We start from the raw sequence: 144,179 nt of genomic DNA, 5'->3' as shown, positions 1-144,179 counted from the left end.
TATCCTGAGTAATAAAATCATAATGCTTTCTGATTGAGATCTATAGGGAAGAGCAATAAAAGGAAATTCCTTGAACAAGTGGCTAATTAATTTGTCAAGCTGAAATCACAAGAGAGATATTGCAGAGCTTTCTTTGAAGGGGTCTATTGAATTAACTACTGTGCAAGCATCCAAGCCAAGGCAGAGATTTTAGTTTCAAAGTCAAGTGATTTGCTTGACAGACCAGGTATAAATGTGACTTTATAAGGACATTTATTTAAAAAAAAATCTACAGCGGCACACTTCAGTTAGTACATAAAAAAGATATCCAGATTTATCATCCCTGGTGTCCTGCATCTTTATGCCACGTTGCCATTTTAATTAATGTTGAGGTATTTGTACAATTGGAAGATGACAACAACAGTCGAATGTTTTTAATCATATTTCACCAAGTCAAGTTTTTAGCATGGTGCTTCTTGCTGATGTCTGGAGGGATGTGCACTGTGCTGCCCAGCACTATCATGTCATCAACTGACTGATGATGTTTCAAATTTAAGTTCAGTTGAACAAGGCAAATGAGAAAAGGAAATGTAACAACAGCTTAGAACAATCCCAACAGGCAATTCATAGCAAGTATGTCACAGGTTTATATGTTTATTAGGTCATTATTGTTAGGTGTATGGAGCACATACTAATTATCACGAAATATCTCACCCCCTTCTGGTGCTAATATTAATGAATATACTGTAACTATCTTTTCTCAAAACTTGTGCGTTTCTTACCTAAAAAATGTTTAATTACCAGTGCAAGTTAAAGGCAATAAGACATCGATATTAAATAGATAGACAGATAGATAGATAGATAGATAGATAGATAGATAGATAGATAGATAGATAGATAGATAGATAGATAGATAGATAGATAGATAGATACTTTATTAATCCCAAGGGGAAATTCACATAATCCAGCAGCAGTATACTGATACAAAGAAACAATATTAAATTAAATAGTAATAAAATGAAAAAAATTAAAATAAAATTAATGTTAGCATTTACTCCCCCGGGTGGAATTGAAGAGTCGCATAGTGTGGGGGAGGAATGATCTCTTTAGTCTGTCAGTGGAGCAGGACAGTGACAAAAGTCTGTCACTGAAGCTACTCCTCTGTCTGGAGATGACACTGTTAAGTGGATGCAGTGGATTATTCATGATTGACAGGAGTTTGCTTAGTGCCTGTCGCTCTGCCACAGATGTTAAACTGTCCAACTTTAATCCTACAATAGAGCCTGCCTTCTTGCTGCAGATGTTAAAGGATGCCAACCTTCTCAGAAAGTATAGTCTGCTCTGACCTTTCTTACATAGAGCATCAGTATTGGCAGTCCAGTCCAATTTGTCATCCAGCTGCACTCCCAGATATTTAAAGGTCTGCACCCTCTGCACACAGTCACCTCTGATGATCACAGGGTCCATGAGGGGCCTAGGCCTCCTAAAATCCACCACCAGCTCCTTGGTCTTGTTGGTGTTAAGGTGTAGAACTGTCACAAGATATATTGGACCCTTATGAGTCTGTAGTAAGTAAGGCAATAAAGAGTGGCCAAAAGAAAAAGAGATTTTCTCAGGGTAACACAGTAAATCTATACTAATAAAAGGCAAAGCCCTCACTCACTCACTCACTCACTCACTCACTCACTCACTCACTCACTCATTCACTCACTCACTCACTCACTCACTCACTCACTCACTCACTCACTCACTCACTCATCACTAATTCTCCAACTTCCCGTGTAGGTAGAAGGCTGAAATTTGGCAGGCTCATTCCTTACAGCTTACTTACAAAAGTTGGGCAGGTTTCATTTCGAAATTCTACCCCTAATGGTCATAACTGGAAGGTATATTTCTCCATTAACTGTAATGGAGATGAGCTGGAAAGACGTGGGAGGCGGAGTTTCGTGTGACATCGTCACGCCTCCCACGTAATCACGTGAACTGACTGTCAACGCAGTACGTAGAAAACCAGGAAGACCTCCAAAAAGCGCTTAAGAAAACATGCATTATATAATTGAGAAGGCAGCGAAACAATAAGAAGCGAGCGAGTGACATATACTACCATATTCATGAGTGCTGCTACCTCGAAAGAAAGCAAGGTGTAAACCTAAACTTTAAATTAAGTTCATAGACAGGCTACCGCTGGCGTTTCACATGCCCACAGGTAATGCGGGATACAAGTTTAATGAGAGGACGAGGATATAAATGAGAGTTTTGATCACTTTGTAACTAAGTTAAAATTGTAGGTGAAGGGGTGTGTTTATGCAAATTCCGAGAGACTGTGTTTGTGGGGGATTGACAGTTAAGGCGGGTGGGGGAGTCACGTCATCATCACCCTCCCATTTACATCATTTCGCTCTGAGCTGAGCTTCGCAGCTAACGCTGTCTTCCGAAGCAACTTCGTCACACTGCCACCAAATACTCACAGAAAAATCCACAAGTTAATACACACTCTGTCTCTAGAGTTTCTCCACACTGAATCCTCCAGGCACTACTTACAAAAGGTTACATTGACAATCGTGTTACGTTATTTTTAAAATCTTTCCTTTTCTTAGCACAAGCACAGCTGAGAAGCTTCGATGCATGTGCTCCATAACGCTTAAAAATAATGCATTTAATCACACTTTGCATTACAAGCAAAGGGAGCTTTGTCAATGCATGATTTCCTGGTACACCGATTACATTGATCAGCGCATCCCGATTCATTTTACCCTCGCACCACCTTAGTTTGAGAAGAAGTATGAAAAATATGAGGTTAACACAGAAAAACAGATCACCAATTCAAGCTTTATGAATAATCGATTCGCCATCAATAATTGTTTTGGTAAAGCCATCCTCCTTCCATTTTATAATTTTTCCGCCACTAGCCATGATTAAATGAACGGTAAAAAAGTAAGAGCAAAGCAAGGGTGACTTATTTAGGCAGGAATATATATGACAGCAACACTCATGACAATGTCAATCATGTTACGTTATTATTAAAATGTTTCCTTTTCTTTTTCATTACTTCTTTAACACACTACTTCTCCGCAGTAGCGGGTATTTTGCTATATATATAATATATGAATTACCTCCAAAGAGCGCTGAGACTTTTGATATCATGAACGTGTGTAAAAGGGGTCTCCTGCCCAGCAAAAGTCGAGCAGCCAGCGCGTGCATAGCTGTGCCGCCTTTGAGACGCTGACTGCGCTTCTGCCTTAAGTCAAAGTGAGCACTTTTAATTTTTTTCATCCTCCCCCTGCGCTATAGCCCAGACAAGTGCAAACACAGGACCCCTTTTCTACACCACGGCAAAATAATATTAAGGCGATTCACACTTTCTTTTGCACGTATACGATTATGAGGTCCTCAGCTCGGATTATGAAGACACGCACAGGAGTGGAGGACTGACAGTGCCATCACAGCCGATTAATGGCGGGACGTCTCACCAGTCTACACAAGACCCACGCGACTGTCCCCAAAAGGCGATCATAACGTCAGCAAACACATCTCTATACTATATAAAAGAAAAGGCAACTTTCCTTTCTTTACACCTTTTTCCTTTTATCCCAAACCAAAGCCTTTCTCTCTTAACACTGCAAAGGACACAAAAATAATTTTCTTTAATTGCCGGTAAGGCACATTACCAGAGGCACAAATTTGAACGTTCACATAGAAAATGTAATTTCTATACCACAGCCGTCGTGTAGCGCCTTTCAAAAGGGATCTACTACTGAGAGATGATCCATATACATTTTAGCTGCTGTTAGTTACTTACCTGTTGTGTTACACAGTCTTTAAAATGTAGTTTACCCGCAACCACTCCAGTAGTGCTCAATGTACCTGTACTTCTTAAAACGTTAATGTTTTACTGTTTAATAACTTATAGACTATATTTTATTATTTATCCCTTGCACTCAGTGACCAAAGCTATACACACACATATAGACACATACAAACATACACACAAGTATATGTATGTGTATATATATGTATGTATGTATGTGTATATATATATACACACACACACACATACATACATACATACACACATATATATAATTTGTGTGTGTGTATGTATGTATCTGTGTGTATATATGATGTAGATAGGTATGTATATATATATATATGTGTGTATGTATGTATGTATGTGTGTGTGTGTGTGTGTGTGTGTGTGTGTGTGTGTGTGTGTGTGTGTGTGTGTGTGTGTATATGACAGCAGCAATCCAAGCTGTGAGAAAACAGTAAAAAGGAGGCGTGTCAGACGTCATGGTACATTTTCTGATGCAGCTAGACGAAAATAACTTTGTGACGCTGCCACCAAATACACAAAACAATTACATTGACAATCATGTTACGTTATTTTCAAAATGTTTCCTTTTCTTTCTCTTTCCTTCTTTAACACACTACTTCTCCGCTGCCAAGCGCGGGTATATTGCTATACAGTATATATATATATATATATATATATATATATATATATATAGATAGATAGATAGAGATATATATATATATAGATAGATATGAGAACAACATATATATATATATATATATATATATATATATATATATATATATATAGATATATATATATATATATATATATAGATAGATATGAGAACAACACTCATATCAATGACAAAACAATTACATTAACAATCATGTTACGTTATTTTTAAAATTTTTCCTTTTCTTTTTCGTACCTTCTTTAACACACTACTTCTCCGCTGCGAAGCGCGGGTATTCTGCTAGTCACTCATAAAATTGTAAAATCACTCGTATATCATCTAAAAAAATTTCAGAACACATTTTTCATTTTCAATGCAAGTTAAACCAAATAAGACATCAAGCCATCAATATAAAATAGAGTTTTTAAAAGATACATTAGACCCTTATGAGTCTGTAGTAAGTAAGGCAATAAAGAGTGGCCAATAGAATGAGCGATTCTCTCAGGGTCACACAGTAAATCACTCATCAGACTGTGATTTTACATAGCATCTTTCAAACAACATCATTCCATGCCAGTTTACAAGGAAAATTCATATTATTTTATATTTTATTTTATATTTTATGTAACTTAAATAAATATTATTAAGCTATCTGAAAAACTTACTATGACTATACTGCTTGTGCAAGGAGTTGTGAGATAGTATAGAGAAGTCAGAATGCACATAGTAGTTGTAACTGGAAAGACACCAAATAAATAACAAAGCTCAGTATGTGTAGCAAAATCGTAGACAGAAAACAGTACAATAAATTATAAGCTAAAAAGGTTAATCAGGGCCAAGAAACACAAGTTGTAAACTGTAATCAGAGGACAGAAAAAAAAATTTAACCAATAGAACTAAAAATCAGCAATATGAAATGACAGAAAGTTTCTTCTTTCAGGAATCCAGTCTAGGATGAATTACGCATCTATAATGTTGTGCAAACTCCAAGATCTGTTTCTCAGCAACATGGCCTTGTTTCCTAGCAACTGGTCTCCAACATGACGGCATCAGTAGACAATACGAGATGGTATTGCGGAACAACATGTATCGTTTTTAATGATGTTAAAAACACAATCAGAAGAAGAATACAAGCAGTAGATTCCTTGAACTCAGAAGCCCCAAAAACCACATTATGACCATGACCATATAAGGGAACAATGGAAAAAGCTGGAGACCGTAAATGAGGCAAGGAAGTATATCAAAAGTATAAAGAAATTGTAGACTGCTGGACTATAAAGAAGAATTAAATGGCAAAAGAATTTTTCTAGTTAGTTGAAATAGTTGGGCACAGTTTTGCTTGTAATGCAATGAATTTAAATATACAGTATATATTTTTTTTACATTAAATCGCAACATACTGGTGGTTGGAATTGCAATGCTTAATATTTATTCCAGGACATACAATGCTTAACCAATCAGAAAGGCAGCACAACTCACCAATGATGCATCTGTTATTGTTGTGTCTAAGCAAAGACCTTCCACTTCCCCTATGTGAGACAACTTTGAAAAGCCAATAAACAAGACTGTCAAGCCATGTGCTGTGGGCTTTCCTCAGCTGCTAATAACTGTAAGGATCTGCCTACACAGTATCCATTGGTTTTGTATCTTTTCTGTGGAGAGCTGGAAAAGAAAGCCAAGGGAAAGAAGTTTCTATCACAAGGAGTGTAGAATGGGGGCGTGAGCAACTCTGGCATAGTAGACAATAGAACAGTCTACTGGGGGATCATAACATATGACAGAGAAAAATGGAGAGTTCAGAGAGTTCATATATCATCACATTATAGATAAATAAAATTTCACAAAAACTGGGAAAAGACTGAATTTTGTAAGTGCAGCCAAACATACCTGCAAGATAATAGTTTCCCAGGATAACCCATTCTTTATGAGAAAGCCCACTCCATTATCATACCATAATACTTTTCAGTGCCACTTACACCATAACACTCAGGAATAAGAAAATAACAGCAAGAACATGATAGTTCTGAGATTTACCCAGAAGAAACTTCACAATCTTCTGTCCATACCTGACATCACTAAAAAAATCATTCCTAAAGGTTCAACTAGATCATCACAAAAATAGACCAACCATTAGGGGGTTAAATAATTATTCAGTAAATCTTTGCCCTATGAATAAATAATAAATAAATACATTTCATGGAAAATATTGTATTTAAGTAATGATTGGGCAACAGAAATACCCAGAAGAACATCATTCACGTCATATTTGGAGAGCCAAACATATGCTTACAATGCCATATGAAATGATTAATTAGGCATAAAAAATTGTTGATGACTGGAAATTGGACCCCTTTGCTTTCCTAATTATTATACTGAAAAAACAGAAAACTGTTTTGGGACTAATAGATGCCACAATATATTCATGATGCTTTAAATGGAGGAGAATGCACATTCTAAGTTGTGTTGGTCAAAACAGAGGGCGACTTTGTTTTGGAAGATGTTGCTGTAGTGCTGAATCTTTGTGTTCCATTTGGTATGTGACTGTTGTAAACAGATGGCTGGCAGCTCAACATGGCTGGGACACCCCTGCGATGGAAAGATGGTGGAAGGCAGATTTTCAAGGATACTGCCTCCCCCAAAATGCTAGATGGCAGCTCCTCTGGAGTGTATTGATGCCCCAGATTCCTGCAGGGCATCCTGGGACTTTGAGTTTGGTTTTTCAGCCCTGTTAGATACCGTGGGTGCCGCCAGGAGGAGCTGTGAGATATCAGAGGACCCATGCCTCATCCATAGCCCAGAAATACTCCTAAGTCACGTGGACGGAAGCTCCAAAGTACTTCCGGGCTGATTAAAGACCTTTAATTCTCTGTCTGGCCCGAAAGTGCTGAGAAATCACATGGACGGAAGAGCAGAAGCAGGAGGTAGAAGACAGTGCTTGCTGGGAGGTGTGGAGGAGAGAATTGTGTTGATTTATTGTTTATTTATTTTTTATGGTGGCTCTGGTGCTTGAAAGGCACTATTTAAAGAAGAAAACTATTAAAAGTTTTCTAGGTGCTTTTAATTTGTGTCTTGAGCATCTGTCTTTTGGGGTTAAAGGGGCAACAGCAACCCCTAGCGTTTACACTGTTTATCTTGTAAAGCAGCTACAGCTACTCATATTTTTAGCCTTGTTAACCTGAATATTGTTAATGATTTGTTTGAGGATTCAGTTTCTTAAGCTTTATGCAGCTTCCACTTTAACTTTTTAGGATTTTAGGCCCTAAATTTCTTTTGATTAAAAGTGCTCTTTACACTGAGTTGTATAATAGATCAGATGTGAGGTTTATGAAAACAATCAGAACAGTAGTAATTTATATGTTAATGAATTACAATACGGAACCATCAAAACATCTATGTCATTATCACCTTCCAGAGCAATAACTGTGAATTGTAACAAATACAGTACATTACTGTGGGTAAATTTCTCTATCTACTTTATTCTGGAATTAAAAAAATACTGAATGTGGTTAAAGCTAATATGTATGCTGGATAAGGGCCAGAAACCACACTAACTGGGTCAAGGACTTCCTGACTTATATGACAAGCAAAACACCATCCTTATCTCCATGTTTGCTAACACAACAGAAGTAGAGAGGATGATTAACAGCAATGGTGGAAAGAAACACAGATCATCACAAATCCTGCTCAATGAGCTTCCTTCAACTGTTTTTCTATGAAAGTGTAAGCCATAGTTTAAAAAAGTAGTGCTTCATTTCAATAGCATTTTAGTTTCTCTTATTGCAATATCTGCCAAAGAGAACACATGATAATTTAGTACCTTTGGGGAAAAAAAGATGAAAAGTTACGCAGAGAATAGAAAGAAAATAGTCTGACAACGGTAAACGAAAATTCAAACATCAAGATCTAAACAACATTAGAATGAGATAAAAACCAATAATAAAAATTCACAAAGAAATTATGAGGTTTTATTTAATAGCAGAATCCAATAACTCTGATTTCAAATAATGCCCTTTATATAAGTAACAAAAATGACAGACACTGTCATGTCAAATTTGTGTCATGTGATGAAGCAACTTCTCTTAGAAACAGTAAATAAAGAACATCCATCCATCCATTTTCTAACCCGCTGAATCCTATCACAGGGTCACAGGAGTCTGCTGGAGCCAATCCCAGCCAACACAGGGCACGAACCAATCCTGGGCAGGGTGCCAACCCACCGCAGGACACACACAAACACACCCACACACCAAGCACACACTAGGGCCAATTTAGAATCACCAATCCACCTAACCTGCATGTCTTTGGATTGTGGGAGGAAACCGGAGCGCCCAGAGGAAACCCACGCAGACACGGGGAGAACATGCAAACTCCACTGCGAGGCAGCAGCGCTACCACTGCGCCACCGTGCCGCCCCTAATAAAGAACATTGTAACAAAAAATAAAAGTAATGCAAAATCAACAAAATATTCATAAGAAATACAATTAGGGTTATTTTAGTTTCAAAGTTAAAGTTTTCAAAGAACACACTCCTATATCTTAAAACTGAATCTGACACTTCTCTCCAATACTCACTTTTCATACATTTTCTGATACCTATTTATCCATCCCGCTATATCCTAACTACAGGGTCACAGGGGTCTGCTAGAGCCAATCCCAGCCAACAAAGAGCGCAAGGCAGAAATCAAACCCAGGGCAGGGCGCCAACCCAATGCAGGGCACATACACCAAGCACACACACTAGGAACAAATTAGAATCGCCAATGCACCTAACCTGCATGTCTTTGGACTGTGGGAGGAAACCAGAGTACCTGGAGGAAATCCATGCAGACACAGGGAGAACATGCAAACTCCACGCAGGGAGAACCCGGGAAGCAAACCCAGGTCTCCTAACTGCGAGGTACCAGCACTTTCACTGTGCCACCATGCCACCCGGTACCTATTTATTCTTTTTTAAATAATGCTGTACAAAGTAAACATAAAGATCACAAATCCATAACGGTAAGAAAACATAGAATGCTACGCAGATTGTCAGACGTAAACATAGTTGTCCTATTCTCCCTACATATTACTTTCTATGTGCAGACGGATATAAAGAGCAATTTAAATCTCATTCACAAGTCAGGATCTAAATGTCGTCATTCCTTTAATGACCTTTCCAAAAGACATAGGTGAAGAAGAGTGAAGTTGTTAGGAAAGAAAATACAGCAATTAAAATTAAATCATTACAAATGTTACCTAATCCAAACTCTGTCAACAGTTACACGGCAATACATGATATGAGTAGAAATATGATGAAATATATCTGCTACATTAGAACAGCCCTGATGTGTTGCACACTTTAAACTTACTTTACAACATCTAGCATTTGTCAATATACAATTCGCCATTAGTTTCTGGAGTTACAAAAGGAAAAATATTAAAAAGTGTGCCTCAACATACCGTGTGCTTTTACCCTTCTTCTTTTATAGGAACTGTTGTTAGGGTAAACTGTGAGAATTATTTGCATGGATTCCATTTTCTTCTATAAAGTGTTGAAGCACCATCAGGAAGAAGTCTGGTGTCACTACTGGTCCACCTCTAGCTTCGTCCTCCGACAGGACAGTGTCATTTGAACACTACAATAGACAGAGAAAGGATTGTATTCCATCAGCTCTCTAGTGTTTGCTGTTCTAATTTGGAGACAGCAAAGGGCTTTGTACTTCTACTCGCTTTGATAAAGATTACTCAATGAACATGAACATTAAACGTGGTCTGCCAGTTGGAGCCCCAACTCCTTTATAAAGGATGGCTGCACACAGTAGGATGCATCTGAACTTTAAGATAACTAAAAGAAAAGATAATTAAATTAAACAAAGGAAAAGCGTTTAAAGTTTTGATCTTTCCTTAATCTTCCTTTGGCTCCTGTTTGTCAATTTTTGGATTCTAGCTACAGTGCTTATAAAGATATTTGGACGTTTTCACATTTTATTGCTATGCAACATTGAATCAGAGTGTGTTTATTTTGTTTTTTTTAACACTGATCAACAGAAAAAGACTTTTTATTATCAAAGCATAAACAAAAAGGTGTAAATTATTTATAAACACAAACCAGAAAATAATTGATCATATAAGTACTTACCCCCTTTACAATGACTCACCTAAATCAACATTGTTGCAGCCAATTGGTTTTTGAAGTCATAATCATAAATTGATAATTTGTTAAATGGAGATTGTACTACAAATACACCTTATCTGAAAGACCCAACTTATGGTTAGTCAGCATCATTGCCTAACCTGCAAAATGAAAGCAAAACGACAATCCAAGCAAGTCTGTGAAAAGCTGATTGAAAATCACAATTCAGGAGTGCAGTTAAATCAATCATTAGGAAATGGAAAGAGTATGGCACGACTGTAAATCTGCCAAGAGGAGACCATTTAAAAAAAAAAAAGCTGAGGCTTTTCGGAATGACAGCCATTTTTCTGCTTAGCCTCCCATTTCCAGGAGCGCAAAAGTATTTGGACATTTGATTGACAAGCTGTTCCATGGTCAGGAGGGAGAGCCGTTTACTCATTATTTCATTAACTGTTCAGCAGGTGAAATGTCTGGAATTGATTCCAAGTGTAGAATTTGCATTTGAAGCTATCACTGTGAACTGTCAATATGAGGTCCAAAGAGCTGTCCATGCAAGTAAAAACAATCCATTATTAGGCTGAGAAAACAAAACAAGCCCTTTAGAGAGACAGCAAAAACATGAAGAGTGGTCAGATCAACCAAATGTTAATTTCTTAAAAAGAAGGAGCACACTGATGAACTCAGCAACACCGGAATACCTGGAAAACTACAGAAGACAACTCTGCTGCATGATTGCAGAATTCCGTCAGTGGTGAATAAGAACCCCTTCACAAGATTTAGCCAAACCAAGAACACTCTCCAGGAGGTAGACCTATCATTGCCAAAGTCTACAATCAAGAGAAAACTTCATGAAAGTAAAAACAGAGGGTTTACCATAAAGTGCAAACAACTGGTAAGCCTCAAGCATATGAAGGACAGATTAGACTTTGCCAAACATTTTTAAAAACCTGTCTAGTTTCAAGCAATTTCCTTGTACAAAGGAAAATAAGATCAATATATACAAGAATGTTGGAAAGAGAAGAGTATGGAGAAGAAAAGAAATTGTTCATGATCAGATGAATGCCACATCATCTGTGAAACATGGTGAAGTCAGTTTTATGACATGATCATGCTTGGCTGCAATTGGAAGTCAGTCAGTGTTTATTGATAATATGACTGCTGGCAGAAGTAGGATCAGGATGAATTCTTAATTCTACAGGACTATACTATCTGTTCAGACTCAGCCAAATGCTGCAAAACTTATTGGACAATATTTCACAGTACAGGTGGACGATGAGCCAAAACACAGTGCCAAAGCAAACCAAGTGCTTTTCAACACAAAGTATTGTGTAATATTCTTCAAAGGCCAAGTCAATCAACTGACATCAATCCAACTGGACATGCATTTCACTTGCTGAAGACAAAACTGATGGCAGAAAGTCCAATGAACAAACAGTAACTGAAGTCAACTGCAGTAAAGGCCTGGCAAGTATCACAAGGGTGGAAACTCAGCAGTTGGAGATGATACTGTGTAAATTTTGGTGTCTTTGCAACAGTTCAGTCTTGTGGTTTTAGATTGTGTGTGATTGGAATTTTGCCTCGTCTTTTACCTTTCTGTTATACCTGTTGTTACATCAGCTCTTTTTCTGTTGAACCCACTTTGAGGATCTCACTGTCTGCCACACTTTATGGGTCAACACTGCCATTTAGAGGGCGGGACTTACATATAGAGTCCTAGTGAGCTGAATGACTTCCGGCCTGTTGCTCTGATGTCACATCTGATGAAGACCATGGAGCGGCTGCTGCTTCACCACCTGAGGCCACAGGTCCGCCACGCCCTCGACCCTCTGCAGTTCGCATACCAGGAGAAGGTGGGAGCGGAGGATGCCATCATCTATATGCTACACCGATCCCTCTCCCACCTGGACAGAGGCAGTGGTGCTATAAGAATTATGTTTTTGGACTTCTCTAGCGCCTTCAACACCATCCAACCTCTGCTCCTTAGAGACAAGCTGACTGAGATGGGAGTAGACTCACACCTGGTGGCATGGATTGTGGACTATCTTACAGACAGACCTCAATATGTGCGTCTTGGGAACTGCAGGTCTGACATTGTGTTCAGCAATACAGGGGCGCCGCAGAGGACTGTACTTTCTCCGGTCCTGTTCAATCTATATAGATCAGACTTCCAATATGACTCGGAGTCCTGCCACGTGCAAAAGTTCGCTGATGACACTGCTATTGTGGGCTGCATCAGGTGTGGGCAGGAGGAGGAGTACAGAAAGTTAATCAAAGACTTTGTTAAATGGTGCGACTCAAACCACTTACACCTTAACACCAGCAAGACCAAGGAGCTGGTGGTGGATTTTAGGAGGCCTAGGCCCCTCATGGACCCTGTGATCATCAGAGGTGACTGTGTGCAGAGGGTGAAGACCTTTAAATATCTGGGAGTGCAGCTGGATGACAAATTGGACTGGACTGCCAATACTGATGCTCTATGTAAGAAAGGTCAGAGCAGACTATACTTTCTGAGAAGGTTGGCATCCTTCAACATCTGCAGTAAGATGCTGCAGATGTTCTACCAGATGTTTGTGGCGAGTGCCCTCTTCTATGCGGTGGTGTGCTGGGGAGGCAGCATAAAGATGAAAGACGCCTCACACCTGGACAAACTTGTTAAGAAGGCAGGCTCTATTGTAGGATTAAAGTTGGACAGTTTAACATCTGTGGCAGAGCGACGGTCATTAAGCAAACTCCTGTCAATCATGGAGAATCCACTGCATCCACTGAACAGTGTCATCTCCAGACAGAGGAGTAGCTTCAGTAACAGACTTTTGTCACTGTCCTGCTCCACTGACAGACTGAGGAGATCGTTCCTCCCCCACACTATGCGACTCTTCAATTCCACCCGGGGGAGTAAATGCTAACATTAATTTTATTTTTCTTTTTTCTTTTTTTTTTTTTTTCTTTTTTTCATTTTTATTACTATTTAATTTAATATTGTTTCTTTGTATCAGTATACTGCTGCTGGATTATGTGAATTTCCTCTTGGGATTAATAAAGTATCTATCTATCTATCTATCTATCTATCTATCTATCTATCTATCTATCTATCTATCTATCTAGATAAACTAGGTGGTTGCATAAGGCGGCAAAATGTTTAACTCTTACAGACCTTACCTTACAAACACTCTGACCCAAACAACAGCAAGGGGAGACAACCACAAACTCTTGCCATCATCCAACTACTCCTTATATTATATAGTAAGTGTTATTGTGTGCTGTAAACACCACAGGGGATGCATGGAATATACATATAACCACATGCTAAAAACACCAAGGAGACACCCACCTCCTTCACTCTACGATCCGGTATATGAACATCTCAGAATTCAAAACACCAAGGTGGAATCCTTAGCTATTTTATTTTATATGTACTTACTGTGTGGTTTACAGTCTTTTTCTTCATCCATCAAACTGCAATGGCAGTATCATAAATAAAGAAAAATAGTCAAAAATACAAACACAATGTTTATAATATATGCTTATGTCAAATGTTAAGTCACAGTCCTTTTGCCTCCAGGATAATTCGTTAGTGTAGTTGATCTAAGCAGGTAAACTACATTCATCACTTTAAGTGGTTCCAACAGTAGCATGAATAAACACCAGCATTTAGACCTCCAAGCTGGTGTAACTCTTGGCCAAATGTATTTCTCATATGCTTTAATATTATTAGTACACTAAGAATATTATTATACAGAATGTGTTTAAAGTTAGTGGAACCCCTAAACCCAGTACTACATATTGGAAAAAGCAAGTTTTGGAAAGTAATTCACAAATAAATGTATTCAGTAATATATTCTAACTGGTAAAGGTGTAATGAAATAAATGAATAAACTCTTACAGGAAATTCTGGTATGAACAACCTTTAAACAACTACATATTATTTTTTGATTTGTTAACCACTGAGGTGAAGAAACCACATTGAGTTGACACTTAACCCCTTAATTTCCTTATAGAAGAAAAGCAGGAAAGCAAGTAGTAACAATAATAACAATAGTAATAAATGATAACAATAATAACATACTCAAAGATTATTTGTGATGAGAATTTGTGAGGGAGTTTAACTGTGCCAAGCTGAGCAACCAACAATAACAACCATGTTGTACAATTTTTTTGAATAGCATTGTGTGGACAAGTTACTGTGTGAAACAGTGTCACGTTTCTCGCTTTACTGCATCTGTCAAAGGAGCGCAATGCAGGAGAAAATGAAGTTGGTATGTGTGTGTGTGTGTGTCAGTCCCCCATGGGCACTGCTGCCAGCTGAAGCAACTAAAGCAAATTTGCATGCCCATTTTGCTCATCAGCATATGAAGCATACCTCTGCATATTTTGAATGTATTATTTAGCAACATGGTCTTTGAAAACTAACGTAGGATGGGGTGGAATCAGAACAGCATAAACAGTATGCAAAGTATTTTATAGCTTATGTAACAATGCTACCCAACTGCCAAGACTGGCCTAGGAGGGTGTAGTCAAATATAAATATAGTATTGCATTTATTTAAATTTGCATAATGTGGCAGAAAAGAATATAAAAATGATCAGAACTATTTGAAAGCACACCATTCAAAGCCTCACATCAGCTTGTTGTGCTTAGAAGATTAATAATAATGAAATCAATAATAACAGCAAAAATATAGGAAGTGATTTTACAGCAAGCCAAAGATTAGGGAAGAAGGCAATTAGACATGTATTGTTTCTTCTTGATGTTGATTGAAATAAAAGACTGATGGTGCAACAAATAGACAACATTTGATCTGAACTGTTTTAACTCCACTTTGCTTACCTATTATAGAGTAATGTGAAAGAATAACAACTGATGACTGGAAAGATAGGTAGGCCTACCACAGGGTAGTAAAACATGCAAATTGAGGTTCTGGACTGCAGGGAAAATCAGTGTGTGTAAGCAAAGTTCTAGTTCTAGTTCAGAGATCATCCCTGGCCATAAAAATGGTTTTAGAGATGACCTGGCCAAGAATGAAAAACTCCTTTAGTTCAGCCTGGCACTAAGGTTGGAGGTGGGAGTGTAATGAGAGGCAAGGGACTGGTGGAAGACATTGCCACCATAGTCATGGAGGAGTAAAAGTTATGAGAGCTGAGGATGGTGTGCTTGACCTGAATACTACGGTCAGAAGTGGAGCAGTCACCCCGCATGACAAATGGGGAATCAGCTTTGCATAGAAGAAAACCCAGAAGGGCTCCAGGCTTTCTTATTTGGTCTTCCCCATCAATCCTTTATTTCAATCAACATCAAGAAAAAAAGATACATGTCTAATGGGCTTATTCCCTATTCTTAGGCTTGCTATAAAAATAGCTTTCTGTATTATTTTCTATTATTATTGATTTCATTATTAACCCTTTCTGCACAACAAGCTTTTTGCATTTTTTGTTTAATATTTTTGTTGTCTTTTAAATATTATTTTGTAAACATTATTGATGTTGTCTTTGTTTCCTTGTTTAATTTATGTTTTGTTTAATATCTTTTAATATTTTTGTTTTTATTAATATTTTTTGTTTTCTGGTGCCTTGTCCTTTAAATTAATTTCTTCTGTATTTTCTATTGAGTCCAGGGGGGCACTATCACCTAATATTGCTCCTGAGGAACTGCCCCCACTACTATTTAAGTAGAAGTAGATTCAATGGCTGCCTTGGCATTGAGGACTGTTCCTGACCATTAGAGTTGTGTTTTTAATCATTTTCTTTGAATTCTTTGGTTTTAAACCTTGACACTTAAATTAAGGTATACTTCCTGGTTTTGTCATGAGGTATGAGTCTTACAATAGTACCCACTAGAGGGAAATATACCACCAGGCCGACAAATAAAAGATTTATTTTCACCCAAAATGCTCTATAGCACAAGAACCTTCATGGAGCACAAAAAAGAATTGCCTGAGAAGACAAGGCAATCATAGTCCCAATACAGAAATTTCAATCAAAACATCAAAAAAAAGGGCACAGGTTCAAAAATCCAGTAATATTCAAAGCTCAGAAGGAACACAGAAGAAACATGGAACTCATCATAACTCTCAAGCAAATTTAAAATCAACTACCAGAAACTATGGGAAATCCTCCATATTTATAGGATGGAGAGCGGAACATAACACAGACATGGCAATAAAGCAGATAGTAAACAAAAGTAACATTAACGTACATAAATGGCACAGAAATGAACAAAAAAGACAAGAAGCACAACATTATACCCCATCCAAAGGAGAAACACTGGCTGAAACATGACAGATTTGTGATTTTTGGATTTGTATGTTTTAGTGTAAACTTTTTCAGCAAATATGTTTTTGTTCATGCTTTGTTTTTTCAATCCTTTAATAAATATTTAAATATTAAAGAAATTTGTTTTATTCTTTGACTAGAGTTTTTTTTTTACAGTTTTTCTTTCCTTATTTTTGTGAAAATTTAGCATTTTTGAATTTTACAAGCATCTGCCCAAGTTCTGGACCTCAGTAGGCTGCTATTCTGCCTCTTCAGTTTGATGATGTTGCCTAGGGTGAGGCCTATTCAGTGGGTCTAGACCTATGAAAAAAGAAGGTTAGAATTGTGCTTTTTTGGGGCCTATATCTCTTTTTTGAGCATATGTGTAACAGGATCAAAATACACTGAACACAATGTTGTGTCAATCTTTGAAGAAAACAAAAAATCACCCAAGTTGTAATTATTCATTTAGCTTTGTTGCCAAACTTACCTGCACCAGCACAAGTGAACAGTTGTCAACTGAGTGACCACTGTGAAAAACAATTGGTAGTAATCCAGTTAATCTGGGACTGGTGAGGAGAGCATAGTTGCTAATGACCATAACTCAGACTCAAAGGAAAAAGAAATACTAGACAAGTAGTTTTCTTTTTTTATTTCTAAATTACCAGGAGCTGGGCCAAGCCAGAGACGGCTTGGAAATTAAATCACTTATTTGCCTTTATTTGTCAACTAGACATTTCTGTTTTGTCAAGGTGACACAGGGAAACTATGATGGTGGTGCCCATGGCAGCAAAGAGAAGTGATGAACCAAGAATAAGGTATCCATATTTACCAACAATAAAATGGAATAGACTCCCAATACTCAGAAAACAGGACCCCAAAGTGTACTCACATGTACCCATGGAGGGAAAAAAACTAATCAGCATTTGGGCAGGTGCCAAACCAAAACTGCAATAGGTAAGAAAAGTGTAGGAAAAGTAAAGTACCACACTGTCTTATTTTTTTTTATAGGCTAACTAAAACACTACTGTTCAAGAAGAAAATGTCCATGACTAGGGTGAAAGTGAAGAAAATGGACTGAAAGCTTTTAATGTTAGGAAGGGTCATATCAACTCACAGTTATGAGGCTGAGCTGAAACTGCCATCTAGAGTCGAGATGAAGATGCCAAACTGTTACATCTGCTATTTTAGAGGTGCAACTTTTTGAACAGATGTTTTGGAGAGTATTACCACAAATCAAAAGAAACTCGAAACCAGAGGAACAATGCTGAGAAATTCAGGAGTGTCTTGCAGTAAACCAGGACGGTTGGGAGACAACATGTACACCACTAGGTGTAACTGAAAAAGAACCCACTTTCACACGAATATCGTAGTTCCCAGCATAATAAAGGAAGTTTCTTCTTCATGCAAAAAAGAAAAGTTAAAAGAAGTCACTGTCAGGGATAAATTAAGATGATGAAAATAGGAGAAACACGTGAATTAAAGGAATTCATTATTGTTTACTTGTTTACAATGGGACAAACAGCGTAAACAGGGAAAGAAAGAGACAGACAGAGGAAACAGTAGAAGGAACTGTATGGTGACTTTTTTAGTTTCCCGAAAGTAGGACCCATAATAATGATGTGGGTTGATGACCCCCATTAGTGGAAGCCTGTGCACCTCTTAAAGGTTTGCTAAATTGCAAGCAGACTTGTGGAAACGTAATGATATGATTACTTCATGGAAAGTTTGTGGACATTCTGGTAGAGCATCCCCAACCCAAGAATTAGATCTAGATATTGTGCTGGAAACACATCCCTGTCCAGAGAGCCTTTGACTTTGCAGTCAGCTGCACTAAAGTATAATACTTCAATGTCTGTAGTAGTGTTGGATCGGTACTAAAATTTTGACTTTGGTATAAATATTATCTTTCAGACATAAGTACCAGTATGAAAACAGTACCGAAGCAAATAAAGAATAACTCCACCCTCTCTCGAGATCCTCCTATAAACATGTACCTTCCTGCATTGATGCGCTCCATGGCTCCCCTTTGAATTCTCCAGCCCATTGAAAAGGGTGCTTCCCTGTGGAATCTTCAGTGTCAAAAAGTTGTTTGGGGCTGTGGTGCCAGAGAGTGTAAAAACAAAGACCTGAGCACAAGGTATTTTAAATCTACTGTTTTCTTCTGGTACTAAAAGTACTAAACTGCTGGTACTCTTTTAAAATTTGTGTTTTTCAGTATTGGTATACCGCACAACAGATGCCTTACAGGACCTCAGTTGGCCACATCTGTAAATAGTTACATACCAAATATTGGTATGTAACTAGTGTCTTCCACTTCCAGTGTCCTCATCAGTAGAGAAAAAAATAAAGAAAGAAAATGAAAAAAAAAAGGTTAAAATGGACAAAAGAACAAAGATATTGGATGGTCACTTTTTGATTTCAAAGTTTTGCCCATTTGACATTTTTTTTTTATTTCCTTAGTTCAAATATGGCTTTATCTTTGAAACTCTTCTTCTACGGCCAACACCATGGAGTTGTCTTTTCACTGTTGCACATTTTTATAAGATCCAGTAAGGACCAGTAAGGTCCACTACAGCCTCTGGTGTACTTATCTTTTATTGCAGTTGTGCATCCAGGCTTTCCATTTCTCTTTCTTGGTCTTGGTCTATCTTGGTTAGATCCATTTTTCAATCTTAATTGAGTACTGGACATCATTGTAATTTGTCAAATGGAAAAATCTTGACACTGTTCAATAACAGTAAAGTGATGTGTTTTTTGAGAAAGCTGTTTTACTTTGGCCATAATAACCAATTAGAGTTTAAAAATGTTTAATTAATGAGGACATAAGAGAGTTTACCATTAGGATAGTGGAATAATGGCCATTTAAAATTAGGTTTTGCAGTTATATGTGACCAATAAATTATAAATTAGTCATTTCACGCAATAATAGACGTTTGCAACATTAGTGATGTCTTTCCTACATTGTAAAATCAATTTAATGGTACCTTGCAAAAAAAAAGGTATCAATTTTTATCAGTTACATGACAATATCTGGGTGATTCCAAACTTTTAAAAACTACTGAATGTTACGAGAAAGTTTATTTTCTTTGTAACCAAACCAATCCATAGACAATAACAGTGCAACTTTCTCCAATGTATGCATTACAATATACCTTTAGTAAAATATATAAAATAGTGTAACAAGAAAAATTTGGTGGTCCAATTTGGAAGCCCTGTTTATTTACCACAAGGGAAAAGGTGGCACTCAAAGAATAGTTAGTTATTTAGCCAATTTTCCATCACCTCTGATGCTGCATCCCCACCTTTTATAAAGCATTATCCACTTCTTTCTATCCTGTGCCTCTTCCTCCAGGTTTCTCCCCCTTGCTCCTCTGTCTCTTTCTTCCTCGATAACCATATCTTTCCACCTGTTTCTTGGCCTTTCTGCTCCTCTCCTTCCTACTGGTAACCACTTTTCCACTCTTCTTGCTGTCCTTGAGTCGACCATGAACTATACATCTCCTGCCCATCTTATCATTCTCGATATGCTTGTTTCACTCAGCTCCATTTGAACCATATTTTTTCATTTCTAAAAGATATTAAGTTTTAGTGGCAGCACTTCATGATGTCTTCATTCTACTTATTATGTTTCCTCCTTGGATGTGATCTGAGAAATTATAACTTTCTTCCAGTCAGCATTGTATTGCCATTAGGTAACATTAGGCAAATAAACTTAGAATTCATACACATTTTATACATACAAATGAAAAGATGTTTGACATGAATATCAAAGATATATGTAAAAATAAAGAAAAAAGTGTGACAAAAGATTAAGATTGACTATATTGTAATTGATAAGTCCCAATGGCACAGCTACAGTGAGTGTTTTTACTTTCTAAAAATAAAACTCAACATACTTTTATGCTCCCATACCATAAACTGCTTTCATACCCAGCTGCCTTTATAGGGATATAAACTCAGCTGCATGAACTATTATGCCAAGCTCTCCACAGTTTCCATTCAGCCCCCCACTGCTGCGCTCGTGAAGTACAGAAGATTAGAGTCTTGAAAGTTACTGTGTCTGAAGAGCTTGCAGCCCATAGAAAAGGGATTGACAGTAAATGGCAGGAAATAATTTACAGCTAATTTACACAATTAATTAGTTCTCTGACACATGCTGAATCCAAAGCAAGAGATTCCCCTACCTTTGCCATCTGGGGATTGCACTAAATGTTGCCTTAGTTAATTCAAAGAGCTTTTTAAAAACACATTCTCTCTACAAATTGTCTTTTAAAATTGCTTTAGCAAGAGGAGTGGGAGAGTTCAGCATACAGGTAAAACACTGGACTCAGCAGTGACACCCTATAAAGATGTCCTCACTCACCCTAACTCACAAAAAGCCTTTAACACACATTTAGTCACCCCAACAGTACTTCGTCTATTCAAAATGGACATCTTCACAATAAGCAAAAGAATGAATGCAAATAACATGCAGGGCTTTTCAGTTTGTCTGTCACTGTTATGTACACATATGCAGTGAAAATGTTTCTTTTGCTGGCTTTAATTTGATTTGATAAAACATTAATAAAAAACATGTACAGTACTTAAGAGTCATGTGCATGTCTGTCTGTTAAGGTAAAACAAATCTAGACAAGTACAAAAACCAGTATGCAAATGATTGTGGAGTGCATCCTAACATATAAGATGTTAAACCTTTACAACCATTTCTTTCTTTAAAATTTCATGTAACAGATTATAGATACACTTCTAAATTTTAAAATATACAAATATATATATATATATATATATATATATATATATATATATATATATATATATATATATATATATATATATATATAAACAGAAATGTGTAATAAAGCAAGAAAAACTAAAATGACTAACAAATGAATATTTTTCATACAGTTGTTCTACCAAGACAGTCTGGTTGTATCAGTTAATGCACATTTTAATCACCATAGCAACATTAAGAAGTAAATATAGCACATACATGCAGAAAGAAGACTGAAGAAAAATTGTAAACATAACAGGTCTTGAGTGTGCTTCACAGTGTAAAACAAACAGTCATAGAGCCGATAGCAAGTGATGTGAATAAACACTAAACCAAGACATTTCTCATGTCTGCATCCCACAATGATCTAACTGAGACCCTCTATTTGTCCATTCTTTGTTAAAAAAAGATGCTTAAAAGGAACAGTGCCTTATAGTTGATCATGATAGGCAGTGACAATGTCATAGTTGGATCTGGAATGCTTTCAGCTACACTCTTAAAAATAATAATTCTTTAATGGCATTTTATGGTTCTACTGGGTTGTATAGATTGTTTGACAAGGCACCATTTCAGTCTTTGCATATGAAGTTGGTTCTTTGCACTTTGAAAACACTCCCTAATATGTAGGAAGAAAACCTGAGATTTTTAATGTATGATAAGCTACCTATAGGACAGCAACAGACTGAGAATACCTGGACTTTTGTGATCATACACAGCAAGAGTCCATTAAAAATCAGAAACCCACTGGTATTTCACAAATCTCTTACCATCTGTTCATGCTTATTTACTCCATGGAGCCTGTTAAGGAACTAAATAAATAAAAGATCTTAATGTCTTGTGGAGTCTTCAATTGGATGGGTCTTTCTGAAACCAAAATCAGTTTTCCTATGGCGTTGCTCTGAAGAACCACTCTGGCACCTTTATTTTTAAAAGCATACATACAGATAGTAAATCTACAATTAAACAAAGAGACTTATAACTCTGGTTTTCAAAATCAGGGTTGCCCAATTTGGAAACAATGTTTTATTCTTCATATTCTTAATGCATAATGCAGTTTTATAAAAGGAGAAATTCATTCAGGGACAGGAGGTTTTGAAAAAAAGAAGGTGTAGGAGGTACTTATGATAAGCAGGGTAAGCATTAGTTTTTGTTAAAGCAAATTTGCATTATAAAAACAAATGTTTATTTATTGTTGATATGTAATTTCATTTTCAACCAAACGGAGGTTTGCTCACACCTACACACACACACACACACACACACACACAAGCACACACACAACTAAGTAATTAACACTGCAGAAATGTTAAAAAAGTTTAAAGAATGAAGACCATTACCTCTGTCTACTTTGGCTCGTTAGTTAGCATCTACTCAGTAAGCAAGCATCTGTCAGTCCGCTGTCTGGTTTGGGGCGGCCCACCGCTAGTCAGCAGATAGTCAGCGGGGGTCAGCAGGAAGCCGACATTTTTCAACCGGTGGCCCACTGTTGGTTGCTGGCGGCTGGCCGCTCTTGTTAGAACGTTAGTGGTATCCATCCAGCGGCTTAACATCGGTCTTTTGCTGAGTAACCAACCACTATTATGGATGGTGGCCCTGCAGTGCTCGACTGTGAACATTTATTAATTGCAAAGTCAACAGACAAAATGTTCATTGATCATGAGCTGCTTTAACCCCATTGCTTATAAATAAAAGCCCAAACACACATTATATAGAAGAAAATACATAAGGCCAGTCGTTAGTACCACTGCCAACCACTTCAATGCAATTTCTACAGTATATATGACTAGTGTTAATAGTTGTATTCTCTTTCTAGCATAATTGCTTTCATTTCTAGCCAAGCAATAAGCTGTTTAAATTTGGTCGGTTAATTCTTAAATATGTAATCTGTATTTTATTGCATTTTCAATTTTCTTAAATTTGGAATAAAACAAAACTATTTAACTTAAATCTGTAATCTTCTTTTAAGTAACGATAAATAAATTGTATTTAAGCAATATGCATTTTTTTGTTCTTTTCAGATCTAAAACAAATTTGCATTTGGTTGTTTTACATTTTAGCAGAGCACGCAGACACAGAAATATCTGAATGCTGCTGTTCATTGCATTTCACATTTGGGGTTTGCTGTTTTGGCCATAACAAATGAGGGCTTCCTCATCTTCTGCTTCGGTCCTTTTTATTTCCAGCATACTGTAATAGTGCTGATACAAGCATCTGCTTTAGAGAAGTAAAAAAAAGGAAGTCTTGACTCTTTTGCCACCTTATTGGAGAAAGGCCCTATTATAATAATATATGCAATAATGTAATGCCCTGGTTGGTAGATTGCGGCGTCAATCTTTACATCTGTTTGGACCTTTCCTGCTCCCAACTGAATTGCATCGTGACAGTTAGAACTGGATAAAAGAATCGCCTTTTTTTCTTTCTTTCTCAAATGCGACAAAATCATATATAAACATACATACATTTCAAAGCATAGAGAATAAAAATGGATGCCGAGGGAGCCTCGTTTGGTATCGCACTTCGATCTCCACGGTACAGAAGGAAAGTGTTGCTCCTCTGGCTGCTAGCTTACTTTGGAGGATGGTAAGTTTAGCTCGTGAAATACAGAAATGTAATGGCATTTGACAAAGAGCGCTGTTCGTGGTACTGAATATGTACACAGTGTCATTGAGGTCGGGATCAGACGGGCGTTCTAAATATGTCACAGAATTGCTGCTTTCTTGCACATCCTGCCCGACGCAATCACCTAGAGACATTGGAGTGTTTAAATACTGTGTCTTCTCCTCACGGCTAGCAGTGGCCAAGTGAATATCCCTATTAATGCATTGAAAGTAAGACCCAAGTTTTCACTTGAACAATACCCCAGGAAAGATTACATTTCCCAGTTTGTATTTTTGAATATATATTTATTAATGTCTTCTATTTTACTGTAATTCTGCGTTGTTTTTTCTGTGGCTGCCAAACTAACCGCAGAAGAGCGACGATTTCCCAAATCACAACCCTGCAAACAAGCATTGCAACGTTTGTGCAGTGGCATAAATAATAAGTAGTGTAGGAGTATATGCACGGGCGCACACACGTGAACAGTGCATGTATATGCAGACGCACTGAACTATTATAAATCGACACACGTACGCGTTTACGCACATAAATGCACGGGAAAAGATTTAAAATAGAAAATGGAATAATGTACGGTGGCATTATAAGAAACAAAAATGCCTTGGGGAAAAGCTGAGTCATTCTGGCTTGCTTTGGATATGCAGCACAAGAAAACCTTCTCGCTTGACAGCATCTCCATGGAAACAGTCCTCCCAGAAAAGCCTCGCTTCAAGATTTAGGATGCGGCAGAATTCAAGAAATTAGACACAAAAGTTTCGTCACAAAAGCAGCTTAGGCACATGGCGTTAAACAATGTGGGCTGTATATACAGAGATCAGTGAAGGAAGCGTATAGTTCTTGTTTTACCACACTTACTTAACAAGCAGATGTTTAAATTTGCTCTTCCTGCTGATAGCTGGCATAGTTAATGGGTGGAACGCTTTATCCCGAACGGACTGACAGTTTTTTGGCTTTAATTGAAAGTTAAAGGAATTTTTACAAACTAGAAGCATGAAAATCATATCAAACTCTTATCAAACTAACTTATTAATCTGCCAAGATAGGCTCCTCATCTTGCAAACCATCATTTGGACTAAGTGACTAAGTATACTTATGTATTTATTTTGAAAGGCATCTATAAATACCTTTATGTATGACTTCATTCTCTTATCCTGTAAATGTGTTAAAGATGAAAACAACAAAAGATTATTTTTATTACTAACTTTACAGGTCTTGAATGATTTAAAATGACTGAATATTATATAATATTTATAATTATTATAATCCCTCCACTCATTTTCAAATCCATTTAATTCAAACTGAAATTTGCAAGTAACCGGAGTCTCAAAAGCAGTGGGTGCAAAGGAAACAACTTGGGAAGGGGAGCCCATTATTTAATGAGTGCTGAGACACAGTGGGTCAGTTTTATTTTGCCAGTTAACCTAATCTGTACAACTTTGGGAGGTGGGAGGAAAAATACACTATTCAGGGAGACCATCCAAACTCCATACAGATGGTTAAAAATAAAGGTGCCAAAGTAGTTCTTCAGAGTGGTGCCATAGGAAAAATCATCTTTAGTTTCCAGTAGAACCATCCAGAGGAAGGTTCTGAAAAGAACCTTTAATTTAGAGCTTTAACTGGTTCAATAAATGAATGTATGATAAGATATATGATTTTAAAATGACACTGGCTAAATTCTGGTTTCTGTTAGTGTCCTGCTAGGTAGTCTAATATAAGTTAAGGATTTCTATATTGTGCACATATTAAGCACATTTTCAAGCCCAAAGAACCAAATGAAATGGTTCTTTATTGAGCAATGGTTTAATGAAGAACCCCACAACCCAGCAAAGAACCATAAAATGGCATGAAGAAAGCATTATTTTTCAGAGTGGAGGCAGGGATTTGAACTTTATCCCTTCAGGCTTAGCACTGCAATTCCAAATACTGTGGTAAAGCGCCATCCTGATTTTATCAATTTAATTATATGTAATGTAATTTCTTGTTCTTTGAAACAGTTTATAAAGATCCTTAGTTAGCTCCATGTTCATAATGCTAAGTGGGATGGACAAATTTAAGCAGGTTTAAAAACGGATGACTGACAAAAAAAAACACTAATGCAGAGTCGAGTCAATAGTGGCATTAAATGCAAGTTGCAATTAGATAAAGTTAGATACTTCCAATAATTTTTGTTACAGTTGACTATCCTCTGCCTGCACACTAAAATCAAATTATTAATCTGCCAGGATGCGCTTGTCCAGCCTGCAAACTTTCATTTGGACTAAGCAAGCTCAGAAGATGGAAATCTATACTTATTTATACAGTACAGTATATACTGCATTTCAAAAGGTATTTAAAAGTAACATCATACACCATTTCACTTGCTTCACCTGCAAATATGTTAAATTGAAAAAAAAAAATGAAAACAACTTAACATTATTACTACCTTTACCGGTCATATGAATCTATCCACCCATTTTCCAAACTATTTTTTCATCAAACTCAAGTTTCAAAACCACCTCAAGCAGTTTTAGAATTAATACGTGCAAAGGAAATAATCTTGGATGCAAAGCCTATTCTTTATTCAGTTTTGACTACTTTCTGCCTACACACTATAATAATAATAATAATAATAATAATAATAATAATAATAATAATAAATCAGGAATTACTAATTTCCTTTAAGGGCACACTGTTATGTAAGTAATCACATTTTAAGAATAAATCACACTTTATTTTATTTTTTCCCAATCAAATGACTCCATGGACCCATACGTTTGACCTACTCAATCCACTTCATGGCTTCAGAGCCAGCTCTTGGTTGAAGAACAGGCCCTTGCAACCCATACTTACACACATGTGTACCTTAACTGATACTGGCCCAAAGTGAAGTTTCCAGACAGTCTATCATGAAGATCTTGGAGATATGGGGGGGAACACCTTGCCAATTATCTGAACTTTATAAACACTGGGAGAATGGATAATTCTTCACTGATAGCAACCAGGGTGGAATTTGAACCCAGATGTTAGGTAGCAGCTCTCTATAACCAGATCCCTTCAAAACAAATGGCAGATGAATAAAATAAGCACAGTTTAATTTACATCTAATTCTTTATGCAAAGAACATAGCTGTGACCATGGTCCTACATTTTATTGGAATAACAAAAACACTGTCCAATGAATTATTTCAAAGTGAGAGACACAGAAAATGAGAAACTAAAATGCTATTAAGGACATTTTACAGATTTATTGTAATCACACTAATTCGTTGTTCTGTTGCTGAGCTTGTTTGTCTTAATGGAGTTTGCAGGAGTAAATCTAATAACCAATAATTTACTGTTACTGTAAAATCTCTTTCAGTTTTGCTTGTATTTTGGCATTTGAGATATGTGCAAATAATAACAAAATGCTGAACACTCCAATGACCTGGTATATTTAAACATGTGCTTTATTCTGTACAGTTAAAATTATGTTTTTTTTTTTTTCAAATATAAAAATCTACAGTTGCACAAGTATTATTGTTTCCTTTAAATCAAAATTTTATTTTTTGCTTTGAGAAATAACTCTGCATTCCACAATTCACCCCTCCATATTCTGAAAAAGCTTTATAAAACATTAGAAAAGGTGTGCGTAAAATTCACTTGCCTGGAAATACTTAAAAGGGGAGTATCATGTAATATCATTACTGTTGAATTCTGTTCTGTACTTGTAATATCTCTGTTTCACTATTATACTGTATTGAAGATTACTTGGGTCCTGTTCTCTGTATTGTATTGTATTTACTCCTTTTTTTGACACTCTCTGCACGCCCAACCTTCCTGGAAAGGGGTCGCTTTTTGAACTGCCTTTCCCAAGGTTTCTTCCATTTTTTTTCCCCACAAGGGTTTTTTTGGGAGATTTTCCTTGTCTTCTTAGAGAGTCAAGGCTGGGGGGCTATCAAAAGGCAGGGCCTATTAAAGCCCATTGCGGCATTCCTTGTGTGACTTTGGACTATACATAAATAAATTGTATTGTATTGTATTGATTGTGAAAGGAGTGTTTAAACTTTTAGTTTGGCCGAAAACCTGTGTTTCCTTTGGGAGCTGGACTGACTTTACACTGATATGTCCAAGAAAGCAAAGGCAGCAGACAACGCAGATAAAATCCTTTTTTTCTTGCCGAAAAAATCTTACTACTTAACCCAATGCACTGTAAAACAGAACTATCAAACTACCCATTAGCTCTTCTTTTGAAATTTTTATCAGACTGTCAAGTGCACTCGTGGTTAGTGAAAATCTTGGCTCTTTGAATTTAACTTCTCCTTACATAATTCCAAAAAAAAAAATAGAATGCTTTTACACTAAAATATGCTTTTTTTCTGGATTTGTTCTAAAGATATTTTTGTCTTGTTATTCAGTTTAACTTCATGATGTAATTTTTTTGTCAGGGTACCATTTATTTACAGTTACAAAGCACTATTCTTTTGCTATCTGCCTAATGTGCTGTGGCAAACAACCGATTGTTACCCCTAAATTCTCAACTTTTCCATTTTTTAAGCATATTTCTTATGACAAGACAAAATGTTTTTCTTTTGGAAGAGCACATGAATATGCACATTTTAATGAAAAAATACACTCACCTAAAGGATTATTAGAAACACCATATTAATACGGTGTTTGACCACCTTTCGCCTTCAGAACTGCCTTAATTCTATGTGGCATTGATTCAACAAGGTGCTGAAAGCATTCTTTAGAAATGTTGGCCCATATTGATAGGATAGCATCTTGCAGTTGATAGAATGTGGGATGCACATCCAGGGCACGAAGCTCCCGTTCCACCACATTCCAAAGATGCTCTATTAGGTTGAGATCTAGTGACTGTGGGGGCCATTTTAGTACAGTGAACTCATTGTCATGTTCAAGAAACCAATTTGAAATGATTCGAGCTTTGTGACATGGTGCATTATCCTGCTGGAAGTAGCCATCAGAGGATGGGTACATGGTGGTCATGAAGGGATGGACATGGTCAGAAACAATGCTCAGGTAGCCCGTGCCATTTAAACGATGCCCAATTGGCACTAAGGGGCCTAAAGTGTGCCAAGAAAACATCCCCCACACCATTACACCACCACCACCAGCCTACACGGTGGTAACAAGGCATGATGGATCCATGTTCTCATTCTGTTTACGCCAAATTCTGACTCTACCATTTGAATGTCTCAACAGAAATCAAGACTCATCAGACCAGGCAACATTTTTCCAGTCTTCAACTGTCCAATTTTGGTGAGCTTGTGCAAATTGTAGCCACTTTTTCTATTTGTAGTGGAGATGAGTGGTACCCGGTGGGGTCTTCTGCTGTTGTAGCCCATCCGCCTCAAGGTTGTGCGTGTTGTGGCTTCATAAATGCTTTGCTGCATACCTCGGTTGTAACGAGTGGTTATTTCAGTCAAAGTTGCTCTTCTATCAGCTTGAAGCAGTCGGCCCATTCTCCTCTGACCTCTAGCATCAACAAGGCATTTTCGCCCACAGGACTGCCGCATACTGGATGTTTTTCCCTTTTCACACCATTCTTTGTAAACCCTAGAAATGGTTGTGCGTGAAAATCCCAGTAACTGGGCAGATTGTGAAATACTCAGACCGGCCCGTCTGGCACCAACAACCATGCCACGCTCAAAATTGCTTAAATCACCTTTCTTTCCAATTCTAACATTCAGTTTGGAGTTCAGGAGATTGTCTTGACCAGGACCACACCCCTAAATGCATTGAAGCAACTGCCATGTGATTGGTTGATTAGATAATTGCATTAATGAGAAATTGAACAGGTATTCCTAATAATCCTTTAGGTGAGTGTAAATTTATATTTTTATAGCATAATAACTGAGATTCCATGCATTTTCATTTCATATTTTGTACTAATGGTAAAAAAATTGACAAGAACAGACCATTCAGCATAACAAGCTTGTGCATCCATTTCATCTAATTTCTCTAAAATAAGGTGAGTTCTGAATTTCTCTCAAAATACTGTGATGTCCCGTTGAATAAACACACTCAGGAGCCACTTATCTAGAGGAGTCTTCCAAATGCCAACTGGCTTTTTATTGAATATGCCGCAATATAAACGGTGCCCTACCGCTGCCCGTTGTCTGGGTCACAGGGACACCTCCAAAATAACAGATAATTCACCTTCGTCCTATCTACCTCTTTAACTGTTTGCTCCCATCACCACTTGATGCTGTCTTCCTTACACTCCAGCCACAACTACCATTTCTGGCCACCACCTCCTCTTTTCTTCATGCACCGTTAATTAACCCGGATCTCTGTCACTCAACTCTCTCTCTCTAGGGAGCTGCCCCTATCCCTTACAAAAAGTGTTCCCCCAGGACTCCACCTCAACACTGCTTCCACTCCCTAAAGCCCAAGCAATGGCAAGACATGTCAAAATACTTAGTCACTTATTCCATGTTTCTAAAGTTGTCAATGTGGAAAAAGTGTTTAAAATATACAATTAGCCTGTTTTGATCTGTGGCCCTATGTTCTTACTGAAGAACTTGTTTTAAAATAACAGTTTGGATTTACTGTACTAATTCTTTTCATAATTCTGAGCACTTCTTTTTCCCTTATTTTTTAAAACAAAATAAACCCAGTTTCTTCAATCATTCCTCAAAGCTCATACCTCGAAGTGCTGGAATCTGCCCAGTCACTTCACTCTGAATTTTCTGTAGCGCTGCTATGTCTAATTTTATAAGATGGACAACAAAACTGTGTACAATGTTCCAGTTGAGCAGCCACTATTGCGTTATATGGCTTCATTGTAACCGCCATTGATTTGCTCTATTTTAACATCCTATTAGACGTCCTAATCATTTACAGTGTCCAGATGTAAAAACTGAAAGTCCACTACAGCACCTTGATCCTTCTTATATGCTCTACTCCCAAGTGTAAAACCTTCTGTTCTGTATTCTAACATTCTTACTTCCTTAGTTAATAGTTTACATTCAATTACAGCGTATTAAATTACTCCACATTTACTTACTGTATATTAAATTTGGCACAAATTTGTCCCATCTGTGAATTCTGTTAGGGCCATTTGTAGTTATCTGCCTGATTGTTGATTATGTGCCCTTCCATCTAGTTTGGTATCTTCTGCAAACTTAAAAACAATAATTTGTTATTTATATTCTTACGAAAGACCAATAACCCCATCACCGATTCCTAAGGAACACCATTTTCAACATCACCCAATTCTGAAAAACTTACTCTCACCAAAATCCTTTACTTCCTGTGTTTTTAGACAATTTTGTACCCATGTACACACTACTCCTTGAACTCCCACTTGTTTTAGCTTGATCACAAGCTTCTTATTTAAGAATTTATCAAATGTGTTCTGAAAAGTAAGTTGAATTTTATCATATGTACCCGTCTGGTCATATGTTATCATTGCATCCTAATGGAAATCCACCACATTCGTAATATATTAGCTCTCCTGCCTAAACCCAGGTTGACTGTTCCTTGACACATCTGCTGTTGACATGTGTTGATCAATCTTTTTTTAACTGCTAAACTACTTTACCCAAGATGCATGTTAAGCTTTCTGGCCTTTGATTTCTTAGAAGGGCTCAGTTACCTTTTTATGTAATGTGATAATATTTGGTACATTTCACTTTGTAGAAATCTCCCCCATGTGCTATGATTTATGAAAAATACACATCACAAGTTTATTGATGTACTCACTTACCTCTTTAAGCATACTGGATTAAAAGTTATCTGGTACTGGCGATTTGGCGCGGCCATTTTAGAATCACTGATCAACCTAATTTGCGCTTCAGTCAGAAAACCTATCTATACATGAGCAGAACACTCAGGAATATGCAGATTAGGATGATTATTGACTGTGAACTGGCCTGGTTTTAGTCACTGCGGGTGTGTAAGCGAGGTATATTACAACAAAGCACAATTCCATTGAGAATCTTCCATTGTTAACACTTAATGCTGAAAAGGGAATGCTTGATTGGACTAATTATGCCCCCCTAAAATGTGATTCAAAACCAGAAGAACCAGATGCCATTAACAGAAAAAACATTTGCAGTTTATTACAAGGTGTCTTGAGGTGGAAAAATTAGATCTCTATCCCACTGGGTAGACATAGCAAAAACTAGAGTTGGCATGTGCACTGAGCCTACAGACATTTGTTGTATAGTCTGTTGTCTTTTGTCCTTTTGTACCCTCATTTTTTATGTTTTACATTTTGTAAATAAATTATATGTTTTTTATTTGTTTTGCTTTCTTATTCCAGACTAGTGCAACTCTTTACATCTGATTCCATGTACAATATGTAATGCTGTTCCTTGTAAAAGTTTTGAAAAACCAGACAAGTTGTATATTTTTTTATGATTAAAAAGAATTAGTAAGTACAACTTTGACAGCAAACAAATGAAATCAATATCATTTTAATGAAAATGACAATGTACAGTTATGATTTATTTGATAAACTAAAAGAATGTAAAAAAGAGTAAAATGATTAAATGAGGCATTTTTTCAAAAATTTGGGCACCCTACTAAGTCAGTGCTTAGTAAAACTTTCTTTGCCAAAAATCATAGCTTGAAACATTTTTTAGTCAGCCTTGAGTTTAAAAATTCTTGTTTTGGAAAATTTTCTGTTTTATTCCTTGATAATATCACTTCCAGCTGTGAGATATTATTGGGTTGTTGTGCGCACAGAATGTTTAAGATCTAGCTACAGATTTTCAATGATATTGAAGTCTAGGAATTGCAATGGCCATTCCAAAACCTTCACCTTGTATTTCTTGAGGTATTTTTCAGTAGATTTCAACATGTGTTTGAAATCATTGTATTTTTGTAGAAGCCTTCCTATTTTCTGCCTCAATTTTCTGATTGACTGACCGGCCTTCTCCTTAAGAATTTGTTGATACATTGTGAAATCCATTCTTTCCTATAATTACACTGAATTTCCCGTGCCAATAGCTGCTATACAACTTCAAAAGCATACTAGATCCACCACTGTACTTAACATTTGACATGCCACTCTTTTCTTCAAATACTGTTTGTTTTTTCTCCAAGCAATCTTTTGTAGGTCTGGCCAAAGAGTTCAGTTTTATCTTCATCTGTCTTCAGCACTTCCAAAGTGCCATCTTTCTCATTCAAATGTTTTTTATGATGAGATTACAGGTAAAGTTTCCTTCTGATTGCTCTTCCATGAAGGACATGTCTATGTAGGTAATTCTGCATAGTTGGACAGTTTCTCAGCTAAACTTGCCTGTAGGTCCCTTGCAGTTATGTAGGGGTTTTGCTTTGCCTCACTGCACCGTATACAAACTGTACTATCTGCCATTTTTCTTGGTCTTTCAAACTGTTGTCTTGACCTCCATGGTTCCCTTTAACTAGCAATTAATTCTTAATAGTTTTTCAAACTGTAAAAATTACTAGCTGGAAGTGGTACAATATCTTTCTATAGTCTTCCCCTTTTTTGTAGGAAACTTCAGCTTAATTTTCTGATTCTGAGTTGCTCAGAATAGCCCATGGTTGCTGAGCATTACTCAATGTTTGAAGAGTCAAAATATTTATGAGAGACGTTCAAAAAGTTTCCGCACTTTTGTATTTTCATTGGAAACAGTGAAAGCAGGAGGAGTAGTAATTGGGCAATAAAAAGTTGGTATGACAAAGTTAGTACAACACTGGGAAAATTGCATTGCAAAGGAAGATGACTATGTAGAAAAGTGATATAATTTGCTTTTGAAATTCTTAAATAGATTTTTAAAAAAAGTGCAGAAACTTTTTGAACATCCCTCGTATTAGGCCCTGGAACTGTCATCCACTGACATTTCCTAATAACAATTCTTAACCAGACTAATGCCTAACAAACTAAATAAGACTAGTCAAAAACCTATAGGTTCTGAGAACTTATAACTGAAAAGGTGCCCAAACATTTTAAATTCCACATTGATTCTTTTATTATTTATATTTGTTTCAGTTTTTCAAAAAGGTTGCAACTGTACTTGAACATTTTCATAAAAGGACAATATGTTAATATTTTGGTTGTGAAAGCTTTATATTAAACATTTTTTGTTACCCCAGATTTCAACAAAATGTGGCCAGGGTGGTCTAAACTTTTGCTTAGAACTGATGTGCGTCTGTGTGTTGGCTGAATTGATTATCATGAATTATCCATACATGAAAAAGAACTGTTTATTTACCTCAAACAAAACTTTTAATAGATTTTTAGTTATATAAACACATTGAACTTAAAATGCTAGGTTCATATTAGATTTTGCACATTTCTGGCTTAAAACATATTTCCGTTTTTTACAAACATAACCTATTGTATATCTGTGAGTTAGTCCTGATAAACATTTATACAAAATTACATTAATTTCATCAGAGAGCTATTTCATTCTGGAGTTGGTTGTTTGTAAAGTCTGGACACACTATAGCACCTTTAAAATATAGCTCCTATAAACTTGTTGTGGTTGCCAATAAGGGTTGGAATTTGTAGATTTTAGCCTAGATTAGATTCGATTCAGCTTTATTGTTATTGTACAGGTACAATGAAATGCAATTTAGCATCTAACCAGAAAGTGTGAATAGTAGTGTAAGGTGCAATAGACTATGGGTGCAAATAATACATTAAAGTGTAATAGATAGTAAACGTGCAATAAGTCAGCATGCAAATGAGAATATATATCTATATGATATTTGAATTTATAGGTAGTATATACAAGGAAGAGTACATATTTATGAATACTGATCAGTAAGAAAAGATACATGATGCAAATAAATATAGATATATGAAATAGCTTTATGTGCAGAATAGATATATTCTATATAAACAGGTGAAATTTACATAGAGTGCAGTCAGAAGTTGCTGATATTTAGAAAGGTCAGCTATTGTGTGGTAAGGACTGAGAGTTCAGAGTGGTGATGGTGTTATAAAAGAAACTGTTCCTGAGCCTGATGGTGTGAGACTGAAGGTTCCTGTAGCGCTTCTGTAATGGGAGGAGAGTAAACAGTCCATGGTTGGGGTGAGAATCATCCTTGATGATACTGCAAGACTGTCACAGACATCGTGTATACTGAAAGTCAGCAATCGTTGGCAGCGGGATGATGATGATGTGCTTGGCAGTTTTCACTACTTGTTGCAAGGCCTTATTGTCAGATATGGAGCAGTTGCCGTACCACACCGTTATGCAGTTTGTCAATATGGATTTTACATTGGGAGCTTCTTTGGGAGTGTGTCTGAAGTTTTAAGTTTTCCGGTAATCTACAATGAGCTCCTAGGTCTTCTTAGTGTTAAGGTGTGGTTATTGTCAGCAAACCATGTTGCTAGGTGCTGAACCTCATCTCTGTAGGATAATTCGGCCTTGTCACTAATCAGTCCTATTACCATGGTGTTGTCTATGAACTTTGCGATGGAGCTGAAGCCATTATTAAGGGACTCAGTCATGGGTTAAAAAGGAGTAGAGGAGTGGGCTGAGTACAAGCCCTGTGTGGTTGTTTAACCTGACAGACTGGGTCTGTTGGTTAGAAAGTCCAATGTCCATTTACAAAGTGTTAATGCCGAGGTTGCTGAGTTTATTTACCAGATTGGTAAATACAATCAACAAATAACATCCTGACATAGAAGTTGTTATTTTCCAGGTGTGATAAGGGTAGAATGAAGAACCGAGGATATTGCATCCTTCATTGACCTATTGGGACAATAGACAAACTGGTAGGGATCTAGTGTGGGAGGTAGACTGGAATTGAGATGGGCAGAACCAATCTCTGAAAGCACTTGGTGATGATGGTGATGAGTGCAACAGGGCAGTAGTCATTCAGGCTCTCTGGAGAGGATAGTTTAGGCACCAGTTCAAGTGTTGTGGACTTAAGGCATGCAAGGAAAACATTTTTCTGAGGGAGAAGTACTGCTTATATTAAATAGGCAGAAATCAAACAAATTTTCAGTACCAAATGATATTTACCCTTGAGTTCTTAAGGAGGTTAGGTTGTGCTTTTATAAATCCTTGATGTATATTTTTAGGAAGTCACTGCGCAACGGGGAAATTCCAACAGACTGGAAAATAGCAAATATTATTCGGTTATATAAAAAGGGTGACCGGACAGATTCAAGAAACTATAGGCCAATAACATTAATGTCCATCACAAGGAATTATTAAGGATAAGATTAAGCAGCACATGGCAAGTACAGGAATTTTACTGAACATTCAGCATGGGTTCAAAAGAGGAAGGTCATGTTTTACTAGCATGCTGGAATTCTACAAGGAAGCAACAAACGGCTACAATCAAATTGGAGCACATTATATTATTTATCTGGACTTTCAGAAAGCATTTGATAAGGTGCTACATTTCAGGTTGGGCATCAAACTAAAAAAGTTGGAGTTCAGGGGGATGTTTGTAGATGGTTGCAAAATTGTCTCAGACACAGGAAATAGAGGGTTAATGGTGCAAAGGAACCTTATCAGAATGGACTGATATTAAGAGGTACAATACAATACAATACAGTTTATTTTTGTATAGCCCAAAATCACACAGGAAGTGCCGCAATGGGCTTTAACAGGCCCTGCCTTTTGACAGCCCCCCAGCCTTGACTCTCTGAGAAGACAAGGAAAAACTCCTAAAAAAACCTTTTAGGGAAAAATGGAAGAAACCTCGGGAAAGGCAGTTCAAAGAGAGACCCCTTTCCAGGCAGGTTGGGCATGCAGTGGGTGTCAAAAGTAGGGGGTCAATACAATACAATACACAGAACAGAACAATTCCTTAATACAGCATAATAATAAAAATTTTAGAAGTACGATTTAACAGTAGATGATATGACATAATTAGGTTTGGATATTTTTAGAGTCCTGGAGACCTCATCCATCTAGCTGCCTCCCCATTTGGCCATGCCACGGCTGAAACGTTGCTCGATGAAAGGACCCCTCTTTCCCATGATTCCTGTGATCCTCCATCAGGGATGACTTTACCATAGGCAGGCAAACAACTTGGCAAGTGGGCCGTGGCACCAATTGCCACATTTGGGTACCGAGACAAGAAACAGAATAGGTGAGGGTTAGTATTCAAATATAATTATCATGTTACTTATGTTATAGTGCTAATGACTAACAACAGAGATGCAGTCTGTACAGTTAATCAGCAGCTGTAGTCAGGATATGCTAAACTGAAGTAGTGAGTCTTCAGCCGGGATTTAAAGGCTGAGACTGAAGGGGCATCTCTTATGGAAGCAGGAAGACCATTCCACAGTTTAGGGGCCCTGTAACTAAAAGGTTGACATGAGGTGACATGACTGAAGTGTTTAAAATTATGAAGGAAATTATTACAGTGTATTGAGACTATTATTTTAAAATTAGTTCAGTTGGAAACTTGTTAATGATCCATTTCACATAAACATTAGGAAGTTTTTCTTTACACAGAGAACTATAGACAATTGGAATAAGCTACCAGGTTGTAGACTGTAGGAATTTAGGGACTTTTAAAACTAGGCTTGATGTTTTTTAGAAGAATTAAGTGGATTGAACTGGCAAGCTTTGTTGTGCTAAATGGCCTGTTTTTATCTAGGCTGTTCTAATATTGTAATGTTTAGTAAATGCTGATCAATTTATATTCTTACATTAAGCAGAGAATGATGCTTATGTAAGTTAACATAAGCATAGAACACATTTCTGTAGCTTCTTTATAACAAAACCTAGAAAATGCAATTACTTACCTTCTACTTGCTTCTGTTTAAAATTATATACAAGTATAAAGTACTGTATATATTGCTTATTATAAATAACATACAATAACATGAGATACCCAAAACCACTTAATCTAGTTACAGGTTGTGGAAAAGTACAGTACAGTCTATACATCATGAGGTCCAAGGTAGAATCTGACCTTGAACAAGTTGGTACCATTGGTAATCCCACTCACGCACACACGTGAATGATACTATTAAAGTGTCGGTGTTCAATAATGCAGAGGGTGCAAAGGAGATTCTTCTTTTTTATTAGAAAACTACACGGATCACATAACCAAGTTAACCAACATACACATACAGTATCTTTAGAAAGCATACTAATACAGTTCATTATGTCGCACATGTAGGTTATTTCAAAATATTTTTTGTATTCAAAAGACATTTTCAATGTGACTGTTGCCTTCTAAAATGACATAACAATACTCACACTCTCACAGGACCATCCATCCATCCATCCATCCATCATCCAACCCGCTATATCCTAACACAGGGTCACGGAGGTCTGCTTGGAGCCAATCCCAGCCAATACAGAGCGCAAGGCAGGAAACAAACCCCAGACAGGGCGCCAGCCCACCGCAGGGCCTCACAAGGCCAATTTAGAATAATTTGATTCATCTTCATGACTCAAGACATTTAAATAATTCTTTTAGACATCCTTTCAACACCTTTATATATGTCCAAAAAGTTTCTGTTTTCAATATAATACTGAATTAACAGTATATACTTAATTGTTTATCTATCTATCTATCTATCTATCTATCTATCTATCTATCTATCTATCTATCTATCTATCTATCTATCTATCTATCTATCTATCTATCTAAAATGGATTAAAAGAATGTTAGGGAATGAATAAGGGGATATACATGTCCAAAATTCTTACAATATAGTTCACTATAGTTGAATCTAAGTTAAGAACAATGCTAAATTTCTAACACAGTAACCAAGTGTATGCTGTCTTACTTTGTCTTTGTTTTTTTGGTGCACCTTTGTAGGTAGTAAGATGCCTCTCTTTTAGCCAAAAGGGAAATCAATTTTAACAGACTACTTTTCTTTTGCCAATTTCACTGCAAAGAATCTGCTGCAAAAAAAAAAAAATAAAGTTGGGGATTTCAGAAACTGATTTCCCTTGCGTTGAATAAATAAAAAAGCAGTTAGTCACAGGGCTGTGCTGAAGCCAACTAATCCAATCCAAATTGACGCGCTGGGTACTTAGTATTTTTCATGATTCTGTTGGTAAATGTAGCTTTAATTTCAAAGAAACAAGTAGTGAGTGAGAGTGGAACAGGTGTGGCATGGTTCTGATTAGTTACAGTATGCTATAACTGACAGTTTTGATCATTTTGAATATAAGAATAAAAATAAAACTGACAGGCATTCAGTACAAAAGAAACAACTTGATAATAATAAATTAATTAACTGATCCATTATGTTGCCAGTTAGTGAACACCTTTAATTATTCTTTATACATCCACAGAATATGTCATAACAAAAATTACCACTTAAAATGTCAGTCATGTTGTTAGAGTGTAAATGACCTTTTTTTATTACATTTATTACCTTCGAATAAAATCACACCACCTGTATTTTTCTGACACAGGGTACTATTAATCACTGTTCTACACTCTTCAGTTGTTTTGCCAGTAAAGTGCAACTTCTTGATAGCACTGGTGCATTATTTTTACACATTCTAACACAAATAATATGTTTTTCACGCTAAATCAAAAGATAAGCAGTGATAAGAAAATAATATATGCATTATATGGAAAAAGTTATGTATATGTTGATGATTAATTAAGGCAATGAAAACAACCATAAGTATGATTAATCCAAAACATAAATCATTTATTGAACATGCTAGGAAAGCTAAAAACAATTGCAAGCTTAATGACCTTAATAACTAAATGGCATTTAGTGTGTGGTATTTGTTTCTGTCATTTTTCTAATGGTGTATTAGTAAGCAGTAAGCTTAATGTAGGTTTGGAAAATGAACACCCCAATTAAGCTTTTAAATCCTATTCATTTTTCTCTTATTCATTTCACCAAATAAGTAAAAAAGACTTCTTACATTTATAAACACAATTTAATCTATAGTACACTTCATAGAGAATACTATACCGAAGTATTCCAGAGCCACCCAGCAGTGGTTTCAAGTTTGTCTCCTCAGATACTAGACATGTTTTTCAGATCATCCATTGTTCCTTCAATTTACTAGAACTTTAAATTATTAAATAATTTCAACAATTTATATGAAATGTTTTTCAGATTACGCTTGCCAAACAAAGACCACAGTGAAATTCTGCCTGTGTGACATCAATCCTTGTGTTTGAGGATTCGTGCGGAAAAAAATATAAAAAGAATCTGTACAGCATTGTAGAAGTTGACTTAGGTGAATCTAAGAGATTGGTCAGGGATGCAGATCATTAAATTAATTACCTGTTGTTGGGTTATTTCCAAATTCCATTAAATTCTAAAGACATACTGTATATGCTGTAGGAAAATAATAAGAGGCACAAAGCTGTGTTGTCTTGATGGGAAAGAATCCCATCTGACTTCTATTAGACAAACAAATGTATGTAAAAAATTCTGAAGATTTGAGAAAATACATGCTGTTGATGACACCAGTGTGTTTCCCACTGCGCTGGTCTCTTACCTAACATTAACTTTCTTTTACTGGTGTTACAGTATAGCCTGGTTCCAGAACAGGTAGAGTTGGAGGCAAGGTTGAAGTGACATCATTGGTCCACATTGGGAACTATCTCCTCTGTTCCAGGGACAAAAGCAGAAAACAGGTCATAAGGTGTTTAACATCCATTCTCTCCATATCTCTTGAATCAGTCCCCATAAAAAACTCAAATGACTCACTCATCTCACATGTTTAGGATAGATGGATAGATGTACAGTACAGAACATCAGAGAGAGGTCAGCAACAGTGGTGCAACAGGTTTACATTTTAAGACATATTTAACATTTAAATAAAGCAGCATAAGCTTGTTATGTCCACGTTTAAAACATGACGTGATTTTCATGGCAGAGATCCAGGACCTGGAATTCTGGTTGAAGCATCAGGAAGGAGAGGAAGTGAGAGAATATTATCTCTGCAATTCCATCATTGCATCTCCATAAGCCAACATCTTTTGGTCTGGGTGTGTGACTGCTGGTAGAGCTTCAGAAGGGATTAGCTTGGATTGTCTTAAAGAGCTGCGGAAAGTGTGGCAGATCTTGTTGCCACTGACCTCAGGTGAGCATGGTGAGGTAGACAAGATAGTGAGGGCAAAGTATGAGACAAATTGTAGTGGGATTTCAGAGCAGTTGAGGAGAGAGCCTTGAGGTTGAGAATGCCAGTGGCAGTGTCAGTAAGGAAGACAGTGAAGAGACCAGTATATCTGTAGCTTCACACAACAAGGTAAATTGACCACATATAATGGGCTGATAAATGCACAGAGGTGCAGTATTTGCTGCACCATGTAACAGTGTAAGACATGTTTGTTGTACGACCTGACAAGACAGCACTGAAGACCCCTACTGATGTATTCTTTTTACATTGGCTGTGCGAAGAGAAGGACATACTGCTGTTTCAAAGAGTTTGTGTGCCTTTGTGAGGAGATGGAAGTGGTCACTGGGCACAGCAATGTCAAAGAAATGGCTACTTAACAGCACTGGCAAGTAGCATCAGCCTTGTTATGAGTTACCGACAATACCAATTCCGTCATTCAAATGCCACAATTGCACAAATTTTGAACTTTCAAAATAATGTGGTAACACTAAGAAGTCGTCCTTCTAAGGACATTGATCTACCTAAAATGGTAATATTAAAGAATATGAATCCTGCAAAAAAAAAAAAGGCTAGCTTGTCAAACAATGACATAAATTTGAGGGAAAATGACTGTGTACTCGTAACATTTGCTGGTAGTGTTCATTATTAGGAAACAATTAAAGGATATTTTGGTATTTTTGAAGTCATAGTCATTTCTTCACAATTTTGGATTATACTGTATTAATTTTTCACATTTTATACATTTTGAAAAACTAACTCATCTGTCCTTTTATAATGGGTAATGTGGTCCCATTTTGAAAACAAAAGCAGCAAAGATTTTTATTTAATAAATGTGTTGTAGAGGCATGCTTATGACAACAAAAGTAAATTGCAAAAGATAAATTTTATCACAGATTCTTGGTACTATTTTCTCAAGGTATGGGTATGTTTCATGTTCACTTCTCTGCTTGTAAAGGGTGCTATGGAATGAGTTATGACAACCCCCCATCTTCACCAAGCTATTATGCAACTTTTGTTTCTGTGATGCTTTTACTTTAGTGGTTATTTTCTGCCATGGCATGTAACAACAGATAGATGTACATTAAATCATATGATTATTTTTTCCCTAAATGGCACCTACCTTTTGCATTTTACACTCTGTGTTGTTTTACATAGTCTAGAGAGTGTAATTCATGCTAAGCTGCAGCATAGCAAATATGAGATTCATTGTTGTTTGTACAAATAATAATACATATGAAATGAACTAATTACACTGGATTGTAATTTTAATGAAACATTAGATTTTTAAAAGATCCATGACACCTGCATGTTGCACTTTCCGTAGCATGTTGTGTGTACCCTTGATTAAAAAGAAACACTCAAAAAATAAAAAGGCAGAATGTGCAGTTGAGCAGATTGAAGTGCCACAAATTCAGTTTTCAAAACTTTTTAATGCATGATAAGTTGCTGTTACTGAGGATATGGTAATAAAAGAAATCACAACAGTATATTGAAGTGAGTAAACTCAGTGACACTCACTGATACCAGTCAATCAATAAAGACATGGAGAGAATATGCAAACTTCATGTAAAACCTGGGAGTGCGAGTCAGGAATGACAGCTCTGCACTACAACTCTGCCTATACTAAAACATCTGTATTAAACGTAATGAACTTCAACCTAATTAAACTTAGTTACAATTGGTATTGCAAGATTGCCCAGACTGTGTGGGGGTGCGAGCGTGTGTTCGCCCAGCAATGAACTGGCACCAAGTGATTTTTTCAGCCTTGTGTCCAGTGCTTGCTGGGATAGACCCTGTTCTGGATAAGTGGGTTAGAAAAATGGATATAACTGTTGCGGCCTAGGAGTCCCAGGTGCTAAAAAGTTCCTAAAGTGCTTCAAAAATGCCCACTTGAGGAGGGTATACTACCAAACCCTGGCTAAAATAAGGGGAGAACAAATTTCTTTATAATTAAAAAATACATATTTTAGAAAATGCTCTGTAACAAACAGCCAGCTCCCGAGAGCACAAAAGACAAAAAGGAGTTGCCTGACACACAAGTCAATAATACAGAAAAATACATAACAAAATCCCAATACAGAATCCAATGACATAATCAAAAACAACAGAGCAGGTGGTCAAATAATCTGTTAATCACAAAAATCACAGCAAAATACAAGTACTGTAAACTCATTATTCCTCATTATTTGAAATGAACCGTCAGCAACTGTGGAAGATCCTCCAGATGGCATTTCCTGGCAGAACACTTGGGTCATAACACAGGCAGCTTACATAAATAGACAAAATCAAAAACAAAGAATAATACATATAATGCACATAATCAACAATAGTAACAGTAACATGATCTTCATAAATCAAAAAAACAAAAATGAACAAAAGACACAAAAAACAGGGGAGGAACCCTGGTTGAGACATGACAATAATGACTGTTCAGTCATCATAACTTGATTGAATGCTATATGCATTCTCAGTATTCTCTCTCATTAAAGCACAAAGGTACAATCCAGCAGCAGCAGGCAGTATTTTTGCAGAAAAGCAAATAAACTTCTACAAAGTGACAGAATGTGAGTAATTGTAGATGTGACTTTCTTTCAGTTATTATTGTTTTGTTGTCTACAGAATAAAGACAGCAAGTCAAAGTTGGGCATCAACATTCAATGTCAATAAAATGCCTGATGATGACATTCTCAATCCATGCCTCTGGGTCTAAAAGGTGCTACAGAGTAACACAAGCAGAGAAGTAAAATGCACAATGACAATAGTTTGTTTTTTGCTCTCATCCTTCTTAAATTAACATAGTTGCACTATTTTGCAGTATGTGTGCAATATCAAGAGGAGTTTTATTACTCTGTAATATTTCTGGCTTAAAAAATTGATGTATTTAAGTTTTAAGGGCTGGGACCCTTGTCCCTATAAGCTAAACTATAAAACTCAAGAAAAAGAAAGCAACTTTTTTTTAATTTTTAAAAATATGATTCACTTTAGATTCTAATTCTATGAGGCAAATTAATACACACCATGATTCTGATGAAATAACTTTGACTAGAAAAATACCAAACTTATCCTTTAAGGGAGCAAAATCCACAGAAAAAGTGAGCCAACAGAAAAATAACAAGAAAGTTAAGAATTTAAAACTGTGGGAACAAAAAGTATATGTCTAAATTTATTATAAATGTAAATTGCAATGTACTGGTCTTTCCAAAATACAGAATAAGAGAAGAATAAGAGAAGATATAAAAGGTGAACTAATTAAGCAATTACATAATCTAGAGGGAAATGAGTCGCTGATAGGGAAACTGGTTGGAACAAAAACATGCAGCCACAGGGAGTCCTTCAGACTGGAGTCCGGAACTACTGGATTAGATGGTAGGATCTGAGAATTAAATGGGTGCAGTTTTGTAAATGTTGGGTTCAGTTTTGAATTCTAAATGACATCACTGAAAAAACAAAGATGATCTGATTCTATAGTTATGCTCTCTAAGTTTTTCACTGTTATATATGGAGCGTTTAGTTTTAAGGTGAAAGTTTAGGTTTATACAAAAATGTTATAGAAATGAGAGGGCTTTGATAAGGAAGAATAAAGACGTTCAGGCATTTGAAAAAGACAACATTAGTTTGGACAAACAATTTTAAATACAGATAAAAGGGCAAACTATTCAGGTAGCTTTATATGAAGCCCTGCCACTGACATCTTGTGCTCCAGGTAATAATAATGAGGCAAGGAGATAAATCACAAACCTCAACAGAAAACAGGGAAATCATTTACTTGAACATGTGGGCTCCTTTCGTACGTGGTACCTGTATACTATCTGGGAAGTTCCCATCCAAACTGTTCTTATACTGTTATACTGAGAAGCCCTGAAGGTGGTTATTTCAACATTTTTTTAACATGGGAGTGAAATGAAAGAAGGGATCTTACCACACATCAGTATTTTGAGTCCAAATAAAGCAATGACCACTATAGAAAATGAATGTGTGCAAATCAATTTTATAAAACTGACAACTAACAAACCTAGTGATAAAATTCTCTAATATGGAAAAAATGTACATAAGAAATAATAATAATAATAATTGATTTAAGTACAACATTAATTATCTAATCGTTGGTGATGGCAGTATTTAAGATCAGGAAGAATAAATATAAAGTTTTAGTTTTGCTTTTGTTTTTGCGTTCTTTCAAATTAATAAAAAGTAATAAATAAACTACTTAAAACACAATAACATATTACGCTTTACCACAAAGCATTAAAAAAATCATGTGTAAAAACATTTAAAACCTCAAAATTAAGATTTGTCAGATATTAGAATGTAATGTTAGACTACCATGAAAGGATAGACAAAATAGACTATAAAAGCAAATTCCTGAATTTCACTTTCTCTGTCCGTATATACAGTATATATATATATATATATATATATATATATATATATATATATATATATATATATATATATACTGTCACGCATTCACATCTGGAGACCAGCTTCGTGAAACTGATGGACTGAACTGAGGACAACTGACCCCACCCCACCACCCAGAAAAAGTCCTGCCCCTTCTGGTCTCAGCCCTATAAAGCCAGCCCATTCCCAGAAGGTGGCGTTAGTTAATAACTGATGCTAGTAAAGGACAGAGCTCCTGAATGGCTACTTTAGTGCTAAAATCTTAACATATTTCTTTTTTTGAGCCATTTGTCGGCTTGTCTGTTTTGTTACGATTAAAAATGGTTACCAGGGTGGTATCGCAACATCTTTTGACTCCTTGAGTTGTCTGCTTACCTGGCTACCCTTACATTACATATTTACTTATACATAAGTAGGAGTGTTGCTTCCTTGTTAACAATAAAATAGGGATGTGCTAAAATTATGTCAAACACGCGGTCTGGATGACAGATCCTAGTTAGTACTAAACTTGTACAAAATGATTACTATTGTTTGTGATTGAATCATTCTGCATCTTCTGCGTTACTTATTGATTTTTCTTACTTCCGCCTTCTGACAAAAGCACATTTTCCCATGGAATTACAGTACTGGAAACATCATCTGCTAGTATAGTTGCAGCTGCGGCATCAGCTCCTTGATACCCTAGGCATGACACTGAACCCCCAAACCCCACAAGCCTTGACCAAAATTAATGAGCTGCAACGTCGCAACTGAAGTGCTGGGTTGCAGCAGCCTGGCAGGCTACACTACTGGCTGGGCTGCTGAGACTGGCCACTGGGCAGAACTGACCATCATGAGTAGTAATAGCTTGCATATTTTCATGCTTTTTTGCTCTAGTTTTATGTAATTTTGTGCTAGTATTGTAATAAACAATTACTGCAGACTACAGCTGAAGATCTGAAGAGGACGCGAGAAGTTGGTGAGTTGTTTATTAATAACTTTTTGTGATTTTGAGTTTATAAAATTAGTGTAGGCCAGGGGGCTTTTTGCATATCAGCTTATTTTACAATATAAACTTTGAAGTAAACTTAGTAAAGTAAAATTAGATTTTTGTAGGATTTGTTTTCCAACTTTAATTACTGAGCAGTGAATTCAGTGAGCGTTTTCGTGATTTCAGTTCACATGAACAGGACTTTGTGCTGTTTATGTCACCATACTCTTACAAAGTTGAGAATGCGCCTGTGAATATCCAAATGGAATTGATTGAACTGCAGTCAGATTTTATTCTGAAGGCAAAATACAACGAAGTTGGTGTGCCAGGCTTGTATGCTTACCTGCCTCCATCGTATGTGCAGATCTGTAAGTTGGCATCGAGAGTACTGTTTATGTTCAGAAGCACTTACCTTTGTGAGCAATTGTTTTCGTTAATGAAAGCTACCAAAACCCCACATCGCTCAAGACTTACTGTCGAGCACCTTTCATCCATTATAAAAGTTGCAGCTGCACAAGATTTCAAACCTGATATTGACGAACTGGTTACTAACAAGAGATGCCAAGTGTCGGCACAAAAGAAATAGATCTCAGACTGTAAGACTCCTATATAAGGACCTAGCTAATTGGCTAAGACTCTAATTGTACACTATTGTATGGAGATTGTATGGAAATAAATTGTTTTTCTTTAAACTTTAAGTGTAACATTTTTTAAAGTTTTCAGTATTGGAAAGAAAGCTGCAGTAACTTTGTATAATAGTACAACAGTATCTGTTAAAGTGAGGCCTGCTGACGCATGTTGTGAACGATAGGGGGCGCTCTCGCTCCCTTGAACCCCTGTCCACGACTCCAGACACCAGGTAAAAGTCCTCAAGTTGACTTTATTTTGTCGCCACAGTGCACAAAGCACACTCTCCACCACAATTCTCATTAAACTCACAATAATACAATAATAAACAATCCTCCAGCTCCCAGACGCGTTGCCACTCTTCCACCCAGCTCAGCTCATTGTCTGTGAGTTCCCATAGTCCTTTTATAATCCCTGACCCGGAAGTGTTCTCAATACCCAGTCCATGTGATCCTCAATCACTTCCGGGTCAGGTAAAAGTTCTTTTCTTCAACCCGGAAGTCCGTCGCTCTTCCTGTGACGAACCTCCGGGTCACAGGGCACGAAGAAGCCCTCGGTCCTCCCTGCAGCTCCCTCCTGTGGTCCCCACGGCATCCAACAGGGCTTTGCATAAAAACTCCAATGTCCATGATGCCCTGCTGGTCTTCTGGGGACCTCCACGCTGCAAGGAGGGCTCCACCTGGCGGCTTGGGGGTATTGGCCAGGATAAATGGCCGGCCATCCATCACAATGTATGTCAGTCGAAGCGGCCCACCAATGATAGTGAGTTTGACGTGCCTGCTCTATAGCACTCAGTTTCTTCCTCCATATTCCTTAAACATCGGACCCTGGTAGAGACAGACTATGTTTTCACCTCTGACAATGTGTTGACATTTGGGTTATAACGATTATAGCAAAAATAAAACTAAAATAAAATGGTATAATATAACTGCAACACTAACCAATCTGAAACAGAAAATAATCGGTGACCCCTTGTCCCTTGACATTTTCAGAACCTTCAACAGCTGTTTTATGAACAACAGAATTTAAGCTAGTCTAAATCTATGTATCCAATGGTGGATGAACTGTGTATTATTGAGAATATCTGGGTTAATACAGAGAATAAAAATGATAAAGCCTAAATATGGAGGGGGTGTTTAAGGTCTAATGTAGAAACATAACAGTAAACTCCATTACTTAACAATAATTGTATCAAAAATACGGTGAGGGAAGACCTAGTCAAGGTTGGGGATAATTTTATGTGGTAAAGAACACGGATATAAAATGCGTCTGTAAAGAGTGCATTGGCACTGATTACTTATATTTTCCTCTAGTGTAACTGATACATCATCACACAAGGGCATCATAGTAATGTAGGGGTGAACAGCATCAGCCTTGGATGGCAACAGTGGCTGCAGGTTTTTGTTTCTACCCAATTCCTTAATTAGACGCCAATCTTTGCCAATAACAGATCTTCTTTAATTTCATAGTACTTTCATTCTGCCATGTCAGGTCATTCTTATACCATTTCCAGGGATATCACCCAAATAATTTGAAGCCTAAAGCGGATAATTCTTAATCCTTCACCTGTTTCTCTCCAGTTCCCTTCTAAAATATTTTATTAAACCAGATAGATCACAGTGTATACACAGAGGTGGAAATGGAAACAAGTTAGATGGAGAACTGCTGGTTACTTTGTCATTTGCATTGTATTGCTAATAAAGAGCCATTTAGAACAGTGTATGCAGGTAGTTAAGACTAAAATAAGCAATTAAGGCTGGGGGAATCTTAAAAAACTAAACTAAACCATAAATATGTCGCCTGAAAAATAAGCATTTTAACAGCAATAACTGAGTTCTAATTAAGGAACTGGGTTGGAAGAAAAATCTGCAGCCACTGCAGTCCTCCAGGACCAGCATTACTCACCACTGCAATGGAATAGGCATTGGAGAGAATAAGTGGCAGCAGAGGAGCCCACTGAGTTATAAATGTCACCCTTCTACTCAGTATAATGGGTGCATCATTTGCACAGTATTGTATTATAGGTATTGTATTAAAGTATCATATGAGAAAAGGAGGGTCAAATAATTAAGGATAATTCTTTTATACTTTGGTGGGAAGCACATAGAGCATTCTGCCACTTAGACAACTAGCCCCAGAGAAGAAGCCAGGTTTATATTTTTGCCTGTTTATTTGATACTTTGTACTTTAATGTGTTATCCCTGCACTTGAACCTTCTTGACTTTGTTTTTGGTTATTGGTTACTGCTCATAAGTGCCCCCTTTAGGCCACCATACTTTGCATGTTGATAGAACCTAATTTTAGTGTTATGGCAGGTTTTTTATTAACCTTGGCAGCACTGAGTGCCAGACTGGTCATCAGTGAAAAAGCAGCACTCTATCACAGAGTACACACACAACATTCATGCATATCAGGACTATTTAGAGTACCAAATGAACCTACAGTAGAATGTATGTCTTTGGGACGGTGGGGGATAGCAAAGCTGTGGAAAAACCCCCACAAATATAGAGAGATAATGTATAATAATGTAATTTTTCAAGGAAAAAATGAAAATAGAAGTATATTGTTTAAAGATCTAAAACATTAACATTTTGTATCTGTCTCTGGTTAGGGTACATCTAATCTTATTGCATTTGGTAATTAACTCTTTGATCTTATCTTAATTATCTGTGGCGGCTGAATATTGAAACATCTTATTTTCTTTTACACAAAGAAAAAATCAGACAGACCTTACACCTTTACCTTATAAATGTTTCTATGACTAAATAATGAGAATGTCAGTCTTACATAGTTAAATATGTACTGTAAATGCTGTACTATATTCAATAATTACAAATACTATTTAACGTTTTTTCTCTTATATTACTTCAAGTCTGTCTTTTGGGCCAAGCAAAATAGATGAAGAAGATTATGAAGATGTCCCTATTAATAAAACATGGGTTTTAGCTCCCAAAGTACATGAAAGTGAAGTCACCTTAATTCTGAATAAATTACTTCAAGGATATGACAACAAACTCAGACCAGATATAGGAGGTAAATACTTTGTGCATTTTTTTTTAATTACGATGTTTGCCACATTTAGACATTATTTTCGTGAACAAAATATACAGTATATTTCATTCTGGCCATTTAAAATTAGCATTTTTTATCAGTACATACAACATCCATTTAGCCTTTTATTTCATGCTGAAGTATAAAGATTCATAAAACATGTTACAGATAAATGCCTATAATATAATATAAATGCTATAGTGGTAAGAGCTTTAACAATCACTGATATAATGTTTAGTTCAGGATGTAAGATATGTACAGTATGTTCATCTGGGAAAGAATTAACATGTAAAGTATTTGGAAAGGAGGCTTCATTGCATTAAACAGTGGTTGGTTGGTTTTCAGGTGAAGTTGTATACATGCTGAAAAGACAATCAATATTATGGAATATGAGCAATCAGTTTGTCATACCATGTGCGGAAATGCCAAAAAGAGTGTGCCAAGAAAGATCTACATTATTGGTTGAAAAGTTACAATACTTTAAAACGCTGCTTAGCTCAGACTTCGTATAGTGAATGTGAACTGGACTGGATCTGCATACAAAGATATCATTATTACCATACTTAGCACAATAAACATAGTCAGAGATGTGGCAATGCATTTAAAATAAAAACAGAACATTTTATCTGCATTATTGAATAATTTATAATGTTGACATTCTTGAATAAGACTTTTCAATTATTGCAGATTACTAAGACTAGAGATTAAAAATACGTATACTAAATCATCACCAAATATATTTTACTTATAAGCTTCATACTGAAGATGTAAATAAAATGAAGCTATGAATTGTAAGCAAATATTCAACATGTAAATCATACTGGTCCTAATTTTATCATTTTAGACTGCAGTTTGAGGTAAACATTTTAGTTTATGTTTTGAAGACAGATTCCAAACTTAGAAGAACAAAACATTTCTAAAGCCTGCTTTTACTTTTTAAACCTTGCATCTTGAATAATATAATATAATATAATATAATATAATATAATATAATATAATATAATATAATATAATATTGGTGGCACGGTGGTGCAGTGGTAGCGCTGCTGCCTCGCAGTTAGGAGACCCGGGTTGGAAGTTTGCATGTTCTCCCTATGTCTGCATGGGTTTCCTCCGGGTACTATGATTTTCTTCCACAGTCCATTGGCGATTCTAAATTGTCCCTAGTGCGTGCTTGGAGTATGGGTGTGTGTGTGTGCGTGCGCCCTGCGGTGGGCTGGCGCTCTGCCCGGGGTTTGTTTCCTGCCTTGCACCTTGTGTTGGCTGGGATTGGCTCCAGCAGACCCCCGTGATCCTGTAGTTAGGATATAGCGGGTTGGATAATGGATGGATAATATAATATCTACTCTATATATAGAAATTCCTAAGCCTAAATGTGCAACGATTTTATGTCACGTTTTTATGTCATGTTTTTTGTCATGCTTTAAATTGGACTTATTTTAAAACCTACGTATATATTTTTGGTATCATTCTTTTCAGAATTTATCAAAGTTTAATGTGATATTGTTAGATTTTCAGATTCTTATTCCGTTTTTAAATTATAAACTAAAAAATATCAAGGACTCACATCCCGTGAGACAAGAGTTTGTGCTAAGAGATTTAACCACACCTTTTAAATGTTCAAAGCACTCTGCGAGATGCAGATCACGCGGCATGGCAGCAGCTGCAAGCCAGCAGCTGATCAAGCAAAGAGGAGGTTAAAAAAAAACTGTATTTGTTTCCCATTGTATCACTGGAAAGAGGGGATTTCTGAGAAGCAAAAGTGTCTCCTTAGGGTCCGTTCAGCCCCCCTCTTCACAACACAAGCGGCAGAGACGCGAAGTGACTGGCGCGTAGCGAAGGCCGGGGGGGTTGGCAAGCGAAGCGAGCAGGGAGCGAACTCCCTAGTAATATAATATAATATAATATAATATAATATAATATAATATAATATAATATAATATAATATAAGTAAAAAACTGAAGGCATTTGTGTCTTGCAAAGCTCTAATCAATTGTATTGTGCCAATCTCTCTGACAGTTTAACAGAAATGTACTTACTTGCTTTAATTTAGAAAATAATCTTGATAAGTTTGTCATGTTTCTGTTCTCAGTAAGGCCAACAATAATTGAAACTGGTGTTTATGTGAACAGTATTGGACCAGTGGATCCTATTAACATGGTAAGTAAGTTTAACTTTTTTATGCACTTAATAACTGTATGTAAGATTCATTTCTGGAAAAAAAAGATATACAAAACCTAGAATGTCAACATTTTTTCATTTTTAGTAAATGTTGGAATCTTTAAATGATTAAAACATAAATTACTTTGAATATAGCTGTAAAACATATCTCCTGTTCCATCTAGTGATGCTTTGTAGGTAAGAGGACGCAACGAGCAAATGTAGGGCTAATAATTTGTGTTTAAAGCACTACAGAGGTGAGGCATGATAAGTAGTAGGAGGTCTCTGTGATGACACTGGAGAAGGTGCATATGGGTGACAAGCAGAGACAGCAGCATTAACAGAAAAGTCAGGACAACAAAATGAAATTAAAAAAGCTCCACAAGTAGACCCTGCATTTATTATTTTGCAGGCAGATAAAGAAACAATTGCAGGCAACTCCAACTAGAAAGTAATAAAATGAGGAGGTTCATTCAACTGTTTCAAATTCTACTGTCAGACCCTTTTAATACAGCAGTCAAGAATTTAGTCTGTACAGTATAGTAAGCTTGGCTTTCACAGACTCTGGGAGCTGGGGACGTTAAGATGCCTGCTGTCTGCCATAAAATGCAGTCCTCTAGTTCATCATCTGAGAGATATGTGCATAAGCACTGAAGATGTTCCAATGCAATCCTGTCCAAACAAGAGGCTTTATTTACTTAGAAGCTATTTTAATAACATGCAATGATTTTCATTGGATACGTTTTTAATTTTATCTTTCTTTAGAATTATTGACATTGGGAGAGCAGAAAGGTGCAGCTGGCTTTTAGGGCTTCAGTCCAATTAGAATGCGAATGCATGTTATTAGATATTTAAGTTAGTAAACAGAATATATGGCTATTTTACTTTTTTTGTAGCTTCTGATAATGTTTGTAGTAGAGGTTTGAAAAAATTAGATTTTTAGAAGAATATTGCCCTTACTGGTATCTCAAATGCATGTGGAAATATATCTATGTAAAAATAAACTTCATTGAATAGATAGGTAGAAATCATTTTTAATTATACAGTATGACTAGTCAACTGGCATTTTTAAGAACACCTTCAATACTTCTCTGAATGAACTGATGTCGCCATCTGCTTTAAAAGGACAATAATCATTCCCATTCCAAAGTAAACAGAAATGGACTGTCTCAATGACTACAGACCACTGGTGCTTCCCTCCACTTTGATGAAATGTTTGTAAGACAGGTGCTGGGACTAATACATGTAATATTTCAGATAGACTGGACCACCTCCAGTTTGTATATCAGCACAGATGGTTCACAGATAATGTCATATCCCTTGTACTTCACACCATCCTGGCACAAATGGATAAAATGTGCTACAATGCCTGAATACTCCCAAAAGACTACAGTCCAGCATGTAACAACCGATGCTGACCTAAAAGCTCCCAGACATGAGCATTAGTGCCACCATCTGGAAATGGAATTTTGGGCAGCATTACGTCCTCTGTGCTAATCATCAACACAAGTACCTTCAGGATACCGTGGTGAGCACCCTGCTGTACTCCATGTTCTAATGGCTACATAATCAATCACAGCTCCATCCCCATTGTTAAATTTGCTGATGAAATTATCACCATAGGCCTGATTACTAACAATGATGAAACCTTCATACAGCAACAACAGGACAATATTTTTTTTCTCTTAACATCATCAAAATGAATCAGGTAGTCATAGGCATTAGGATGCAAAAGGCAGGCTACACTTCATTCTTCACTCACAGTAGAAAGGGTGACTATGATTCACATCATTAAGTGGGAACAACACATCAAGTCTAGACTCAGATGGCTTACCATTGCATTTACCTCCTTAGACATATGAGGAAGACTTGGATTTCTCCATACATGTTGAAAAACGTCTACAGTTGGACGGTGGCTGAATAACTTTCTGGTATGACACCTGCTCAGCTTAGGACAGCAAAGAGGAATGCAGTGAAGTCAACACAGAATAGTAATGTGACACACTGCCTTCTGTTGAGGACATATATAAAATATGCTGCCTTAGAAGGACAAACTGTATTACTAAAGATATGAGACTTTCTGAAGTCCATTTTCGCCATCTTCTATGCTGGCAAATGACACAGGAGGACTAGTACTTACAACAACAACAACAACATTTATTTATATAGCACATTTTCATACAAAAAAAATGTAGCTCAAAGTGCTTTACATAATGAAGAATAGAGAAATAAGAGACACAGTAAGAAAATAAAATAAGTCAACATTAATTAACATAGAATAAGAGTAAGGTCCAATGGCCAGGGGGGACAGAAAAAAAAACTCCAGACGGCCGGAGAAAAAAAAAAAAAATCTGCAGGGATTCCAGGCCATGAGACCGCCCAGTCCCCTCTGGGCAATCTACCTAACATAAATGAAACAGTCCTCTTTGTATTTATAGTTTTCACGGAAGGATTTGATGATGATGATGACTTGTCATGTCTCAGCCAGGGCTGAGGTTCAAATGAATGTTTCATCTCTCTTTCGTTCATTTTTGATTCTTATTACGTTGATTATGTGCATCTTTATGTTTTGTTTTTTCTATGTATTTAAGCTGCCTTTATGTTTCACATTTTTTGTGGGTGGTCTTTCAAGAGGTGGTGCCACTTGCCAGTCGCTGCCAGGAACTGCTCTCTGCCTATAAATCTGGATGGTCTTCTACAGTTCCTGGCAGTTCATTGTGAATGTGCTTATGAGTGGTGAGTTCTTGTGCTTGTTGTGATTTTTCTCGTACTTTGTGATGGATTTAAATCTGTGCTCTGCTTTTTTTTTTTTTAATTCAAATTGGATGTACTGTAATGCGATTTTGCTTGTTTTCAGAATTGACTTTACAGGCATTGCATGCTTTTTGTGCTCATCGAAGCTTTGCAGTATTGTGACAGCATTTTTGTTAATTTTTTTTTTTTAAATTTTAGAATGATTTTTCACGGACATTTTGTGCCTGTCTGGGGTTTGGTGCTATACCCTCCCTCTAGTGGGCATTTTTTGGAAGAGTTTTTGGAACATTTTGGAAGTCTTTATTGCTTGGGAATCCTAGTACATGACACCAGTATTTGCAGAGACAGTTTTTATCTAAGGTCGCTCAGCACCCACTCATGTTGACACTTACTTGTTTTAGTGTATGGACAGAATATTGCATTAAACATATAGTGTTCTATTAATTTTCTTACTGTTGCTAGTCTGAGAGAAATATGAAAGTAAGAATTTTATTGTTCAATATAAGAAGTTTTTAAAGATCATATTTATACATAATTTCCAGAACAGACTTTTCATATTTTTGGTTGTATACCTTTTATTCTTTGAATGAAACAAATAACCTTATGTTCAATGAGGAAGAGTTCAATTTTTTCTTTATAAATGTAGGGTGCTTTACAGATCTTCATTTTAAACTTGGAAACGATGACAAGTGTCTGGATGCCCAATATCTGAGCTTATCTGATTTATATTTCAAAATGTTGGGTTCCCTGTGACAGGAAAAAAAAACTCTGAGGCAGAGTTTCAAAGAAAAAGCTCTATCTGAAGCTTGCAAATAAAATGAAAAAATTAAAATGGCAGAAAGAACACAGACATTGGATGATTAGAAAAGCATATTATCGTCATATCTCATAGTTGTATTTTCACTGTTGTAGATCATACTGGTGTTTGGTATGTAATAAAGGAATCAGCCAACTGAGGACCTGTAAGGTGTTTGTTTCTCAAACTGCAGGCTCTGATGCACTTATCCTCTTGTGCAGTTGTGCATCAGGGCCTTTCCCTTCCTTTTCTTTCCTGGTGTGAACGTTACCCGGGCACAGACAGGCAGACATGTTGTTTTTCCACCACCACACGTTTATTTACAGTTACTATTTACAATATTTACAAGTGCACACAAACCCCCACAAAGTCCTGGCCACACAATGCCTTCTTTTTCGGGCCGCCTCTACACTCTCTTCTGCTTCGTCCTGCTTCCACCCGACTCCAGCCTCGAATGAAGAGAGGCGGCCCCTTTTATCCACACCCGGATGTGCTCCAGGTGCTCCCGAGCAATCACCCGCCGACACGCCCCAGTGTGGCGGAAGTGCCGGCTGTCCTCCCAGAAGCACTCCAGGTGACCCTGCTTCTCTTGGCGGAAGTGCTGAGGTCCAGGGCTCCCAAGGCATCGGGGCGCCCCCTGGCGGTGACCACAGACCCCTACAGGGTTGGGCTTCCAAGCCCTTAACCCGTGGCCCCCAAAGCAACCAGGGTGGTGGCCCCCACGTGATCCCAAGAGGGCGCACACGCTCTTACGGTCCCTCAAGGCGTCCCGGCCGAGTCGTTGCCCCTGGCATCCCTGACACTGGTTAGAGTCAGTTTGCCCTCTGTCTAGACCAAGAGTTCCCAAAGTGGTCGATTTGAACTTTCTAGGGGTCGATAGTTTGAATAAAAAAAGTTGGGGGGTTGACAACAGCAAAAATAGACCCCCTTACTACTGCTATTTGTTTGTTACTTCAAAATATCTATGATTCCAATAGGTATCTATTTAAGAAGTAAAATAATTAAAATAAACACTTTTTGATAAAAACACATTACATACCAAACTTGCGAACGAAAAGGTAAAATGTGTCATTAAAAGAGTCACACGTAAGAATGCATGCAAATACTGTATATGTAGCACAAACATGTCTGTGCATTGTCTTATCGAACGTATCAAAGCAAGTGCAGACATGAAAAACCACCAGTCTTGTACGGTCATGCTTTCATAAGACACTATAAATTGGTTTGTTTGATGTGACATGTACTTATTTGTGATTTGAACTTTGAATATAATTATTTATTGAGGAGCAGTACTACGAAAAAGAAAATCAGAGGACACAGTTTATTCGAGTTTGAACAAAAGTCTTCTGTTTCAAGTAAGTGCATACTTTATTGTTTTTTTTATCACAGGGGCTGTCAAAATTGTATATTAATAAAAGTTTTTATTTCTTCAGATAATAATATGACTGAGCCAAAAATGAAATGCAGACAGTACAGCTTGGACTATTTGTACTTATTTTGAATTTACATATTTATTTCATAAATGTCAAAAATCTAAAACAAACTCATTTTCATATTTTTTTGCTTTAATTTTCATTAGTGCAAGTTTCGATATTAAATGTTGCACAAGATAATGCCATATTCCGTAGTCCTTTTATCTTTTTCAATCATTAATTACAAGTGATTAAAATGAAAAGTTTGATGTCTAGTGAAATATTTAATATCGAGTACTGTACAAATTTATTAATTTGAGTAAGTAAAGTAAATGACTAGGGGGTCAAAGGTTTTAAAAGTTTATGGTAAAGGGGTCTGCAGCCGAAAAAAGTTTGGGAACTCTTGGTGTAGACAGTATTAGACACCTTTGTATGAAATCGTATATTTCTTGGCAATCTGTCACATGGAATAACCTTCATTTTGCAAAACAACAAAATTATTGTGTTTCTTGAGAAAGTTTCTTTATTTTGGTCATTTTGCAATGAAGAATTGAACTTTATGAATGTAAGTATCTTGCAAACTAATGTCATAATCAGGCTTATCATGTTTATTTATTTATTGTTACTGTTCCTTGACCTTCAAAATTATTTGCATACAGTTCCTTTGGTTTTGAAGATCAAGAAATCTATTGGTAAAATATATATTTGTTTCCTTTGTGTTTTTACCAGTGTTAGATATCATTTAAGTTCTCCTGTAGTTCTTTTTTTTCTTTATGTATGCTACTATTTGGAGATAGGTGGTGTTTGCACCGTTGTTTGCATACTTTATTACTGGGAGCGTGCAAAATGTGATGTCATTAACGCAATGCCATAAACTTTAGTGTCTTCCACTCCCTCATCATTCAAGATTAGATTTACAAATGAATAACGTTAGTGCCTTTCTTTTTGTCAATCCTTGTCTCCTTGTCAGTTTGGGTATCTGGGAATGCACTTGTCTTCAACTGCAGCCCAAACCACAATTCACCAGAACCTTATAACTCCTCCTGCAGGTGGTGGGCCCACTGGAGAATAGTCTTCATGGTACTCATTTGGGTTGTTTCTGGCCAGGTCACATGGGAAATGTCCGACCACCAGGTGCTTGTTGACGAAAAGGGGTCTGGCTACACACTTCATAATTTTCATGGACAGAGTGGAGTGGAGTGGAGAGTGTACAATTCAGTGACCTCAGGATTGTATCTCTACTTTTTGCTGATGATGTGGTCCAGCTGACTTCATTGGATTTTTACCTCAGACGCATACTTGGGCAATTTGCATCTTAATATGAAACTGATAGAAGGAGCATCGGCACCTCCAAGTCTGAGGTCATGATTCTCAGCTGGGAAAGGATGGAGTGCCCTCTCATGGTTGTGGAGAATGTGCTGGAGTTTAAGTATCTCAGCAACTTATTCATTAGTGAGGAAAGAAGAGAATTGGAGACAGACAGGTAGATCAGAGTGGAGTTTGTAGTAATGTGGACATTTGGCTGGTCAGTCGTGGTAAAGAGAGAACAGAGCCAAAAGGCAAAGGTATCTTTGGACACAAAGATTGGGTTATGACCAAAAGAACTAGATCATGGATACAAGTGGCACAAATAAGCTTCCTTCACGGGGTGCCTGGACTCAGCCTTAAAGATAGGGTGAGGAGTGAGGACATTCAAGAGGAGCTCAAAGTAGAGCTCCTGCTACTCTGCATTCAAAGGAGCCAGTTGAGGTGGTTTAGGCATCTGATTAGGATGCCTTCTAAAAGTCCCCCAGGAAAAACACAGACCTCAGGACTAACCTAGGAAATGCTGGAGAGATTAATGAAGAGCAAGGAAGGTTTACCAATAGGAGAATGGAGTAATTATTAAAATAGATTTAAAATAGTAACTTTAAAGAACATTTTCATTGTTAGTAAAGTACATTTACTTACCTCAGCTTACACTGTTATTTAGGTTGCTGGCTTGACAAATAATTCTTAAAACAAAAGGTGTAATGAAAAATAACAAAATATATAATCTGTATTATGTTTTGATTAATCTGTAAAGGGGTAAATGGGATACTATTTAGTTTAATACTTTATTTTATTCTTTGAAAACTTTCTCCCAGTGCCCCATAATACAAAACATCTAATCAGATCCACACACTCTATCAACCATCCACCTCCATTTTATTTTTTACTTTAACTATTGCCACCACTTCCTTTCTGTAAATTATTAAATAAAAAATTATAATGGTGAGGAAACACCTAAAGATCATTGCAATATAACAGTTAATACATTCGCTTACTTTGTTTCTGAGACATGAACAAAATCTCAATGCCTCAAATTATATAAAAGAAAGATGGGCAGCGACTTTACATCTTCTAGGCCCAAGGACCAAAAAGCCACATAGAAGCTTGAATGTCCTTAAGTTATTTAGCTCATCAGTAGTGATTTCGTCTGGGTTTCATAAATGTATTACAGGTATGTGAAGTGTCCTCGTGCCACTATTTTTGTGAATGGCTATATTATATTTGTTTGAAGGCTACGTCAGTACACTTTTCAGATGCACCACAAGCAAAAAATAAAAAGATATTAATAATGAAAAATATTAATCTATTTACAAATGAATTTGAATATTTGTACTCTAATTTATGTATGATTTGGCAGTCCTAGTCTCTGCCCAACTTCTTTTCGTCATGTTTTTTACTGACCTATTGTAATTTGTAACTGTTGCTGGTAGATGATACACAGATGTCAAAAGAGTCCTGTTTCAGCATATTTTTGCTTTATTAATTAATTTATTAATAATGTAATTCAGATTCTGACACTTTTCTGCATGTTTCAGAGAATGCGGTCTTCAGGTTACACCTCTTAATGGTTTATTATATAGATTAGTCTTCATGTTTCACTAAGATACTTATAAGCAATCAACATACACAGAATACATTAAACCTAATAGCAAAAAAATTCAAAGTTATGAAATAATGGAGAAAAGAAACATAAATTACATCAAAGGAATCTTACTACTACAGTTACTTGGAAAGCTAGATGAAAAATAGAAGGATTGCTGGTCAAAAGAGTCAATACAGCTGTACATGGGGGCAAAGAAAAGAATTGCTACTTGTTACATTCAACTGACAGCTGCTGCACTCACATGTGTCTTTCAAGCTAGAGTGCACAAACTATGAAGCCAGCAATATGTCTGGTCCCATAGGAAGTGTAAAGACAGCCTGGCAGCAGCAAAGCTCTGCATAATATGAAAAGGTTAAAAATAAATGAAAGATTTGTTTTGCTTTGGTGGTTAACCAGTACAGAACTTTTGTTCTGAAATTTTATTTGGAACCAAAATGTGTTCAGTTTATGTGAAAATGTAATAAATAAACGTTGGTTACCATTGGCTCTAAGGGTCAGATTTACAGAAATTGCATACACACAAAAAGAAGGCCAAAACAAACATCATAAGATTCATAAAAAACTTGACGGGAGAGCATGTGAATATACTAGGTGCACATTGGAACAGAGTTCAAATTCAAGACCACAAATCAAAATCACCATAACACATTTATTTCCCTGACGACACTGCTATCGTGGGCTGCATCAGGAGTGGGCAGGAGGAGGAGTATAGGAACCTAACCAAGAACTTTGTTAAATGGTGCGACTCAAACCACTTACACCTGAACACCAGCAAAACCAAGGAGCTGGTGGTGGATTTTAGGAGACCCCTCCCGGACCCTGTGATCATCAGAGGTGACTGTGTGCAGAGGGTGCAGACTTATAAATACCTGGGAGTGCAGCTGGATGATAAATTGGACTGGACCACCAATACTGTGCAAGAGAGAACAGAGCCAACTATACTTCCTTAGAATACTGGCGTCCTTCAACATCTGCAATAAGATGCTGCAGATATTCTATCAGACGGTTGTGGCGAGTGCCCTCTTCTACTTGGTGGTGTGCCTAGGAGGCAGCATAAAGAAGAAAGACGCCTCACGCCTGGACAAACTGGTGAAGAAGGCAGGCTCTATTGCAGGCCTGGAGCTGGACAGTTTGACATCCGTGGCAGAATGACGGGCACTGAGCAGGCTCCTGTCAATCATGGAGAATCCACTGCATCAACTGAACAGTATCATCTCCAGACAGAGGAGCAGCTTCAGCGACAGACTGCTGTCACTGTCCTGCTCCACTGACAGACTGAGGAGATCGTTCCTCCCCCCACACTATGCAACTCTTCAGTTCCACCCGGGGAGGTAAACGTTAACATTATACAAAGTCATTGTCTGTTTTACCTGCATTTTTATCAGTTTTTAATTTAATATTTTGTTTTATCTGTATGCTGCTGCTGGAGTATGTGAATTTCCCCTTGGGATTAATAAAGTATCTATCTATCTATCTATCTATCTATCTATCTATCTATCTATCTATCTATCTACTTTTATTATAAGAATGAACACAGACATAATAAACATAATATGAATTTTTGTTTTTTCATTAAATATTGGTAATTTGCTTAATGCATATAAATCAGGAACTCATATTATAAAAGTACTTAAACTGATCCTCTTAAAACAGTAATATTTACAAAAAAATAATATTCCTACATTTACATTTTCTGTTATATTCTGCCCTTCTGTTTTATCAAGAAAGATCTTGTCATATTAGCTTTATATTTAATTATGATTCAAATTTGAACTAAAGTAATGTTGACATTTTTACGCTTAATCCTATTTGCTTCCTCAGATGTAAGGCAAGAAAAATCCCTGGACAGGGTAACAGCTCATCACAGGGTGAACATACACACACACACACACACACACACATGCCCACGTACACACACACATATCAGAGGCCAATTAGGCTTTGTCAGTCTACTTAACCTGCATGTCTTTGGATTGTGGAAGGAAATAAGACCATACTACAATTTTAACAATACAAAATTAAGTAATAAACTGACCTTTTTACACTAGATGTTGTTATTAATGCAATTACAGTTAAGCCTAATAAAGTTGCAAAATAATTAATATTATTTTTATTTACATTTTCATCTTCAAATTAGGCATAGACAACAATGTATTTTGCAAAGTGTTACTATTTAACATGCCTATTTATGGACATTGGCTATAATGTTCACTGCATTTTACTTAGGAGAAAAAAGACAGAACATGTGACAAAAAGCTCTGACAGTTATTTTTTGTATTTGGTGCACTGTATTAATCCTCAAGGGGTAATTGTCTATTCTCTTGACCTTTTTTTGCTTTACACCATTATGCCCCCTGCATTATGCTAACAGTGGGTTTTACATTAATAGATATTAATGTGAAGTAAACAGCAAAATGTTAAACTCAACTAAAAAAATCTTCAATGAACCCCTATCTTCATAACCCTGTGTGTAGCTGAGCTACCTGGATAACATCTTGTTCCTTTTATAAAACTTACCTGCAACATCCCTCATCTGGCATTGGTTGCAGCTACATTGCTGTGCTTCACATTTGCATTTTTTTGATGTTTTCTATGTCTTTCTGCAGGATGTGTGTTTTTTAAATGTCTAAATAGAATGTTTGTTTTGCCAATGTGATCCTTCTTCACACAAACATTGCATCAGGCTGCATTTTCTTCAGTCTAAAGAGTAGCACCTTATATATATTTTTGGTTAGCCATTGTCGTTCACAATCTGTGTTTGTCTGAGGGGCATGGGTTTATAGCCATCTTGCATCTCAGTACGTCTACTCAGTTCAGTACGTGTGAGTGGAAAGTGTGTTCGTACATTATATGTCTTTGCAATAAACTTGCTGTTCTTTCTTAGAGGAAAAAGTAGTAATCAATGTTTTTAATGGTACTGCATACCATATGAGTACAGCTTGGGCATCGAAGTATCTATTACTGTATTATCGATCACCCCATCCCTAGTTATAGGAGTTAGGAGTAAATAACAGTGCTATTGCACCAAACAAGGAGTGCATGGTTGGTGATCAAGAAGAATACGATTTAGGTAGGAAGACAGCAGTGGTAGCAATAGAGCAAGCAGTTAAAGAGCAGGTAAGAGAATGACAGGCCAAAGGCATACCTGTTTTATTATTTTGGAGGTGTCTTCATGATATAGAAAACCAGCAGATGTAGTATACCATTTATATCACAGTACTCCAAAATAAAAGAAAGATGGCACTTGTGAACTCACCTGGAATCAATCAATCAATCGACATTTATTTATATAGCACATTTTCATACAAAAAAATGTAGCTCAAAGTACTTTACAAATTGAATAGAAAATTAGAAGGCACAATAAAAAATAAACATAAGTCCACATTAATTAACATAGAATAAGTAAGGTCCGATGGCCAGGGAGGACAGAAAAAACAAAACAAAAAAAAAACTCCAAAGGCTGGAGAAAAAAAAATCTGTGGGGGTTCCAGACCACGAGACCGCCCAGTCCCCTCTGGGCAATCTACCTAACATAAATCAAACAGTCCTCTTTGTATTTAGGGTTTTTATGGAAGGACCTGATGATGATGGTCACGTAGACTTCTGGCTTTCAGTCCATCAATGTTGGTGCATCATGATGGTTTCATCATCATGGTTTATTTAGCAGATCGTCACAATAATAATACCCAGTGTTTTCAATGAAGACATAACTAGTAGAAAGCCAAATGTGCAATCAGGAAAGCTGAAAGAATATGTGACTCAAAGTCCATGTTTGCTTTATAGACACTTTAAAGAGATAAAGATCCTCTGCAGAAGTGACATACTACACCAAACTAAAGTTAGCTTGACATTCGACATTCTTTTGACATTTGGACTTTGAGGCTTCATTTTTATTCAGTCAGAATAAGCCTCAAAGTCCGAATGGCAAGCGAAAGTCAAGTGTCAAGCTAACTTTACCTTGGTCAGTATCACTTACAAAAAATGTAAGGGCTGTCACAAAATTCACAAGTAGTATTCTATACATGTCAAGCTAACTTTACACTGGTACAGAACCACTTGGTGACATTTGTTTCTATATTTCGAAAAGTTCCAAAAGACATGTTATTTTTAAAAATAATGAGGACTTCTCCTATATATAATGCATGCAGCGGTCTGTATTTCTACTTCAGAAATCGTCAGTATGCTAAAAAATAGTATGTTTTTGTGTTCTTCCTTTTTTATTATGTAAGAGAATTATCAACCCTGTAAGTCCTTGAAAGGTAGTTGAATATATGTATATGTTTAGTCATGTATATATGACTGAATTGTTTGATTAGAAAAATTAATAAGGATCCAATGTGTATTAAGGCGCTTGTCATGTAGCTTATATCCCTGCCACTGGTCCTCTTCTTTTATAAAACAAAATCTTGTTACTCTGATTGATAGATACGCATATGTGTGGTTAAGACAAGCATTTACTGTAAACGCGCGCAACTCATGCACACACCTAAAAGAGGTGAGCTGACTGCAGCGCAGAAAGACGCGCTGCTAATCCTAAACCCACCGAAGAAAATTGATACAAATAAGAAGTGGGGAAACGGGGAAAAACAACACAGTGGTCCAGTTATCATATCATGCATATGCCGTACAAGCTACTGTGCATATGTACTACATGTTTGTTTTGCAATGACTCATTAGAAAACTCAGTTTTTATATTAGTAAAATAACTTTATATATAATTTAATGTCAATGTCAGCTTATTTATGGAGCACTTTTAATGCAACATCATTAATGCTGTAGCTAAAGTGCTTTACATAGAACATAAAATACATAAAATATAATACAACCAACAATAAAGTGAAAACCAATGAGAAAGAAGATAGGATTACCAGTATCACTGAAGATCACAAAAAGCTAAGTTTAGCTTAATGTAGTTAGGAAATGAATTCCACAAACATGGTACAGTGGCTGCAAAACTCCTGTCACATATAGTTTTACATAGTACAATGGGACCATAAGAGACAGCTGACTGGCAGAACCAAGCTGTCTGGATGGGTGATGTAAAACACACAATTCATATAAACAGGTGGGAGCATGCCCATGTAAAGATTTCAAAACCAGCAGCATAATTTTAAGATCAATTCTAAAACTAACTGGCAACCAGAGTATCAAAACCAAAATTGGGGATACAGAGACAAACTTTCATGCCCCAACAAAAAAACGAGCAGCAGCATTTTGGACCTACTGCAACCTGTATACCAGGGATTTACAACTAGTTGCAGTAATCAAGCTGAGAAAAAATAAAAGCATGAGTAACTCTCAAGTACCTTAGGTGGTATTAAAAGGCTTAACCTTGGTTAAAAGACAAAGGTGGAAAAAAACAACAAAACAAAATTAATCAGATTTATTTATCAAGAATTTTCTCTGAAGTTCATCAATGCCCTGAACTGCCCGCTTTGCACTGCACTTGCTCACTATATTTAAATTATAGTTCCTAAAGAAAAAAAGGGTCCATTTCCACACCTTCACCCTACAGCTGGAGCCCCCACAAAATTCAATTCATGTTCTATTGTTACATTACTTTTAAAAATGCTTTGTCGTAGCGGAAAAAATCTTTCATTTCGGCTGGAAGGATAAGAGCGGTCTGCTAGTCTTATGCATGCTAACCTGTCTGTTTAGTCTTTTGTATAACGGGGTGAGAAAAAACTAATTCTCACATACACTGTGATATCCTCACTTGAACAATTCTGCATCAATGTGCACAACTAAATAATCAGACTTTTATATGGACTTTTGAATAAACTAGGTCAATATGCACATAATGATGATGATGATTCAACTTTATTGTCATTGTACAGGTACAATGAAATATATTTATCACATATTTGTTTAGCTCAGAGCGCAGGGTCAGTTATTGTACATTACAAAACATTTTACATTAAAGGAGAGTACAATGTGACCACAATGATAAACAAATAAAGTGCATCTTCAGAGTAATAGACTTCAGAAACAATGGACACCAATTAAATGAAATTATTTTTTGGAAAACAATAGTGATAAAAATATAACAAAACACACAAAGTAGAAAGTTATATAATAAGTGACTAAAGCAATCCACACATACACACAAATGGAACTTATTTCACCTAACAAAGCTTGTATCATTCCCATCAATCAGATCATGCAAACACCTAACTAAAGCTCAGAGCCACTCTTTTTTTCTGCCACAATCTGATAGAAATTGACTGCATTTAAAGAAGAAAGGTACATTCACTTGTGATCAGGTCAACCAAATGGCATAGCAAGATGGTGAGAAACAAATAGCAACGCTTCATCATACACTGTATGGGTGGGGCAGTCAGTGAAAGTCCAATGCAATCTCTGATCTTTCATTATGTTGACCCTGGAGGTGCATTTGAATATGCAGATTATTACCAGATACAATTTAGATAGAAAATGTATGATTGTGATAGGTGTAAAGATGGAGTTGAAGTTTGAAAAGCAATCTCTTATCTGAATCTGTTTTATGGTGCAGTTTTGTTATGTTTGTTTTTGGTTTTTTGGATTAACCATGTTTGCCAAAGTGTTCAAAATCCATGAGAACAGTGCAGTAAAATGCATGAATAACTGGGGCAACTTTTTGAAAATCATGGTAATTTATTAAAAAAAATACTACAATATAGGCACATTTTTATTTTTCTTCTGGACTCTACACAATAATGTAAAATGTGATGACACATGCAGGAATTTACCACTTGGCGCCTCTATTTATTATTGTATTGTAATAATCCACCTTACCCATACCAAATAGCATATAACAGACATATGCACTGCATTATGGACCGAAAACTTTAACACTGAGGTCCACTTAGATTATTTAGATTGCAGTCTGTCTTAGACGGGTAGCACAGAAAAATAACAGAATTAAATTCAACATATTATTTTTCAAGATTAATTATAATTTTATATTAATAGCAGCAAGTAGTGACATTTAGTAAAAACTAATTTATGTAACCCAGAAATAGAGATCCATCAAGAATTCTTTTATAATGCATTGAATCATGCAGTGTCTTGTGATTGACATACTGCACACTGTGATGCCACCATATTTTGGCATAATTAGGTTGTGACGTTTTGTTAATGAGAACTTATTTAAAAAAAGATGACAAACAACACAAGGGGAAAATTGATGAAAATGTGGATAAGTCTGTCGTGAGGCTGTAAGGCACTTTCATCAGGACAACTCAGATAGACCCCAATAATACTGGAGAAAGTACAGATTCAGGCAAAGAGGCAGCCTACCAAAGTTCTTGTTTCTGCAAGGAGGCTTGCAAATCAGAGAGAAAGAAAGTGGTAAGCTTGATTGTATGAACACTATGCTTATGTAGCACAACCCCATTAAATATGCTAACCTGGCACCTATGATGGTTGCAACAGTACTTTAGTAACTTCATTGCTAGTGGACTGTACCTCATAGAGTAATTTAGGTTCTAATGTGAAATACTGGCTCAAGTTAATCCCATACTCCATACTAATACAAACCTTAAATGTTTAAAATACTGTAACTTCCTTCTCACTGGAATCTGTTGAAGAGGGTTTGAGTATCCCTGACATGTGAGAAGATGGTGAGAATACTAGGGGGTGTACCAGCACCTCAACCCATCCCCTCTCCACCAAGACTCAACTACCACAGACACAGTGCTCGCTTCAAATCCAGTTCTTTTATTTAACAACTACAGTGTACCTTGTACAAATTTATTCCCCATATTGCCAAAAAGTGTTCCAACACCAGACAATATAGTACAGCATGGAACTTTTTTTCAGCCTTTTGTTCTCTGCAATCTCCTTCACTCCACCCATGTGAGTGTTCTTTGTCTTCTCTTCCAATTCCAACTCCCAAGGCCCAGTGGAGGACTCCGTTGCACAACCTGTTGCCTCTGGGAAGCAGTTCCAGGTCAGGCCAGACCACATAAGTCATAGTGCATTGACAGCCCTTGGGAATTGACTATAAATCACATGTTACCCTGTGGGCATCCATACTGGGGCTTGGCAGACAGGATGCTGCCACCAAGTGTATGGAGGGACACTCTGCCCATGGCAGATGGTCACGCACTGTCTTGTCCTTCTAGCCTCCCAAGCCCAGCCACTGTGTTCCTCCGTGGCCGCATAGACTCTAGCCCTGGTGAAATAGATACAGCAGTGTCACTTCAGGTCCATGTCATGGCACAAATGGGGAATATCACAGCTCCGTCACTGTTCTTACACTAGGATGGCCGCCTGACCAGGCAAGGGAGTGGCGTCCATCTTGGATATGATGCTGGTTTGCCCCTCACAGTTGTGACATAAACAACAAGTATAGAAGCCACACTTGGAAAACCTCTGGTGTTATAAAGTGTCTATAAAAATATGCATCTATTGTCATATTTTATTGTGTAAAGGTGTGAATGAGTTTATATCCTACTGATATGAAGAGAGAGGGATGACAAAATACTAACTGCTTTAAATGAAATCCATGGAGAATGTAGAGAAAGCACTAGAAATGTTTTTTCTTCTTTTTAAAAAGAGAAGAGCATTGACACAGAACATACAGACACAGGATAATGGTAGGTGAGTGCATCAGGCAGAAAAAAAAGCAGTGAAGCAACAACAATATCTGAAAGAGTTTAATAAGGAAACCATTGATAACAAGGAAGATAGTTTGGAAAATAAATATAGAAAATGAAAGAAAAGCGATTAAACTAAGAATACATTAAGAAGTACTGCTAACATACTATTTTGAATAGAGCACAGAAAATTTTTGATAGCTTTTGGAAAACAGAATGTGCTAACCTTTGAGTAATTAGTGAAAAACGTAAAAGAGATGCATGATCATATAAAGGAACTCACATGAAACAACTAAATGGATGGCACAACTGCAAGCCTATTAAAAAGGAAAATTGAGTGTTGCTAAGGAACGTTGAAGAGATTAAAGGGAGGTGGAAGGAATGCATCAAAGGCTTATAGGAATAAGAATTGCAAAACTAGAATACAAGTTAGAATTGGAATAGATGAAAAAATCTGAATTAATAAGAAAGGAACAGGCATACTAGAAGTTTAGAGCAGAGAAGAATAAAAATACTATAAATTAGTGTAGTAGAAGTATCCAGTATTCCAGTATAAAGTATAAATGTGCTTTGATAGTACAAAAGAAAAATGTAGGTGAGCTGTATGTAGTCAGCAACAAATAGTAACCTAAAAGAGACTTTACAAATTCAACAATAGAGAAGCACGAATAAAAAGCAAAGGTCATTGAATGTTCACATTAAGATCAGTTTCAAATCATCAAAAATACTACTAATCATAGGTTTATAGAGGAAACAAGCCTTTTCATCAGTAAAGCACTATTTAAATAAAAAAAAAAGTTATGAACAAAGAGAAGAATTTCCTGTAATGAGAATTATGAAAGAACAGAGTAGAGATCAGTGAGAAGCTGTTCATACATTACACAAATAAAATTAATTATTTCAAACAGAAAAAAGAACATGAAACTGGTATAATCATGACTTTCAGAAAGCATTTGATATGGTGCCACCTGAGAGGTTGGGCATCATACTAAAAGAAATGGAAGTTCAGGGTGCTGTTTGTAAATTGGCTCAGACACAGGAAGCAGAGGGAATCTGAAAGAATTGGCTGATATTAAGAGTGGTGTTCCACAATGTTCAATGCTAGGGCCGCTGCTGTTTTTAATATATATAAATGATTTGAATAGAAAAATAAGTAATAAGCTGGTTAAGTTTGCAGATGATACCAAGATAGGTGGATTAGCAGATAATCTAGATTCTGCTGAATCAGCACACAGGCCTGAGCGAATTTGTGGCAGGTGAAATTTAATGTAAATAAATATATTAAATGTAGGAAATAAAAATGTTAGAGTTGAATACACAGTGGGGGTTTCTGAAACTTGAAAGTGCACATTATGAGAAGGACTTAGGAGTCATAGTGGACTCGACACTTTCAACTGCCAGACAGTGTTCAGAAGCCATTACAAAGCCTAAAAGAATGTTAAGTTATATAGCACTCTGATGTGTAGAGTACAAGTCCAAGGAGGTTATGTTCAAGCTTTATAATGCACTGGTGAGGCCTCATCTGGAGTACTATATACAATTTTGGTCTCCAGGCTACAAAATGGACATAGCAGTGCTGGAGAAAGTTCAGAGAAGAGTGACTAGGCTGATTCCAGGGCTACAGGACATGAATTATGTGAAAAGATTAAAAGAGCTGAGCCTTTTCAGTTTAAGGAAAACAAGAGTAAGAGGTGACATGACTGAAGTGTTAAAAATTATAAAGGGAATTAGTACAGTAGACATTTGGAAGTTTTTCTTTACACAGGGAATCACAAACACATGGAATAAGCTATCAGATATTGTGGTAGACAGTAGGACTTTAGGGAATTTCAGAACTAGACTTTTGAATAGGACTGGTGAACTTTATTTGGCTAAATGGCTTGTAGATTGTTCTAACATTCTAATGAAATCTGGTGTTTATATTTACCATTGCTGGTCTTCATGTACTTGGATATAATAATGAAGAAGATGATGTAGATAATGAAGTGAAACCATTGTACCAGCCATCAGACAAAGAATGTAAGACAAGTAAATCCAATAAATGTGCTGCAAAGAAGAATGGCTTGAAGGCAAAAGCTACTGGAAACTGTAGTAAAATGGATGCAGGAAATAATGTAACCTTTACAAATGTCCAAATAATCATCAACAGGGAAAATTTTATTAAATAGCTTTGCTGAAGTCAAACTAAGGGTGGTTGGAAAATCACATTCAGAGAAAAAAACAACAAAAGTAAAAAGTTACATCTGATGCGTAAAGAGTGGCTTTAATAGGACATATAAATTGATAGCTTGAAAAGAAGATCATTAACTCAGAACTTTAGAGTTTGGTACATGCATTTGCAATGTTTGCTACACATAAGGTAATATTCTGGAAGAAAGAAAGGAGCAGATGAGACGGATGTTAAATATGAATATAGTGGAAGATGGAAAAAACTCAAGTAATAAGACCTTGAGGGAACATAAAGAGATGAAATATAGAAATGTAATAATAAATAACCAGGCCACATTCTGAGACTAGAGTCTGGTTAGAGAATTACATAAACACAGATTAGAAAGCCGCTAGGAACTTGTGTAGCATAAAAGGAAAGAAGAAAAAAGTTTCCATAAACATACGAGGAGCCAAAGAATACTGACAGTCCAAGAAAGTAACTGCCTTATACCCAGCCATGTACAAAACACCCATAATAATAACCAACCACCATATACATATGCCTATCCAACTGATGCAGGATTTCTGAAGAGTCTAAGGATAATATTTGCATTTTTCACTTTGGAAAAATCTTTTGTTTCATCATGTTTAATGCAGAATTCACTTGAATCTGTATTTCTCATACCTGGTCTTGATTTCTTTTATCTACAAATGTACCTGATTGGGTCAAGGCATATGAAACTGAAAACTCAGAGGAGAAGTTTGCACTAATGTCATGTTTGATTTTGACCTTTTTTGGATTTGTCTTCTAAATTAATTGTCTGATTTTTTTATGTCATTTTGGATTTTGGGGTTTTGCCCATTATTAAAATTCTGCCTTTAACTTCATTATTCTGTACCTTTACTGTTTCTGTTTGACTTTCTATTAATCATGGTCCTGCCTGCTCCTTGTTTGGTTAATGTGGATGATTGATTTGTCTAATAAACATTTCAGCTACACTTTGGCATGCCTATTTTACTGATGTGCAACTTAATTCTGGCACATACAGTAGGTAGGTTACCTCCAGCTTGTTCTTGCCTCCTGACAACCTGGTGTATGGGATGCCACACTGCCTTTGTGAGTGCAATGAGCCATTATTTGCTTGACATAATGTTTGGGAGGTCACCTGAAAGAACAACCCTTGGGGTTACAAAGGGTTCAGGGTTGCAGGAATATTGGGGGCTGATAAAGGAAACGGGGAAAAGTGAATCTTGAGAGTGAGAAACAGACATGAAAGAGAAAGAAAGAACTTTAGTGTGGTCCTCTGGAAGTGTGACAGTGAGCCCATCTGACAGACAAAGGTAGCTTATAATTGAAGTAAATGGATAGCGGGGTTTTGATCCTTTTCTCTTTTCTTTTTCACTTAGTGTTTTTTTAGTGTTGCTTCTCTTAATATGCATTATATTTTCATAATAAACACCCATTTTTCAGAGATTTGACTTGGCTGGTGTTATGTTGGAAGGAAGAGGTGCCAAGGAGGGTGCACATCTGTTACAATGCACACTGCATGAAAAACTCAAACAGTAATTTACTTCACAAGATAATGTTAACTTTCTGTTTTTATTATTATAATCACATGCTTTATGACATTATCAGATCACTTAACATGAAAAATACCAACTAACCTCAGGTTTCTTTCTTAATAGCAGATAGGAAGAAATGTCAAAACCAGCTATACAACTGTTAGCTCTGACATCTTACCTGTTTTTTATCCATATTATACCAGTGTATTCAACTCTAGAGACCTATAATGGAAGGCTGCTTGCTGACTGAGAGTGTCTTTTATTTCCAAACCTTTACTTAATCTAATTTTTCCACCAACAGAGGGCTTCTCAAAGGTGTCCCCTTAAAACCTTAGGGAACCACAATTAGACAAGCAATAGACAGTGTATCCCATGATTATAATAATCAGACATTAGGGCGTGGACTTCTAATCTTTTACTTGTAAATTATATTTGTTTGCATTAAAACTGATAACAATGTATATTAGGGGATACACAGATTCATACACCCTGGTGTCTTTAACTTTTCATTCAGTTTAAGCAGAATTAGTAACACGATACTGACTATGCCAGTCCTAGGTGTCTTCTATTCTGGTTGGTTATGTGTTCTCAAGTAAGCAAGTAAGTGACAGAGGACTCTTTCAAAGTTCATAAAACAGCAGCTGAGAATGGGGTGAGGAATGTTGGGTCCCTTCGGTATCAGCTCTTCCGTTTACTCACCCATCCAGTACACTGGGAGCAGAGTGTGCTGACATTATGTTTTACAATTTCTCACAGCACATGAAAATTCTTTTGTCATTGGTACCATCAGAGGGTTCAAGTCCAGTTTTCAGAAGTTCCCAGCTAAGTAAGCAAAAGCATAAAATAACAATAAAAAGAAAACACTTAAGTCCTACTTAAGCATTCCAGCTTCTCCAGTATGCACTGCCTTTGTGTTCATTGGCAAGACTTCAGACTAAGAAGTCAAAAGGCCTCTTACCTGAACATTTTAAATTATCTCCTGTACACCACCTATTGTACATTTTTGATTTACCTTTCTTGTAAAATCTGTCTTCCTTTTCCAAATACTATAATAATAATAAATAATAATAATAGATTTTATTTATATCGCGCTTTATATTTAATAATCTCAAAGTGCTACAAAAAAGAATAAAATTAACAAACAAAAAAAATCTATAGAAATAATTTAACAAAAAGCCTTTCTTAAAAGATAAGTTTTTAGGTTTCGTTTGAAGGCATCAATCGACTGTGGGGCTCTCAAGTAGTCGGGGAGGGAATTCCACAGCCTTGGCGCCATCGAAGAAAAGGCTCTATAACCCATACTGCTAAGTTTAGCTCTGGGAACTTGAAGAGTGTTGATATGCACAGAGCGGAGGGTGCGTGAGGAGGTATGAGGGATAAGGAGTTCCTGTAAATACAGGGGAGCAGATCCATAAATGCACTGATGGGTAAGGAGGGAAACCTTGTACTCAATTCTAAGTGGTACAGGGAGCCAGTGAAGGGTTTTCAAGATAGGAGTGATGTGGTCATGCTTTCGCACCCTCATCAGGATCCTGGCAGCGCTGTGCTGAATGTACTGGAGTCTCTGGATACTCTTGCCAGGAATCCCAATGAGGAGCGCATTACAGTAATCCAGCCTGGACGAGACAAAGGCATGGACAAGCCTCTCTGCATCTGGCAGGGTAATTGTTGGACGGAGTTTAGCAATGTTCCTGAGATGGTGAAAAGATGACTTACAGAGATGTTTAATGTGGGTGTCAAAAGCTAGATGATCCTCTTTCAAAACAATTAAAATTACCCTTTCAGAACACAACTTGCATTTAGAAAGCACCTCCTCAGAACAAAATTCACAAAGCCAGTGCAAAGTTTTGGCAGTCTTTTGAGGAAATAAGTCCTTCTTCAACAAATAAAATCTTCTCTTCCATCTCATCATTCCTCGTATTGACCTAACATTTACCAGAAGTAACACCTTCCAAATGAAGGTAAAAGTGAAAACTAATACATATTAAACAGACACAACCCAGCCTTTGAAATGTACTTAACTGAAGATGGGTCTGCCAACTGGAAAGCAACACAAAGCCTTTAGGGCTAAAATAAATTAATCCCAGTGAAACATTAAGTTTTGTTTATTTCCTTAAGTATCTTTCTTAAGTATAAATCATGTTTGTTGTTGTTGTTCCAGGTATACCGTAGGAATGACTTTTTGCAAATTTCTGCTTTGAGAAAATGTTTTTGTACCAATGTGTTTTAAATGTTTATAAAAGACGAATTGCATGTATTTGAATTTGACTAAACATGAAGCATTGTTCAGTTTTACAGCATTTCAATATTCAGTGCAAGGCATCAATGTCCAGTTACAAGGAAACTTTAAATGAAAACAAATACTTAAAATGCACAGTATAAAGATGATAAACCTTGTTTTCCCGAAATTGCGTTGATGTTCAAAATAAACCAATTTAAATGTATAATGTAAAAATGTTTTAATATTTAAACTGTTCTGTTTCAACTTATAAAAATGCAGAGGTTGCCCAGCACACTTAGCTGTGTTTGGCCAGAAAGTATGGCCTAGTGTATAAGAAAGCGGACCACAAACCACATGACCCCTGGTACAATTCCCTAAGAATGGGCATAAGCAGCAAGTATTTAATTTGTAAAAAACAATGCTAATTATTTCAGTGTGCTTTGTTTAAATGTGTGAGCAGTAAATATAAAAAAATATATTAACAAATGCAAGTAGCAGGCACTGTAGAACAGTGACAAGTGCTGCTATCTCAGAGCCCCTCTGACATTATAATTCCCAGGCTGATAACTGCTTGTATGGATATTGCATTTTAACTCCAGATTTGCATGGGTTTCTTAACAAGTCTAAAAAGATGAAAATATTATGTAGTATTTGAGAGAAAAGTGTCCAGATATGGGGGAGTTTGTGTGTGTGTGTGTGTCTGTGCGTGTGCATAAGAGTGTGGTTTACGATGAACTGTTGTCCCAATTAGAGATGGTTGTGTCCTTGCTTCTGTTGCTGCCATCATAGTTTCCTTCTCTCTGTGAGGATGCATAGGGGATATGAGGTCAAAAATGCAATTAGGTATGGTGCCTTACAGCTGCAGATATCACAATACAATACTGTAACAAGGTTTACATGTTAAGCTTTCTCTGACTCCTACAGTAGTCTCCTAAATCCCAAAGTCATGCGTGACAAGTTAATTGGCAAATCTAAATTGCCGCATTATGATTACGTACATAAATTTGCGTTATAATACACTAGTGTCTCATTCAGGGTTGATACCAGCTTTGTACCCAGTGCTATCGAGATGAGCTCCAGGATTCTACAGGACTACAATAGAAACTACTGGTTCACAAAATAGATGGATTAATGGAATGTCACTGAAACATATGGAATGAAAAATTGCATTTTCTTTCATTTGATTGTGCATTATATACAGAAAAGAAAATTGGGTAAATATTTGCATACACTTAGATGGAAAAAAGATTTATTGTGAAATAATATAAATAAAAAAATAAACAGGTGAATGTTCAACTTTTTTTTTTTATTTTAGGAATACACAATCGACATATTCTTTGCCCAGACTTGGTATGATAGCAGATTGAAATACAACAGTACAATGAAGGTTCTTATGCTGAATAGCAACATGGTTGGAAAGATATGGATTCCAGACACTTTTTTTAGGAATTCAAGAAAGTCAGATGCTCATTGGATCACAACACCTAACCGTCTACTTAGGCTCTGGAATGATGGAAGAGTTCTGTACACATTAAGGTAATTATATTTTTTCTTCTTTGTTTAAAAATACATTAATGCTGATATTCATTTATTCATTTGTGAAAGTAAATGGATGTGGTTGTAATGTTTTGTCAACAAAAGTTTTTGTCCGCCATCTACCTATAAAGCTGTTGTTTTGTATATGTTACAGGTAAAGCCAGAAACTGGATAAACCTAGCTAATGCTAGGATTATGCAATTTTCAGGCTTTACCAATAACATATATACAGATTATCTCAATTCAACGTGGAAGTATTTTTATTGGCCTCTCTGACTGACGCCTTTCAAACCTTAAGTCTATAACTGCCTCCCCTTTTTCAGTTGCTTTTGCTATGCTTCAGAGGATGGTAAGAGTCTTAAAATATTTTCCTAGAGATCATAGTTGTCCTATGTTTGTCTCCTTTTTTCTGTAATATATTTTGCTTTGTGAGATGACCAAATTCTTAGGAAACATTCTTATACCCTTTCCTTGACTGGTTTATTTAAATGACATTTATTTTGAGTGCTCCTTTGGCTTAATAATGTAGTTTTTATTAGGAGTTGTATTAATCAACTTAAGGACTTTGTTAACAAAGATGTATTTAATCAGAACTGATGAAATGCTATAATTGCACCCAGATGAACCCTTTAAACTAGTTAATCAGACTTTTGAAAGTCAGTGGAGACTCCAGAGCCTTTTTAGATGTGTCATGGCGAACTACTTAGATAATTAGTTTTGTTCATTTTTTATCATAATTAAGAAGGAGTACAATTTTGCTTTCACTTTGACAATGTGGAGTTTTTTTCACAATCAATGGAAAAGATCTCATTAGAAACACTGTGACTCCATATTGTAATAAAGCAATAGATGAACTAAGACAAAACAGAATGAATGCCCAACATGGGCATTTTAAATACAGAAAACTGGGGAAACATTGATTAGCAATGTGGACCGACAGTTAACAGGGACTTTGGTGCAATTCTCAGTTTACTTTCTGGCTGTGTGAATTTTGCAAAGTGTTCCCCTATATGTGTATGCTGTTTTTAGGTATTTTGGTTTCTACGCACATCTCAGAAGTATGTGCTAGTTAGCATGACTGGCAGGAATAAATTCTACAAGTGAGTAATGAGATATTATGTGTTTATGTAAATGGTTCCTGCCTTCTTTCTGCTCATTGCTGTCAAGATGTGCTGTAATCTGCTAATGGATAAGATAGAATCAGGAATAATGATATATTCAGAAAATAATGCTGATCTAATATTTATGGGAAACACAAACAGAAAATGAAAATGTGTATCATTGCAAATGTTGATCCGTTTAAACTATTTATGGTTATTTATTTAGTAATATTAAAACCACTAAAGAAGATGACTTTATAGTCCAGCAGTAGCAGAATGATATTTAATGGAATAATGTTGACAAAGTTACATAATAATAAGATTTCTGCTAATTTATATCATTGCATGGCAGTTGAGCAACAACTACTGTAATGAGCTGAATGGCTGCCAAAATGTTTTTACAGAAATTAGGATGTTAATGATTGACTAGAGATGCCATGACACAATTTTATTTGAGATTTTAGAGACAAATGAATGGTTGTGCTGGCCTTTAGAGGCTTAATGAATTTCTCCCACTACTTAAAAATATTAATAATACAGAAGAACTGGGTAAGAATTTTAAACTAATTTTGCATCAGTCTTGTTGGAATGAGAGCGAAATATTGACTAATTCTTAGTAGGGTTCATAATTCCATTTATGTAGTTTATCATAACTTGCTAATTGCTGATCCTACAGTCCCATAATACATAATTTGTTCTTCAAGTAATCCATAAAGACATTACTATTAATGGCAAGCAATTGTTTCAGTGCTGAAGAAATGCTGAAAACCATTATTCTTTAAGTCTAGACTTCCAGTTTTTTCATTAAAATCTCTCTTTCTTTATAGGTAATTAACACAATTGTCTGTTCATTTGGTAGATATTGAATGTCAACTGGTTTGATGTTTTTTTTCTTGCAATGACGAAACAAATGATTACTAGCATTTAAAAACAGAAAGAATTTTTAAATCCAAACTCCCATTTTAAAAGGGGCCAAATCAATGGGATGATTACAACTGAGGTAAAGGCAATTTTAACCTTCAATCTCCAAGTGGAGTTACACACAGCAAATTCATTTTTTTGTATATACTTGTATATATATTATGCTGATGGTCTTATTATAATTAGAAGCTAATAAATAAAAATGTTTATAATGTTTTGAAACCTACATTAGTAAAATTATTGAGCCTCATTAGCCAGACATTTTTAAAAATATACATTTTAACTCTAATTAATCTTCCTACAAAGTGTTCACTTTAGATTTACTGAAGATGCTTACAAATGAAATTTCATTGTCCCCATTTACATATGTTGATTAATTTAAAATGCTATTAAAATTAATGCAAATACAAATGCAATTAGTACAAACCAGGAAGAGCTCAGAAATTTCATGCAAGGGCTTGATACCTACACCTTGATCTGCAGTATGAATTGTAGTTGTACATTGTCAGAAAGAAGTAAGGCAGTAGACTAGACAAAGAAAAAAAGACAATATTACAAGGAAAAACAAAACAACAAAGAGAAAAGAAAAATAAATCATTAAGGTTGCAATTGAAAATGTTTATATTGGATATAGAATTGTAATCAAATTATTGAAATGCCATATTTGACCCCACATAAAGTACATGAGTCAATTTCAGGGTACACTGAAACTGTAGTATTGCTGATGAACCTGAATTCTTGGCTTTATAGTTTCTGCAACAGAGTCTCTGTTGAAAACCGTTGTGAACCAGGTACCATGCCACTCATTCTGCCATGACATTCACGAAAATTATTTACAACCTGATGGAACAAGCAAAATTAGAGGACTCTTTGAAATAAATCTGTTTGTCTAGTATTATTACATGTGAATGAGGTTATTTTTTATATTTTTTCACATATGCAGTCCATTTGCAAGGGAAGCATTTTCAATATCAATGCATGCAAATAATCAAGCTTGCAGGGGTTATTTTTGTTGATTTTTCTTGGGTAATAAAGGAGAGAACATGTAAACATTTCCAAGTAATGGAAACAAGTCTTTGCTTAAAAAAATTCATACTAATTGAATGATATATATTTTGATAGTTAATTTGGATATGTCAAATATTCTACTACTGTATATTATATGTATCCTGATTTTATAAGGTACCTTAGGCAACTACTGTATATTAATAACATTTTGATTCCATTATGGCATGATGCTATGATTTGTGCAAGCAAGCAATCGATTTTGCTGATGAGTAGAGAAGCTGAACAATATAAGAGTCATTTATTTATCAATCATAATTTGTAACAGAAAATTAAAATATATTTAATATATTTTTGTAGGTTTCAATATGCTTTTTAATTTGTATTTTACCACTAATTATTCTGTAGTAGTATATTTTGAAATACAAGTAAAAATAAAGAAAACAATTTAGCGTTCCCATATCAGATTAAGTGTGGTGAAACAGCAGTCATAAATTCTCATATGAAAAAAAATAATGAATCACATTTTGCTGTGTAAAAAATGATGTCATACACCATTTATGAACAAATTCTTGCTATATGAGATTGATAAATGAGACCCATTATATCTATAACACTAATGTTTTTTTCAGCATTGTTCCTTCACTAACTTCTCTTTGCTCCTAAACAATTTTAACTTTCAAAGGTACAGGCATATATAATGTTTATGCCAAAGAAACTTGCTGTAGTATTCAAAATATTTAAGGCATTTTAGTATGTAGTATTTTGGAGTTGTAAAATGTGCCTCTTGAATGAATCATAATTGATTCCTTGCTGTAGCAATTGTATTTTATATGCTAATCTTTTCTTCTTTTTTTTTAGGTTAACAATTAATGCTGAGTGCTACCTTAAGCTACATAACTTTCCAATGGATGTGCATTCCTGTCCACTGGAATTTTCAAGCTGTAGGTGTTTCTGACAAACAACATCTTTTAAATGCTAATAGGTTAATATGTTAAATCGAATTTAATAGAACGTAAGCCTGCACATTTTTATTAGAAATTAAGAATGCATTATAGAACAAGGGTCATCATGACTTCTAATATATAGTTTATTCATTTTTTTTTTTTGTTTTGGAAAAATATAATGATTAAAGGTACCCTCTTACAATATTAATCAGTACAAGCAATACATCAGAGTAGCAGTACAAGCAATACATCAGAGTAGGAATGAAAGGATGAAATTGTGCATTTATGTTTTCATGTACAGGGCTGAAGAGTGGAATTTCATTTTAGAATTTATGTAATTGTCCACAAAATTAGTTTTTGTACTTCTTGTTACGCTAAAATACTTTCTTCCACATGATAACTCCAAATGTTTGCTACTTTTTTGTATGTTTTTGAATGACAGAATTATAGTAAAATAATGATTGGTAGTAAAGTAAATGAGCTATACACTAATGAGAGGTGATCTTAAACGTAGATGGGACATATTAAGTGTAACATTAATAAGAATAAATTAAAAAGTTAACTGGATTTGCAAAGTTTTTGATATCACTCACAGCTCTCAAAAGTGTCCCTTTCCACATCAAAACATTGTGCAATACAGTAAATCACACACTTTAGTTTAGTCATTAAATGTATCATTATGCTCTATATGTGTGTGTGGTTCACTCTTATATGTGGCCTAAATGTGAAACTAAGATAGCTCTTGCTAATGACTACCTGTTTTTTGTTTTTTTTTTATATATCAGTTGTATAGTGCTTCTCATATGAAATACTGATTTGTTGCTGATTTAGATGTGATCCATTAGCGAAGATTGATATACTGGGAATGTATCTTATGTTTTAGATGGATACCCAAAAAATGAAATAATGTATAGATGGAAAAGAAATTCCGTTGAAGTTGCAGATCAGAGATACTGGAGATTGTACCAATTTGCTTTTGTTGGTTTGAGGAATACTTCAGAAGAAGCACATACCCAGTCTGGTAAGGCAAGCCAACCTTCACCTGAATACTGTATATAAATGATGTTGTCATAGCAGGCTCAGTGATTAAGTCCACTAAATAAAACTATTTAGACTATAACTCCAGGCGGGTTTATTTTATCTAATGATTATATACATTACCCCTGTTTTTAAGTGGGTGCCATCTAGTTTCCACATACGGTTCAAAGGCATTTTGTAATATTAATTGTTGGCTCTAATTTACAAATGTGTTTTAGTGTCCACATTTTGTTTCTCAAAGAACAAGGCTTTTTGAAAAAATAAGGTTAGTTTCATTAGTAGTTTCATTGTCATGATTTTGGTTGTTAATGCTTTTATGAACTTAGTATATGCCAAACAAGCCTGTCAGAATATCTTCTTAGATCAAGCCTTGAAAGCCTCTCACTAGTTTCAAATAACTACTTCTGTACTGAATGTTTGTCTGACACAACATATAATCACAGCACAGTAGCAGACACCTGTACTTTCTGTAGCGATTTTAGAAAGGCATAATAATCATTTTGTTAATTTCTCTTGTTTACTCTCTGTTTGAGACTAAAGCTGTTATTTTCAACTGTGAACTCAAAATCCCGAAATGTATTTCTTTTGACTCTTTCTCTAAACGCATTGTCACAGTGACACATAAGAAAATATGAATACAGGCCTGCTAGTGTTCTAATAATATCACACAATCCAAGGAAGCCATTGCTACAGCTTGCCATAAAGCAACAAATCTGAATTTGTATTCATAAACGTGCAGAGATTTGGGGACAATCAGCAGGCCATTGGGTGTACCATAGGTTGGGGGAAAGTAAATCATAGTAACCTTTTCTCTCTTGCTACTAACAATTTATACAAATCTATTTTGTTTTCTCTGCGGTGGGCTGGCACCCTGCCCAGGGTTTATTTCTGACTTGCACCCTGTGTTGGCTGGGATTGGCTCCAGCAGACCCCCGTGACCCTGTGTTAGCATATAGCGGGTTGGAGAATGACTGACTGACTGACTATTTTATTTTCTAATAATGCGTAACATAATATTAGAATCAAAGGGAAAAAGCATAGTATTTAAGATCTATTACTGTGTAAATATAAAAAAAACTGAATAATATAAAGAGTCTGGCCAGAATTATTTGCAGGACTGGCCATTTTGATTTTCTTCATCATTTTAGGGGACCTCTACCGATAATCTAATAAATGCATTTTCTTTAAACAATGTGTGCATTAATAAGAAGTTAAGTAAGAGACAGATCATTTTGAATTTACTTGAATTTGGATCATCAGCATTGTTTGATGTCTTTAGGGAGCCACTATGAACAAAAGAAAGTTATCTATTTAAAATGAATCATGTACATAAGAACAGATTCAGCTGAATGTTGAACATTTTTACTCACCGAAAGTGTATAAATTCTGCCTTATGAAAGCTGTATTTATTGAAAAATATAGGAGAAAGTTGGTGGAGCAGTTACTAGAGACTTAGATAGAATAACCTGGCCTATTTACTATCTTTTTAGAAGTTTTTGTTTTTTAGCTTTTCTGTCTTAATTTACTCATGGTCCCCTTGCCCGATCTCATGTGACATGTGTTTAAGAGACAACAAAGGTAAAGTAGTTATATGATAAGAATTGGATGTTGGAAAATAACTTGATTGAAGAGATTCACAATGATGGAAGTGGGGAAAGAATACACCTGAGAGAGAAAGTGAAAAAGACATTGATGTAAAAGGTATCTAGAGCACAGAAAGTAAAAAAAAAAGAAATCTAAGAGGCAAACTTGAAATCTTGAGTAAATTCTAACAATGGTTATTAAGTGATTTGATGTTAATATACATAATTACAGTAATAGGTTAATATCCAATAATGTCTGGGTATAAGAATAAACTACTCACTTTTATGTGTCTAAAAAGTAATTTTTAAGTTAAGAAATAAATTTAGTATACTTTAGTATCCACCTTGAAATAATGACAAATTCCATTTCATGAAGCCTTTCTGCAGCTTCTGTCTCTCAAAAGAAGTCTCTGGAAAATAAAAAGTTCAGGAAAAACCAATATGAACATTAATGAGAGAAAGCTTTAGGAATTTAATTCTTATACATACATTAATGGCTGATAATATCATACATTTCAAAATACTTTCTGGATGTTGCATCTTCCTTTATATTCTTTCCCACTTCTATGTGTGGTTTATGTGCTTGATAAACCTTCTCCAAACAGCTCAATCCTAAACCTCCTCTCCAGTCAGAATATTTTCCTTCGAATATTATTTTACTTTATCCAACCATCTCCACTCTGCCTCCCTCACTTTCTTTCCCACTGTACTTCCACTCCCATCACTCTTTCTTGTACATATTAATTGTTTCTCCTCATTGCATTTCCATACCACTTCAGCTTACTTTCCTGCTCTTTCTTAGATATCTCTCCCTCTTTTGTCGTATCCCCGATTGTCTCATTTTGTACTTTAGTTATAACACCACACATCCACCTCATCATTCTCATTTCTTTTACATATGACTTCTCCTGTACTCCCTTTATTGCCCATGACACATCTTCATACATCATTGCTGGTCTTACTACTGTCTTAAAAAAAAAACTTACTTTACCCTTAATCTTTCAATCATGCAATACCCCTGATAATTCCATCCAATTGTTCCATTTACACTGTACTCTATGGATCATCTCTGCATGTAATTTCCCATCTTGGACTATATAGATTTATAAATGTATACACTTTTTTTCAATAGCTCTTTCTGCAGGATAAATTCTGAATCCTGATCATCAATTAAATGTCATATATACTATCTTCTTTCTATTTATCTTCAATCCTCTGTCTTTCAATGGCCTTCTCCATTCTTTCAACTTCATCTCCACTCATTACATGTCATCAGCAAAAAAGCATGCACCAGGAGGATTGGTCTTTCATCCCATGACTCAACACATCCATAACCAGATCAAGGAGGTAAGAATTTAAAGAAGATCCCTGGTGCAGAACTACTCTAACTGGCATCAGGTCTGTTACTCCAACACTGCTTTAAACCTGAGTCATCGCTGCCTCATATATATCCTGAACAATCCTCACATATTTCTCTGGTTCTTCTTTCCCCCTCATGTACCTCCAGACCTCTTGATGTAACACTATATCATAAGCCTTCACCAAATCAATAAACACAATATGCAAACATTTTTGTTTTTCTTTAAGTTTCTCTAGGGTGGCGCGGTGCCTCGCAGCTAGGAGACCTGGGTTCACTTCCCGGGTTAACCCTGCGTGGTTTGCATATTCTCCCCGTGTCTGTGTGGGTTTCCTCCGGGTGCTCTGGTTTCCTCCCACAGTCCAAACACGTGCAGGTTAGGTGCATTGGCGATTGTAAATTGTCCCAAGTGTGTGCCTGGTGTATGTGTGTGTGTGTGTGCACCCTGTGGTGGGCTGGTGCCCTGCCCGGGGTTTGTTTCCTGCCTTTTACCCTGTGTTGGCTGGGATTGGGTCCAGCAGACCCCTGTGGCCCTGTAGTTAGGATATAGCGGGTTGGATAATGGATGGATGGATGGATTTTTTATGCTTATGGAGAATACCGTTTTGATATGGTGGATTGAATAATCTTCCTTTTGTTGTCATACCGTACAAGTTATGACAGCCTACTGTTTTCAGTTTTTAGTGAAAAATATTTCAGTATGGCATAAATAAATCTAAGTTTCTCTATGAGCTGTCCCAATGCAAGGACTGCATCAGTTCTTCCACTCCCTGGTATTAAACCAAACTGCTCCTCCTATATGGTGGTCTCTGCCTTAAACTGCTTCCCTATAACCTTTTCCAAATTTTCATTGTGTGTAACATTTTTCACATTATGATTTTAATAGTTAAAGTTTGATATGAGCATTTTTGAAGCAGATGGAATTAGGAGCCACTCATTTTCTTTATTTTTATTAAAGATTTTAACTTCAGTTACTCAGACTATGATAATACTAAATCACACATAAAGTGAAAATTTGTACCTTCATGACTGAATTATTCATTCGTGCAGAATAGACGTTATCCTACCTCCTCCATTGCTATCTTAACAATAAATGTAACACTGTAAATTTGTCTTTCTACTGTTCTTTCAAACATTCAAATGATTATTTCAAAAAGTAAGCAACCAGAATTTAAATAAATGGGTACAATCTACTGTATATCGGGGTTCCCAAACTTTTGGATGTCAAGTACCACCTGAGGTTAAGTGAGTTGCATTGTGTACCACCTACATATATATATATATATGTCAATGTATGTGTGCGTGTGTGAATGTATGTACAGTATGTTCCAGCATCACTTCTGAACGATTTTCATGAAACTTGGTACACGTTTCTCATTGGTCAACGAAAAACACTTTAGGGTGAAATCAGCCCTAAACCATCCCCTTCTGGTTCGGGTGGGGGGTGATCTTGCAGTCTTGTATGCATGTTATCATCCAGTTGACACTCGGAACGACCACCAGAGGGCAAACTGGAGGTGACTGCCAGCATTCTTTATGTTTGAGCACCACCGCACCCCTGTTGCTTTTGAAATTAAATAGAGTTGGCCGGTTCCGAGCGTCAACTGGATGATAACATACGTACATACCAGACCACAAGACAAGCACATTGGTGAGTCTTTATTATTTGTTAATTTATGTTTATTTTTATGTTTTTTTATTATATTTTTCTCAAACAATTAAAAAAAAAACATTTTAACGCCGGGTATTTCAGCTATGTTAGCTAGTATTTGGAAATTAAAGTAGCCTATGTTTCTGACTCTTAATACTGTCAGTTTTCTAGAATTTTATCAGACAATATTTGATATTTTTGGAAGATTACCACATGATTTAATTCTGTTTCTATTTTATTCTATTTAAACAAATGAGTGAATAATAATATCACACAAAACAAATATTGCTTAGAAACACAAAAGACTGGGCAAAGACAACATCTGAAATGATAAGAAAAACTGACATTTCTCCAATCCTTTTAAGCTCATTTCAAAGGGAATAGGGATTAGCACTGGAAGAGTGATCACTGCAGTAACATTATAACAGCATGACATTCTGCCATCGAGGATGGCAAATAACTGCAAGCAAAAGGTGATGGCTTGAAAAATAAAGAAATAATGAAAAAAAGTGTGAAAAGAATGTTTAGTTAACAGTGCATATTGATTTCCTCTTAATCCACTTTTACACAACCATTCAGCTAGTGTGGAACACATTTTATTAATCAAGATCCAAACTTTCCCACACGCTATGTTTTGTTACACCAATAAAATATATATGTTGAGGCTGATGTACTATATAAAGTATTCTTAATTAATTCAAGGTTTAAAATAAATTGGACAATGTCTTTAAATTAAAACTGAAATTAGTTAATCTTTCTTTCATAGAAGTTACAAAGTTCATACTGTATATTTTTTGCTTTCTTCAAGTTTGTGAAAACTGTAAAGAAAGTGAATAGAAAAGGATCTTCTAAATTTTAAATTAGTACTTTCCCTTCCCTGTAATTTTGAGAGTTGTCAAATCAATATGGTTTATATTTTAAGTTTAAAAGCTTTCCATTCACTTCATTATACTGGGTCAGTGAGAAGAATTAACTGTCGAAATTAGTATGGAGCAGTGGAACACTTACTTTAAAGGACTGCTCCACCCAAATGTTGTAATTTTTAATGTTATTTAAATTACACAGTTTGTAGTGATGGCAGAGAAAAATTTTAATCTCATGTTCTCATGCAGAATAGAGATAAAAAAAAAGTTAGCCGACACCAAATAATAACATACTGTGCAAAAAAATTCTCTATGAACTACATCGGGAAAGTAACATTAAAAAAATATAATTTTTGGGTGGAGTATTCCTTTAAAGCATTGTCATATTATTCAGTTTCACTCGCTGCTGCCTGGTCAACCTTCATCGTTGAGTTTAGTTTTTAGAACACCCAAAATCTTTGTATGTAAGTTCATTTTTTTGCTATAAACTGTAGTTGACTCCTAGCAGACTCAACAAAGTGAGAGTTGCTCTGTAATCTCAAGCGAAGCACATGCTAATAAAACCAAAAGTGACTTGACCCATCTTCATGTGCAGGCAGTTGGAGAGCTAAAGAGTTTCTTTAACAATGTTAACTGATGGAATATGCAGTACTTTACCTACAAAGGTTGTATTCATGATAAGAGATACAGAGTTAGTAAATGCTTTCATATTTATTGGTCCCTATATTGCCATGGACTTACACCACAAGCCATCTCCATTTGCAGATTTGTGCTGTTGTAACTAACAGTGGGTAGCCGCAAACTAGCAATGTCTAGATTATAGTGCCCACAAAAGTATTCTTTCATCAGCCTGGGCTAATAGGGGACTCCCACCTTTGACTGAGCAGATACTGCTTCTGAAAAACAGCGAGCTAAGCACTTCCTGGTGATGTCAGCTGAGTTCTCTTTCTCACTCAGCCCCCACATTACTGCACAGCTCTGCCACACCATATCCCTAAATACATTTTCTTTTCTCTATTTCCTCTCATCTCCACCATACAAGGCTGGTATAAACGAGGTGGGGAATTTAAGCAGTAATACTGTAGAAAGTAGAGTTGCAGTCCTTTACTATTATCATTATTTTGCTGATTTATATGTTATTAAGATGGGGAACAGAGTGAGGGCTACAGAGTTATTTTTTCTTGTTTCTCTTAATTTGTTTTTCAAGTGCTCATTTTCAATCAATAATACACTTCAAAAATTATTACAGATCTCTTCCTGTATATAAACAAGTTCTTATGTAATCTTTTAAACTCTTCTTCTTTTTAGGGGACTATATAATTATGACTATATTTTTTGATCTGAGCAGAAGGATGGGATATTTTACCATACAGACTTATATTCCATGCATCTTGATAGTTGTGCTTTCATGGGTGTCATTCTGGATTAACAAAGATGCCGTACCAGCCCGAACATCTTTAGGTATAATTTTTGTCTTTAATGATAAAAATAGAATTGCATGTAACATGAATTATGTGCCCTATATGCATGATTGTATTATTTGCTCAAAATATATTTTTCTTTTGATTATCTTTTTCTTAATTTATTTAACATTATCCTGTCACCCCACATCATCTCTACTGCATCAAAAATGCTGCTAGTACTTTAATACTACCACTTCAAGTGGTGTGGTCAGTAATGAGTCCATCTCTGACCATCAACATGGACTGTCCATAGCTGATGACCAAGTGAGGAGACAACTGGGAATACTACACACAGGACAACCTGTGGGACCACTGCTGAGGAAAGCATCCTATATTGTTCCTGTTCCCAAGAAGGCAGATGCCTCTTCACCTAATGATTACATAGATGTGTCTATTAAGTTCCATATTGTGAAGATCTTTAAGGATTTTTTCTGGGTCTATACATATCCTCTTCTGACAGACCCCTTGGATGCACTGCAGTTTGTCTGTCAGACAAATTTAACAAAGCAATTCTCTTTCTGGTCCACAAAGTTTATTTCCAAACCTGGCAGTTTGAGTCAAGTGGAGGTTTGTTTCTTGGTGCAAAGAGAATCGTTTGCAACTCAGCATCCATAGAACCAATGAACTGGTTATTGACTTCGGCTGCACCAAAGAAGCTCTACGCTTGGTCACTTTTCAGGGATTGGATGTGGAGGTCATCCACTGCTACAAGTACTTGGGGGTTAACATTAGTGACAGGCAGGACTGATTTAACAGGACAGAAAAATTATGTAAATTAAATTTTTTCTTTTTTAGGAAATTGTGCTCCTTTAGTGTGGGTATTGATATCCTTTACATGTTCTTTAACTCTGTAACAGCTAGTAAGATTTTCTTTGCTGTATTTTACTGTGCTGGTAACATCATTTCAAGAGTGGTTGACTGAATCAACAAGCTAATTAAGAAGGCAGGCTCAGTTAGGGGACATGCTATGAACCCACTGGAGGTAGTACTTACTGGTGGAGAAAATTAAGCCAAAAGAGAAGGCCATTATAAACATCATATCCTTATATGACGCACTATTATCGAGTACTTTCAGCCTACAAATGAAAAAAATTCTTTTGAGTTTTCTTCATACCTATGGCAATACGCCTTTTTTAATGCTTTACACTTATTGCACTTTTATAATTCAGTCTGAAGCTTTCTTTTCTTTTATTAATTTATGTATGTATGTATGTATGTATTTATTTATTATATTATAAATTCTTCTGTGTGTTTAAGTGGGGTTGGTGTATGTTATAATATTTTTATAGTATATTTCTTGAATTTCTGTGAAAGTTAAATCCCAAATGAATACAAATCCCAAAAGTACTATCTATCTATCTATCTATCTATCTATCTATCTATCTATCTATCTATCTATCTATCTATCTATCTATCTATCTATCTATCTATCTAAACAAATATTTTTAATTAATGTAATAGTATAAAAATAGTAATGCTTTTTTATTCTATTTTTTCTTTTTAGGCATCACTACTGTACTGACAATGACAACACTGAGTACTATCTCTAGAAAATCTTTACCAAAGGTGTCCTATGTGACAGCTATGGACCTTTTTGTGTCAGTATGCTTTATCTTCACTTTTGCTGCATTAATGGAGTATGGAACTTTGCACTACTTTACCAGCAACAGAAAAGCAAAGAAAGAGAAGGCAAAGAAGGAACCAGTAAGTGAAATCTACAATAATTTTTAGCTGGAAAAAGTCACCCAAAACAAACAGGCTTATGCTTTTTATAAGATTAAAGGTTATCTTATGTTATATGCTGTGCTGCTGCTGCATTTTATTTACAGGTATTAATTTGTTCATTTTGGTGCTCATTGTGCCCCATTCAAGAGTGTGGAAAAGCCAATACATTTGCTGTCTGCAGTGGTTACAAGAAATAAACATACTTTTAATGAGTCAATCCATACATGTTGTAGTTATGTACATAAACACTGACAGTGACGAGATTACACACTAGTTACCAGTTAGAGTAAATATATCAATGGTGTGAACTACTGTGTGAGAGGTTTTATCTCACAAAACAGCTGGTAACCTCTAGTCTTTAAAACATTATAATTGTGTCTTCAAGCCCTAAAGCATAGCAAGCCACAAACTTTAATTAATGAACCATAGCAAAATGTAATGCAAGTACTGTACTTAGTCAAGAAAACATAATGATAATTTTATGGCCATTGATGTTATAAAAAACTAATAGAAAGTCCATGAAATGCTGAAATGTTAATAAGTGTGTTTTTCCCCTAAGAAATCTACAGTTATAAACATTCGACCAGGAACATCTCTGATTCAGATGAACAACATTTCACATTTGCAAGAACAAGATGATTATGCATATGAATGTCTAGACGGAAAGGACTGTGCCAGTTTTTTCTGTTGCTTTGAGGACTGCCGAACAGGTGCTTGGAGAGAAGGCAGAATGCATATCCGGGTTTCCAAAATTGATTCATACTCCAGGATCTTCTTTCCCACAGCATTTGGTTTATTTAATCTTGTTTACTGGGTTGGATATTTGTATCTATAAAGCTGTGAGAACTTGGAAAAATATCAAACCAGAAGTTAGAAATATGAGAATAATATGTAAAATATAAAGTTTGCAAAAGTACATCTGTCTCTTTATTCCGTTTAAATGCGTTGATTATACATATAGTTTACAGATACAGTATATACGTTATACATGCAAGCTAAGACAGCATTTATTTAGCTAAAGTACACTTAACTGTAGCATTAATGTATGTTTTTCATCCATTTAGCTTTTCTCTTCTTACCATTTAAGCAGGAAATAAATCTGTCACTCAGAATGGTATTACACAATAGTGTTTCATAATTGAAATATATATTTTATATTTACATATTTAAACTGTTTTATAGATATTGATGCCAATTGTATATGCAAAATAACAGCCATTCCCCTTAATTACTGGTGTATAGTTGAAAACAAGCTAAATAAAATTGTCAAAGTAAGTGGAACATACTAACCTCATTTCACACTTAGATCAAAAACAAAATTAAATAAAAAGACACTGTTTGCCTTAAAAGACCTTTATTAGTGTTTTAATTAAACTCAGAATATGTATCAAATCAACCTTTGGCTCAGGGAAAGCCATTTCTTAATCTTGTCTTAATCTTATGTTTACAGATTTGAATTATAGGCACTGTCAATTTTTCAGTAACTCTTGTGCCAAATAATTAATTGCTAAATTCAATGTTTGGCTTGAAAAATTAGCAAAATCAACATAGACGTTTTGAATTGGTATCTTCTGTACAATAGCGAATGAAATCTGTGTTGTGCCATGACATAGTAATAAGCCATTAATTGTATTTATAACAGGTCAGCTGCATTTCTTAGTGATAGGCAACATTGATTTTGTCAACATCTGTATCTGATTTCAGGATGGTTTATTACAATTCAGGATTTGTATTGAAATTCAGCTTGTGAAGGATTTATTTCAGCTGCTGTTTAAACATTGTCCATTATTTTATAATATTTGAAAATTATATAAGCTTCAGCATTAATGTATTTTGTGCCAACATTTCTAAGTGTGCCATAGGATCACATTAACTAAGTGAATCTTTAATGAAGTGAGAACCTACTAATTAGGAAAATGTTCACAACATTCAGTGATAAATAACTGTATAGTTTCAACAGGAGTAGGAACACATCTCTCTCAAGTACATTTTCTCTTTATAATTTATGCACTAGAGAATACTCACACGTGGCTCTTAATAAAGTAAAATTACCATGAAGTTGTTTAGTCCTTTATAAGTATAGAGGGACTTTATAACTAAGTACTTAAAATGCAACATCTGGTTCAAACTATAATATTAACCAACTATAGACAGTAATTGTTATATAGGTATAAAACAGTATACAGTATATGCAATCTAAACTGGACAGAATTTTTAAATACATTGGTATTGAGATTATAAACCAGAATACAGTCAATTAAACATGTGCAAGCTTCATGGAGATGGTCCATCATAGAGGTTTCAGACTCTGGTCCTGGAAGTGTCTGCAAGTTATCATTCAAGCTAATTTCTTAATTAGTTAAAAATGGCTACAGCTAATGGAATATACTTTTGCATTAATTTAATAGACTATGTTTAAAGATTCGGAATTTTTGTTTCCTTTTTTCCTAATTAGAAGCCAAATAATAATGAGATACAAAGTAAGCAAACAGTTAATTCAGGCATCTTAAGGTCAGTTTCTGATGGCCATTATTTTATTTCCAATCAAAGTTTTAATTGGAAGCTAATTTTTATTGTTAATGAATCTTTAAAATCATTTTACGGCTTGTTAGTGTTCTTATTCTGACACATATTTCCAAAACTGTTCATTTTTGTTTTTCGGAGAGCACCATCAAATTGTGTGTAGATCAGAGCAACTCGATATTTTCCAGACCTTCACTTTTTCTTTTCAGATACTTTATTGAAACAGAGACTGCATGATGGATATATTTATATATGCAAATCATATTAGGTTAGCCACTCTTCTTTTGCCTCATGTTGTATCTCATTATTGTTTATCTGCTGGGTAAGGAAAAGAAACAAGTGTTGTAAATCATAAACCACAAGTAGGTTCAAAATAAGGCAAAAGAGGTATGTTCATTTAGCAGCAGTAATGTGTGACAAATTATGAAAATGGTTGATATGAAACCCCACAGCTATGATGACCCTTCAGGATGTGTGTTTGACACTCTTGTTCAAACAGATAAAATCACTTTTGTATCATGTTTGTGCTTTCTATTATGCTAGATAGAGAAACCTAAAGTCACCATACTTTGGAAAGAATCAACAAATGGCCACCATTTTGTGCCATGTTGCCATTACCACATACTTTGTAATGGAAGCTGCATATACTTGCCTTATTACATGTTCATAAAAACAGCTATACATTTAATATTTTTTGTTCTTTAAATACATATTCCAATTATTGAGCACATATATGCTGTTTTGGGCTAATATTTAAACCCATCAAACCATAGATTATAAGTGGCTTATATCACACATTATGCATAAGTGCAAAATATTGCACTTTTCTCATTCATGCAAATCAATCAGTTGGTGCCTTTTAAGAACCCATTGTGTATGACATTATTACCAATGGATCTTACATGATCAAGATTTTTGTATTGTAGCATACAGCAACTGGAAATCATGATATTACATGTTCATTAATACATTTTTGTGTGCATTAATTTTTTTTATGTACAGTACCTGCCTAGTCAATTAGGCTCACTTCTAAACGGAATGTTTCAGAAAACAGGTTGATTAACTGTCAATGTATTCTGTTGTCTTTTGAATCCTGCAAATATTTTTTCCCGCATGTATTTTATTAACACAAAATGAATGGTATTTAAACAACAAGGTATTTTTGGTGTGTCATTGATTACTTAAAAATGTTTTTATACTAAGAGATATCGCCATAATTTTCTGTTTTACAAAAACAGAGCACAGGGACATTGACAAAATTATATATTAACATGTAAACATGTACAAGAACAGTATAGATCTACAAAGCTTTCCCAGACAACCGATCTCACTCTGGTGCCGTTCAGATTTTCCTTAATAATAATGATTACTTCACTTTGCAAGTACTGAGTGTCTAACATAATATCTGCTGTTTTAGTCCATTTTGCTACATATCTTAGATACACACTTAGCTAAACAAATTTGTAGCTGTCATCCATTAGTGGAAATGTGCAAAGACACAGATAATGTTTTTTGTCTTGTGTTGGTCATATTAGTGATTATTACAAAAATTTCATTGTTATACCAGCTGCTTCATGTTTAAATTTCCAAGATTCTGTTTGAAGTTCCACAGTGTTAGGAGGACAATTTCATCTAACTGTTTGGTTTGTCTTATTTTCTAACTTCTTTTTATATAATATTCATCTCTCAGTAACTTTGAGTATAGCATTTTCAAGTTTCTATACCTGTTTCTACCATGTTGCAAATTGAGTGTAGTCCTAACTCCTGCTGAAAACTACCAACATAATATTTTGTTGCAACCTCAGGGTAATAGATTAAGGATGTAAGAATAAGCAGGTCTCAGCCACTTAATAGTTATGCTGTATCCTATTCAACTTTAATTACACAAATGTATGGAACTGTAAAAGTTATCTACGCTTTAATCTAATCCATTGTGGCTTCACATGCACACTGTTGCACATTAACTAGTATACTGCTTTTCAGGATAGCTGCCAAAAAGGGCACATATAAATCAGACAGAAAACATTCATGAAATTTACTGAGAAAAAAACATTTGTAATATAAATGTGTAAAGTGACTAGATGGGAGACACTTGCTTTTGAAGCTGATCCGCAGTAATACCAGTACATCATGATCAACATGTTTTTAAATAGCTGGTGTGCTAACATGCAGCTCTAATGAGGTTTTGAATAAGAACATAAGATATTCAATGAGTGAGAAGAGACCATTCTGACCATTAAAATGATTTGGTTAATTAATAGCTACAGTAACTTGTCCCAAAATCTCATCTAAATAATTTTGAAAGATTGCCAAGGTTGTTGCTTCAGTTACATGACTCTGTAGTTTGTTCCAGATCAGTACAACTTTGTGCAAGGGAGCGCTTCCTGGCTTAAATACACACCCCTTTAGGACAACTACACAAATGTAAACATAGTACATTAATCAACCACATCAGCAATGGCGACCTCCGCGAGAAACAGTCTTAATGAAACAAAAAGGCTAATTTAAATTATGTTAATTACTTAAGTTACAATTTAAAATAAATGAATACTCATAACTGCTTGTCCTCAGTGATCCATTTTGTACTATAATTGTTCCACTGTACTATCAAAAAATTAAGTATAATGCAAGTATCACCTCTAAATTGTCACATTAGAAAACCATTTCTTATTTAAAGTGCCATTGTTTTGAAAACCGATAACTGTTGAAAGGGCAATCACCTTTTGATAATGTAATATAAACATTTGAGATATTGTGCTATGTGCCAACAAACAAAATTCAGTATGAGTTAATGATATTGAGTAGCCATAAATCAACTTCAAATATACAGTATATAAAAAAGTCAGCCTCAGGTTTCAGTAATTTCTTTAGAGATGTACTAACATTGTGAAACTATAACCTAGTTTCTCTGTTGTCTCTATATTTGACCTATATTTTATACCATTAGTGGGTAGCAAAAATATCTTACAAATTAGAACATCTTTCAGTAGAAGTACAGTATATGTGAGCAGCTTTACAAATTTACATCTGCAAGATTTATAGTTCATTTTTCTATAAAACTGTAATTACCTATTTAGATATTTTGATAAAATTAAACCTATAAATTTGAAGATATATACTATTATGTGGAACAATATCTACAATGAATATATCATTCAGCATAATTCTAGTACATAAAGAGGGGATCTTTAAACTCAAATCAGCATAATGATGCATTTTGTGTATGAAAGTTTTTTTTATACAAGATTCCAAAGTAATGTGAAATAACACCTTTCTATGCCTTGAAATGTGAGATATTAAACTAATATTTTACACTGTATGTTACATAATTTTACATTTTCTAGTTTGTTTTTCCATGTAGCCAATGATAGTCTCAAAATATACTGAAACATGTTGTTAATTTTACATCCATCATACAAATGTTTACAGAATTGGAGGAACATTTACAATTTAAGCATTTAAGAAGCAAATATGAAATCTAAATTCAGTTTTTACTGTCGCATATTGTATTTTTACATTTTACATTTCATTGTGTGTAACATATTTTTGTATTCACAGTTACTTGAAATGTATTTCTTACATCCATAAATAAGTATTTACCACATAGCTTTATAGACATTGCTTTATTTTTATTTTGTAACAGAGGTTTACATTACGCATATCCAGACTACATAAATTTTAATTTGTTAGTAACAAGTAAGTGTAAGAAGCACTGTGAAAATGTGATGTACTGATGGTGTTTCTGTGTATAGAATCTGTTAAATTGCCTTGTGCTTGATCTGGTATTAACAGCGTCCTTCAAAATGCAGATCAGTCTCATCAGTTCTCAGATGTATTTTGAAATAATTGACTAGATGTTCTGTATAACTAAAAAAAAAATACTAGATACATGACTTCCAGCATGCTGCATGTTTCTTTATGAATTTTCAAATTTGCTTTTTTAATTATTCTTGAGATAAACCATTTCCTTCTTTGGTAAGTTTATAATTTTGCATATTCTTTTATCTATATACTGTATTTTCTAGTTTTTGTTACATTTCCCATAAATTTCCTAATCAAAGATATTTGAAACTTTGAAATCTTGCACCAAAAAGGTATTCTTAATTATACTGTTTACTAAGAAGGAAATGAGATGCTGAATATAATAGAAAGCAAAAAGGGTTAAAAGACATTTTATAAGAAGAAATTATTGAATGAAGAGAGAAAATACCACAACAAAAAACTTTAATGAGTATATGCAATTGTGTTATCTAAAGTAATGTTTTCTATTATATGTTTTACTTTTGATTACACCAAAGCTGCAATATTTCAGGTTAAGCTCACATGCTCTCGCTCCTTTCATTAAGTTTTACATACTACAGTCTTTAACTGTTCTGTGTAATTGTGTCTGTGTCTGTACACCTAATTAGTGTATTGTACTTGACTCTTTGTTTGTTTGTTTGATTGTAGTTGTATATGTAACTGGTTACACTGTGAAAATAAAATAGTGCCTGATGAAGTAAAAAGGAATGCTATACTGTTTCTTTCATTTATTGTATAACTTAATATAAGTTCATTTTTCAGTATGGAAACTATAGTGTCATCATATTTTATCAATTCAAATATACGGATATATCATTCGACTTCAGATACAGTATGTGTAGCCTCTTATGCAAGAGGTGCAGCCCTATTTCAAGCTTGTTTGTGTACATTGCAGTAAACCCAGAAGTCTATCAAAAGCAATAATGTTTTTTATATACACCCAAGGGTGTCTTCTTTCAAATCAATCATAAGTTTCCATATTATCTGTTCGCTTTCATTATTAAAATATACTATGTGCACATGTATATCCTGAAGGGAGCAGCGCATCACAACTGAATGAATTTGCTTTTATCAAAGAGTGCACCAATTTCAAGTCACATACAGTGAAAGGTTCATTACCACTGAATGGCTGAGTTTCATCCCATTTTAATGATGTACAGTTACCTATGATCAGCCATTCATGTTACATGCAACAGGTCATTTTTACGCATCATTACGCACAAAGCTTGAGTCAAATATTGATCACAATTTTGACCCTATTGCGAATGATGTGTTTGATGAAGGATGCTACACTTGATTTGTAAGTACTGCTTTTAATATGACTTTGAAGCGTTGCAGCATGCAGTCTTACGGTTCCAGCATTGTGAGTTCAATTACCAGAGGCTGTCTGCTGCACATTCTCCCTGTGACAGTTTACTGAGGAGTCAATCAGTCATTTACTAATCCGCTTGTTCCTGAACAGGGTTGCGGGGAAAACCTGAGCCAATCCCAGCTAGCATAGGGTGCAAGGCAGCAACAAACCCTGGACAGGGTGCCAGTCAAGCACAAGGAGAACACACGCACATGCTCGAACCACTCACTAGGGACAATTTAGAATTGCCAGTTCACCTAACCTGAATGTCTTTGGACTGAGGGAGGAAATGGGAGCACCTGGAGAAAACCCACATAGATACGGGGAGAACATGCAAACTCCATGCAAGGAGGACCCAGGATGCAAACCCTTATTGCAAAGTAGCAGCACTAGCACTGTGCCACCATGCCTCCCTCACTGAACAGAGCTCCTTCCATTTCTACTTAGAGTACAGGAATTGTTTCCTAGTGTACCTGTGGATACTGTTACACTTGTACTCTTGTTAGTCTTGTACTGCTACTCATGTACTTGTGCCTCTCGAAGTTTCATGTGAGGACCTCCCCTTTCAATTAGATGTCACTGTATCACTTCACTCACATTGCTGTGTTGTGAGCACAAGAGAGAAAAAAAGGCCCTTCAGCTAATAGCTTGTCGATGGTATAATTTCACCCCTCCAACACACATGCACACACACATGCCCCTGAAGGCATTTGACTGCATTGTGTGATATTTGCATCCCTTTTAAATCATGCTCACGCCCAATCCCCACCCCTCTGGAAGTCGGAAATGAGAGGGATTAAAAAAATGGAAATAAAAATCAATGTTCAACCTTGAGGGGAGTGGGTATTAAGGAGGGTTTATAAACCAAGCACGATTAGAAATGATATAAAAAAATATCACACAGCTCTGTTGAACCCTTCGGTGTCAGTGGCAGTGGTGGAAGTGGGATGGATTATAAAGTGAACAAGTCTCATGTGGTTGCAACCCATTGACTGACACATGTGCTGCAAAAAAGTGGCTGGAAAACACTGCTTTAGGTGTATGTGTCTATATGAATAGCTCTGAATTCAGGGCTGTAAGCAAAACCATTATCCCCACCTCCATAACCCAGCACTGGAAGAAGCTGGTATGAAAATGTACTGTATGTACTTAATTTACTCCCCATGTGAAATGCAAGACAAAAGCAACAACAAGAAGACGACTATATAAGCAAACAAAAAACGCACTGAACTTCTGTATGGCAACTGCAACAGAAGGCAGGAAAAGATGGATGAATTGCAGGACAAAACCCCAAATCTAATGTACAAAATGTAAGGTCTCTCTCTCTTTCTAGTGGAAAGCAGAAATTATTTCAAGGACTGGCATGAAAAATAATTTGTTTACTTGTTACTTCAGAGTGATATGAGGTGTGGCAGAAAAGTAATGAGACTGATTTTTTATTTACCAAAGTTTTTATTTTTTTCAAACATCAATGTTATCCCCTTCAAAGTAGTTCCCTTGGGCAGCTACACACCGATGGAGACGTTGTTCCCAGCAGCGCTGGAAGTCTTCAACCGGTATGGTCTTCAGCATGTCCGTTACACTCTTTTGGATGTTTTCTAAACTCCCGAAATGACTTCTTTTGAGGACATTTTTCAGTTTAGGAAAAAGGAAAAAGTCACACGGACTGAGGTCAGGTGAATTAGGGGGCTGGGGAACCACAGGAATGCGTTTTTTCGATTGTCCTTCTGCTCAATTGTGAGGTTTTTCGGCACCATTTTGGCACAGATCTTTCACATGTGCAAATGTTCAGTCAAAATTTGATGAACGGTAAATCTGTTCAAATTTTATTGTTCACTCAACATTCTTAATGTTAAACGACGGTCTGATCTCCCAAGAGTGTTCACACGTTTGATGTTTTCATTGGTTTTCGAAGTTGAAGGCCTCCCTGAAAAACTTGAGCTCGGGATAAAGAATGTTCCCCATAGGCCTGTTTTAACTTTTCAGACGTCACACTTGCCGATTCTCCAAGCTTAACACAAAATTTAATGGCACAACGTTGCTCCAAATTCTGCTGTTCCATTTTGCGTGACTCACAACCAAAAACACAACTTCGCTAATAGCAGTCACAAAAATCACGTAGTTAACAGAAGGAGTTGAAACTCGCACTGAGCTATGGGAGGGTACTGATGCACATGCTCTATCAAGGACAACAGCGCAGCGTTGCCAGATCGCTTGCAGTGTTGCCACTCTCATTACTTTTTTGCCACACCTCGTATATAGTTTGTGAGTGTGTGTGCATACATTTTTCTAAAAAAAAAAAAAAATACTACAGCAATACTTGTTTTAAGAGGTTGTTTAGGTGCAAGAGACTAAATCTTCCCAAAAGGAACACAATGTTTCCTAACAGGGGACACCTTGTGCCAAATAGTATAACTTTGCAATACTGTGGGGCATGACATCTAAACTTGGTAGAATGACCTCGGACAGATTGAGGCACAAAAGAAAATGGATTGCAGGGTTGTGCATCATAAAATGTCTTGGTTAAGTACTGTCAAATCCAGTTCTTCATCGAATAAATTACTTTCTTTTAAAAATTTGAAGTGTTGTACTCACTACTTTTCAGCCATTTTCAGCTCCTTTATTACATAAGCAGGGTAATAACCATTTATTTTTGGGGTATGTAATTCATGTACAATAATGGCAAAAACTACTTAGTGCATGAGGAGCTGAGATTAGAGTAATGCTTCAAATGCATGGTGACCTGAACTAGCTAACCACCAAATGGGTCAAAAGGGGTGACAAGTAATTAAGACCAGTTTTAGTGCTGGCCATGACTGATGCAAGGATGCTAGTTCTTGATCTCAAATACAGTAAAATGTCAAATATCTGAACACCAAAAAAAAAAAAAAGGTATACGTCAAGCAAGCTTTAAAATGGTCTATCCAAACAGAAACCCGTTGCTATTTTACAAATGACTTTATTAATAATTTCATTAGATACCACATATTTTTATTACCTATCAGATGTTTCCATGTCTCTACTTTATTTCCAGTGACCTACTATTTGAACAATCCCAGTCCTCATTTCCTTATGTAATCCAGTGCTGTGCTGTACTTATTTGTAATAAATAACTTAACAGTTAATTGATAAGTGAAAAAGTGCTTGTGGAATTTGACTTTGATTAAGTAATAAAATCTCAAAATATATAAATGAAAAATACATAAAAATATAATATATACATAGCTAATTCATTTCCATTAAAAAAACAAATGGTTAGACTTTGAATGCGCACCATTCATAGGGAAAATTAATAAGTACAGTTTTATAATTGGAAGAGAAGACCAGATTTAGTTAAGTGTAAGAAACTCAGATTTGGTAAATTAAGTAATTTCACTTTCTTTTTCTTCTCTTATTTGTTTACAGTATATATGTAAAGGGTAACACATTTTGTGACTGGAACTGTGTATCCAAACTCTCCTCCTCCCAGGTCACAAACACAGCTGAATAAAGCAGCAGATTGCATAGTAGTGACTACCTGCGTTCTAAAGAAAAAGTTGCACCCACTGACTTCTAATTGTGAGATTCTTTCTCAGTTCCCAAATATGATCACATCCAGTGCAGGACATGCAAGGAACCATGGTCTGGACAGGAGGCAGGACCTGCATTTTAATAAGTAATAAAAAAACCTCACTTTGGAGCCCTCAAGCACGATATCTGTACCATCCCAAAGCTGGCCCTGCTTAAGAGTGAAAGACTTACTTCATTTATTTTTACCTTTATATCAAGCTTGGCTGGTGAAGACTGAGATTTTGTTTGTTATGTCCATGGGCATATCCATAGTGAGTTTCAATGAACTATACTGCCTGTAGAAAACAGTAAGAATGAGATTTAATTAAAAATGAACTGCCTATATTTCTTAGCCACACTGACAGACAGAACGGTTATCATTAATTTCTTCAGGCATACCTGCCACTAGCCAATTGCCTACCTAACATGCAGATCAGAGAGCACAGAAAATGTAGAAGGGATAATGGAGAATCAGCATTTGGGACTGGATTTGAATCCATTATCCAGAATCTGTGAAGCAGTAGTGTTAACCAGTAGAAGAACACCTTGTCTGGAAGTAAACTGTACCTTGTAACTTTATGCCATATATGAAAAAAAAAAACAGAACATAAAAAATTTGACAAACGAGAGGAGACTATTCAGTCCATCAGGCTTGTTTGTTTAGCTAATAGTTAAGCCTTCATAATGTCTCATCCAGACACTTCTTAAAGGTGTTCAAAGTGTCAGCTTCAACTACATGGCTCAGTAGTTTGTTCCAGAGTCCCACAACTCATTGCATAAGATAGTGCTTCCTTGCTTCAGTCCTAAATGCACTTCCCCTTAATGTCCACTGGTGTCCTCAAGTATAGGACTCAACCTTAAGTTGAAAGAATTCTGCAGGATCTACTTTATCAATGCCTTCAAGAATTTTGAAGACCTGGATTTGGTCTCCACATAGCCTCCTCCGCTCAAAACTAAACAGGTTTAATTCTCTAAGTCTGCCAGAGTAGGATATGTCCTTAAGTCCTGAGATGTGCCATGTTTCTGAGGAAGTGTTTCTACATTAACAATATAAAAGAGTAATTATATGTTTTTTAGGTAACCGAGCAGAAAAATATTGAGTTTGCTGGACAAGTTTTTCAAAAGATGACTTGTTATCCCCAACAAGACTAAGCTTCAGAGTAGATTGCACCTTTTGAAAATAAATGTTTTCTGTTTTTAGTCTTGTGCATGCTTTCCTTACTTTCTAATGCTATCAGGCGCTTAATGGCTTGCTTAACTGTGGGAAATATATTGATTTATTTATGCCGTACTGGAATATTTTTCACTAAAAACTGAAAACAGTAGGCTGTCATAACTTGTACGGTATGACAACAAAAGGAAGATTATTCAATCCACCATATCAAAACGGTATTCTCCATAAGCATAAAAAATCCATCCATCCATCCATTATCCAACCCGCTTTATCCTAACTACAGGGTCACAGGGGTCTGCTGGAGCCAATCCCAGTCAACACAGGGCACAAGGCAGGAAACAAACCCCGGACAGGGCACCAGCCCACCGCAGAAACATAATAAATGCTTACATTTAAACATCTCTTTCAAATAACAGAAGTATTCAACTGCATTCAACTAACAGAAGTACTAGAGATTTGGGAAGATACCAAATGTTGAAGGGAAGAAAGTTACAGCTAGAGATATGGATCATCATTAAGTGTTCTTGTACTTTATTTTCTGGAATATCACCTACAGAAAACCCAGTTTCACAAATATAGGTTGTCTGAAAAGGTATAAAAACCTTAGCTTCATCTCTCAAACATATCTATGAATAAAATAAAATTTAAAACATTGTCACAAGATAACGCTACATGATTTTCCAGCTTCTCTGTTCTAAATGTTCTTGGTAATGATTCAATATTTACAATTATAAAGGGATTTTTAGTTCAAAGAATCTAGATGTTTGCACCCTGAAAGAGACACATACTGTAGCTGCATTTCTTTTTATATCAGGAAAAGCTAAAATATTTTCTAAACAAGTTATAATGTGAATGGGTGATTGGCGTGGCCCTATTTTTTGTTTATTTAACATATTGTACTTAAAAAACACTTGTTTTTTGTGATGAACAGAACTCGTTCAGTTTAGGTGGCCAAAATATCCTAAAGGCAAGGACACCACTCAATCAAAATGGCAAAATGTTTCAGTAGTTCAAAGAATGTCACAAAAAAAATCATTTCACACATAATTCAAAAGAGATTGAAACATCTTGCCCTAAGAAATCCAGTATACCTTGATGTGCAAAGGAAACCTTACAAGATTACCACTCAACCCAAAAGAAGTGAGACTGTAGAGATTAGCAATAAACTTGAATACATTAACTGCCTCATCCAAAATATTTTTGACATCTACAGACAATTCTTTGCTAGCCAATGCTTCTCTATATACAGTATGTAACTGCAGGAGATGTATATTACATGAGAGCATAGAACATAATAATTTTGACAAATGAGATAATATCATTCAGTCCATGAAGCTTCTTTAGCTAGTTAATAAATAAGTTGTTCAAAATCTCATCCAGATACCTTTGAAAAACATTTTCACTTTGCCTATACTTTATAGTTTGTTCCAAATTCCCAATGACACTTTATTGGGAATTAATGCATCCTGGTTTTCATGTTAAATGCATTTTTCAGTTTATGTTGAGCCTATGGGGCCAGGGCCTCTTGATGCAGTAGCAGTAGGACCACCCCAAGGCTGGAACTGTGATATTACTTTTTACATCTATTCTTTGTCTCATCTTTTTGTATTTGTTTTCAAATACATGATGTCTTTTTGACATCCTGGTTTTTGATTCTTCAGACTGGTTTCCAACCTGTTTGTTTACTTTTCCTGATCACTGAAGGTTATGTTTAAGTTTGTGGTTTTGAATGTTTTGTTAATAAACTCTTTAATTATAAAGGATTATTTTTTTGGCATCTATGGCCAGGGGTTGTACAGTTCTTCTCCCTCGCAAGGTCATAACCTTTCTGCCTTCAAGATCTCTGCAGGCTGAAAGCCTGCTTCTTAAGTTTGGCGTAATGCTTATTTTGGGTTTCTAGGCCCCAGTTGTTCTGTTAGTGCACTGAAAGATAAGCTTTGGAGCAAAACAGGAAAATGTGCATAAGAAAACAAATACAGGGTTCATAACATAATGAAACCGAAGCCCAAAGTGAGTATCAGGAATCAAAGTTAAAAGAGACAAAAAGGTCAAAACTGAAAGTATTACACAAGATGGGAGTTAGCAAGGTTGATTTCCTTTTTCTTAAATACTTTTGGTATCTGCCATTTGGATAAGGAACTGAACTCAAAGTCATTCTTTTATTCCATCCCCTAATCACAGGTCACAGTCTCAGAAGCCACACCCCTAGAAATGCAGGAAGCCAACAAAATCAAACTAGCTGTGTTTGAGGGCCAAAAATGGAGTAAAAGATGTTGCAAAATAAAACAAGAACATTGCAAATAAGAAACATGGAGTTAAATCATGACACCAATGGAGCCTTGAGGCCTTAGTTTAGGAGTTTTGCAATGCGGTTTTGTATTTCGCCCATCATACTATTTAAGGAAGCAGTAAACTGAGGACCTGTAGGGTTTCTGTTTCTCAAACTACAGACTCTGATACACTTATCCTCTTGTGTGGTTTTCTCTCATGGTTAGATCCAGAAAAGTAGTGACAGTAGTGGACAGTAGATCCAAGACAGTAGTGGACATCTTTGTATGAAATCTTCTATTTTTTGGGAATCTGTGGCATGGAAAATGATTAATTTTGCAAAACAACGGTAGACATGTTTCTTGAGAAAGTTTGTTTTGCCCATTTGTAATCAAAGAAATGAACATTAGGAATGTCAGGACATTGCAACTCAAGGAAAGCAACCAAATTTATTTGCATTTTTGAATATAATAGTCATTTTCAGCTGTGCAGACATAATTACAAAAGTTTCTTTAATAACTAATTAACACGAAACATGATTAATTAAGGATAGGCAAAAATATTTCACTTTAGTAATGGCTGCTGAAAATGGGACTTTGCAGCCATATATCATGTTTCAAGTAGTTATAGTTATTTACAACATTAGTAATAATTATTATAATAATACATTTCATTAATGGCTGTATTTCTAAATCTATTTAATGGTAACTTGATAAAAAAGTATCATATTCTTTCAAGGAAAATTTCAAGATGATTTCAAACTTTTGAATGCTAGTGTATTTACAACACATATTTATAGCTCACAAGTACAAGAATACCGGAAAGGTTTCCAATATCCACAGATTTGTCCAGATGCAGTGAACATAGCCATCTCTCTCACACTGGGTATAACAGCTGATGTCTTATAATATTATGTGTCATTTACCATTAATCTTTCATGCAGCTGTATTTTCTAATAGGGATGACATATTTAGCAGCTTGTGAACCTTTTTATCCAGAATCACACCCATTATCCATTTTTCAGTGGGAAAAATAAAATTCTTTTATATTGCATATGGCTTTCAGAAAATGATGTTAAAAGCACTACCTGATATAATGTGATAACTTCTTTAGTATTGCTGTGTCTTATTTTTCTTCCTACTCACCTTAGTCAATGGGTGGGCCTCTCTGGCAGTGTCTTAAAGTGGTTTGAGTCTTACTTGGTAGGTAGACAATTCTTTGTTAGCTGTGGTAATTATACTTCAAAGAAACATGATATTCTATATGGTGTTCCACAAGGATCCATCTTGGGTCCGCCGCTCTTTTTGATCTACATGCTTCCATTAGATTAAATTACCACCAGCTATGTTGATGACACATTTACCAATATAGCGTCTGATGGCCCCGACTCTCTTGGTTCACTGACACAATGTCTTATTTGTGTTTCTGAATGGATGAGTAGTCATTTTCTCAAACTAAATAAGGAGAAAACAGAAATATTAGTGAATGGCAAAAATGGATATAATGAGGTTATTAGAAATAAACTTGATCCATTAGGCTTAAAAATCAAGACAGAGGTAAAAAATTTAGGGGTAATTATTAACTCTGACCTAAATTTTCCGTCCATCCATTATCCAACCCGCTATATCGTAACTACAGGGTCAAGGGGGTCTGCTGGAGCCAATCCCAGCTAACACAGGGTGCAAGGCAGGAAACAAACCCTGGGCAGGGTGCCAGCCCACCGCAGCTGACCTGAATGGTAAATAACATATTAATCAGATTACTAGGACAGCATTTTTTCACTTAAGAAATACAGAAAAAGTTAGACCTCTTATAACTCTACAAGATGTTGAGAAATTAGTTCACGCTTTTGTTTTCAGTCTGCTAGATTACTGTAACGCACTCCTCTCAGGACAACCCAAAAAAGACATCAATCAATTGCAACTAGTGCCGAATGTAGCTGCTAGAATCTTAACTAGGAAAAGAAAATCTGAGCACATCTTTCTGGTTTTGATGTCACTAAATTGGTTACCTGTGCCATTTAGAACGGATTTTAAAATACTGCTTGGTTTACAAAGCCTTAAATAATCTCGCTCCATCCCATATTTCGGAATGCCTTTCACCTTACACTCCAAATTGTAATCTTAGATCTTCAAATGAGTGTCTGTTTATAACTAAACACTTAAAAGAAGTGGTGAGGCAGCCTTCTGCTGTAATGCACTTAAAATCTGGAATAGCTTGGTAGAAATTTACTAGGGTAATACGGTAGAGCCTTTAAAATACTGCTAAAAACTCATTATTTTAACATGGCTTTCTCATAGCTTCATTTTAGTGTAACCCTGATATTCTGTATATGCATTTATTTAACATTATCATTCTTGGTGGCTCCAAAATGCGTACTAACCCCTACTTTCTCTGCTGTTTTTTTTCCAGTTTTCTGAGGTGGCGATCTGCACCACCACCACCACCTGATCAAAGCACTGTGCAGTCCCTACATTGATGGATTGAAAGGTAGATGTCCACATAACCATCATTGTCTACTTCTTCCACGTGAAGCCTGAAAACCATGAGGACTGATTGAGATCATCTGTGTTAGACAGAATGCCTAGTGGGGGCTGGGTGGTCTCATGGCCTGGAACCCCTGCAGATTTTTTTTTTTTTCTTCAGCTGTCAGGAGTTTTTTTTTTTTTTGATTTTCTGTCCTCCTTGGCCATCTGACCTTACTTTTATTCTATGTTGATTAGTATAAAAATTTTATTTTTATATTTCTTCATTGTTTTTCTTACTTCTTCCTGTAAAGCACTTTGAGCTACATCTTTTGTATGAAAACGTGTTATAGAAATAAATTTTGTTGTTGTTGTACTCAGGTATCTACAAGCCACATAATGTTTTCAGGTATCGACATAACGTGTTTAACTACAAAGCTTTGTTTGATACAACCATTGGAGAGAAAATGTTTGTTTTCACAAACAAAAAATCTTTCACAAAATTATTCACTGCTGTATTTTCTCCACTTTGCTTTGTTTTGTCTTCTCATGGATAGATTCTTGAACAGATGTCTCACTTAGATTCATCAGTCTTTTTTCCGTTTTAATGAACCTCAAGCCAGCCTCTTGTACATATAGTCATTATTGTTTAGAAGAGTCAGCAGTTAGCCTAATTTTGATGTGAAATTACATTTTTTTTGATGTTAGACACTATTTATGTGTGATTCTTATTTATGTAAGTTGTTCTATTACTGTCAGAATAATTGGCCAGTTACATGAAAAGAATATATAAATTAAATACTGTTTTTTTTCTAAATACAGTATTTTGTATTTGGTAAAAATCATAGTTCTTGTAGTAACCTGCACTGAAAAGTACCTACTTATACAGTCATGTCCAAAACATTATGATAAAAACACTTACTGTAACTGAATAAGTAAAAAGTACTTCTCACATCTTACGATGACTAAGATATAGTTAACATATTTATACTTTTTGTGTGATAATATAGTTTAATTTCATTAACTAGTTATCTGATATTAAACTGTCTATAAATTATTTTTCCAATTCTGCTTTTTAATACAGGAACAGGGCCACGCCTAAATTTAGAATGGCATTACAAAAGACACCAAAAGAGGAACAAAGCAGGAGGAGTATATTTTGTCTACAAAGATTTGTCAGTGTTGTTAAGGTTAAGCCCCACATAACCTATATTAGTTCCAGAAAAAAGCATCTGGAAGTAATTTATATATATATATAAAAAAAAAAAAACTAGACAGAATGCAAAATGTTTGTCTCCCACTAAAACATTCCTAATCTCTAAAATTATTCATAGTTGCAAATTTTACATGTAGATTTATGTTTGCGTAGAGAATCTCTGACATTACTTTGTGTTAAATCTACCCTTTCTCAATATCATTGCATTACTGCATTTACTGTATGACTCATGGTTTCTAAATAAAAACGTTGAAGATTATATTTAAAGAGCTTTAATAGTTTGTCCCCTGTGCATACCACCAGGTTTTATAGAGTCAGTAACAACAGCCTTTGCCTTTTACTAAACTCTGTAAATCCAGGCACTGGTTACACTGTTTTCTTCCTAACATTTTTAATCTACTAGTGTGTTTCCATATACTGTACTGTGGTTACCCCAGCTGTATACAACTGTCCTAAATAATGACTGTGTTTTAAATCGTTAGCATTATTTCCACTACAGCTAACCAGAAAAGTATAAAAGAGTAATTTTTCTTTTAACCACTAGATCTTTTATTTCATTTTGTGAAGTGGCTGAGGTGAGCCAGCCAGTCTACTAAATTAATTCAGACTAAATTGGTAAACAAAACTGTTCCCACAAAGCACACTTGAAATCGAGACCTAGCTAAGTAAACCTCACTTGAATGAGTCTCGTTTTCCAGTTGAGGTCCAATTGGTTCCATGAATGCAAAGTGTTTCTCATTACCTCAAGGCTGGTTTGAGCACTTGTGAGATTTAAGCAGCACTAAGAACCGTTGATAACATTTATCATAATATGGAAAGCCCAGAGGGCAATACTACATCTGAAGGTTGTGTACCTATATGTTTACGTGTGTAAGTGACTGATGGGATGTATGATGTATTTATTATGTGACAGCCAGGAAAATTTTATACTTTTCTCATAAAACAGAAGACCGTGTTATGGAAATGGAGATGGTCTTTTCATCATTTGATCAAGAAATAATAGTTGATCTTTAAGAACACAAAAAAGCGCATCAGCCAAAAAGACAGTGAGAGAGACTGTGTAGCAATCCATAGCAGACTGACGTTGAAGTATGTTACATTTCTGAATTTGAACATTGCATAAATAAATATTAATGGCTTTACTCAATTAAAAAAGAAAGTTTCCTTTGAATTACCCACTTTTATTGTAAACATGCTGGGTGAACATCATATTTAAAACATTTAAAACAAATATTTAATAGCAGTATGAAGTGCATCTGGCAACACTTAAAAATTTTATTCAGGAACATATAATTACCTTCAGAATTACTAGAACAGTACATTTAAAATATGCAAACGTACAGGTATATTACATATTTAGCAACCAAAAAGAATGGTGCAGCATCAGTCACTGCTGCAATGCACCAATGGAGAGGAGTAGCGGCAGGAATGGCAAAGCAGGCAATGGGCTGTTGCCTCAAGCTGGAAGTGGACCCTGAGGACATCTGTTTACAAAAATACTCATTGTAACAACAAATCTGCTGGAACCTCTTTAAGTATAGTTTGGAGTTTTTTGCCTAGGGCTCCCAGAATCCCTGGAATCACCTCTGTTCCAATGTCACTAATGCAGAAGGAGTTCGCCCTTATCAGAATGTCTGATTGCACAGTACAACTAGTCAGTGACATTTAAAAGGACTGGCCTGTGCATTGATGCTCTGAATGATTTGTGTTTTACACATTCAGCCTCTAATTAGCTTGGCGCTACCATTATTCACACACAAATTCAGTCTACTGTGCTAATGCTGAATTTTCAATATTAAGACACCACTTTTTAAATTAAAAAAACATTGAATTAAGGAAGAATAAACAACAGAGCATAAATAAAGAATTTGCAGACACTGAAGGTCACTTTGAAGTGAAAACATAATATAACTGGCCTTGAATTTTTGAGACTAGAGTTCCAAGTCTAGCACTAATTCTTTAGTAAATGAAAAAAGCTGACTGACTGTATATCATCATCATCAGGATCCAACACATTAAAATAAAATAAAGATTAAGATAATTTAAAACAAAAGTATTTTTTTAACTCTTGTTTAACAATAAATCTATCTAACTCATTTATTTCAATATTACATTCTTACAAAAAATCAGTACTCATGAAATCAACAGATAAAAAAGAAACAACGAAATAGAGAGAACATCATACAGCAATTGTTAAGATTATAGCCAATGTTTTTTCTGCTATTTGACATTTCCTCACCATTTTGTTTAATTTATTTTGGACAATGGTATTTATCTTATTTGCTTTTTGGCAGTCATCAGTCATAACATGTTACAAATTGCAGCAAATTACAGTAACAAGCACAACAGATTTAGTAATGCATTATTTTGGTTTAAAAAAAAGTTGTAGTGTCTTTTTTAATTAGGAATGAAGTAGAAGGCTCTCAGACCTTGGGAATAAATAGGAGTTTCAGAAAAAGACATTTTTTTTGGTCGTAATTTTTATTCTTGTCCAGTTGGCTGCCACATACTGAAGAACAGCTGTTTGGTTACTGTGCAGTTGAGCCAACTCATTACTGCTTCACTGAGTGGTGAATTTCCTAGACTCTCTGGGGCCATCCGTGTCTCTGAATATTCGCTGTTCAGTCCTATACAGTTGGAGGCAGCTTGTTCTGGCAATTTTCTGGCAGCTGTTTTGTTTTTATCCAGTCAAAAATTCGACAATGTGATGATGATCTTGTTTAAGGCTGGTCAGAAACTGACTGCTATCCCTTCTCCTGTCTGTTTTGTCTGTGCAAGCTACTAGTCCCCAAATTAGGTTGCCTAATTTTGCTGTTTTTTCTCTGCAGCTGTCTCATTTCTGTTCTATTTATCAGTTGACCATCTAAGATGATCTTTAAAATCTCATATGTGTCACAATTCAGTTGAGTCAAGTCAAGTCAAGTTGGCGAGCATGCACTGGTGCAGTGTGTTGCCACACCCACTACATGACGAAAAAGCTCGGGATCCCGGTTTGCAACACCCCAGGCAGATATGCGGTCCAGTTCCTCCCTCTGGAAATGACCCTTTGTCTGCCGCAGCCAGGTGTTACGTGGGCGACCCCTTGGCCTGGTCCAGTCACTCGGGTCCCCAACAATGTGGATCTTATGAGCCGGATCACCCTCGGGGAAATGCACCACATGGCCATAGTGCTGTAACGGACGCTCCCTCATAATGCAGGTAATGTGCCTCATTTGGAACTCCGTGAGCAACTGCTCATTAAACACACAGTCAAACCAATGGTACCCAAGGATTTTCCGGAGAGATACAGTACCAAAGGAGTCCAGTCTTCATCTCAGGTCACTATGTAGCGTCCATGTCTCGCAATCATATAGCAAGACAGGAAGCACCAGGACTCTAAAGACTTGGACCTTTGTTCTTTTGCATAGATATCGGGAGTGCCACACACCCCTTTCCAGTGACCTCATGACCCCATGACCCCCATGCTCTCCCAAACTGTCTACTGACTTTATAGGAAGAGTCACCAGAGACATGAATGTCACTGCCAAGGTAAGTAAACCTCTAGACAAGTAATCAACACTCTCTCCGCAAACAGACACACTGCTGATGGCTGTGCCAAAGAGGTGGAATTGAAGAGTCGCATAGTGTGGGGGAGGAACAATCTCCTCAGTCTGTCAGTGGAGCAGGACAGTGACAGCAGTCTGTCACTGAAGCTACTCCTCTGCCCGGAGATGACACTGTTCACTGGATGCAGTGGATTCTCTGTGATTGACAGGAGCCTGTTTAGCGCCCGTCGCTCTGCCACGGATGTTAAACTGTCCAGCTTCATTCATACAATAGAGCCTGCCTTCCTCACAAGTTTTTCCAGGTATGAGGTGTCCTTCTTCTTTATGCCGCCTCCCCAGCACATCACCGCGTAGAAGAGGGCACTCGCCACAACCGTCTGGTAGAACATCTGCAGCATCTTATTGCAGATGTTGAAGGATGCCAGCCTTCTGAGGAAGTATAGCTGGCTCTGACCTTTCTTACACAGAGCATCAGTATTGGCTGTCCAGTCCAATTTATCATCCAGCTGGAACTTATAAAACTTATCAGTTCCATCTTGGGGCTTGAAGGCTAGAGGCCTTTTAAGTAATCCATTGATTGGTTTTAAGTGTCACAATTTAAAATGTGTATTAATTAGCACATATCACTGTTTTTGAAGTAGTTATCATCACTATCATGGATCATGTCATTTACTTATGTATAATATGAGTTAGCACTTTGCAAAATTAACAAAAAATGGAAACATTCATTTTTATTCATGTTTCTGCTTTTGATCCTAAGTAGTCAATATTAATGCTGATTTACCTTTAACTTCTGTAATTAGGTGGTTCTTTTTTCTATTCACCTTTTCTCTCTTTCCTTTAGACCTTCTCTTACTTTATCCATCCAATCTGCTTTGCCCTCCTTCGTTTCCTCTTTCCCTATATGTCCATTCCCATCACTCTTTTGCCCACATATTAATTTCATCTCCTCATCACATGTCTGTACAATTCAGCCTTCTTTCCTGCACTTCCTTAGATATCTCTTTTACTTTTGTTGTACCTCTGATTGTCTCATTTCTTATTCTGTCCTTTTTCGTAACTCCTCATATCCATCTCAACATTCTCATTTCTGCCACATCTAACTTCTTCTCCTGTGCTCCCTTCACTGATCATGTCTCTGCTCTATCATTACTGGGCTCACTGGCTGTATTAATTTTTGTATGGGCTTATTTCCATAACATGTTATTAATACTGGTACTGGTAACCTAATATAGTGTGAAACACAGTGTCTCTCCTTGATGTAAGGTTTACTGGACACCACTTACTGTACTTTCTTAGCCATTCCTCCAACATCACTGTCGACAAGTGGCTCTGAGGGTCTTATTCCTGCTGTGTTCACTGCCTACACATTAATGCAACTGGCCCAACCTCATACCGTTCACTTTGGGTCACAGACAAAACCATCTGCACTCACTTTACCAAACTCTATGAAGATCTTTCCTAAAACTTACCCTAGTCAGTGGAGAAGTAAGTGTTGTAAATGATGCTTTTTAAGTGCTTGATCATCTCTCTGTTTCTGCCACTCTCTCACACTCACACACATACACAAACATTCATACACTTTCCCTGACTTCTTGTGACGGCTCTGCCTCCTCTACCTGTCTCTCTCTCCCCAGTTCATGCAGCTCCAGTAGAATTCCAAAAATGCCATTGGACATTATTAGTGTCATATGTTAATGACATCATCAAGTTATGCCTTAGGTATTTCTAACTGTAAACCCTGCATTTATTATCTGCCCATAATGTAAGTACTCTGTGTTTAGATACTTGACCTCTGACAGTCAATTATAACATAAGCAATCCATTGGCCATTAGATGATCTCTGCCAAAGGTTTTATTGAGTTTATGTAGCACTTGGCTGGCCCTACATTCATGCATTCTGGGAGCATTCCTGTGGGAGTGAGGTGTAATTTTAGAGCTGTGCCTGGATATTGAAAAATCCTGCCTTTTCTGCCTTCTATTACACAGTGTGTAAGACGCCCGGAACAACAGACATAGACGGACTCAGAATGTCCCAAAACACACTCTTTCATTTTTCTTCTTCAGCATAATACACACAGTGCACAAAGCACCACAAATAGCTCAAACTCATAGTCCTTTCTTTTACTTTCACCTGTTTTCCTTTGCTGCCTCCACTCCTCTCCTGCAAGCTCTGCTCTCTGCCACCCGACTCTGGCTCCTTGAATGAAGTGAGGCGGCCCCTTTTATAATGCACCCAGATATGCTCCAGGTGCACCCCAATTTTTCTGCAGCACTTCCTGGTGTGGTGGAAGTGCTGCATGGGCACCCAGAAGCACTCCAAGTGCGCCCATATTCTCTTCTGGCAGCACTTCCTGGTGTGGCGGAAGTGCTGTAGCCCAAGGCTCCGGGATTTTCCAAGCACTCCCTGGCGGTGGCCACGGTCCCCAACAGGATTGAGCTTCCAAGCTCCAGTCCTGTGGCCCCGATGCAAACCAGGGGGCTGCCTTCTCATGTCCCGGGGAAGGTATTGCCTCTCTCCCAGTCCTTCCGCTCCCCAGGTGTCCTCGTCGATCAAGGTCCCCAGTTGTCTGTCACAACAGCAAAAAATGAATAGATTTTAAACAGTTAAGTGGTCATTTTTACACTGTTTTGGGCACACTTTCAATATCAAGATTTACTTTGAACTGAAATTGGAAGAGTTCATACATCACTTTTGGTAAAGCAGAAATCAGACAGAATATGAAAACTTTCTCAGTGTCAGGTTTGAAACCAAAACTAAATTTTAGACATTCTATATTCTATTCTGTATCTATACCTAATATATGCTTTATCTATAGTGCTGTTTTCTCCGATAACTTACTTTTCTCCTTCATTAAAAGATGGGCAGCCATTTTCTCGATGTGTTTGTACAGGAGAACCCCATGAAGGATTCACATTATGACTGTGTGAGTGTCTGCCAATCACCCATTTTTGCCATAATCAACTAGAACACTACCTCTCTTCACCATCCTCTCACTGTCATATAATTATGTGATTCTTCTGAATGCTCCAGTTTCCTCCTACAGTCCAAAGATTTGCAGGTTGGGTGGAAAGACAAAGCTTTGACTTTGTGAACAGATGTGTGTGTGTTCACCCTGCAATAAGGATTATTCCTACCTTGCAATTGATAATTCTGGAATAGGCACCAGTTTCCCCATGCCTCTGCTGTGGATAAGCGAGAGATGGATGGATGGATGGATGGGTGCTGTTCCAACTTAGGATGCCAGCAACAGAGGGTTTTCCTATTAATATGTATATATTTTTCTCTAAAATGGGCATGTAATGTTAACAAAAAATGTAAACTGATGGCAATTATGCAGCTTAAATATATATATTTAAATATATAAATTATATGGCGGGGGGCTAAATTAGTGTGATCAGGGGGGGAGGGGGGTATTGGTTGTAAAGTTTTCTTAAGTTTGCATATGCTGGGTTTATGTCCAAATGTCTGTTGATGGCGTTCTCATTTGATAGCCAAGATTCAGCCAGCTCTCTTTTCGTAGCTCTCTGATTGTGAAGCATTTAGAAGCTGCTCCATTCTGAACATGTTAGTTGTATTGTAACAACTATGTATGTATGTATTGTGCATACTCTTGTGTGCATAAAAAATAAAATATTTATTAAAACAGAAACTCTTCTAGTACTAAGGTGGAGTTCCCAGAAAATTATAGTAGTAAGTGAAAGTTTCCAGAATACAGTATTCTAGTACTAAGTAGGAGTTATTATTTTAGTTCCTTTGATGCCAGAGTCTCAACAGAAAGAAAGGAAAAATACAAAGCCTGCAGCAGTCACCATTGCCAGACATTTTTTGACATCTTAAGCTAACAAATGAATCTGAGCAGTTGAAGATGGAGGATTCGGTAACAGAAAGAACAGTGTGCTTCTTTGATATCTTTAAGGAAAAAGACAATAAGGTCTCAGTCATTTTTCAAGAAATCACCAGAACAGTGGACAGATGATTCAACCTTTAATCAATGTTGTGAACTGTTTTCACACATGACAGCAGTGAGTGACACAGCTAAATGAGGAATTAGTCTCATTGAAAAGTACAATGACATACTGACAAATGATGAGCAGCAAAAACAGTTTATTCTTTGACTGGTCGCAAATCATCGCAGGAATTTTCCAACTTCATCTAAGATAGTGCTAATGCTGTAGATCTACAAGTGTAGAACAGTTATCTGCAGTTCAGGTCAAATGACATTAGAACTGCCAAATGTAGTGTACTCTTAATGTTTTTTATTTTCATAAAAATATTGTGTGTTTGTTATAAACATGATAAAAATATAAAACTACCCCTGTTGAGAACTTGTATCAGTTTGGTTTTTGTTTTTATGGACCACCCTAATATATACTGTTAAACAAACACAAACAAGATAATAAAGGGTTTGGGCACCAGCAGGTGATCCCCATATAATTGTTGAGAAAGTAACAAAACAGTTTAACGGTTTGCAGAAGATCGTCTTTTAAGATGTGACTACAAGACTAGACTATTTCAACCTGGCAGTTGAGCCGGTTATGATGTGGCAGAGGCAGAAGAGCCAGGCTCAAGTGAGACATGTACTAAAATACTTTTGTTCAAAGCATCCACTTGCATTGTCAGCATTCACATTTCTAAAGGTCCCATGGAGGAGGTCAATGACTGTTTTATTAGGGTATTTGTGGTGTATTAAGATTTTATGTTTGTGTTTTTAGGTATTTTGAACTTGCCATATTTGGAAGCTGAAAAAGTAACAAAAAGGTTTTTGGGGCGTTGTTCAATAAAAAATTAAAGTAGAGAACTTAAGCTTAAACAGCAGCGTGTCTTGAGTATCTTTCTGATACTGAATTGATACATCACAGGTTTACTGATAGGAACAACTCAGTCTTTAAGTGTCTTCTGCAGTAAGTGCACTAAGTGGGTGTTAAACACCAGAATTCTGCTGAATCTGCAATGATTAATGGTATGAGCTACACAGGCAGGCACAAAACATACAGGCAGGAAACAGGGAAGCATTTCCTCTTCATGGCTAAGTAAGGTGCATCAAGTTCATTTCATCCTTATTCCTTCCAAAGTCTCGAAGTATGTTTATTCACAACCCAGAAAGGCATATATTAAAATATACTTTCTGATCAAAATACATGGCCTGTTATTTCTGAAATGTATTGAATAATTGCAGCGTTTAAGTAGTCATGCTAACTATAATTCACAATAAAGCAACAGTCACATCAGTCTATATTCTACTTTCAATCTTTTTATAATTTCATGTGAAACTACTTACTCTCATTTTAGGAACAGAACATAAAGTTAATTACACAATAAAAATATTAGTTAATTTTCATTCAAGTCAGGATTTTTTCATTCATATACTTGAATATTGTGAATTATTATTGTAGTTACCTGCCATGTAAAATAATAGCTAGATATATACATTGTAATGAGTTTAAGAACTTATTTTCAATTCCAGCTGAAAAGAATGAGAATTTCTCTTCCTTTCCCATGCACAATTACATTTGTATGAAATGAAACTTTTTTAGGATCAAAGTCTTCATTTTAAATTAAGATTTTAGGTTTTAAAAAGCCTGTTTCTGAATATGACTACATTCATAGAAATAAGCTTAACAGTAGTATGCTGTAGGCAAACATTTTTATTAATATCTTAAAAAGATTTTGAAAATAAAAGTGATCATGCTATTATAATGCTTCTTTCAGCAAAGAAAATAAAAAAAAAACATATCCAGGCAATAAGAGAGAATAACTCATTAAAGAAAATAATACATCTTTCCAGTAATATTTGTTTTGAGTAAAGTGTATCAGCAGTAGTAGCATGGCTATTTGTTTATAAACAATAATGGCATGTTTCATTTATTGTGTATTGCATTTCCACATTTGGGTTTGATTTATACCTGCTTCAAAATAGTTATATATATATTAATGTCCAATAGAGCCCTTTGGTGGCATAGCCCCTGCCCGGGGTTTGTTCCCTGCTTTGCACTCTGTATTGACTGGGATTGCCTCCAGCAGACCCCCGTGACCCCCTGTAGTTAGGATATAGCAGGTTGGATATCGGATGGATGGATGGATGTTCAATAGATTTTTCCCAAATAATTATTTATATGTAGAAAGGGCAATATGGTAATACAATTTCCTGGTAAAGTTCTTCATATGCCTTTTGCATAAAAATACATCAAAATAAAATTGACTGGAAACTACCTTGTCATAGCATACAGTAGATGAATACAGGTATATTAATGTGTGTGTCCTGTCATCCTGTCCAAGGTTAGTTCTTGCTTTGTACTTTAAACTGTCAGGGTGGACTATGAAGTTGGGCTGAGTGAGTTGTGAAAAATGAATGAATAAATATTTAGCAAATATTCAAGACTGTGAGATATGAGTTGGTGTCCTACATCACATTGGAATCATGCAGCTTATTCCTGGGATATTGTCTAACTTATTTCATTTTGAGCTTATAAAGCTTTGGCAGATTTTGTCACTTACTTGATGAGGTGCCTCTTTTGGCCTAGAATTTTTCAGACTGTATCCTAATCTGAAACCTAGTAGCGCTGCATCAATTTGTCATTTCCCAACACATATTTAATGCATGTCATTCAGGAGTCCAATCTTATAATATTCAGTGAGCTGGAACATTTTGAGTGGATTTGCCTTGTAGCAGTTTTCTGATATTAAGTTTGTAGCTCTGCAATTCCTAATGATTTAAGAGTATATATATTCATGAAATATTCTCTTAGCATAGCTCACTCACAGTTAAATTATCCAGGATTTTCCAATAATTCTAAAATGTTCTGATATTTTTAGAATTCTTCAAGTAAACATACGCATCCAGCTAACATCAGTTTACAGCATATTTTATAAGTCTGCGTGAGGTAACAAAGCACTGTATTAATTAAACAGTGTGTTTAGAGGTATGAACTAATATTTAACTAATCCAAATAAAAAAAAAACTTTATATTATTTAACCTGAAATATACAATTACATTGTATTACTAAGGAGCAGGTGACAAACGCATTTCTATTAGCATATAATTGGAAGACCAGGGATGAGTCATTGAGCATCTGGAAAAATAAAAGTGAAAAAAGAACTCCTAGACAAACCAATATTATGCACTTTTTAAATTATTTTAATTAACTTTTGTTTAAAGCCAACTTCTAATCTTGACCCCTCGGCTCTTGAAAATTTTAGACCCATCTCTAACCTGCCTTTCTTAAATAAAGTTCTGGAGAAGGCAGTCATTATGCAGTTAAATGACCACCTAAATAAATATGCTATTCTTGATAAATTTCAGTATGGTTTTAGAACAAACCACAGCACAGAAACTGCACTTGTTAAAGTAGTAAATGATTTGCGGGTAAATGAAGACAGAGGCCATTTATCTGTTCTCATACTATTAGATCTGAGTGCTGCATTTGACACCATTGATCATAATATTCTTAGAAATCAATGGGTGGGCCTCTCTGGCAGTGTCTTAAATTGGTTTGAATCCTACCTGACAGGGAGAAAATTCTTTGTTAGTTGTGGTAATTACAACTCAAAGACACATGATATCCGATATGGTGTTCCACAAGGCTCTATCCTGGGTCCGCTGCTCTTCTCAATCTACATGCTTCCGTTAGGTCAGATTATATCGGGGCATAACGTGAGCTACCACAGTTATGCTGATGACACAGAGCTGTACTTATCAATAGCACCTGATGACCCTAATTCTCTTGATTCACTAACACAATGTCTGACTGGTATCTCAGAATGGATGAATAGTAACTTTCTCAAGTTAAATAAAGAGAAAACTGAAATCTTAGTGATTGGCAATAATGGATACAATGAGGCAATTAGAAATAAACTGGATACATTAGGATTAAAAGTCAAGACTGAGGTAAAAAGCTTAGGGGTAACTGTTGACTGTAATCTGAATTTTAAATTGTATATTAATCAGATCACTAGGACAGCATTTTTTCACTTAAGAAACATAGCTAATATTAGACCTCTTACATCACTGAAAGATGCTGAAAAATTAGTTCATGCGTTTGTTTTCAGTCCACTAGATTACTGTAATGCACTAATCTCAGGACTACCCAAAAAAGACATAAATCGTTTGCAACAAGTGCAGAATGCAGCTGCTAGAATCCTAACAATGAAAAGAAAATCCGAGCACATCTCTCCAGTTTTAATGTCACTACACTGGTTACCTGTGTCATTCAGGATTGACTTTAAAATTCTGCTTATGGTTTATAAAGCCTTAAATAATCTCGCCCCATCTTATATATCGGAATGTCTGACACATTATATTCCAAATCGTAACCTTAGATCTTCAAATGAGTGTCTCCTTATAATTCCAAAAGCTAAACTTAAAAGAAGTGGTGAGGCGGCCTTCTGCTGCTATGCACCTAAAATCTGGAATAGCCTGCCAATAGGAATTCGCCAGGCTGATACAGTAGAGCACTTTAAAACACTGCTGAAAACACATTACTTTAACATGGCCTTTTTATAACTTCACTTTAACTTAATCCTGATACTCTGTATGTTCAATTCATCATAATAACTATTCATGGTGGCTCCAAAATCCGTACTGATCCCTACTCTCTCTTCTGTTTCTTTTTCCGGTTTCTCTGTGGTGGTGGCCTGTGCCACCACCACCTACTCAAAGCATCATGATGTTCCAACAATTATGGATGGATTAAAAGCCAGAAGTCTACGTGACCATCATCATCAAGTCCTTCTATGAGAACCCTAAATCCAAAGAGGACTGTTCCACTTATGTTAGGTAGAATGCCCAGAGGAGACTGGGCAGTCTGATGGTCTGGAATCCCTACAGATTTTATTTTTTTCTCTAGCCGTCTGGAGTTTTTTTTTGTTTTTTCTGTACACCCTTGCCATTGGACCTTACTCTTATTCTATGTTAACTAATGTTGACTTATTTTAATTTCTTACTTTGTCTTTTATTTTTCTATTCTTCATTATGTAAAGCACTTTGAGCTACTTTTTGTATGAAAATGTGCTATATAAATAAATGTTGTTGTTGTTTTCACATTATTAAAATGCAAGGACAATGAAAATGGTTTTACTATTTTTAAAATATTTAATTCCTTTGTAAATGCAAAATAAACTCACTAACAATTTTAAAATAATGTATATATCAATTATTTGCAGCTTTACAAGCAGTGGCATTGGAGGACCTCTTCCGTGACTTTTCCCTCTTCTGAGAGCTGTACCACAAAGTGAAACTGATTTTAAAATTGGGCTAGAATGAACTACAGGTTGTCAGCTCTTCAACATTTTTGCAGACTAAATGGCCATTCTTTGTGTTTAGGGTGGTTTTATATATCATTTGTGTGCAAAGTTCCTGAGAACAAAAGGTTGAAAGGCTGCTGTCCTCTGTGAGTTTGATATTCCTTGACAACACTGCCACAATACAACTGCAGAAACACACATTTATGCTGTATAAGCTTCATCATATTTGGAGAAAGGGGTAAAAAAGAAAGGAACAATAAAAGCTCTAGCTGTCTAGCTAATCCATAGTGGTGCAGCTTCATTTGGCCATGTAAATCAATACATCACAGCATTAAAAAACGCTGCACAGATTGAATAGACATGCAGACTATTTTCTGGTAATAATATAGGATGTAGTAATTTATATTGAAATAGATTTTTCCCTGCTTCACACATTTGTCTGACTTCTTTTTTAAGTGTTGCTTGTCAGACAGTATCAAGTGAATAGGCAGGCATACTGTCAAAAAACATGACTAGTGGAAAACACATGTCTCTATATCAAATAGCAGGCATCTGTTAAGTCCAGTTTCAAGACTCACCGAGAATTCACCTCAGCAGGAGGTTTTAAAGCAGACACATGGCCAAGGTGTATTGAAATCTGTAGTTGAAAAGAGAATCAAGGGCAAAAGAGGTGGCCAAGTTTGAGGTAAGTCAGAAGGTATGCATGGAAAAGTGCTTGATGAAATGTTGCAAAGCAATATAATAAAGAAACAGATTCTGGCCATTCCAAGCAAGTTCAGAAGAACTACAAATTTTAACATCATTCCTGGCCTGTTTCTATTTTGGTGGATAATTTAAGCTATGACATCATGGCTATGCTCATAGTACAGGGTGCCCCACGAAAAAGTAGCCCGCCTTCCTGCCAGAGTGGCGCGCCGATTGACTACCCTCATCACGAAAGCTGTGTAGACGTAGTGCAAACATGTGAGTACGAGCTGAGCGACATGTATTGACGGAGATCATTTTCAGCATTTTCTGTAACGAGTGAGTAAAAATTTTTGCATTTCAAGTTCTTTCTTTCTTTATGGAAGGGCACCTTTTTTCGCCAGGGACGCGGGCTAATTTTTCGTGGGCCACCCTGTATTATGCAAGCATGGTTTTACAATGTTTTGATGCCACATACATTTTAGACTCCAGAAAATGTAAGACAGAACAATAAAAAGAAATGAAAAACAAAGAAGATAAATGCTGAAGCAGAATGAAATGGGTTGATTTGATTTGATTACTAGGACTGTGTTTTTTCACTCAAGGAAGACCTCTTATAATATTGCAAGATACCTGAGAAATGAATTCATGCTTTTGTTTTTAGTTGACTAGATTACCGTAATGCTTTCCTAACAGAACTACCTAAAAAGAAATCATTCGGTTGCAATTAGTGCTGAATGCAGCAGCAAGAATCTTAACCAGAAAAATAAAATCTGAGTGCATCTCTCCAGTTTTATAATCATTACATTGGTTACCCATGTAATTTAGAATTTACTTTAAAATACTACTAATGGTGTATAAAACCTTAAATAATCTCGCCCTTCCCATATTTTGGAGTGCCTGTGCACTCCAAGTTGTAACATTAGATCGTCAAATAGAGGTCTGCTTATAATTCCAAGAACCAAGTTTAAAAGAAGTGGTGAGGCGGCCTTTTGTTGTTATACACCAAAAATCTGGAGTACTTTACCAATAGAGATATGTCAGGCTAACACTGTGGAATATTTTTAGAAAACTGCTAAAGCCCATTTTTTTAATTTGGCTTTTTCGTAGCTACAAGCTACGTATTTTTAATAGACGATGTAGGAACACAATTATCATATTCTACAGGGATTTGCAATACAGTAATCCCTTGCTATATCGCGCTTTGACTTTCGCGGTTTCACTCTATCGCGGATTTTAAATGTAAGCACATCTAAACATATATCACAGATTTTTCGCTGGTTCGCGCTTTCTGGACAATGGGTCTTTTAATTTAGGTTACATGCTTCCTCAGTTTGATTGCCCAGTTGATTTCATACAAGGGACGCTATTGGCGGATGCCTTAGAAGCTACCCAATCAGAGCATGTATTGCATATTAACTAAAACTCCTCAATGCTATAAGATATGCTTCCCGCGCTGTGCTTGTTTGCTTCTCTCTATCTTTCTCGCTCTCTCTGCCTGACGGAGGGGGTGTGAGCAGAGGGGCTGTTTGCACAGAGGACACGGACGCTCCTCTACAAAATGCCGCTTTATCGCGGTGCTTCTGTGCTTCATACTTAAAAGCATGTATTGATTTTTTGATTGTTTGCTTTTCTTTGCGAGCGCTCTCTCTGACATTCTCTGCTCCTGACGCGCTCCTTTATGACGGCGCTCCTTTGAAGATAAGATATGTTTGCTTTCTTTTAATTGTGAGAAAGAACTGTCATCTCTGTCTTGTCATGGAGCACAGTTTAAACGTTTGACTAAAGGGTGTTATTTCATGTCTAGAGGGCTCTAATAATGTTAACAGGGTGGGAGAGTTTATAAGGGCTTAAAATATATAAAAATAACCACACAAACATATGGTTTCTACTTCGCGGATTATCACCTATCGCGGGGTGGGTCTGGAACGCAACCCCCTCGATCGAGGAGGGATTACTGTATTTACTAATCTCTACTTTTTTCCTGCTTTCTTTTTCATTTTTTCTGTGGTGGTATTTTCCTATGATGCTAGAATGAATGCAGGTTCCCCAGCCATGCTCAAGACCAGGTGCATCAAATTCTCTCAGACAAAGTGTAGAATGATTTAAGCACATTTATGTAAGATAGAATGCCCAGTGTGGCCCTGGGTGGCCTTTTGGCCTTGAAACCCCTGCAGATTTTTTTTTCTCCAGCTTAACTGGAGATTTTTGTCCTACCCACCATGTGACCTCATTACCAGACTCATCTATAGCGATATACAATATGATATTGCATATAAGAACGTGACACTTCTAATAATTATATATCTATATTTTACAAGATCATAGTGATTTATTTGGTATTATTTATTTATTCATTTGTTGTTACTTATTCTTTATTATTCTATGCTAATCTTATTTGCTTTTGATCTTCTTGTAACTTTCTCTTTGAAATCTAGTAAATCTTGAAAAGTACAATGAGATGCATTCTTTGTATGAAAATGTGCTATATACATATAAATGTGCTATATAAATAAGTGGTGTTATTGGGGTGTATAACCTGACAATAAAATAACATAAATTATTTAAGTCATGGGTGCTAAGGGTAGTCTGTGGCAACTCTGTGTGTGTCTAAGCTTTTTTGCTGGATGAGGCTGTTTGCTAAAGAATCATTGAAATTCAGTGGCTGTCAAACATAGACTATTCATAAGTCCATCAAATGACAAAATGACCACTTTGTATTTTTATAATACACAGTACTACAGTACCTATACATACTACCTTTAGATCCTGAAACAGTGTCCATATGCAGGAATATGCAGCAAAACAAATTAACAGAACCTATGGCATTTTGTGTTCAGTGAAATTCACGCTGTTGACTCAGGAATAAAGGTGTTAAGTTCATGCATCTTGCTGTCACTTAGTGTTTAACCACAGTTCTGTAGAGAAAAAAAAAATTACCGGGATCATTTCATGCCATGAAACATTTTTTTTAAACTGTGGGACATGTCTTGTAGTTGTTCTGGTAGTAAGATGCATACTTTGCCAACTGCATTGACATTCTTGCTGATTGGAATTCTAAACAGGGAGGCAGAGGCAATCATTTAGAACATTCATGTCCTTAGCCTCATCTGTGGATATCAAGAAACAGAAAAGGAAATACAATGTCACTTTTTAAACAAATGTACTGTACTTATTCAAAGTGATAAGAATGAGAGCTAAAGAATATTATTTATTAGTGTATTAGTGTATAACACAGTTAGTGAAGCCCAAGGAAGCAATATTTCTTACTTTCCACACCAAAAGCTTTTTAGTGAGTTGCACATTTGGCGATTGTGAAATCACATGCAAAAGAAATTTTACTGCCAAAGTTGTGAAACTGTATGTGAAAAGAAACTCACTCATCACTATCCCCCAATGTTATGAATGGAATCATTATAAATTTTATTTATTTTACTGCATCAATTTACACAATTGAGTACTAATGTTGGTAGTTTCCTGAGCTCTAGATTTAGAATGGTACATAGGTTTTTTGGTTTAAAATGTAATTTTGTTGTTATGAAATAGCTTGTACCATTTTTACTGCCTTCTTCATTGTTTATGATTGCTGCCATTTAGTCTTTCCATAATTAGGGCAATTTTCATGTTGTTAGGGGTGTGCCCTCAGAGGACACAGCCCTTATTAATGAAGAAAGTAGTTTGAAAAAGATATTTTCTTTATTTGTGTTTATTGATTACAAAAAACTTTTTTTGGTTTCAGTTTTTGACTGGGATTTTTTTAATTTAATTTTTGCTTCTCATTTTTTATGGATTTGAACCTTTTTTGACACTGACAATGCCACTTCTCCCAATTTAAAAAAAACAAAAAAACACTACTAGCTCACTATCAATACACCTGAAAGTTCACCATTTCATATGAGGAGTATTTTCATTGCATGGGGACACTTGAAAAAATCCACTGATCTATTTCACTAGTTATTTATTTTTTTTACTATTTTATTTATTTATTTATAGGAGTGACCACTTTTGTACTGGGCCAGTTTAGAATCACTAATGGACATAAAGTGTTTTATAAATCCGAAGAAACACTCTTGGACATATTGGACAATTTGGATTCTTGTGCACTGGAATCATATTTTAACTTTCTAGGTTTTGGGAGAATTATCTGATGACATCAAATCTGCAGACAAGGGGGGTTTGGTGTTATTCTGGACCTTTATATTGTAGAAGCATCAAAACAACTCTCTAATGCAGCCACCTATTTCCCTCTTAGATGGCAAAAAAGTTGAATAAAGGAATCTAAATTAATAATACAGTAATTGAAACTACCACACAACTTGGAAATTTATTTCATATATGGTTTCTATGAAGAATAATGTTTAAAGTTTGTTCATTTAAAATACCCACTTGAACACACTATAATAATTAACTTCACAATTTTAAATACATCTGTCTCGTCTCTCCTCAGTAAGAAATCTGTCCAAGTCCATCTGAAATGATTCTGCTGGTTCTACGGTGCCTGCCATTCACCCGCATTTAGTGACATTTGCAAACATAACCACCTGTTTTTTTTCAGGTTTTATGACTTCCTCATCACAAATAAAGAGAATAAAATCCAATCTTTACTAAAAACAAGCCAAAGAAGGAATCCTCCTCTATTCCCTCCAATAATAATCTTGTAGTAACTATACCATCTGATATTTCCTCTTTCATAACCTCTTTTATGGCAGGATTAATCTCACAGCACACTTTGCAAGAGAAACCAGCACTGTGAAAGAGTGATCTTGTCTCTGAAACATCAACTTTTGTATTCCCAAGTAGTTTACATTTTTCATCTGTTGATCATTTTATCAACCAATGCTCTAACCAGATTCCTAGTAAGAGTTCTTGTCCCCACAAATACAAGTCTAAACTTTCCAAAGGAAAACTTCAGGTACTCCAAAAGCTGCATATTGTCATCAAATCTGCAGAGAAGGGGGTATGGTGGTAGTCTGACAGAAAGACCTTTATAATGTAGAAGCCTCAAAAACTCTCTAATACAGCTGTCTGTTTTCCCCTTACACAGGAGGTAGGTTCTACCATATCTCTTCTCATTAGCAAAAAAGAATTCTCTCCTAATCCTTTTACCATCTCATTACGGAAAACCCACAGATATTTCAACTTTACTTTCTTCCCAAACTCCATAAATCAGACAGTCCTGAATTTCCTATTGTTTCTACATGCATATGTCCCACTACCTATGTTTTTGCTTTTCTTATCAGTTTCCCACAAACACCATTATCCTACTAGGAGAACTGGTTCTTACCCTCAATGCCTTCTCTTTTGATAGCAACTTTTTTTTTACCTGGTCACTGGAGTTGCAATCGGAACTATAATGGGACCTAGCTATGCCAAAATCTTCGTCGGCTGGGTAGAACAGGGTTTGTTTTCTTCCTACCTAGGCTTTTTGCACCAGACCTTTACAAAATATATATCAATGACTGTGCTAGTGCTGCCTCCTGCTCCAGAAACCAGCTAGCTAATTGCTAGTTTCCATCCATCTCTTCAGATAACAGTTGATGTTTCTTCCACAATTCTGCTTTTTATAGACATCAGACTTTCTATCAGCTTTTCTGGTACTTAAACCTCTGTCTATTACAAACAAACTGACTCATATGTTTACCTTCTCTAGAGTTGTTTCCATACCTGGCATATTAAAAACGCAGTACCACTTTCACTGTTTTTTTAATTCCATCACCTCTGCAGTGGTAAGTTTGGCTTCTGTAATGAAGCACATAGAATGGAAGGTTTATTCATTGACATAGGATACTCATCTCATGTTGTAGACAGGGCTCTCAGTTAAGCCAGAAGCAGACCTAGTTACATCCACTGAAAATAGGAACCCCAATAATGAAACCCACATTCTGCTGATCCTCCGGAACCACCCTAACACTCTTACCTTTTTTGCAGGTTATTAAACAAAATTTCCCCATTTTGCAGATGGATCCTTCCCAAGGAGCCTTTTTTCCTAACCTTGCCTTAATTGCCTAACGTTGACCATCTAGCCACATTCCCATCCAGGCACTTTGAGGTATAACTGGAGTTGCCATGTTACTTACAAATATGTCACCAACAATACCTTTGCATTTTCTTCTTTCTGGTAAATTCAAAATAGAACAATGGGAATCATGTCAATTTAAAACTCTTATTTACTACACTTCTTGTAGGAGGTGTCCAGCCATCTACATAAGTGAAACAGGAAGACAGAAAGCAGACCATTTCAGGGAGCATATTTGATTCATTAAGATCAAAGACCTTACAAAGCCTGTTATAGATCATTTCATATCCCTTGAACATAGTCACAACAATCTCTCTGTGTTCTTTCACAGGGCTTCACAGACTCTTTTCAAAGAAAAACAGTAAAGACTAGGCTCATGCTCATTCTGAGATCACATACACTCACCTAAAGGATTATTAGGAACACCATACTAATACAGTGTTTGACCTCCTTTTCTCCTTCAGAATTGCCTTAATTCTACGTGGCATTGATTCAACAAGGTGCTGAAAGCATTCTTTAGAAATGCTGGCCCATATTGATAGGATAGCATCTTGCAGTTGATGGAGATTTGTGGGATGCACATCCAGGGCACGAAGCGCCCGTTCCACCACATCCCAAAGATGCGCTATTGGGTTGAGATCTGGTGACTGTGGGGGCCATTTTAGTACAGTGAACTCATTGTCATGTTCAAGAAACCAATTTGAAATGATTCGAGCTTTGTGACATGGTGCATTATCCTGCTGGAAGTAGCCATCAGAGGATGGGTACATGGTGGTCATGAAGGGACGGACATGGTCAGAAACAATGCTCAGGTAGCCCATGGCATTTAAATGATGCCCAATTGGCACTAAGGGGCATAAAGTGTGCCAAGAAAATAACCCCCACACCATTACACCATCACCACCAGCCTGCACAGTGGTAACAAGGCATGATGGATCCATGTTCTCATTCTATTTACGCCAAATTCTGACTCTACCATTTGAATGTCTCAACAGAAATCGAGACTCATCAGACCAGGGAACATTTTTCCAGTCTTCAGCTGTCCAATTTTGGTGAGCTTGTGCAAATTGTAGCCTCTTTTTCCTATTTGTAGTGGAGATGAGTGGTACCCGGTTGGGTCTTCTGCTGTTGTAGCCCATCCGTCTCAAGGTTGTGCGTGTTGTGGTTTCACAAATGCTTTGCTGCATACCTCGGTTGTAACGAGTGGTTATTTCAGTCAAAGTTGCTCTTCTATCAGCTTGAATCAGTTGGCCCAGCCCATTCTTCTCTGACCTCTAGCATCAACAAGGCATTTTCGCCCACAGGACTGCCGCATACTGGATGTTTTTCCCTTTTCACACCATTCTTTGTAAACCCTAGAAATGGTTGCACGTGAAAATCCCAGTAACTGAGCAGATTGTGAAATACTCAGACCGGCCCGTCTGGCACCAACAACCATGCCACGCTCAAAATTGCTTAAATCACCTTTCTTTCCCATTCTGACATTCAGTTTGGAGTTCAGGAGATTGTCTTGACCAGGACCACACCCCTAAATGCATTGAAGCAACTGCCATGTGATTGGTTGATTAGATAATTGCATTAATGAGAAATTGAACAGGTGTTCCTAATAATCCTTTAGGTGAGTGTATTTCTTCAAGTCTTAATGAGAGGTTAACTTTTTTTCTCTGCCTTTATCTTCTACAATGCCTGTCTTTTCATTTCCTACTCTCACTTTTTCACCTTTCATCTGCCCTGGCTTTGTTCCCTCTTACATATGCTACCTGATCGTTCATCTTCAATTGCACCTGATAAAAGCTATACAACCAAAATGTTGTGTCTTTTACCTTCTTTACTTTCTGCATGGAAATAACCACTAAACTTTTTTGCAAATGCAGCCCTTCACTAACTCTTTTTTTATACATATTTTGTTAATGTGGTGGCTGGCGCCCTGCCCAGGGTTTGTTTCCTGCCTTGCGCCCTGTGTTGGCAGGGATTGGCTCCAGGAGACCCCAGTGCCCTGTAGTTAGGATATAGCAGGTTGGATAATGGATGAATGGATATTTTGTTAATAGATTAAAAAGAGCTGAGTGCGCGAACCTAAGCCCTGAGGTATAGCACTTTAAAACTTGCTTAAAGCATAATACAACCATACACTTTCTGTGTTTCAGCCAGTTGTGCATCCAACTTACTATCTAGCTAATAGAAAACTAAACAAGTTTAATGAACTGAATGCTATCTTCTTATTCCAGTTCAATTGAATTTATTTTTGTATAGTGCTCGTCACTGAGTGTAGGCACAGTGCGGTGTTCTTATGAGTCAGAAAAGGAATAGATGGAAGATGAAAGCCCAATATCATGCTTTGATCTGTAAAAATTAACAAATTAAGAAAGAAGCAGGAAAAAAACAGACGTCAGTTATTTTTAGAAGAGATGATTCATGACCTGAAAACAAAATACAGATAGTTCTGACTCCTGTTTTACTCCATAAAAATGGATAGATTCAAATATGTAGTTAAAACATTTGCAATAAATCCCTGGTTAATTTCACTTAAATTACATTATGCTTAATTTAGAATTCATACTGCCAAAATTATTACTATTTTATTTTACAACTAAGTTTTTTGTTGGCCATATTTCAACCCCATCATGCCAATACAATATTTTAAAGTACTTTGGCAAGATGCTTGCATTTACATCCAACCACAAAACAGTATATAACCTTTATGATATGCTTAATCACACATCATTTTGCTGTGGATATAAGATTATCAGGCCCTTTTAATCCAGTTCAGAGCTGTGAGGGGCAACAGCCATTCCTGGCAGGAACAGGCACAATGCAGGCAACAGCTAGGGATGGAGTGCCCGTCTGTTTTAGAGCCCACACACTGTTCCACTTCGGAACCACCAATTAACCACACTTGAACATCTTCAGGATGAGGGGTACCCAGAAGAAAGAAAACTTCACACATGATGTGGGATTTGAGCGCAAGTATGTGAGAATTAATAGTGTAACAGACTTTAAATAATACCATGAAATTGCTTTATTATTTAATATGGAAAAAAATAAAAACAAAAATAATATATGGGAACTACTAATAAACAGGTTCATTTTGCAATTACAGTATGCAAAGGAAATTTTTCAGGCTATTCTTATGCAGTAATAAAGCATTGTTTGGTTCAATGTAAGCATAAAAATGAATGGATGGGTGAATGGAGGTTTACTCCACCTGGAGAAGGAAATTTAGTTCTGCAGATTTATAACACCCTGAGCGCTCAATTAGTGCCTCTTATAAAGTAGAAGGCTAAATCTGTAAGGAAATTAAAATTTTAATGTTTTAACATTAAGCATTCTCTAAGCCCCCACTAACCCTAACTTACATCAATTCCCTCTGATATTAAAAGGAAAAAGAGTTTTTAAACATCAGCTCCTGTGTATGCAACCAGCGTCCATGAAAAGATGTGATGCCCAATAAGAGATACATGCATATGGTGGTTACACCTGAGTCTAATGCAATGATCCTTATCTTTACCCTTAAATATGCAGGAAAACAGTTGAATTATTCACATGAATATACAGTAATTCATATTTATATAGTGGAGATGGAAATGTTTATTTAATTTTCAGTGGTGAAATAAATTGTATCACTTCAACAATTTCATTTAAAATACAGCATAGCACAAGTGCATAAAATGTGCCAAATAAGAGATTGTTAATTATATTAATAGTTGCACTTTGTGTAATTATTATCTAATAATGTTTACAAAATTAATTCTAAAAGAATTTCATGCTCATGTTGACAAAACTTTCTTATCTTCAGATAATGTCTGAACTAAATTGAAAGGCTAATAAAACTCTTTAACTGTAAAATCTGCAGAACATAAGTTTATGAAGAGTATCCTGAAATGCTCCACTACATTACTTAGATCACATTTCACAGTATTATATACGAGTCTAGTAAGAAAACAAGCAAACAAACAAAAAATCTATAGTACACTCTGTTCTTAATCAGGGGGTCAATCTGGAACTAGAGTGTGTATGGCAATTGCCACATTCAAATGTGTAAAAGCATTGTCTTTCATTTCTGCTTCCTGCATCATTCATTACTGGGAAGAAGGAAAGGTTTTTAGAGACAAACCCATTTTGGTACGCATGCACACTCAGTTGAAAGGTAACAGTAAATCTTGTATACTTTCTCCAAACTTCTGTCCATATCTTTCTTGGTTTTTCTGTAGGAATGCACTTGAATAAAGACACTTCTTTTCTTCTTCACTATAGAAAGCCAAAGTTTTACTATCAGCTGTGTATTTTAATGTCCTCTAGAGGGAAGCAAGAATTCATTTTGTCAGATATAATTTGGAAACATTTTAGTATGCAGTTTGCACTAATTACTTCAGAGAAGGCTGGTGATGAGAGACTGAAAGAATGATTTTTTGTTTGGTAATATGAGATAGAAAAGTCTTAGACTTACCTCTCCTGATAGACTGAAGTGGGTGTTTATAGTTAGACTATATTGGAAGAAGAGCTTTAGTTTTACTTTAATATCCTTTGCTTGTCCTGTTATTATCCCTCTTTATGTCTTCATAAACCAGATTATGTTTGGTGCATCTTGAAGTGATGGAACTTTTTTCTTTGATTGTGAGCAACCACTAGGTAAATTTGTCAATCACAGAGGCAACAATACTGAAATGCTGAAAATGTATTATAATATATAAGTAAAATTAGTTAATAATAATCTGTATTTTTGCTGTTGATTATCCAATAATGTGTGGATAGAAGATAAGGAACACTATATACATTATGTGATGGTGTGTACTGTAGATCAATGCATCAGCTATATCACATTTCATAGCAAGACATATTATAAGACAAGAGTTACAATGAAATAAAGCTCACAAAAATAAAATTGTAATGATAAATAATTGCAAAATAATTACAATGTAGCATTGTCTTGGAGCAGTGTCCTAAACTGATTCCTGTGGTCTGTGTGCTGTTTGAGTGTTTTCCACCCTGAGTCTGTGTGGGTTTCCTTCTGGGTGTGCTAGTTAGATTGTGTGAGTGAACATGTGGGCGCTGAGTTGTTTGCTGCCAGTATAGGCTCCAGTATTTCAGGGCCCTAAACTGAATTAAGATGGTTTGAAAATGTTATATTAAAAATATTAATACTATCACTTTTGTACAGTGTTTGCAAATATCTGATCATCTTTTCAGAAAATAAAGCACTGAATGTACAAAAGTGTCGATTAACATAATTTTTCAGTGGTATAAATAAGCATACATGTTTCCTGTGGTAATTTAACTTATTAATTCTGCAATTTTTATAGATAATTTCATGATGTTTCCATGTTAGATAATAGTAAAATCATCTGCTTCTCTATTTGTAAATGTTGTTATAGTATTCAGGTCAAAGGCTATTCCTCCTAATCATACCTGTCCAAATATCTTAAATGAAACCTCCAGTAGGCCTAAACAGTCAGTTTATGGTACCTGTCTACAATAAAGTGAAATACTATGAAACCTTATTGTTTTCCTTGTGGATTTTGATCCCATATTGTGGCTCAATGCAGCTTTTTAGGACTAAGTCCATCCATATGTATGGTCACTTGATCATCAAACAACCAGAAAGGAAAATTACCCCTAGGCCTGGTTCTTTTAGTGGGCCCCAGTATTCCTTAAACATCAGCTCTTCAATCACCAATTTATTCAAATGAAAAAAATGGTTTATCTGAATTTCTACATTGAAATGATATCAGAGTTTGATTTAAACTGTAATCACAGAAAAACAAAATATTATCATTTATAATAAAAAGCATATAATATATATTTTAATATTTTGTGGTTAAGACATAAATCCAATACTGACCGATTATCTATGTACTGCCAAAGAAACGGCAGAATATAAACAGTACCAGACCAAGAAATAAAAACAATATTTAAAAACAGAAATGGGTCATAATCAGGAAGTCTAAAAAACCATATTGACTAAACCAAAATGTTAAACCAAAATTGTAGTTAAAAAGAATCACTGGAGTTATTAAATAAAATAAAAAAAACACATCCCAGAACAGTTGGGTTACTAGCAATCTCAAATGTATTAATGCTCGTGGCAATGGCTTATTAAACAGTCACTTATTGATGTCATACCACATGACTTTTGGTACTGAGTTCTCTAACAGCCATTAGCTGACTCTTAACAATGGGAGAATTAACAAAATGACAATATAGCAGACAGTAATAAAAATAATATTATAAATACAGTCATCAGCAAATCTCAATGAAAAAAATGCAACAGTATTAAGCCATAAAAAACAAAATAAAGAAATTTATAACAGGATGTCATATTATTATTATTATTATTATTATTATTATTATTATTATATAATAAAATTATTTCAATAGTGCTTGAATTGCAACCGCCTAATATATAAAGTTGTGTTTGTGTATTTGTCCAGTAGGCTATAACCTACGAGGTGTGGCAGAAAAGTAATGAGACTGATTTTTTATTTACCAAAGTTTTTATTTTTTCAAACATCAATGTTATCCCCTTCAAAGTAGTTCCCTTGGGCAGCTACACACCGATGGAGACGTTGTTCCCACTGTTGGTAGCAGCGCTGGACGTCTTCAACCGGTATGGTCTTCAGCATGTCCGTTACACTCTTTTGGATGTTTTCTAAAGTCCCGAAATGACGTCCTTTGAGGACATTTTTCAGTTTAGGAAAAAGGAAAAAGTCACACTAGGTCAGGTGAATAAGGGGGCTGGGGAACCACAGGAATGCCTTTTGAGGTCAAAAATTCTGTTATGGAGAGGGCAGTGTGACATGGGGCATTGTCATGATGGAGCATCCATTTGTCTGCAATGTCTGGTCTCACGTGAATGACCCTTTTTCTGAGCCTTTCAAGGACGTCTTTATAAAAAACTTGGTTGACAGTTTGTCCTGGAGGAAGAAATTCTTTGTGGACGATTCCCCTTTTGTGACGCACAACCAAAAACAAACTTTGCTAATAGCAGTCACAAAAATCACGTAGTTAACGGAAGGAGTTGAAACTCGCACTGAGCTATGGGAGGGTACTGATACACGTGCTCTATCAAGGACAACAGCGCAGCGTTGCCAGATCGCTTGCAGTGTTGCCAGTCTCATTACTTTTCTGCCACACCTCGTATATATTTTGATTCAAAATGTATTCTGTGCCCCAGGTACACTTCAGGCAGAGTTGGGTACCCATGTGTTTATACAGTTATTGAAAAACAAATACAAAAAATGTACAAAAAACATATATTTTATTACAACATCTGAATCATGTTCAATTCCCTTGACCATGTAGATTTCCTGTATTTTCTGTATGTACAAATAGAAAATGTGTTAAAATTATATCTCATTCTAGTAAAATACATATATTGTGGACTTGAACCCAGACACAGACAGGCGGACATCTTATTTTCACCCAACAAACGTTTATTTCCAACTATATTTACAATAATGTTGTTAGTGCACTTCCCAGTGCCTCCAGCACCGTTCCTCCAAATGTCCAGGCCACACAGTCACAATGCATCTTTCTTGACCGCCTCCCGTCCTCTCTCTAGCTCCGTCCTCTTCCACCCGACTTCCACCATCAACTGAAGGGAGGCGGCCCCTTAAATAGGAACCCGGATGGGCTCCAGCTGCTTCCCGGCATTCCTCCGTAGCCACACCCCAGTGTGGCGGAAGTGCCGGCTGCTCACCCGGAAGCTGTCCGGGTGTCCCCTGTCGTCTTCCCCACACCAGGAAGTGCTGGGCTTCAGGGATATTCAGGCACCAGGTGCCGTCTGGTGGTGGCCACGGGTCCCTACAGGGCTGGGCTTCTAAGCCCTTTATCCGTGGCCCCCAACATAACCAGGGCGGATGCCCCCTCGCGGTCTGGAGGATGCACAAGCCCTCCTCCGGTCCTCCTATATATACCATATATACCACAATATATATATATATATATATATATATATATTACTTAAAACAAAAACATACATGCATACAGTAAAACTGTTTAAGTTACTAAAATATATGCCCCAAATAAATCTGTTCACAATTTTTTTTGTATAGTTGGATAACATTCAAGTGCCTATGGTAAATAAAGAACATAAATAAAAAAAGAGGTTGCTTGTGCACCCCTTTAAGCTCTAATGGTATAATATATCTAGTGATACTTTATTTGAGGAAAAGTCTTTATTTAAGGAAAGAACATATTTAAGAAAATAATTTAAAACTTCAATACATATTACAATAATGCTAATGGCATGTTTGTATTTTGTAAGAATCAAGGATATTTATTAATTGATTGGCATCTGTTTTACACCATGCCTTTTTTAGTTGTTACTATAATTGTTGTTTTTATATATGTTGTTCTCAGAAAACACATTTTCACATCACTTGGCATTTGAGTTACTTTGGATATCTTAATAATAATGATAATAATAATAATAATAATAATAATAATAATAATAATAATAAAGGCTGCTGCAGTTTTACACAACCAGGGGTGCATTTTTAAAATGCTTTGCCTAACAGGAAACAACTCCTGTGCTCTCTCTCATTTACTGCTTTGATTAATTAGCCAACAAGCATGCATGATTTGATATGCTAATCAATTCCTTATTAATACAAACTACGCCTTAATACTGATAATCCATCAGTTATAAGAATGTTGGATTGAATCGCCTGTGGCATCATATCATTATGTACAGATGGTTCCTGCTTAAATTCATTAAATCAGTGGTTTAACCAAAATTTGTGCAAGAGCTTATTTTTGTCATTTTAATATTGCTGAAACTTTAAAATATCCTGCACTTTTCTAAAATAGTTGAAGGTGGTTTATACTTTTTTATGTGCGGGACAGGTTTAATGGTGAGTTGAAATTTGCCTGTAAGTAGTGAATGTGGGTGTGTGAATAAGTGTGCCCTTCAGCAGATTTTCGTTCCACCCAAACTGGGTTACTGCTTAGTGCCCAATGTCACCCCTTTTACTCCTGATAAGCTTTATACTAGTTACATGTTGGCTCACAAAAAGCATGTATGAATAACCTGTTTAACTTTGTGTTAGTCTATTGTAAACAAATGCTCTTTGTTGTTTCAACTAAATGTGAGTGGGGTAACAAACCAGAATTATTTACTGTAGTAAAATTAATTGTTTTGCTTGGACCTGATAAATTGTCTTACCTCTTCATTCAAGGAGTGACTGTCTACTTGACATCACATAGAATCAATATCTTTGGTTAAACAATTGTCCTTTAAAAATGTAAACATTATATTGTGAAACTTAGCGAGAGATGTCAAAATTTGCCATCAATGTTATGAAAGGGAGAAATAGATCAACTGAAATCAAGACAATTACTTGATTCACTATCAAATGACTGCCGCCTAACATTTCACACATTATAAGCTAATGTCATAAACCAGAGCAATTTAAAGTATAACAATTCTGATTAGGGGCGGCACGGTGGTGCAGCCATAGCACTGCTGCCTCGCAGTAAGGAGACGTGGGTTTGCTTCCTGGGTCCTCCCTGCTTGGAGTTTACATGTTCTCCTCGTGTCTGCATGGGTTTCCTCCAGGTGCTCCGGTTTCCTCCCACAGTCCAAAGACATGCAGGTTAGGTGCATTGGAGATCCTAAATTGTCCCTGGTGTGTGTGCCCTGCGGTGTGCTGGCACCCTGCCCAGGGATTTGTTCCTGCCTTGCGCCCTGTGTTGGGTGGGATTGGCTTGAGCAGACCCCCTTGACCCTGTGTTAGGAATATAGGGGGTTGGATAATGACTGACTGACAATTATGATTAGCTGCTGAATTAAACAATACAATATCATGCATTTCTCCAAAAGGAACTCATTAATTTACAAACGTATTGCTCAAATCTGGATTGCAAATACATATCATGGAAAAGCTTCAGATGTGGCATCTATCACAGTCCCTCAGGTTGAATAACAGTGTATAAATATCTAAATACTAACCAACATCACAATAAAAACAAAACATATTTAGTAAGCAATAACTACTTTACAACAAATCCAAAACTTTAAAAAACATAAAGATGTCCAGAATTAAGTATCAGAAGGAATTTAGTTGTTAAACCTATAAGTCCAAAGCCTGAATCAGGTACCCTAAATTGGGTGAATATGGAAATTCAGATCAGGGAATATGACCGCATTCATAAAGAACAGAAGCATTCACCTTGACTATGACTGTTAGAAAGACAAGATGATTAGGTAAACAGTGATTATAAAAATAAATTATCTACCACAAAAGCTAAGAGTGACTAGCTGAAATGTGGGTTTGGGATACTACCCTGCTGGTTTGTTTGGGGCAGCAAACAGTCCCTAACTTAAAGGAGATGGTCATGTTATTTATGCATCCCGGAGGATTGGTGACAAGGTATTTTAAGTGTAACTGGAGGCTCAAGGGTGCAGAGTCACCATGTGAGTTCTAGATTGGGGTTCATTCAGCATAAGCAGAGCTATCATAACACTGGAACAGATTCTGGGACTTAGCCAAAAGTGATTCTGTCAATACTCTTTCTGGATAGGGGCATTTTGAATCTTATGTCTGGTGGAGAGTACAGGATGAAGTCTCAAATGGTGGTAGGAAGTAGACAGGGTAGAAAGGGGTAAAAATGAGAGACTGGAAATGGTGGAAATTAGTACATTCAGGGTGCCAGTTTTAGAGAGTAGCAAGGTTTTGTTCTTTATATGTTCTTTATAAATTCATTTCTATGTATATTTTATTTGAAATGTGCCATTCTCATTAGAATTGGCAACCACGAATTCCGTCTTTTTATAATATGCAACACCAGGCGCTCAATAACTTTCAGAGATGGATTGCTTTTGGAAATCTACCAGCAACACAGGCTTTTACCTCTTAGCTTGTACTGCTGCATTTTTGCAATCCACATGATGCAGTAGAGAGTTATGAGACAAATCATGCCCTTCCAAAATTTAGTTAATGCTAATGAATTTCTAATCTACCTGGAATAACCTATCAGTTGTGGATCCAGGACTGGCATTCTCCTTTAGCCAGTTAGCTTTAAATTTAGTCTCTAACGTTATTAAGAAGGGACTTAACATTTTCTTAAGAACATTATTATGTCTGTGCTTAGAAGATTTTCCATGATTTGTGAATGAGAAAAGAAGGGTCTTTCTTATTTGTATAAATAATAGTAATCATAATTTTAATAATATAGAGCTTTTCTCAAATTCGAGGATGCCATTCAAAGTGTTTAAAAACATGAAACTCTGAAACGAATAACAATATGAAAACAGAACAAACAAATAAAAAAGATTTTGTATTCTTTATCATGCACTTATTGGTTTCTGATGTCAGTGAGTGACTTTAAACCTGATTGGTTGAAAGTAAACAACAGGATAACAGAAATCCAACAATTTCAGGTTCACTCCCTTGCATACATTTATGAATATCACCTTAAAACGTGTTCAGTACAAAGACTGAAATATCCTATTAAACAGATGTTGTAGCAGGTGGCAGGCATTTTTAACAAACTTCCCTTAAGGGCAATACAAAATGTTAGTCATGGTTTTAACAGAGTCATTGCACTAAGTATATGTTCTACCTTTCAACGCATTACAGAAAAAAAATCACGTAAGAAAATGTATATTCAAGTGCGTTTGGAGACTTGGTTAGCTTGTTTGAAAATTGGAACATTTTTCAATTTTCTAGTCACTTCATCAATGAGTTTGTAATTAAAATTTTGTTTATCACATATTTTTGTAACTGAGTCATAAAAAAAATAACCAGGAAAATACAATATAAATTACACGTATTATTAGTTCGCATCAAATATGTTTTTAAGATCATTTTTCAATATCATTGCAGATTTCAATTCATGTGCAATTTTAATTGTTGTATGTGGAGGGCATATTGGCTATTTGTAGTTCAAATTTCTTAAAAGTTTTTCAAAGAAATACCCAACAGAGATTTAAAATCTATCCTTAAGACTCAATCTAAAATTGTTGTCTGCATCTGAACATGATAGATAATGGAACATGGTGCTTTTCCAGTAAATTTCAGTGTCAGAGAAAAATTCACATTTTCACATTCAAAAACATGACACTTACATTTATTTTTTTTTTACATCTTCTTGCTTCCTCCAAATTTGCACCAGTTTCTCAGACACATTGAATTTTGTTGCAGCAGTGCAGTTACCAATTTCTTTTGCCACATTAACGACTTTTAATTTAAAACCAGCTTCATATTTTCTTCTAATCAAACACTCCATCATAGATAAGGGATGCTCTTATGATAAAGGTGTATGAGGTTGTGAGATACAAAAACACAAAACATTGGAAACGTTGCTTCGGAATAGTTTGGGTATTACCATGTGGTCATGTAGGCACAATACATAAAAAAGAGAGTGTGCTCCATGGCTACTCTCTCAGGTGGGCGTTAGCATATCATAATCTCTTTGACCAATAGCGTGGGTTTCCACATTTTACTTATACGACCGACATTTTAAAATACCGGAAAGTATATGGTAAAATCAAGCCCCGACTTATACGCGGGAGAACTTAAACATGAGTATATACAATATTTGCTTCTGCACCCATGAATGCAAATGTTTCACTGTTTTAGCATCAGGTATGGTTGTCAAACAGGTATAAGAAAAAATTACAAGTTGAAGTAACTGCTGTCAAGGTAAAGGCAAACTAATCTGTAGTTGAAATTGCACAGAACATTTCTGTGTTTTAAAATAAATGGGCTTGCAAATTCACCAATTCTTCTCAATGAGAGATTTTCAAATTTAGACAGACAGACAGACATGGTTATCGCAGTAGGTGCTTTTCACATTATATATATGAACACATCTAACAAACTTATTGTCGAAACAATACAATCTTCAAAGACAGTAAACTATTTCATAAAAGCTTTATTTATTTTGTTTAGTATTGTGAAGATCTTGATTTAGTTTGGTCCAAGCTTAGATGCCTGAGAAATCTAGTGTGATAAGTGACTTTTGAACAGCTGCAAAAGAAAAGAAGAAACATGCATTGCAATGTGCGGCATCGGAAGCAATAAGTTCACAAAAGCACAAAAACTAGAAACAATAACAAAATGTAATGACAAATCAGAGAGGAATAAACCACACAAAATTAATAACTAATACATTACTGACACTTTAGCAATCTCTCTGTCTACCACTGCATCTTGCTAACTTAATTTACAAACCCAAGTGCAGAGCTAGCATTTGTTTTAGTGACACTGATACAAGAATTTGGAGTTTGAAAAGTAATCAAATTTTAAATGATAAATACTCCTGAGTAAGATAAACAGTAAAATGTCAGCTATATATGGTTTACCTGGTCTGCAGCTGAGAATCGATGCCATACACATAAATGTGAACAGTTACACAGAGCATTTTCTGAGTGTGTCTACAGTGGTGCAGCACATATTTAAAGTTGACTTCTGCTTTTCTGTCTTGAGTCTGATCCTGGTGAGGTTAGCGTTGTTTCTTCGTTAACTTTTAATGAAATAAACAGGGTTCAGTAAATGGATGGATGAATACATGAATAATATTGGGTAGTTTTTACAAGTACATGTGACTACACGCATTGACTTCAGAGTTGCTGAATGCTAGAGCCTACCTCGTCAGCTTTGGATTGGAGGCAGGAATCAGTCTGCTAGTCTACCAGTCCATTAAAGTGATTGCATATGCAAACACCAACATTCACATTAAAATAATTAAGTAAATGAATTTAAAATAAAGTAGGTTGCATTAAAATAAATCCTTAAAGAAGTCATTATTACATAATTACTGATAGTAATAGACTATCTGAATGTAGGTGTATGGGTGAGTGCGCAAAATGGTGGACTGGTGGCCTGTTCAGGATAGCTTCCTGTTATGTGTTGATACTGCTGGTTTAGGCTCCGGGCTCAGTATATCTGAGCTGAATTTAAGTGGATTCCATGTTTAGTTCAGATTAGGTGCTTATTTTCTTGATGCCACCATCAAGAATTTTTATTGAAAATTAGGTATCTGAGCAATTATTAAATAGTATATTTTATATATATATATACTATATACATATACTATAGTATAAATAGTATAAATTCCATGCAAAATCCCAGGCTTCATCACTCGATTGCTAACATGCTATACTTTCTAAATTTATTTGCTTCATACACTCTAAAGCCACCATCAAACAAACTGGTATTTGCTAACTAATCATACCTTCATAATGTTTTTAACCAATGTTCTGCATCCTACTATTTATGGAGCCATCTTTACATGAAATCAGATTCTGCCCAAATTGGTATGGTCTGCCAGAGAAGTAATGCTCATTCCACATCCTAATGCATGCTTCCTAAAATTACAACATTTTCTTTGGTTGAATGCATGCCATTTGTGCTCCCAGATGTCATCTGCTGGTTAATGCAATTGAAGTACCTAACAACAACAAAAAATAGCTCCATCTTGCAAAACCTACTTACCACCATATTTTGTTTTTCATCAAAGTGTATTCTTTTATGCCTGATTATATACTTTTGTAGCTCTCTTGAGTTGCTCTCTGAAAAAATTGTCTAAGAGCAACATTCTCTTTAACAAACCAGGAAAGTGAATGTTAATTAATGCAAGGACCTTGCCCCAAAATAATTTACATCATAAAGCCTCCAATGCCTGTATAATATTTCAGTCTCCTTAGATGTGTCACACAGTTGCTTCTTGGAAGGACAATTTGCATTTCACCAGGATTTATATGAAGTCCAATTTGATTCTGTCATTGTGTGTTTGATCAAACACATTGATTCATCTTTGAGCTCATCAACTCACTTCCCAGTGTCATGATTCAGCTGGTCAGATAAAACCTTTAGTGTACTATACTGTATCTCCTATTTAATTAGTAAACAGGAAAGATGCCAAAGATGTGGAAAGATAAAAACATGTATAATTTATTAGTAACACTGCTTACCACTTACTTTAAATCAGGGATCTCAAACTCCATTCCTGGAGGGCCACAGTGGATGCAGGTTTTCATTCTAACCCCTTCTTAATTAGTGACGTGTTTTTGCTGCTAATTAACTTCTTTGAATTAATTTTAATTGACTTGTTTTTTAAGGTTTGCTCCCCGGAATTGCTTCATTTCTTTCCTTAAACAGAAATGAAATGTGAAGTGAGTGAACCAACAGAAGGCCAACTAAGTCAGATCCTCAAACTCCAATCAATTTCACTCTAACCAGTCACTTAATGAGGCGCTGAGTCTTGTTGTTAATTAAACCCATTCTTTAATTCCATGGCTTTTTGCTGCTCTCATTGTGCAATAGCATACATTTTCAAAATTATTCATTTTTTCTTTACTTTTCTAAGAGCACTGTTAAAATGTTTTGGGGACCTGAGCAAATCAACATTCCTGAGACCTCCATTCTTTTTATTTTGAGATTTTGTATGATGGTCACAGTTTGCTGGTAAAGTTTTGGTTCATTTTGTATCTTATTATTGTTTGGCTGCTAATTAAGGATAAAGAAACAATTATTGGGTCTGAGTCTTCAAGAGCAAATCAATTAAAATGAATTCAAAAGAAGTTAATTAGCAGCAAAAAATGGTCACTAATAAAGAAAAGGGTTAGAATGAAAACCTGCAGCCACTGCAGCCCCCCAGAACTGGAGTTTGAGATCCCTGCTTTAAATAACATTTCATCCTTTACAATTGACATTCATTTAAGCACAACTGGCTAACAATGTACAGTGTTCACTTACGTTAAAATCCATTGGTTCCATGTGTCAGAGTGAATGAAATTAAAGATTAATTTGAAGATCTGCTATATGTGATTCCCAAGGGTTCTTTAAGCTTGATACAATACAATACAATACAATTAATTATTATATAGCCCAAAATCACACAAGAAGTCCCACAATGGGCTTTAACAGGCCCTGCCTCTTGACAGCCCCCCAATCCCACAAGCCTTGACTATCTAAAAAGACAAAGGAAAAACTCCCAAAAAAAACCCTTTAGGGAGAAAATGGAAGAAACCTTGGGAAAGGGAGTTCAAAAAGAGACCCCTTTCAAGGTAGGTTGGGCGTGCAGTGGGTGTCAAAAAGAAGGGGGTCAATACAATACACTACACAGAACAGAACAAGTCCTCAATACAGTATAAAAATAAAAATTTTACAAGTAAAGAGAATTTAACAGTAGATGATATCACATAATATGATTTGGATTTAATTAGAGTCCTGGAGACCTCAGCCATCAAGCTGCCTCCCCCATTTGGCCATTCCACTGCTGAAACAGCGCTGGGCCAGCCAATCCGATGAAAGCATCCCTCTACCCCACAATTCCTGCGATCCTCCATCAGGGATGACTTTACCTTAGGCAGGCAAAACAACTTGGTAGGTGGGCCGTGGTACCAAGTGCCACATCTGAGTACCGAGAACAG

The 144,179-nt window shown here is 36.1% G+C and overlaps 1 protein-coding gene across 1 annotated transcript; it reads left to right on the top strand.

The window, feature by feature from the left end:
- Positions 1–23,989: 23,989 nt before the first annotated feature.
- gabrg1 (gamma-aminobutyric acid type A receptor subunit gamma1) lies at positions 23,990–90,825 on the top strand. The gene is made up of 9 exons (XM_039751380.1): positions 23,990–24,159; positions 50,047–50,207; positions 52,318–52,385; positions 76,091–76,311; positions 80,199–80,281; positions 81,168–81,305; positions 88,085–88,237; positions 89,744–89,943; positions 90,524–90,825. Exons 1-9 carry the CDS (start codon positions 24,062–24,064, stop codon positions 90,797–90,799), a joined length of 1,398 nt encoding a protein of 465 aa, XP_039607314.1. The 5' UTR covers positions 23,990–24,061; the 3' UTR covers positions 90,800–90,825.
- Positions 90,826–144,179: the final 53,354 nt, after the last annotated feature.

The sequence above is a fragment of the Polypterus senegalus genome, chromosome 4, assembly GCF_016835505.1.
Source record: "Polypterus senegalus isolate Bchr_013 chromosome 4, ASM1683550v1, whole genome shotgun sequence".
In the NCBI taxonomy this organism is placed as follows: Eukaryota; Metazoa; Chordata; class Cladistia; order Polypteriformes; family Polypteridae; genus Polypterus; species Polypterus senegalus.
The sequence above is the reverse complement of the archived record's forward strand: the minus strand, read 5'-3'. Positions and strand labels throughout refer to the sequence as shown.

Excerpts from the sequence above, each read along its gene's own strand:
- gabrg1 (XM_039751380.1), top strand. The coding sequence starts at position 24,062 with ATGGATGCCGAGGGAGCCTCGTTTGGTATCGCACTTCGATCTCCACGG. Across the intron at positions 88,238-89,743 it reads ACCAGCCCGAACATCTTTAG|GCATCACTACTGTACTGACA; the intron begins GTATAATTTTTG and ends TTTTCTTTTTAG. Across the intron at positions 89,944-90,523 it reads AGAAGGCAAAGAAGGAACCA|AAATCTACAGTTATAAACAT; the intron begins GTAAGTGAAATC and ends TTTTCCCCTAAG.